The following is a 144,179-nucleotide window of genomic DNA, read 5'->3' as shown; positions in this document are numbered from 1 at the left end:
GAGTATAAAGTTTGGAGACTGCTCATAGTGCCCCCCAGTACCCTCTCCTCCTACTAGAGAGCCTCACTCCAACGTGTCCTCAGTTGAAGAGGCATGTTCTGAGGAGAGAGGTTCAGATGAGGATGTTGTCTCGCCGGAGGGTCAGTCGTCCAAACTGTCCTCCATGGAGGACAATCTAATTACGGCGGTTATTGAGACGTTGCAGGTTGAGGATCCCGCACCGTCATCTGCCAGCTCAGGTTTTTCCTTTAGAAGGTCCCGGTGCTCGCACAAGTGTTTCCCAATCCACCAGGTGTTTCCTCTCTCTCCAATGAGTGGAATTTCCCTGATAGACGTTTTATGTTGCCAAAACGCTTGAACGTCCTTTATCCTTTTCCGGAGGATTTGACTAAGAAATGGTCGGCTCCACCTGTAGTGGACCAACCAGTTTCCCGCTTGGCTAAACATACTCCCTTGCCAATGGCAGATGGGGCTTCTTTTTCTGATATCAAAGATAAGAAGCGTTTGCAAAATCTGCCTTTGAAGCAGTGGGCACAGCGCTGCAGCCGTGTTTGCCTCTACATGGGTGAGCAAGGCTATGGGGGAGTGGGCAAGTAATTTATGTCAGGGTCTCTACTCGGGAGTCCCCTCGGGGGAACTTGCAGATGTGGCCCTGCAGCTCTCGCATTCCAGTGCATATATTTGTGAAGCATCTTTGGACGCAGCCAGGTTTATGGCTCGCTCGTCAGTCCTGTTGGTGGCTATTTGCTGTACCATATGGCTCTCCTACTGGGCGGCAGATAATGCTTAAAAGTGGACCCTGATGGCCCTCCCCTTTACCGGCAGCAGACTTTTTGGTAAGCGCCTGAATGAGATAATTTTGGACGCTACAGGTGGTAAGAACACCCATTTGCCACATAACAGGGGTGGTCTAATGGGTCAAAAAAGCAGAAGCCTTTTTTTTTCCCTGCCCCTTTTGGAGTTTTTCCAGCCCCAAGAGGGCGTCCAACAAGTTGGCCACAGATCAGATGCGGAAACCTTCCTTCTAAGCCGTGCCCTTCCTGGCGTTCCTGTTAACAGGGCTCCAAGTCCTTTAATACTAAGAACTCCGCTGCATGACGGGCGGCTCCCTGCGCCCTCCGTTCGGGTGGGCAGCCGCTTCATGTGTTTCGGCATGTTTGGCTGGCTCACGTTTAAGATGCGTGGGTAAGGTCATTGCAGAGGGCTACAAGCTGGATTTCAAATCCTCCGCAGCCGCAGATTCATTTTTTTTTTCTAGCAATTCGCACGCTTCTGCAGCAAGGTGTGATTGTTCCGATTCCTGCGCAAGACCGTTTTCAGGGGTTTTACTCCAATCTTTGTGGTTCCCAAAAAAGATGGGATGGTCCGTCCAGTTCTGGACTTCAAGGCGCTCAACCGTTTCCTTCGCGTCTGCAGATTCTGGATGGAGTCACAGGGCTCCAGATGGTGACCAAAATGGTCGCCAACGCGACTTAGAATTTACAAATGGCGACAAGACTTTTTAGTCTTGCCGCCATTTGCGACTAGACCCGCCGCCACAGCTCTGCAGTTGAATACAGCGGCAGGGCACAGGAGATGATAGTTCTCTGCCCCGCCGCCGATGTTCTCAGCAGCGCAGTGGAGACCTTTTTCAGTTCAGGAGCTTATGGCTACTAGGTATTTATTTTTAGTCTGGAGCACTGAGTCACTGAGGTCAGTCATTGCGTCTATGGAACCGGGGGAGTACCTGTCCTCGATAGACATCAAGGACGGTTATCTTTACGTGCCCATATGCGTCAGTCATCAGAGGTTTCTCCGGTTTGCAGTGGGTCCATTTCACTACCAGTTCGTAGCCCTCCCGTTCAGCCTCGCCACGGCTCCGAGGGTCTTTACGAAGGTTCTTTATCTATTGATTAAAGGCTGTTTGCCGAAACGCATAATTAATATGAAATAAAGAAGACATTTAATTTCAAGCATAACAGCGGTTGCTGGGATTCTTTACCTTTACGAAGGTTCTGACTGCAGTCGTGGCCCTGCTCCATGCCAGAGGGATCGTGACGATCCCTTACTTAGACGACATCCTGGTGAAGGGTCTGTCGTTCCAGGGGACGGCGGACAGCTTGAACATTGTTTTAGACTACCTGGATCCTGAACAGGCAGAAGTCTTGTCTTTATCCATCGCAGCGGTTGACTTATCTGGGCATGATACTGGACACTTGTCATGCCAAGGTGCTCTTGCCTCTCTCCATCTTCAGATTCTCCCCTTGTTCCGGTTCCCATTCGTCGCTGCATGCGGGCTCTGGGGCACATGGTCTCTGCCTTTTGAAGCAGTTCCCTATGCTCAATTCCATACCAGAATGTTTCAGCGAGCCATTCTGCTCAGCTGGGATCACTCCCCAGCCTTCTTGCCTGGCCAATGCATCTCCTTGCCCCAGTGTGCCGGGCCCTCAGATGGTGGATGGTCTCTGATGTTGACGTCGGATTGCGCGTTCCTCCTTCTCTGTTGGAAGGTGTTAACAATTGATGCAAGCCTCAAGGGTTATGGTCACATGAGGCGCGCTCCATTCCTGTTCTGGAGTTGAGGGCGATTCGGCTCTCGGCGACATTGGGCTGACCATCTCAGAGGTTGTCCGCTGCGGTTCAGTCCTACAACTCCACGGAGGTGGCGTACATCAATCACCAAGGAGGCACCAGGAGCCCGGCAGTCATGGCGGAGACGGCGCTGATTCTCAGCTGGGTGGAGAAAAAATGTTTCGGCAGTTCACATACCCGGCGTCGACAACTGGATCACAGACTTCCTTAGCCAGGAGCGTCTCGATCCCGGCGAGTGGGCTCTTCACCTGCAGGTCTTTCAAGCCATCTGCGAGAGGTGGAGTCGGCCGGATGTGGATCGAGGACTTCGTTTTGTGGTCCAGGGACCCCACACTGGTGATGCCGTGGAGTCTGTTCACGTTTCCTTGCGTGTTCCCGCCTCTTATGTCTTCTCCAGAAGATCAGGTCCGAGGGACTGCACATCATTCTCGCGGCCAATCTGATTGGCCGCGCAGGGTGTGGCTCGTATCACTAGTCACCCTTCTTGCCGACGAATCTTGGCGTCTTTCTTCTCTGGGAGGGCCTGATGTCGCAGGGGCCGATCTTCCACCCACATTCAGGGTTGCTACATTTAACGGCATGGCTGTTGAAGCCGCCGTACTGAAAGCTCGGGGTTTGCGATGGTCCAGACTATGATTCGGGCCAGGAAGCCGTCGTCTTCCGGAATCTACCACCGGTCCTGGAAGTCCTACTTTAGTTGGTGCGAGCAGCAACAGCTGTCTCCCGTTCGTTTTTCTTTGCCTCGACTTTTTGCTTTCCTGCAGTCGGGAATGGACTTGGGGCTGGCTCTCAGCTCTGTCAAAGGGCAAGTGTCGGCTTTCTCCACTCATTTTCAGCAGAATTTAGCTTCGCTTTTGGCGGTTCAGACTTTTCTGCAGGGGGTGGAACATTCTTCCGCCCCCTTTCCGTCCTCCAGTGAATCCTTGGGATCTTAATCTAGTGCTCAACACTCTCCAAACTTCTCGGTTTGAGCATTTGCAGCAGGTGTCACTGCGCTTCCTGTCTTATAAGGTGGCTTTTTTGGTTGCAATTACTTCTATCGAGTGTCGGAACTTGCGGCTCTGTCGTGTCGGTCGCCCTTCCTTATCCTCCATCCGGATAAGGTGAGTCTTTGCCCTGTGCAGTCCTTCCTGCCGAAGGTGGTGCCGGAATTCCATCTAAATGAAGAGATTGTTCTCCCTTCATTTTGTCCGGACCCATCTCATCCTTTGGAGCAGTTGCTCCATACCCTGGATTTGGTACGAGCCGTTCGAGTCTATCTGTCTGAGACGGCATCTTTCCGGCGAACGGATTCCCTGTTCGTGATTCCAGAGTGCCCGAGACGTGTTTTGCTATTGTGGAAGCGTACTGTGTTAAGGACCGGGCCACGCCCTTCCGCCCTGCTTTGTAATGTCCCATGGTCAAAGCCTTTGTCCCCCACCCAATGAGAACAATTTTTTTGTACTTACCGTAAGATCTGTTTCTCTTCCGTTCATTGGGGGACACTGCTCCCACCTGTTATTTTGTTTAAGGGCCTTTTCGGGCCTGTGTGGTTCTGGGTTTGTACATAGTGTGTTTTTTCTTGTGTCTGGCTTCTCCTACTGCTTTTGCACTAACTGATTTAGCTTAGTCCCTTGTAGGAAGGGTATAACTGAAGGGGGGAGCTCACACCTTTGTGCTTAGTGTCCGCCTCCTAGTGGCAACAGCTATACCCCATGGTCAAGCCTGTGTCCCCCAATGAGCGGAAGAGAAACAGATTTTACGGTAAGTACAAAAATCTAGTTTTGGTTTTTATTTTAAACATACTATAATGCATTTCTAGTGAATAGATTACATTTTAGACTGATATACAGTACAGACCAAAAGTTCGGATACACCTTCTCATTCAAAGAGTTTTCTTTATTTTCATGACTATGAAAATTGTAGATTCACACTGAAGGCATCAAAACTATGAATTAACACATGTGGAATTATATATTTATCAAAAAAGTGGGAAACAACTGAAAATATGTCATATTCTAGGTTCTTCAAAGTAGCCACCTTTTGCTTTGATTACTGCTTTGCACACTCTTGGCATTCTCTTGATGAGCTTCAAGAGGTAGTCACCTGAAATGGTTTTCACTTCACAGGTGTGCCCTTTCAGGTTTAATAAGTGGGATTTCTTGCCTTATAAATGGGGTTGGGACCATCAGTTGCATTGTGGAGAAGTCAGGTGGATACACAGCTGATAGTCCTACTGAATAGATCCAAAGAAGATACAGACGGCACTCCGCTTACAGTGATGCGGTGCGCGTGTCCAGGGAAGATCCGCACATACTTGTTTAGAAAGGACCGGTCCTTTGTGTGAGTGCCAGTCCTTTCTATACAAGTCCTACTGAATAGACTGTTAGAATTTGTATTATGGCAAGAAAAAAGCAGTTAAGTAAAGAAAAACGAATGGCCATCATTACTTTAAGAAATGAAGGTCGGTCAGTCTGAAAAATTGGGAAAACTTTGAAAGTGTCCCCAAGTGCAGTCACAAAAACCATCAAGCGCTACAAAGAAACTGGCTCACATGCGGACCTCTCCAGGAAAGGAAGACCAAGAGTCACCTCTGCTGCGGAGGATAAGTTCATCCGAGTCACCAGCCTCAGAAATCGCAGGTTAACAGCAGCTCAGATTAGAGACCAGGTCAATGCCACACAGAGTTCTAGCAGCAGACACATCTCTAGAACAACTGTTAAGAGGAGACTGTGTGAATCAGGCCTTCATGGTAGAATATCTGCTAGGAAACCACTGCTAAGGACAGGCGACAAGCAGAAGAGACTTGTTTGGGCTAAAGAACACAAGGAATGGACGTTAGACCAGTGGAAATCTGTGCTTTGGTCTGATGAGTCCAAATTTGAGATCTTTGGTTCCAACCTCCGTGTCTTTGTGCGACGCAGAAAAGGTGAACGGATGGACTCTACATGCCTAGTTCCCACTGTGAAGCATGGAGGAGGAGGTGTGATGGTGTGGGGGTGCTTTGCTGGTGACACTGTTTGGGATTTATTCAAAATTGAAGGCATACTGAACCAGCATGGCTACACCATAGCATCTTGCAGCGGCATGCTATTCCATCCGGTTTGTGTTTAGTTGGACCATTTATTTTTCAACAGGCCAATGACCCCAAACACACCTCCAGGCTGTGTAAGGGCTATTTGACCATGAAGGAGAGTGATGGGGTGCTGCGCCAGATGACCTGGCCTCCACCGTCACCGGACCTGAACCCAATCGAGATGGTTTGGGGTGAGCTGGACCGCAGAGTGAAGGCAAAAGGGCCAACAAGTGCTAAGCATCTCTGGGAACTCCTTCAAGACTGTTGGAAGACCAAGAGTGTGCAAAGCAGTAATCAAAGCAAAAGTTGGCTACTTTGAAGAACCTAGAATATGACATTTTCAGTTGTTTCACACTTTTTTTGATAAGTATATAATTCAACATGTGTTAATTCATAGTTTTGATGCCTTCAGTGTGAATCTACAATTTTCATAGTCATGAAAATAAAGAAAACTTTTTGAATGAGGTGTGTCCAAACTTTTGGTCTGTACTGTAGATCAATTTTATTCAGACAATTTTATGCCTAAAGGAGCATTTACATGGCACTATTAACAAGCCGATTAATTGGCCCTTGTAGAAGTGCAACAGATCACCTCAAGAAAGAGCAAAGCATCTGGTCATTGGAGAAACTAATTTTTTTTTATACAGCACACTAAATCATTTTTGGGCAGCAGATCTTACTGTATAAACGGGGATCTGCTGCCCAGAAACAATGAATGTGTATGAAGACGGCAGTAGCAATCGCTCATCCCCATGCTGTGGAGGTGATTGCTGATGAGCAGGCAGTTATCTGAAAGGAACAGTGTTGTCCGGATAATTGCCTGCTCAGTCGGCCCACGTAAACGCTAGACACAGCTTATAAGGTTATGCACTTGTCTGGCTTCCATAGCAGGACATAGAAACGTAGAATCCATTGTTTTGATTGTGCTGATCCCAACTGCTACCGTCAGATACAAAATTGTTCCAATAGTAAACTATTGAGGGGCACATATGGGAAGGTACCTTGTACAATCTAACTGTATGTGTGTTTGTTTATTCTAGGGCATCACCATATGTAGTCTACAGTCCAGAGACATATGAGGGTCACTGGAAGCAGCTCACAGTCAGGACGAGCAGAAAAGATCATGTTATGGCCATAGTGTATTTTCATCCGCAGGTATAGAAACTTTTCTTTTTATGTGCTTTTACAGTCTATAATCATTTTTTTTTTATTTTTTTTTAGGCTAGTTGCACACCTGCGGTGTGAATTCCGGCAGGCTAATCCTTCAGAGAACAGCCTGTCAGAATTTTCCGGATACAGATGGAATGCCCGCTGGCCCCATTAAGTATAATTGGGTCCGGTGGAGATCCGGCCGCATTTTGTCAGACAATGTGGAAAATCAGCCAGACAGCCTGCTGTAATTCATATCGGAGGTGTGAAACAAGCCTTAGATGTATAACTAATGTTTTCTCCACAGAAACTGAGCAAGGAAACTCTGGCAGAGTTGAAGTCTTCTCTGGCAAATTTTTTCACAGATGGTCCAGGAAAAGATAGCGGTATCACCTCACTTTATTTTGTGGAGGAGGGTCAGAGGTGTGTTATTTTTCGTATACTCGTTGTCTAAATTTAAGGTTTCTTTGCTGTTTTAGTCTCTCAAAATGCGGCTCATTTGGTTCTCACTGTCTTCTTTGCACAAACATGAATTTTAAAGGCAGTCCGAAAGGACACAGTAAAGGTGCATTTAGATGGCCCGAGAATTGGGCAGATTATTGGGAATGACTGTTCATGCAAACTGTCGTTCCTGACAATCTGCCCATGTAAATGTGCCAGCGATCACTCGATAAATGAGCAAAACGCTCATAGTTTCTGGGTAGCAGATCGTGCTGTCTAAACAGCGATCTTCTGCCCAGAAACCATGAATCTGTATGAGAACGAGGGATCACAATAGCGATCCCTCGTCCTCATATAGAGAAGGAGATGCATGTAAATGTGAATGCTTCCTTCCCAACAATTGGCTGCAGGATCGTCCCTTCTAAATCCACCTTAAGATGCAGACATGCAGCAAAGTGTCGTAAGTAAACAGGGCGTTAAAAACTTTTAAAGATGACCTGAATCATTTTTATTAAACATCTGCAATGTTATGTTAGTCCTCCTAATACCACTAAAGACACTAAACTTAGGAATAAATGACAGAAGCAAACAAGTCGCCCTCACTGTTTGCTAGTCTGCAGCACTTTTTGCATGATCCTGATACAAACTGTCTTGTAGATTAAATGCAGAGAACAAAGGGATTAATCTGCATTAGGGTCCATTCACACGTCCGCATCTTTTCCGGAATTTTGCGGAACGGATGCAGACCCATTCATTTTCAATGGGGCCAGAATGTGCTCTGTGGATCCGCACTTTTGCATCCGTGCTTCCGTTTCCGCAAAAAACTAGAACCTGTCCTATTCTTGTCCGCAATTGCGGACAAGATTAGGCATTTTCTATTATAGTGCCGGCGATGTGCGGTCCGCAAACTGCGGAATGCACATTGCCAGTGTCCGTGTTTTGCGGATCCGTAAAACGCTTACGGATGTGTGAATGGACCCTTAATCTGGCGTGAATGGGTCTGCATTTAACCCGCAAATGCGGATCGGATATGCAACAAAAATACGTTTGTGTGCATGAGCCCTAACTCAGCTGGAACTCTTTGGCAGTATAGTAAGTTTAATCAGATTGATCTTGCCAGCAACTGACAGAGACCGTGACTGCCAGACCTTGCATTTATCGCAGGTATAGGCCAGTAGGGGAGAAATGTTAAGTTGCAGAGCTTGTGAATATGATTTAGTGATAAATAAGACTGGATATTTAAAGGAATCTACAACTTTCTACTGATGAATATGGGTAGCCCGTCATCTAGCTCTGCCAAGAGACATATATACAGATTTCTCCGGAGAAACTTGTGAATGCGTCAGTAATGGCAATGGAGTAAATTAGCGTTGAATCAAGTGATGATAAGGGTACTTTCACACTTGCGTTTTTCTTTTCCGGCATAGAGTTCCGTCACAGGGGCTCTATACCGGAAAATAACTGATCAGTTTTATCCCCATGCATTCTGAATGGAGAGTAATCCGTTCAGTTTGCATCAGGATGTCTTCAGTTCAGTCGTTTTGACTGATCGGGCAAAAGAGAAAACCGTAGCATGCTACGGTTTTATCTCCGGCGAAAAAAAACTTGCCTGAATGCCGGATCCGCCATTTTTTTCCATAGGAATGTATTAGTGCCGGATCCGGCATTCAAAATACCGGAATGCCGGATCCGTCATTCCGGTCTGCGCATGCGCAGACCTTTAAAAATGAAAAAAAAAAAAAAAAAAAAACGGATCCGTTTTGCCTGATGACACCGGAAAAACGGATCCGGTATTGCAATGCATTTTTCTGACTGATCAGGATCCTGATCAGTCAGAAAAAATGACATGCGTTTGCATACAGTTTGCCTGATCAGGCAGTCAGTTCAGGCAACGGAACTGCCTGCCGGAATCAAACAACGCAAGTGTGAAAGTACCCTAAATGAAGAATCATGTCATCTGCATATAAACCAATACATACCTAACATAGAAACATAGAATGTGTCGGCAGATAAGAACCATTTGGCCCATCTAGTCTGCCCAATATACTGAATACTATGGATAGCCCCTAGCCCCATCTTATATGAAGGATGGCCTTATGCCTATCCCATGCATGCTTAAACTCCTTTACTGTATTTGCAGCTACCACTTCTACAGGAAGGCTATTCCATGCATCCACTACTCTCTCAGTAAAGTAATACTTCCTGATATTACTTTTAAACCTTTGCCCCTCTAATTTAAAACTATGTCCTCTTGTAGCAGCTTTTCTTCTTTTAAATATTCTCTCCTCTTTTACCTTGTTGATTCCCTTTATGTATTTAAACGTTTCTATCATATCCCCTCTGTCTCGTCTTTCTTCCAAGCTATACATGTTAAGGTGCCTTTAAGCTTTCCTGGTACGTTTTATCCTGCAATCCATGTACCAGTTTAGTAGCTCTTCTCTGAACTCTCTCCAGTTGGGAGACAGTACCTCCCTGTCTCCCAGTTGAATACCTTTTATACAATTCTCTGTCTTGTATTCCAATAGCCAGTGTGTCTATGGCCAAAGAAGGGAGACAGAGGGCATCCCTGTGGTGTACCTCTATGGAGTATAAAGCTAGCTAGAGGACAATTCTCCATTAATTAGAAGTCTGCTAGTGGGGCTGAATATAACAGGGAGATACATTTCTTTTTCTAACAATCATTAAAATTGTCTTATGTTTGATCAGCGATGCATAGTCGGTCATTGAATCAGATACAGAACACATGATCGTAATCATTGTGAATAGACAGCTCTTTCAAATGAGGCAAAAAATAATAATATTCACAAGGTATATAAAATAGAAAAAAAATAAGAAAATATAAAGTTACAAAAGGGACAACCCCCCCCCCCCCCCCAAAAAAAAAAAAAATAACGGAAGTAGGTGACATAAGCATGAGTTGGATTTTACAGATGGTTAACCTTTTTGTCCTACTGATTCATACACATCTCAATATTGTAGGGATATTTTTTTCAAGAAGAACTTAAGACATACGTTCCATTTCTTAATGAACTGGGGGTATTTTATTTATGGAAGAAGCTATTAGTTTCTCTGATAAGCCGTTCTCATTAATCATACCTATGACTTCGGCGAATGGAGGGGAATTTGATTTCTTCCAGTAGCTAGCTATTTTTAATCTGGCAGCAATTATTACATGCGTAATCACCATTCTGATCTCGTATGGAAAGGAATCTAAGTCTACTGACAAAAGGGCTTGTTGTGCGGAGAGAGATATGGTAACTCCACATACCTGCATCAATAGCTAACCAAAGATCTTTAATCTTAATATTTTAAGATACCTTAATATCTTTACAATACCACCATACATGAATTATGTCTGCCTTGGGTTCAAGGCACCTCCAACATTTATTAGACTTACCAGGATATAAGTTATTTAGCCTGGACGGAGTAAGATACCATCTGTATAGAATCTTCCTTGAGTTTTCTAGATGGTTCTTACACTTAGATAAGCTGGGTACAACTGAGAAAGACGTTTGCCATTGATCTGGAGTGATAGAGCAGTTCAGGTCTTTTTCCCATTTACGACGATATGAAACTAAGGAGTCATCCATGGCTTCTAACATATAGTTATATGATGGGGGCAATGCCCTGAAATGATGAGAAGAGCTATATAGTAAATGAGAAAGTTTAGAAGAATCAGGCAGTGGAGACATTTTCTTCGATAACAGGTGTCTTGCAGGTACTAGTAAAATTTGTTATCGTGTATATCATAGTTATCTCTAAGTATACTAAAGGGTAATAAATCAGCATTTTCAAATAAGTCCCAGTTTTACGTAAAAAAATATTTTCTCATTTCCCTGGTTCTCTTCTGGCCCTTTTGTTTACCTGCAATAATAACAATCTCTGCCCCTCCCCTGCTCTGCAAAGGGAGTAGTGAATGGCTGCCCTGAGTGACATCCACAGATTACCCCCCCCCCCCACCGCTCCAGTATACAAATATAAAATGTCTTTCAATTAAAAGTGATTAAACATGCCACCTCACTCCTAATATTACCGTACACCCTAACAGTGTCTGTACAACGCAGGCGGGCCGGGCGGCCTGCGCGTCACTCACTGATTCACTCATTCATAAAGTAGGCAGCGCAGGCACGTGACATCAGGGAGTTACGCTGCTGCCCGCCCGGCCTGCCTGCATTCTACAGAAGCTGTTAGGGTGTACGGTAATATTAGGAGTGAGGGGGCATGTTTAATCACTTTTAATTGAATGAGACATTTTATATTTGTATAGTGCAGCACTGGAGCGGTGGGGGCCGGAGTACAATGACTGCACCGGCCCCCACCGCAATTGCCGACCACCAGCTCCTCCTCCCAGTCCCTCCCCGCTTGCTCATACATCGCAGCCTGCGATGGAAAAATGTCAGCATTCGCCCCATAAGACGCAGGAGCATTTTCCCCCCATTTGTTTTTTTTTTGGGGGGGGGGGGGGGGGGGGAGTGCATCTTATGGGGCGAAAAATACGGTAGATTTATTTGTTCTCTTGCTATTTCTGGAAGTGAAATCTCCTTCAAAAAGGACTTAATCGTTTCATTAGTAGGTTGGGGGAGGGGTCATCCTTTAGATTATAAAGTGTGGAATAATAGCAGGTGAAGACATTGGCTATATCTCGAGAATTTTGCTGTTTGTTGTGCTGGTTATCGTTTACAAAGTGTAGTTTCTGCTTAGCGGCTCTAGTTTTCATCTTATAATCGAGCATGGAACCTGCTTGATTCCCCTGCCAGTAGAAGCGTGTTTTCCTTTTTCTCAGATAGTGTTCATGTTTGTGCTGGTATAATTGATATAGCTCATATCTTAAATCTTGGCGTTGTTTATATGCTATGAACAAAGTTTTGAGTTTATGTGAATGTACCAGGTCTGCTATGGCTTTACTTAGTTTTTCTGTCTGGAGAAGCCTATATTTCCCTTGCGCCCATGACAGCACCCTTGAGAGACCGCCTCCATCCAGGACAGGAAACAGGAACTTTCGTGGAGAGCTCATAAGGAGGAGCATGGCCCCGAGACCACCAGTTCCTGTTTCCTGTCCTAGACAGAAGACGGTTCGTGGAGAAGAGGAGAAAGCTAGGCTGCAGGGCCCCTGAGGATTATATCAAAGTGGGGTTACCTGTTCCGGCATAAGTCTCCTCTAGGAGCCGCCGGCCGGAGTCTGGTGCCTGCTGCTGGGGTCTGGCATGTAGCGTGCGTTCCGGAAGTAGGAAGTGCCTTCTCCTACTTAGGGCCGCAGAGGGTTTTCAGCAGGACCCGACCGAGGGGTTTGGACCCACAGGCGCACGGTCAGCAGCAGCCCAGCCAGCCAGCCTTATAGGAAGCCAGATTTATTTTGGATCCGGGGAGTCGCTCTATCCCACAGCAGCATGGAGGAGAGTGCCCAACGCGCCGATCAACAGGAGGGTCATGAGAGCAGACCGGTACTCCTGGTGGGGTAAGGGGGATCATTCCCCATCACTTATTTCTTTTTAGTTAGGCTAAATCTCCTTTCCCCTCTTTTTTCCTTCTTGCATTTTAGACTATAAAAGAGGGCCCTAGAAAGGCAATTTCAAAGACCAGAGGGAAGGAGTGTGCCGTCTGTAAAAGGAAACTGGCCCCCTCTTGGTTGAAAAAACTATGTCAATGTTGCATTGAGAAACTAGTGGAGGAGGAGTCCCCATCCCTTCTGCAGAGTATTAGGGAGATGGTGAAGACAGAGGTCTCGGATTCCCTGAAAGATTTCAAGAAGAGCTTTCCCTCTGTAGCCTCAACCTCCCTTGGAACCAGATCAGGCACGGCTAATAAATCTGACTCGGATCCTTTAGAGGATAGTGATACAGGAGAAATCCTAGATAGCCCAGACTCGTCCCCGGATGATACGGAAGCTTTACTAAAAGCAGTTCGTGCGACCATGAAAGTAGACGAACCCAAAGACCCAAAATCCGTTCAGGATATCATGTTTGGTGACCTCGGGCAGAAAAAATCTAGAGTGTTTCCCGTAAACGAGAATATAAAGTTTTTAATACAGAAGGAATGGAAAAGACCCGATAAAAAAAAATTTGTCCCAAAAAATGTGAAAAGGAAGTATCCCTTTGACGAGGCAGACTCAGTAAACTGGGACAGACCTCCTAAATTGGATGCACCTGTTGCAAAAATCTCAAAAAAATCGGCCCTACCGTTTGAGGACTTGGGTTCTCTTAAAGACCCTATGGATAAGCGAGCAGAGGTTTACCTAAAAAAAAGTTTGGGAGACCTCAGCTCAAGCGTTCAAACCAAATATTGCCGCCACATCCACTACTAGGTCTCTGAAATTATGGCTAGAAGAATTAGAATCTCACATTCAGAATAAGACCCCGAGAGATCAATTGTTAGCCGTTTTTCCCACTCTACTTAAAGCAGTAGACTTTATTTCTGACGCATCGGCAGATGCTTTAAAATTAAATGCTAGGTCAGCTGCTCTTTCAAATTCAGCCAGACGAGCTATTTGGCTAAAAGGATGGTCGGGAGACACTGGATCTAAAAATAAGCTTTGCGCAATTCCTTGTCAGGGCGATTATCTTTTTGGGTCCGTCTTAGACGACCTTTTGGATAAAGCCTCGGACAATAAAAAAGGATTCCCTGTCTCCAGACCCCCGAAAAAACGTTTTTTTCGCAAAAACAAGAAGGATTTTTTTAGGGGGCAAAGGAAAGACTTCAGAGCAGACAACAAGAATAGGAAAAGCAAGGGGTTCCTCTTCAGTTCCCAATCCTCCTCAACCTCTAAACCATCACAGCAATGACTGTTTCTCTCCCGTGGGTGGCAGACTTTCTCTCTTCCTTTACGCTTGGGAAAAAATCTCCTCAAGTCCCTGGATTTTAAGCGTTATAAAGGAAGGGTTTTGTCTAGAGTTTGTCTCCCACCCACCGGACAGATTCAAAATTACGAATTTTCTAGGAAACCCGGGAAAAAATCTAGCTTTACAACAGGAGATTGCATCCCTACTTCGAAAAAATGTTCTAATTCCGGTGCCGGAGGCGGAGAAAGGCGGGGGTTTCTACTCTTCCCTTTTTCTGGTCCCCAAACCGGATGGAACATTCAGAACTATCATAAATCTAAAGGTTTTAAATCAATTCCTCTCTTACAAAAAATTCAGAATGGAGTCGATCCAATCAGTTGTAAAACATCTTTTCAGGGGCTGCTTCATGGCTACGATAGATGTAAGAGATGCGTACTATCACATCCCTATTCGGCTAGACTGTCAAAAATTCCTCAGAGTCGCTGTTTCAATAGGAGGTCACATTCAGCACCTACAATATACAGCCCTTCCCTTTGGGATTTCTCAAGCTCCCAGACTTTTCACGAAAGTCATGGCTCATATAAGGGACAGAGACATTCTAGTGATTCCTTACCTAGACGATCTCCTGGTGGTAGCGGAGTCAGAATCCCTTCTCGAAGTACACCTCAAAAAGTAGTGCAGATCCTAGAAGACCTCGGCTGGCAAATAAACGGGGGAAAATCACATCTAATACCTTCCCAAGTTTGTATCTTTCTGGGAATGATGCTGGACTCAAAGAAACTACTCTGTATTCTACCCCAAGACAAGATTCAGAGATTAATACAACAGGTTCAGTCCCTGATATCGACAAAGAACCCTACTATCAGACAAGCAATGGCGGTCTTGGGCAGAATGACTTCCACTATACCAGCGGTCAGTTGGAGCCATCTTCACTCCAGACCCCTACAGTGGCAAATTCTGAAGGAGTGGCAGGGTTCCCTCCGCCCATTAGATACACCTCTCACACTCACCCCCCAAGTGATCCAGTCCCTTCACTGGTGGCTGAATCCTGCAAACCTGTCCCAGGGGCTCCCTTGGATCCAACAAAATTGTTACCCTTACCACCGACGCAAGTCCTTCCGGTTGGGGGGCCTGTTGCCAAGGGTACTTAAGACAAGGTGTTTGGGAAAGAGAGCAGAGTCTAGACTCCCAAAACATGAGGGAACTGAGAGCGGTCTTTTTCGCCTTAAAAGAGTTTCTTCCTTTACTGCAGGGAAAATCTATAAAAGTTTTTTCGGACAACGCCACAGTTGTCTCCTATCTGAACAAACAAGGAGGAACCAGATCAAAAAATCTTATGCAGTTAACAACGGATATCTTTTCCCTTATAATTCCTTCTGTTCCGTCCCTTATGGCAGTACATCTAAAAGGTACAGAAAACAAGGTGGCAGATTTCTTAAGCAGAAATACACTAGACCAGGGGGAATGGTGTCTGAATCAAATGGTGTTCGATCAAATAATTCAACTTTGGGGTCGTCCTCATCTGGACTTATTTGCCACCAGAGAAAACAGAAAGTGTCATCTTTTCTTTTCCCTCAGCGCGAGAGATTCACCAACAGGGATAGATGCCTTCTCCCTTCACTGGCTGAACCAGCTCCTCTACGCCTTTCCTCCATTAAGACTTCTTCCAAGATTCTTACAAAAGTTGAGACAAGAAAGAACGACAGTGATCTTAATTGCTCCTTTCTGGCCCAGAAGAACCTGGTTCACCTGGTTGAGGAAGCTATCCTTGACGGACCCTTGGATTCTCCCGGAGAGGCAAGACCTTCTATCCCAAGGAACAGTCAATCATCCGAGTGTGAAGCAGTTACACCTAACAGCATGGCTCTTGAGGGGAAAATCCTAGAAAGTAGAGGACTCTCCAAGAATGTAGTTTCCACTTTGCTATCCTGCAGAAAGGATGTCACCTCCTCTTTATCTCAGAATTTGGAACACCTTCCAGAAGTTTGCAAAAGATCCGGTGAATCCTTTAAATCCCCCACCTATGTGTAAGGTTTTAGATTTTCTGCAAGCTGGACATGAAAAAAAATTTGAGGCCAAGTACTCTTAAAGTACAGGTATCCGCTTTGAGTGCATTCTTTGATTCTCCCATCGCTAGCCACCCGTGGGTCCGAAGATTCTTTAAAGCCATCAGCAGGCTTAGGCCTATATCTGGACCTTCAGTTCCCCCCTGGGACCTCAACTTGGTCCTCACTAGCCTTACAGAGCCTCCCTTTGAGCCACTTAAACAGTTACCCATAAAAATCTTGTCCTTCAAAACAGCGTTTCTTGTGGCAATTACCTCAGCAAGGAGGGTTGGTGAGATTTCGGCCTTCTCTACCTCGCCTCCTTACACTAACATCCTAGATGATGGGGTACTCATTAAACCAGACCCTTCCTTCTTACCGAAAGTGGTTTCTATGTTTCATAGAACACAGGACATTATCCTTCCTTCCCTGTGTCAAAATCCGAGAAATGAAAAAGAGGAAAAACTGCACTGTTTAGATGTAAAAAGATGCCTATCTCATTATCTAGAGGTTACTAGTCAGTGGAGGAAAACCTCAAAACTTTTCATTCAATTTAGTGGGAAAAATAAGGGTCTCCCAGCCTCTGCTAAAACCCTTTCCAGATGGATAGTGAGAGCCATTAATTTGGCCTATTCTTCAGCTGGAAAGGCTCCCCCGGGGGGGGTTTTGGTGCTCATTCCACAAGATCAGCCTCCACCACTTGGGCAGAAAGGGCCGACGCTACCTTAGAACAGATTTGTAGAGCAGCCACATGGCAGTCGCCTGGCACCTTCTTTCGTCACTACAGATTAGACCTAGGCAATAGAGAACAGCTAGCCTTCGGTAGGAAAGTCCTCCAGGCGGTAGTCCCACCCTAAGAAATAAAGGGATTTCTATTCTAGTCGTCTATCAAGGGTGCTGTCATGGGCGCAAGGGAAATTTAAGATTACACTTACCGGTAATCACTTTTCCATAAGCCCATGACAGCACCTGGGTTTATTCCCACCCTGTATAGAATTAATGCTATATATATATATATATATATATATATATATATATATATATATATATATATATATATATATATATATATATGAAAAAAATAAAAATAAAATCATATATACAAAAAAAAAAAAAGAAGAGTGTGGTTTAGGACAAGTTCTTGCGATTAACTGGTGGTCTCGGGGCCATGCTCCTCCTTATGAGCTCTCCACGAAAGTTCCTGTTTCCTGTCCTGGATGGAGGCGGTCTCTCAAGGGTGCTGTCATGGGCTTATGGAAAAGTGATTACCGGTAAGTGTAATCTTAAATTTCTTGTTATGAGCAGCTATTTTTATCAGTTGCCCCCTTTATAAATGCTTTATGCGCACAACACAAAGTGATTGTGGAGACATTTTGGATATAAAGCAAATGCTTTATATATACAAAAAATATGGATCAAAAGAAAAATTATTCAAATGATATTGATCCGCGAGGTGGACATATAGACACCTCAAGAGTTCGATCGAGAACCTAATTATTTTGTGCAATCAGTAAGAGCAGGGTACAAGCAAAAATATAAATGATTTATTATACAATAATTTAGATACGATCAATAAAAATGAGTATAAAACCCAATGATAGGAGGAAAACTGTAGTACCCAAAATCTGCCACTAGATGGTGCCAACAGGACATTTATAGCACCAAGACCAGTGTCCTCACAATCTATTATCCAACCAGCACATGAATGCAATGCAAATATTCTACTTAAAATTTATAAGATATTGCCCCAATCAATTGATTATGCACAGAATTTCAATATAGAAAATGACAGATACGAGCCCTTGTTCTGCCCAAAATGATGACCAATCTCGGATTGTATAAGTAGTATTGCAATAAAACTTATACATTATTGGCATGATATCAAACTAGGGAATATAAAGATTCCCAACAGAGAAGCTCTCTTGTTATCAATATCAGATCTTGTATTCAGTTATATGCATTTTCACTGAATGCCGCCAAGATTAATGTAGTACTAACACTATATACATCCGCAATAAGCGGGATTGGCTAAGTATCAAGCCCGATAATTTATATCGATACTACACATGACAAAAACAAACATTACCCAATGGTTAAGTGATGTACAGAGTCTCGGGGAAGTCAGCTCTCCGAATGTTCTAAAATTAGGATCTTCTCCACGGATTTCCCTTTCTTTTGTTTTTCCTCCTCCTTTACCACTCGTATGTGGTTTCTTAACCAAAAACTTATCAGATGAACACACCTTCCTAGATTGGAACTTTCCAATCCTTGTCGGATAGGCGTGTACATTGATGAGGAATGTGATGTCCTAACACTACCCAGAATGCACTTTTGCTACTGGTGTAGTGTTACCTACTCATACCTAGGTGGCACTGTTGTATAAGTCATAAGCTTAATGCCCTAAAGAGTTAACTATGCAAGTCTTCACTACACACGCCTGGCATCTGGAAGCTTAAATCAAAGCTAACGGATTAATTTTGACACTTCTTACCAATTAGGGACAGACTTCTAGATGCCATTTGAATGTTTCTCACATTGTTAAATTATGGGACCAATAATAATATGAATGAGCTTTGTTTTCTCATGGAGATATCCATGCCTCCCCTGCTACACCAACTGTTAATTGATTGTTAGTAAAATACCAGATCTTTACAGATACTCCTTAACAAAGGCCATACTTAAACTGTTTTGATCATTCTAGGAATATATGCGTTCCAAAAATATATACGATATCAGATGCATAAATGTCCTTAAAAAGACACAACAATATAACACAATTCATATGTCTTATTGATTTTGTTATACAAAACTAAGGTTGATTATAAGTGTACATGGATATTACTGACTTTCTTCTTCATTAGCAGATACCAAACTGTAGATGTAATTAGCACCAGCTGCATCCAGAGAATCCTTATCTCGGCTATAAATTTATATGTTGACAGGAAGGCCTCTTTTCAGACTGGTATATTGATGAGAAGAAACCTTTATAAATAGTGCCCTTCCCATGAACTCTCTCTATGCCATCTTTTAAAATACAGTACGGTGTATATATAATCAAATCCACTATAACTAGGATATTTAGATAAATGTTTATACACTTATGGAAAAGCACAACAATCTGCAGTGCAGTTGAAGGAAAAATATTCCTGTATTTGTTTTTTATAGTCAGGATTCGTTAATAAGTAATTATTTAATCTCCAGGGAGGATATGAATAATTCTTAGAATTTTCCGAAATTTGGCATGACACTAGTGCATGGTTATTGAGCCAATGCTGGCCTGGATTTTTTGTAATAACCATTTATCTACGATAATGAGGTCAATTCTTGAGTATGTTTTATGTGGATGGGAGTAGAATATATAATCACGCTCAGAGGCATGAAGTACTCTCCACATATCGTACAGGTCTTCTGATAGGAGAAGCTGTGATGAGTGTCTGGAATCTGGATGGGAGGATTTATCCATGATGGGTGCCGGGGGTAAATTGAAATCTCCACATATAAGCAGTGATCCTTGTTTTATGCTGGATATTTTTGATAATAAATCTTTAATGAAAGAAAGTTGTTGGCGATTAGGGGCGTAAATGGTGATTAGTGTATATATTTTATTAAGTGTTCTTGGATGGCAAGACTACTTACTGTTATCTCCCATATATATTCTTATTATAGCCAAATTTGCCACACTAACTCCTCCTACAGTTTTTACACTACATAGACGGTAATATACCGAAACGTGCGGATTGTTCCCGATTGGTGCGGATCATTCCTACTTTGTGGAACGTTTCACCGAATGGTTCACAAAATATCTGCATTATTGTGGCGAAATTGGTCCCATAGGAATGAATGGCGGAATGTTAAAAACTAGAGTGGGAGCTGACAAATCAGGACATGATTTCTAAACTGCCACCACTCATTTTCAAGCCCACCTACACAAATCTTATATCAAAACGTTCAGCTATCCCTGCTGCCACTGAAAAGGCTAAGCCATAGTCCTGATAGTTTTCACAATATGACCATTTGTTTGCAACTCACTCTGCACATTGATATTCATTGAAACTCCACTGTAGCCACCTCAAATTTGAAGAGCAATTTCTAAACTGTGACTGTGCCTTCATTTTTAGAGACATACTATGCATCAAAATGTAGGTCTGGGTCTTGTGATTCTCACAATTTTTAAAGCTCTTTGCTGTAGGATTTATAATTTTTTAAACTACAACCGTTTGAAGATGGCAACCGCCAGTGAGGTGAGCAAGTTGGAGCTGTTTGTTTTTAACCGCTCTTCTCTGCCCTTGCTGTAGAGTGAGTTCCCATAGGAACCCAGGTGTGTGAGCAGCCAGCAGAGTGACAAAAGCTAGAGTGTGAGCTGGAAAATCAGGACATGATTTCCAAACTGCCACCTCTCCCTCATTTTCAAGCCCACCTACCCAAATCGGCTGCTAATGTTTTTATAAATGTATGTTTTAATGTAACTATGAAGCACTTTGGGCAACAACATTGCAATTAAATGTGCTATATAAATAAATAAAAGTTGAAATGCATATTTCTCACTCTATCACGCTTGCCATGTGCACTTTTTAAATTTGATCAATCAATTGGTTAGTGTAATGTTTACTATCTTTACTCACTCCAAACACTACATAAAGTTACTCTGCCCAGTCCAACCTTTCCACAATTACTCAAGCCACTCCGCCCAGTTACTCCGCCCACTCCAGTTGTATACTACTGGTGGAGGCAAGAACACTTCACACAGTTTCCCCAGAAATTGTAGGTTTTCTGGTTATTAATATTACAGATGAGGATAATATATCTTCAGTCTTCATCTATTATTTCTTTAATTAGTTGAAAGGCTAAGTTGTAGGCTGGGGCGATAAAAATGTTAGTGAAGTTCCTGTGCTGCAATCTAAAAGTATCCTTTAGGTGGGTCTCTTGGGCACATGCTATATCAAATTTTAATAATTTTACTTCTTTCCAAAACATTGATCTTTTGAAAGGGCTATTAAGGCTTTTAGTATTAATACTAGAGATGGTGAATACAGTGGTAGCGTCCGAAGTACAAAAGTTGAATATACAAATGTCATTGTTAAATACGATACAATAGAAAATAAAAGGGGGATAATAAAAATAAAAAAAATAAAACAGTAAATATATTGTAAAGGTAATAACCGTTAAACCACTAACTGTAACAGATTACACTGTAATTATAACAGTGGATTAGGCAAGTTTCCGGTTCTAAGTGAACCTACTGGATCATCTATTTATCCAGTATATTACAGGGGGGAGATTAGAGAAGTTGGTCACTCCATTACTGCTCCCAGTACCTGAAATTAGAAAGGGTTAACTCACATGAACCCAGATATCAGCAGCCCGAGAAAGTCCTCATTAATTATGTCCATTCTTTAGTAAGCGTCGGCAGTCTCTTCTTTAGTGGAGAACTTGCATCTTCATCCAGAGTTACCAGCGACCATTTTTGCAGTAGCGCCATGGCTTCTCTCGGTGATGTCAAGACATGGGTTATGCCATTCTTAGAGACTATCAATTTGACTGGGTATCCCCACTTGTAGGCAATATTATTTTCCTTAAAGACTTTGGTGGCCGTGGAAAATTCCCTCCGTCTATTTAAACTGGCAGCTGATAGATTTGTAAACGCCAAGATGTTTTTGAAGCGCTCTGGGAGGTCTTGTGCTGTTGTGACGGCTCTTGTAATTTTTCTCCTTTTAAAGTGGAAGGAATTATGTCTGGCGATGACTTCTCTAGGGGCTGTATTGGGCTCACTTTTAGGCTTAGGTATGCTATGCACTCTGTCTATAAGTAGATCTCTTTGTTCTGAAGTGATGAGCGCTACAAAAGTGCCTCATGTATACATTCAAAAGAGCTTCTTATTGAAGGAGCTGTTTGCTCTTTATTGTGAAGCTGTCCTTGGCTTCTACTGGGGAATCGCAGCTTGCTGGCCTGGGAACTGTGGAGGAGTGCAGGGAGGATTCGGAGTGTGCGCCCCATCTCTCTCAGCGCTTGGGGGGGTTCTGGAGTGCTGTGTGCAGCTTATTTATGCGGTACCTGCCAGAGCTAGTGCGCTGCGTGTCCTCTTAGCTCCGCATCTGGCCATGCCCCATAACAGAGAGATCCATTGCAAGAACTTAGGGCCGAAACTGAACTTTTTTAGGCAACCAGTCAGAAAAGTCCACTCCATGGAATCAAACGCCTTGGCAATGTCTAATGATGCCAGAGCCCAGTCTGCCTCCATAGCAAAACCTATCTGAGTCACCATCTGCACCCGCCTTATATTATGCATGGTAGATTTCCCAGGCATAAAGCCAGTTTGGTCAGGGTGTATCAGGGATAAAATTACTTGATTGACTCTAGTGGCCATTATACGTGTAAGAATTTTGTATTTTATATTCAGCAATGCTGTCTGTATGACCAACAATCAAGGGGGTCTTTATCCAGTTTTAGAAAGCGAGCCAGTCTCCGGTGCTGAATAAGTGGTTAACTATACAGGAGCAAGAATGTCCATATATTAAGCATATACATCTTTGGGCAGGCCATCTGGACTCAGGGATTTCCCATTTTGTTAAGGTCTGATATAGCTTGTTTTACCTCATCTAGAGACAGTGGTACATCGAGGGCCTCTTTTTGTGCGGAGTCCAGCGTGGGAAAGGATAACTTTGAGAAATATGTAAGAATATCCGCTTCAGGCCTGTCAGTGCTAGAGTGATGTAGGTTTCCATAGAACTGTGTAAAGGTCTGTAAGATATCAGACTGAGCAGTCAAGTAAGCACATTTTTATGTTCCTATTTGTTCAATCGATGTTTCTCCCAAATATTTATAGACAAAAAAGGTGCATAGATTGTGGCAAAAGAGAGAAATTATTTTCTTAAAACTTTTAAGATCTGTTCTTACTTCTGGCCAAAATAAGGAACCATGGATGGTAAATATGATGCACTGTGAATTTCCTAAGGAGTATGGGGAAGAAAAGTGACAACTACTGTTATTTTTCTAGCTTATTCAGTTGACCTGAAAAAAGTTGAATCTGTTTATTATAAGGTTGTTTAGGGTATCGAACTTTCGATACCCAGTCGATACTTTTGTCCCGGTAATCTATACGATAACAGGATTTGCCTTTTATCGATACTAGGCTCTAGCCCAGCATTGGAGAATATGGATCGCGCTGCTCTCAGCACGGGGAGAAGGAAGCAGTCTCTCTCTCCCCCCTGTGCTGCTGCTGCCACCAATGAGAGTGCAGAGGAGTGGAGGAGGGGAGGGGCTGTGGCCACTGTGCCACCAATGATAACTAATGTTTAATACATTACAAATACAAGCGGTAGAAACGCATTGCCGGCACCCTGTCTGACAGGGTGCTGTGAGCCGTGGCAATTAACACCTCAGGTGCCGCACCTGAGAGGGTTAACTGCTGCTGATCGCAACGCCCTGTCAGAGGTCGGGTTCCGGCAATGTGTTTCTGCTGCCGGCTGTATTTGTATATTAAACGTTAATTATCATTGGTGCAGTGCGTCCCCCCCCCGTCCCGTTCCCAGTATTAAAATTATTGGTGGCGCAGTGCCAGTATTAAAATCGTTGGTGGCAGTGGCCACAGAGTCCCCTCACCTGCTCTCATTGGTGGCAGTGGCAGTTGTGATCGGAGCCCCAGCAGTGTAATCCTGGGGATCCGATCGGTTACCATGGCAGCCAGGACGCTACTGAAGCCCTGGCTGCCATGGTCAGCTCCCTGCTGCTGTGTACACAGGGCAGCAGGGGCAGTGTAAGATCCTATACACCCTAATAGAGATCTATCAGGATAAATAGGACAAGGGATTAAAAGATCCCAGGTCCTAACCCTAAGGGGGAAAATGGTTATTAAATAAACTGTAAAAAAAAGTTTAAAAAATACACCAAAATAGTATAAATCACCCCCTTTCCCAGTTTTATATATAAACAATAAATAAAGTATTACATATCGCCACGCCTGAAAAGTCCAAAATATAAAAAAATGCGGTGAACAGAAAGAAAAACTTTTTTTTTTTTTTTGGGTCACCTTGTCCCCGAATCAAAATGTTGGTATCGAAACAACTCTAGTTCATTACATCGCAGAAAATGGCTATACTTGTACACCCTGTGGATCTGCTGCTGTAGTCTTTTATTAACTACACAATTAAGGGGGTTTTTAGGTCAAATTTTCACTTTCTAAAAACATTGCCTCTGCTCAATAACCCCCTCCTCCAATGGTCTAATTGTTTTATGTATTTTTTGCAGAAAATCTCCAAACCTGGAAGATTTACCTGTTGAGCATGTGACTGGAAGCCATTACATCTATGAAGAACTGCTAGGCTTAACCTTTCGGATTTCACCCCATGCTTTCTTTCAGGTATCAAACTATTGTAAAGAGACATAAAAATCACCACACTAATCAGGACTGCAACTCATCATCAAATAAGGGCACAATCTATCAAAAGCTTACTGTTTTAGCGTGCCAAAGGACCTCTAAAAATTAAGAGCTGGATTATCATTGTTTGCAACGGGCAACTGCTTCACTTTTCCTTTGTACTTGTTTTGAAAATCTCTCATACTTAGCATGGTAATGTACATATTACTTGGAGGCCTGAAGACTCGCAAGCCCCCGACTTACATTTTGCCTATGTTTTTTTTTTTTTTTTCAAGGGGAGTCATTGTAACAAGTGGCTACATAGGTATTATGTTTCTACATGTAGCACCCTTTAAAGGGAACCGGGATTATGTGTATAGAGCTGAGGACACGGGTTGCTAAATGGCCACTAGCACATCCGCAATAGCCAGTCCCCATAGCTCTGTGTGCTTTTATTTTGTAAAAAAAAACAAAAAACAAAAAAAACGATTTGATACATATGCAAATTAACCGGAGAGGAGTCCTGTCCCTGCGATGAGTCACGTACATGACACATCTCTAATTTGCATATGTATCACATCGTTTTTTTTTAACACAATGAAAGCACACAGAGCTATGGGGACTGGGTATTGCGGATGTGCTAGCGGCCATCTAGCAACCCATGTCCTCAGCTCTATACACAAAATCCCGGTGACAGATTCTCTTGAAAGATTACTCACTGTTTCAATTTAGAAGTCACCAGTAGATCTTCTCTTCATATTAATTATATCCACAGGTTAACACACTTGCAGCAGAGGTTTTGTATTCGGCCATTGCAGACTGGGCACAGCTGGACCAGAACAGCACTGTATTGGATGTTTGCTGTGGGACAGGAACTATTGGAATCTCCTTGGCAAAGGTTAGGTAACCCCTTTTCATGTGTCCATCCTATTAGAACATATAGATATCATAAAGGAAGGTGCACCATTAGGAACATCCTTGTTAGCCAGAGCAGAGCGCCTCTAAAAGCTTTGGCCTTGCAATTACCAGCTTTGCCTGACCATAGTCCTAGTCAGCCGCAGCTCCTTTTGGTGATGACTAGGGATGAGCGAATCGACTTTGGATGAAACATCCATAGTTGATTTGCATAAAACTTTGTTCTAATACTGTACGGAGCAGGAGCTCCGTACAGTATTAGAATGTATAGGCTCCAAGTGGTACCTTGGAACCGAACCAGAGTTCGGGAAAGTTGTTTTACAGTAAAAATTTAATTTATGAAGTTATTACGCGAAGCCATAACTTTGCCTCATCGGCGCCAATACATTCTAATACTGTACGGAGTTCCTGGAGCAGTGATGTCAAGTAGACAGAATGTGACTGCTACAGCCAATCACTGTCCTTATCGGTGGACTGAAGAACAGTGATTGGCTGCAGAGGTTACTCCTGAAACCGGACAACCTCTTTATGAAGGGTTTTTATTGATGAGACAATCCTTTGCAAAAAATAAATAAAAAATTTCTTCTGATGATTGAACCAGCATCTCAAGTAGGAAAAGCTCTTGGTAATTGACCAATTATTAGCTTTTCTTTAATAAAATGAGAACGAAGTATGGTCTTGTGGATGGGAAGATATTCTGTGTTATGAGGCATGCGTGACAGATTTGTATGTTGTGATGGTGTTTTAGTGTTAAATGGCATTTATATAATTTGTTTTCCCGCTCACCTGCTAAAGACAGTGAAGAAGGTTGTGGGAATTGAACTGTGTCAGGAAGCCATTGCAGATGCCAAAGATAATGCCAAGATCAATAGTAAGTACCTTCCAAATTATTATTCACAGTTTGCTACTTTTCAGGTTTCGAAGTATATTATTACCAATTGTGGAAAACATAGTCTGTCTTGCCTCTTCTATAATTGCATATTGTTAATAATCACCCATTTTGTCCACATTATTGGGGTCATTTATCAAAGTGGTGTAAAGTAGAACTGGCTTAGTTGTCCATGGTAATCAATCAGATTCCACCTTTCATTTTTCACAGCTTCATTGGAAAATGAAAGGAGGAATCTGATTGGTTGCTATGGTCAACTAAGCCAGTTCTACTTTACACCAGTTTGATAAATGACCCCAAATATTTTTACAATTCTGTGTCACAGGTGACAATCTTCCTCTCTATCCCTGCTTTATGACCACATAGTATTCTTGTGATTTACCTCACTAGACTTGGCTGAAAACTAGTGTTGAACGAAGCAAGCTTTTGATGCTTCATCTGAAGTCGCTTTATTCAAAACTTTAGAATAATACTGGGCGGAGATTCGTCTCCCTACACTATTAGAATGTATGGGCTCCGATGAGCCGAAGTTGTTATTCACAAAGTCGCGGGTGACTTTGTTGAATAACTTTGGTAGTTGATTTTTAAAGTTGGAAAACCACTTTAAAACTTGAAATCGAACTCTGCTTCGGTTCCGACTCGTACTTTGGAACCGAAGCCGAGTTCGGTTCCAGGGTACTGCACCTAAAATTATATTTGATCTTAATCGTACATAATTTAAGCCATTTAAAGAGGGAATTTAGCTCCGTTTGAAGTGCAGTATACAGTGGGATGCGAAAGTTTGGGCAACCTTGTTAATCGTCATGATTTTCCTGTATAAATCGTTGGTTGTTACGATAAAAAATGTCTGTTAAATATATCATATAGGAGACACACACAGTGATATTTGAGAAGTGAAATGAAGTTTATTGGATTTACAGAAAGTGTGCTATAATTGTTTAAACAAAATTAGGCAGGTGCATAAATTTGGGCACCACAAAAAAGAAATGAAATCAATATTTAGTAGATCCTCCTTTTGCAGAAATTACAGCCTCTAAACGCTTCCTGTAGGTTCCAATGAGAGTCTGGATTCTGGTTGAAGGTATTTTGGACCATTCCTCTTTACAAAACATCTTTCGTTCATTCATGTTTGATGGCTTCCGAGCATGGACAGCTCTCTTTAAGTCACACCACAGATTTTCAATTATATTCAGGTCTGGGGACTGAGATGGCCATTCCAGAACGTTGTACTTGTTCCTCTGCATAAATGCCTTAGTGGATTTTGAGCAGTGTTTAGGGTCGTTGTCTTGTTGAAAGATCCAGCCCCGGTGCAGCTTCAGCTTTATCACTGATTCCTGGACATTGGTCTCCAGAATCTGCTGATACTGAGTGGAATCCATACGTCCCTCAACTTTGACAAGATTCCCAGTCCCTGCACTGGCCACACAGCCCCACAGCATGATGGAACCACCACCATATTTTACTGTAGGTAGCAGGGTTTTTTCTTGGAATGCTGTGTTCTTTTTCCTCCATGCATAACGCCCCTTGTTATGGCCAAATAACTCAATTTTAGTTTCATCAGTCCACAGCACCTTATTCCAAAATGTAGCTGGATTGTCCAAATGTGCTTTAGCCCACCTCAAGCGGCACTTTTTGTGCTGTGGGCGGAGAAAAGGCTTCCTCTGCATCACTCTCGCATACAGCATCTCCTTGTGTAAAGTGCGCCGAATGGTTGAACGATGCACAGTGACTCCATCTGCAGCAAGATGATGTTGTAGGTGCTGGTCTGTGGGTTGACTCTGACTGTTCTCACCATTCATAGCTTCTGTCTATCTGAGATTTTTCTTGGTCTGCCACTTCGAGCCTTAACTTGAACTGAGCCTGTGGTCTTCCATTTCCTCAATATGTTCCTAACTGTGGAAACAGACGGCTGAAATCTCTACAGCTTTCTGTATCCTTCCCCTAAACCATGATGGTGAACAATCTTTGTCTTCAGGTCATTTGAGAGTTGTTTTGAGACCCCCATGTTGCTACTCTTCAGAGAAAATTAAGAGGAGGGAAACTTACAATTGACCCCCTTAAATACTCTTTCTCATAATTGGATTTACCTGTGTATGTAGGTCAGGGGTCACTGAGCTTACCAAGCCAATTTGAGTTCCAATAATTAGTTCTAAAGGTTTTGGAATCAATAAAATGACAACAGTGCCCAAATTTATGCACCTGCCTAATTTTGTTTAAACAATTATAGCACACTTTCTGAAAATCCAATCAACTTCATTTCACTTCTCAAATATCACTGTGTGTCTCCTATATGATATATTTAACTGACATTTTTTATCATAACAACCAACGATTTATACAGGAAAATCATGACGATTAACAAGGCTGCCCAAACTTTTGCATCCCACTGTATTTGCCAAAGGTACATGTATTCTGTTGTTGTGATGATCGATATAGAGCTTGAACAGAAACCTAAATACAACATGCATTTTAATGCAGACCTGAACAATATTGAATTTCGATGTGGCAAAGCTGAAGATATCTTCCCTACCCTAATAAACTTTTACACTGCTCAGAATCCTGTGGCCATAGTTGACCCACCAAGGGCTGGACTTCGTAAGTACAAATTTTCAGAATCTGATCTAGTACTTTCTACCTAATTTTGTCACTAGTATTTTTACATGTCTATGGGGATCATTTATTTTCCAGAAATACGCCTATATTAGACGTATATCTGGGGCAGATTGCGGTGGAACTGTTAGTTGCGCAACAATCTGAGACTTACTTGCTCACGCCAGGTCTAACAAAGTAGGAGGGGAAGGCTGGCAGGCCCATCTCATTCATCATTTTCTACACCTGTTTTGGGCGCAAAAAAAATGGTCCTAAATGTAAGCCAGCTAGTAAGCTGGCTTACATATAGATTGGCGTTGGATGTGCCGAAGTTATGTAGAGACCATCGCCTTTTTATGACTTCAGCAGATATAGGGGTTATTAATAATTTACCCTCTATATGTATATGATAGTACAATATAGTTCCTATACTGTTTCAACAAATTTAAAACAGTAGAAAAATTCCAGCAGCAGGCTCAGGATAAAATCCAATTTCTTTCTAACCAGACAGGCAAGGTCTTCCCGTCTTCGACTGTATGTCTTAATCATGACCACATTGTGTTATCACATACTCTGGTTTAAAAATCCTCTCTTGTCATGAGGCACGGCCCCAGCCTCCAAGCTTGGAGCTGATTTATTATTCGGCACCTTATGACAAGAGGATTTTTAACCCAGAGTATGTGATAACACAATGTGGTTATGATTAAGACGTACACTCGAAGACTCGTGGACCTTGCCTGTCTGGTCAGCCTATGGATTTTATCATTAAGAAATAAAGAAATTGGATTTTATCCTGAGCCTGCTGCTGGATTTTTTATTTTATTTTTTCTACTGTTTTGATTGATTCCTGGTCAGGAAACCGTGCACAGTTTTAACAAACTTGTATTCAGCTTGAATTATAAATACAGACTTATAGGGGATGGCCCAATCGGGTAGGTGCAGGTTCTATATCCAGAACAGGCTTCCCTGACATAAACAAAAAGCAGCTGCGCATGCGTGGCCACACTCTGTTCACCGTTATGGGAGTTTTGAAAATGGCTGAGCACTGGCTTGGCTATTTCCGGCAGTGCATGGAAAGGTGGCCTTTTCAGAACTCCCATAGAGTTGAATGGAGAGCACAGCACGCATGCTCTGTGTGCTGCCCTTCACTTTGGCAGCCCCGTTCTGGAGATAGGTGTGGGTCTCGCCTCTAGGACCCGCTGCTATCTGACATTGATGGCATATCCTAGTGATATGCCATCGATGTCCCAGATTGGCCAGCCCCTTTTTAGATGTAATGTGTTACTGGGAGTGAACATTGCCTCTTCATCAGATACTGGGAGAGGGTCAACAATAATGGTCTATCCTCAATAATGGTAGATTACATCTTGCCTAATATTCATGCCATTAGGTGATGGTGTCTAAAATTAATATCCAGAAAGTTTCACAACATTTTTCTCCTCATTTTTTGGTCCCGTTGAAATTATTGTGTCCACATCTGATCTGCCAAAAATGCAGATCGGACTGTGCTCTTCCTGACACGCATTGTTCAAGGAAAGGTTGTGAATGGCTACGAGCTTCCTGAAGCTGATGGAAGGCGTATGCTTATTTTGTACTCGTTTTTGATATTTCTTTTGATTGTGCATCACAGGATTTTGTCCTCTCTGGTGTTTCCTGAGAATAGGATGGTCATTTTAACAGGATATTAATATCTTGCTACAGTTAGTAAGCCTTTCTGATGACTAGAAGCATCTAATATGTTGTAAGGAATAGAAACCTGTCACCTCTACTATGCACTGAGGACAGCATAGTGTAGTGACAGATCCATTGATTTCAGCAGTCTGTCACTTTTGAGCTAGTTTTCTGTACTGTTGTTCAGCGGAAAGAAACCTGGCATTCTTCGCCTGGAGGTGGGGGGCTAGGACAGCATGTCTCATCTCCATCACAGCGCTGCAGGGTTCAGCATATCAGTACTCTAAGGCTACGTCTACACGACGACACTTGTTGCGCGACATTTTGTTGCACTAATGTCGCGCAACAATTTTTATAATGGCAGTCTATGGTGTCGCACTGCAGCATGCAACATACTGCAACGCAACAGTCGCAGAAAATCCATTCAAGATGGATTTTTCTGCGACTGTTGCGTCGCAGTCACAGCATGTTGCAGTGCGACACCATAGACTGCCATTATAAAAATTGTTGCGCGACATTGGGGCCACAAAATGTTGCACTACAAATGTTGCAGTGTAGTTGTGCCCTATGTGTTGCGTGACAAATGTCGTCGTGTAGACCTAGCCTAAAACTACCAAATGCCATCCCAGAAGTGACAGAATGCTGAAATTAGTGAGCCTTTCACTACACTATGTTCAGTGAGGGCAGCATAGTAGGGTTGACAAGTTCCCTTTAACCACTTCAGCCCCGCTAGGTGAAACCCCCTTCATGACCAGAGCACTTTTTACACTTCGGCACTACACTACTTTCACCGTTTATCGCTCGGTCATGCAACTTACCATACAAATGAATTTTACCTCCTTTTCTTCTCACTAATAGAGCTTTCATTTGGTGGTATTTCATTGCTGCTGGCATTTTTACTTTTTTTGTTATTAATCAAAATGTAACGATTTTTTTGCAAAAAAATGACATTTTTCACTTTCAGCTGTAAAATTTTGCAAAAAAAACGACATCCATATATTAATTTTTCACCAAATTTATTGTTCTACATGTCTTTGATAAAAAAAAAATGTTTGGGCAAAAAAAAAAAATGGTTTGGGTAAAAGTTATAGCATTTACAAACTATGGTACAAAAATGTGAATTTCCGCTTTTTGAAACAGCTCTGACTTTCTGAGTCATGATTCCTGAGGTTCTACAATGCCCAAACAGTAGAAAACCCCCACAAATGACCCCATTTCGGAAAGTAGACACCCTAAGGTATTCGCTGATGGGCATAGTGAGTTCATAGAACTTTTTATTTTTTGTCACAAGTTAGCGGAAAATGATGATGATTTTATTTTTTTTATTTTTTCTTACAAAGTCTCATATTCCACTAACTTGCGACAAAAAATAAAAAATTCTAGGAACTCACCATGCCCCTCACAGAATACCTTGGGGTGTCTTCTTTCCAAAATGGGGTCACTTGTGGGGTAGTTATACTGCCCTGGCAATTTAGGGGCCCAAATGTGTGAGAAGAACTTTGCAATCAAAATGTGTAAAAAATGACCGGTGAAATCCAAAAGGTGCACTTTGGAATATGTGCCCCTTTGCCCACCTTGGCAGCAAAAAAGTGTGACACATCTGGTATCGCCGTACTCAGGAGAAGTTGGGGAATGTGTTTTGGGGTGTCATTTTACATATACCCATGCTGGGTGAGAAAAATATCTTGGTCAAATGCCAACTTTGTATAAAAAAATGGGAAAAGTTGTCATTTGCCAAGATATTTCTCTCAGATTTTGCAGGCCATTTTTTACACATTTTGATTGCAAGGTACTTCTCACACATTTGGGCCCCTAAATTGCCAGGGCAGTATAACTACGCCACAAGTGACCCCATTTTGGAAAGAAGACACCCCAAGGTATTCCGTGAGGGGCATGGCGAGTTCCTAGAATTTTTTATTTTTTGTCACAAGTTAGCAGAAAATGATGATTTTTTTTTTTTTTTCTCTTTTTTCCTTTCAAAGTCTCATATTCCACTAACTTGCGACAAAAAATAAAAAATTCTAGGAACTCGCCATGCCCCTCACGGAATACCTTGGGGTGTCTTCTTTCCAAAATGGGGTCACTTGTGGCGTAGTTATACTGCCCTGGCAATTTAGGGGCCCAAATGTGTGAGAAGTACTTTGCAATCAAAATGTGTAAAAAATGGCCTGCGAAATCCGAAAGGTGCACTTTGGAATATGTGCCCCTTTGCCCACCTTGTCTGCAAAAAAGTGTCACACATCTGGTATCGCCGTACTCAGGAGAAGTTGGGGAATGTGCTTTGGGGTGTCATTTTACATATACCCATGCTGGGTGAGAGAAATATCCTGGCAAAAGACAACTTTTCCAATTTTTTTTATACAAAGTTGGCATTTGATCAAGATGTTTCTCACCCAGCATGGGTATATGTAAAATGACACCCCAAAACACATTGCCCAACTTCTCCTGAGTACGGCGATACCAGATGTGTGACACTTTTTTGCAGCCTAGATGCGCAAAGGGGCCCAAATTCCTTTTAGGAGGGCATTTTTAGACATTTGGATCCCAGACTTCTTCTCATGCTTTAGGGCCCCTAAAAAGCCAGGGCAGTATAAATACCCCACATGTGACCCCACTTTGGAAAGAAGACACCCCAAGGTATCCAATGAGGGGCCTGGCAAGTTCATCGAAATTTTTTTTTTTTGCATAAGTTAGCGGAAATGGATTTTATTTTTTTTTCTCACAAAGTCTCACTTTCCGCTAACTTAGGACAAAAATTTAAATCTTTCATGGACTCAATATGCCCCTCAGCAAATACCTTGGGCTGTCTTCTTTCCAAAATGGGGTCAGTTGTGGGGTGTTTGTACTGCCCTGGCATTTGAGGGTCTCGGCAATCATTACATGTATGGCCAGCATTAGGAGTTTCTGCTATTCTCCTTATATTGAGCATACAGGTAATGAGATTTTTTTTTTCCGTTCAGCCTCTGGGCTGAAAGAAAAAAATGAACGGCACAGATTTCTTCATTCGCATCGATCAATGTGGATGAAAAAATCTCTGCCCAAAAAAAAAAATGGAGGGGAAAGGCGTCTGCCAGGACATAGGAGCTCCGCCCTACATCCATACCCACTTAGCTCGTATGCCCTGGCAAACCAGATTTCTCCATTCACATCAATCGATGTGGATGAATAAATCATTGCCGGGATTTTTATTATATATATATATATATATATATATATATATATATATATATATATATATATATATATATATATATATATATATATATATATATATATATATATATACACACAAAGTGTTTGCCAAAGCATAGGAACGCCGCCTCCTCCTCAGCTCGTATGCCTTGGCAAACGTATCTGTCACTGCAGAGGAGAAAATCCCGTCTTGCAGCGCTGCATACACCGACTTGCGTGTAATCTGACAGCAGCGCAATGCTTCTGTCAGAATGCACATCGGTGCACACATTGGTCCACCTGGAAGGTAAAAAAAATAAAAAACCAGGCCGAAACGCAATAATTTTATTAACTTTGCAACAGAACATATAAACTTTAACTTTTTTAACTGAACATTAACGTGTTTGCTTACTGGTGTGTTTTTTTTTTTTTTTTTTACCTTTATAGAACAAACCTCTCCTTCCCCATGGGTCAATGTGCAAAGCGCAAATCGCCCAAAGATGTGGCGAAGTGCGTTATGCACTTTGTCCCATGTGAAAGGAGACGTTTGCAGCAGCAGTGAGTGAATGGGCCCTAATAGCCCTGTGTGCCTGTCCTGGTGAGATGATCCCTATGCTAATAGTGTACCTGTGAGTGGTACTTCCGGAAACACTCTCCAAAGCATAGGGCAGGGTGGTCCGGACAGTCAGGACAGAAATAGCGGGTGTCACGCCTTATTCCACTCCTGCTACAGACACGACATCTTTTTCGGGGTGACTGTTGGGTTGAGGTACCAGGAACGACATTGGGGAAATGTCGCTCGTGTAGACGGCTAACTACACTGGTGGTTGGGGCCACGGAACCTCCTGGATACAGGAGGTTCTCGATGATCTCTTCCTGAAATTTGAGGAAGGATCCAGTTCTCCCAGCCTTACTGTAGAGAACAAAACTATTGTACAGAGCCAATTGAATTAAATATACAGACACCTTCTTATACCAGCGTCTGGTGCGTCGGGAAACTAAATACGGAGACAACATCTGGTCATTGAAGTCGACCCCTCCCATGTGGAGGTTATAGTCGTGGACTGAGAGGGGCTTTTCAATGACACGGGTTGCTCGCTCGATTTGTATTGTCGTGTCTGTGTGAATGGAGGAGAGCATGTAAACGTCACGCTTGTCTCTCCATTTCACCGCGAGCAGTTCTTCGTTACACAGTGCGGCCCTCTGCCCCCTTGCAAGACGGGTGGTAACGAGCCGTTGGGGGAAGCCCGCGCGACTAGTTCGCGCGGTACCACAGGCGCCAATCCGTTCTAGAAACAAATGCCTAAAGAGGGCCACACTTGTGTAAAAATTGTCCACATAAAGATGGTACCCCTTGCCAAATAAGGGTGACACCAAGTCCCAAACTGTCTTCCCACTGCTCCCCAGGTAGTCAGGGCAACCGACCGGCTCCAGGGTCTGATCTTTTCCCTCATAGACACAAAATTTGTGGGTATAGCCTGTGGCCCTTTCACAGAGCTTATACAATTTGACCCCATACCGGGCGCGCTTGCTTGGGATGTATTGTTTGAAGCCAAGGCGCCCGGTAAAATGTATCAGGGACTCGTCTATGCAGATGTTTTGCTCTGGGGTATAAATATCTGCAAATTTCTGGTTGAAATGGTCTATGAGGGGCCGAATTTTGTGGAGCCGGTCAAAAGCAGGGTGGCCCCTGGGACGGGAGGCGGTGTTGTCACTAAAGTGCAGGAACCGCAGGATGGCCTCAAAACGTGCCCTGGACATGGCAGCAGAGAACATGGGCATGTGATGAATCGGGTTCGTGGACCAATATGACCGCAATTCATGCTTTTTTGTCAGGCCCATGTTGAGGAGGAGGCCCAGAAAAGTTTTAAGTTCGGAAACTTGGACTGGTTTCCACCGGAAAGGCTGGGCATAAAAGCTTCCCGGGTTAGCGGTGATAAATTGTGTGGCATACCTGTTTGTTTCGGCCACAACTATGTCTAAAAGCTCCGCAGTCAAGAACAGCTCAAAAAATCCCAGGGCCGAACCGATCTGAGCCTGTCTCAACCCGAACTCCAGACTGGGCAGTGAAAGGGAAAACTACGGGTGCGGCTGAAGTTGGGGACTGCCAATCAGGGTTTGCCAGCACCTCTGGGATTCTAGGGGCTCTACGGGCACGTCTTTGCGGTGGCTGCGACGGGGTCACTACTGCACGTGCCACCGTACCAGCTTCAACTGCCCTTCTGGTGCTCGCTACTTCACCAGGTTGTATGGCAGTGCTGGTACTAGGTCCAGGGAGGGCTGGGCTGCTGGTGTATGCCTCACCACGTAATCCGACAGCACCAGCCCCACTCTGCTGCTCTTGAAGCGGATCCTGCGCAACCTGCGGTCTAGCGACACGGGGCCGGGTACGCCTGGTGGTATCAGGGACCTCAGCCTCCTCGTCCGAACTTTGGGTCAGAGAGCCACTGCTTTCTACAGGTTCGTATTCTGACCCGCTGGATTCATCAGATGAGGGTTCCCACTCCTCATCCGACTGGGTCAGAAGCCTGTAGGCCTCTTCAGAAGAATACCCCCTGTTAGACATGTGGGCAACTAAATTTAGGGGTATTCCCTGAGACTACCCAAGAAAAAAAAAAGCAAGCCTGTCTTACAAAGGGGAGGCTAGCGAAGTACCGGAGGCCGCTGCGGTTGATAAAAAATATCAAAACTGATTTTTTTTATCGCTGCAGTGCGTGTAAAGTGAATGTGCAGTGATCAAAAAAAAATTATTTTTTGTCACTGCGGTGGGGCGGGTGTGGGCGAACGCACGTGTGGGCGGCCGATCAGGCCTGATCGGGCAAACACTGCGTTTTGGGTGGAGGGCGAACTAAAGTGACACTAGTACTATTATAGATCTGACCGTGATCAGTTTTGATCACTTCCAGATACTATAAAAGTACAAATGCTGATTAGCGATACGCTAATCAGCGAATAACGGACTGCGGTGCGGTGGGCTGGGCGCTAACTGATCGCTAACTACCTAACCAAGGGACCTAAACTATCCTAAAACCTAACGGTCAATAACAGTGAAAAAAAAAAGTGACAGTTTGCACTGATCACTTTTTTCTTTTCACTTGTGATTGACAGGGGTGATCAAAGGGGTGATCAAAGGGTTAATTGGGGTTCAGGGGGGTGATCAGGGGCTAAAGTGTAGTGTTTGGTGTACTCACTGTGAAGCCTGCTCCTCTGCTGGATCCAACCGACGAAAAGAACCAGCAGAGGAGCAGGCAGCCATATATCAGATCATATTTACTAATATGATCTGATATCTGGCACTTTGATTGGCTTTTTTAAAAATCAGCAACCTGCCAGCCACGATCATTGGCTGGCAGGTTGCTGACGAAATACTGCTGTGCGAAATGCCGGCGCGAACTGCGCATGCTCGCGTCATCTCGCGTCTCGCGAGATGACGCGTATATGCGTGACTGTGCGCAGCGCTGCCACCTCCGGACCGCACATCTGCGTTAGGCGGTCCGGAGGTGGTTAAAGCAGTGCCTATGGCTCTGTATTAGTCACAGGGGCTCCTTGCTGCCTGATCATGTATGGCACTGCACAAGGCTGTAGATTAATTCAGAGATCGGCAAACCCCAAAGTAACATTTCCCAAGGAACAGCTAATTGAGATACAAGAAAAGCAAATGTTATTTAATTTTGTACAATGATGACTGTAACTCAAACTGTCAAGTAGGTGGAACCGCATTCCTTAAAATGGAAGGTGCCACGGGAAGGATTCTTCAGTCACGTGTATATATACAGTGACCAAAATCCAGGTCCCCAGATTTTGTGCACCGCAACTCAAATTGTATAGATGCAATGAAGAAAGTAATATTAAATATTCTTATTTCCAGTCTTCCATTTCTCAGAGACATCTTATCTTATTCTATATATATATATATATATATATATCACCGTTTATATCCAGCTATGTGTTTAATTATACATTTACAGATTCCAAAGTTATTATTGCAATCCGAAAAGCTGAACATGTGAAACGTCTGATCTATGTATCCTGCAATCCAAAGGCGGCATTGAACAACTTTGTAGAGTAAGTTATGCCATGGAAATAATTGTAGTTGTAGCTATACCAGTCATGAGTGGTAATGGTCCAACATGTGAAGAGAATATATTGGGGGATATTTACTAAGCTAAACACTCCATAATTCTGGTTACATTTGCACCACAACCTTGATGCCTTGTGTCACATTTATTTTGTGTTTTAGACCTTTTTTTTGTGACTCGCTAGACAGCGTGTGACACTTAGGGAAGGCTGTAGCTTAGCAGGAATGCGGCAGCATGCTTCTAAATTTTTCTGCAAAGTGGGACAAACAATAGATAATAATATTAAAGGGGTTATTCCATGACTATAGTAAAAAATGAAAATCAGACATCATATAGTACATGACAATCTCTTTCTAACAAAGCTACAACCAGCCCTGTACCTCACATGTATCTAGAGATCTCCCCATACATTCCTCTGGTAGATTTCTATCAAGCTGACAGCTCAGGGGGCGTGTCCATTCTCCTGCAGCTCAGGGGGCGTGTCCATTCTCCTGCAGCTCAGGGGGCGTGTCCATTCTCCTGCAGCTCAGGGGGCGTGTCCATGCTCTCCTTATCACAACTCAGGAAGCGGATGCTCGTTAACTATCATCTGCCGAAGGATCGGCAGGTGTTATATAGTCTTTAGTTTACCCTGTCCAAGTACTAGACAAAATTTAGTAAATCTGGCCAATTGTATCACATTTAAAAAGTATCTGTCTAGTATCAAACGCTGAACAAGTGAATGTGTATCAGTCATGATCCATTTACATTGCATAAGCCGACACACTACAGACAGTTGAAGTAACTGACTGCTGCCAGATTGCTGGTCGTCATAAATGAAATGCCTCTTCTGGCAGTCCATTTACTACTGTAGACTGAAAGCGGCCAGACCCCATTATATTTATTTATTTATTTATTTATTTTTTTAATAGCAGAACAGTTGGCCGGATCCATTAAACATTATTGAAAGGACTCCGCGTGCATTCCATTTCCGTATGTCTGCATGGCCGCGCCGCAAATAAGATAGAACATCTGTTTTGCTGACAAGCATGGGCATTGTTACAATGTATCTGCCACAAAAACAGATGCCACACGGACGTCATCCATATTTTTGGCAAAAAACAGTCGTGTGAACCCTAACTTTGTCAATGCATTGCACTATTTATGATGTTGTCAGCATTCACAGTTCTGCTGGTTGTCATTGAACTCATCAAATTTAAGACAAGTGACTAAGGCCTCATGTACTTGATAAAACTGTTAGCCCCTCCCACGGCAGCTATACCCCCTCCAGCCTGGAGAGAGAGCTTCAGTTTTTTCCAGTGTCAATAGGAAGCTCCTGAAGATTTTTTATTTATATATTTTTTCCTTTCAGGTGGGAAACAGTGGTCGCCTAGCCTCCCTGTTTTCCCGGGGGAGCACGCCAGCGTTGGTCCGCCACGCTGCCTCCTCCCCCACAAGAAGACAAGGTGGTCCAGGGCAGCCTCGCTCCCCTGCATCCCGCCAGCAGGAGGGTCACCCATCCAAGTCCCATCTTTCTCCTCGACTATCTCCGAAACCCCACCCTCCCTCCCAGGGTCAGTCTGGGGAAGGGGAGGGGAATCACTGATTTAGGCCCTGACATGAATCCCAAGCAGTCTCCCAAGATTGCGTCCTATGGTGGCCAGCAGTAATTGTCGTATGCATTGCCCCCTCCATGGGCGGTGTAATCACACTTCTTCGGAATGCGGTACTTGCCTTTAAACATTGTTCCCTGCCAAGGTGGACTAAGTACAATAACACGGTTTTCAGTGCCGGGCGTATACATGCCCCCTTCTGTAGGTGGCGGAATTGCATCTCAACTGGGTTCAGTACCTGCCGTATGCATTAGCCCCTTCCATAGGTAGTGCGATGACATTATCCCAGGTTACATTGTGTGCGGTATGCATTACCCCCCTACTTAGGTGCAATAATTGTACAGGACTCGCCATATGCACTAGTTCCCCCCCCCCCATGGGCATTTAACCCCCTTCATAGGTGGAGTATTCCCCTACCACTGGCTTAAGTACTTGCTGTATGCATTCCACCTTCCATAGGTAGAGTAATTGCAATACCATTGCATATGGTCCTAACTGTCGTGCTATCCCTTTCCAAGGGCGGAGTGTTGCATTAACCCCTTCTGCAAGTCATCCACTAGCGGGAATCACTAAACATCTTGGGATGCTGCAATTTAACTACGCCACGGCTCTAGGCTTATTTCACAAGGGGGCGTGGCAACAGTCTGTACTGGCGGGTGCCCGGTACTCTAAGTGGTATACGGGCGCCGCCAGTGGATACGGTGGCTATCCTTTCTTTTGGCGCAAGTTTTTGAACATTCTCATCCTCTCTCTCCTCAGGGGGTTGCCCAGCATCACTTGTGTCCCAGAGACCCCCCCCATCTCCATGGGCCTCAACCATTCCTGTCGGTCATGATATTGTCCGCTTCAATGCGTAGTGCGTACGCCATTGCACATATATGGTGAGTACGTTCCTTGCGAGTCGAGTGTTCGCTGACTCTGTATTCTCTACTCGCCACGCCTCCTTCTCTAGGAAAGTGCTTATGTTGGCACTCTCCACAGGTGTAGCTTTGTCGCTAATGCTAGAGTTTGTAGTCGCTGCCATGGGACAGCCCCCTCAGTTAGGGGTCCTACCCTGACCCTAGCTTTGGCAGTTGCTCCTGTTCAGCGCCCTTCCAGGTAGAGTTTTTTAAGTTAGCTCTACTTCTCTGGGGCAGTATGGTACATGGCTTCTACGGATAGTCTTAGGCCTCCCCCTCAGTTTTGCGCTGACGGGGCAAGCACTTGCTACTGTTGTGGGAGTGGTATTTGCGTTACCACTACATTCTTCAGTTCTGCACAGCTCATTAGTCAGGTGGTGGACTCTTCTAGCACTGAATTCGGTGGCCTCTGCGGGTGGCCCCCTTCTCTGCTGTGGTATGGGGCTAGCTATACAGTGTGACTCCCCTTGCCTGACTTCCTCCTCAGGCAGAGTTTTTTTTTTTGCACAGTCACTTAATCCTTGGCTACTTCTGTATAGCGCCGGTCTCAGATGGGGAATGGGCTTTAGACCTAGCCTATTCTTCTGTATTTTTCCTCCTCTGGCTCATGGTTCATAGCAACCCCGCAAGCCTTGGTAGCTCCTACGTTACTACCTTTCTCTCATCTGCATTTGCACGGGGTATTCGTTTTCTGGCACTCCGCTCCCGACTGGTGGGCTGTGGCGCCTGCCACATCCCTCCTTCTACAGGGATTCCTTCCATTGGTCCCAGGTGTGCTAACAGTATCTACACAAAAGTTTCACTCCTTTCTCTCCCGAGCAAGAGATCAGGAAGCATGTGGCGTGGATGCCCTGATATCTCCTTCACAGGAGTTCTCCCTCCTTACTTGTTTTCCCCCCTCCCCAGGGTTCTACGGAAGATCAGGATGGAGGGCATTCCGGCAATCCTAATCGCTCCGGATTGGCCCCGTCACACGTGGTACGCTGACCTTGTTTTCCTTCTAGATGTCCCTTGGTCACTGCCACTCAGAGACTACCTTCTTTCTCAGGTTCCGGTCTTACATCAGCTTTTAAGGTCTTTTCATTTAATGGCGTGGCTATTGAATCTGCCATTTTGATGCACAGAGGGTTTTCGACGGACATCATCCACACTATGATTTAGGCCAGGAAGCATGCATTGTCCAGGATCTATTATAGGACCTGAAGGTCCTTCCTGGGCTTCTGTGGAAGCCGGGACATCCTCTCACTCAGTTTTTTTTTTTTTTTCTCCTCACGGTCCTATCCTTTCTACAATCAGGGTTGGACCTTGGTTTAGCCCTTACAGGGAGTGCAGAATTATTAGGCAAATGAGTATTTTGACCACATCATCCTCTTTATGCATGTTGTCTTACTCCAAGCTGTATAGGCTCGAAAGCCTACTACCAATTAAGCATATTAGGTGATGTGCATCTCTGTAATGAGAAGGGGTGTGGTCTAATGACATCAACACCCTATATCAGGTGTGCATAATTATTAGGCAACTTCCTTTCCTTTGGCAAAATGGGTCAAAAGAAGGACTTGACAGGCTCAGAAAAGTCAAAAATAGTGAGATATCTTGCAGAGGGATGCAGCACTCTTAAAATTGCAAAGCTTCTGAAGCGTGATCATCGAACAATCAAGCGTTTCATTCAAAATAGTCAACAGGGTCGCAAGAAGCGTGTGGAAAAACCAAGGCGCAAAATAACTGCCCATGAACTGAGAAAAGTCAAGCATGCAGCTGCCAAGATGCCACTTGCCACCATTTTGGCCATATTTCAGAGCTGCAACATCACTGGAGTGCCCAAAAGCACAAGGTGTGCAATACTCAGAGACATGGCCAAGGTAAGAAAGGCTGAAAGAAGACCACCACTGAACACGACACACAAGCTGAAACGTCAAGACTGGGCCAAGAAATATCTCAAGACTGATTTTTCTAAGGTTTTATGGACTGATGAAATGAGTGAGGATGGATGGGCCCGTGGCTGGATTGGTAAAGGGCAGAGAGCTCCACTCCGACTGAGATGCCAGCAAGGTGGAGGTGGAGTACTGGTTTGGGCTGGTATCATCAAAGATGAGCTTGTGGGGCCTTTTCGGGTTGAGGATGGAGTCAAGCTCAACTCCCAGTCCTACTACCAGTTTCTGGAAGACACCTTCTTCAAGCAGTGGTACAGGAAGAAGTCTGCATCCTTCAAGAAAAACATGATTTTAATGCAGGACAATGCTCCATCACACGCGTCCAAGTACTCCACAGCGTGGCTGGCAAGAAAGGGTATAATAGAAGAAAATCTAATGACATGGCCTCCTTGTTCATCTGATCTGAACCCCATTGAGAACCTGTGGTCCATCATCAAATGTGAGATTTACAAGGAGGGAAAACAGTACACCTCTCTGAACGGTGTCTGGGAGGCTGTGGTTGCTGCTGCACGCAATGTTGATGGTGAACAGATCAAAACACTGACATAATCCATGGATGGCAGGCTTTTGAGTGTCCTTGCAAAGAAAGGTGGCTATATTGGTCACTGATTTGTTTTTGTTTTGTGTTTGAATGTCAGAAATGTATATTTGTGAATGTTGAGATGTTATATTGGTTTCACTGGTAAAAATAAATGATTGAAATGGGTATATATTTGTTTTTGTTAAGTTGCCTAATAATTATGCACAGTAATAGTCACCTGCACACACAGATATCCCCCTAAAATAGCTAAAACTAAAAACTACTTCCAAAAATATTCAGCTTTGATATTGAGTTTTTGGGGTTCATTGAGAACATGGTTGTTGTTCAATAATAAAATTAATCCTCAAAAATACAACTTGCCTAATAATTCTGCACTCCCTGTAGTTCCGTGATGGGTCAGGTGTTGGCGCTTCTATCCTAAGGGACACAGCTTTCCAGCGTCCCCTGGTGCCATGAAAACCTTCCTTCAGGGAGTGGCACATACGGTTCCTCCGTACTGTCCTCCTCTTACCACCTTGGGATCTAAATATAGTCCTCTCAGCGCTACAGACTTCTCCCTTTGAGCCCTTGCTGGAGATCTCTCGCTGACTCCTGTCCTGGAAGGTAGTTTTTTCTTGTGGCTATCACATCCATCAGACGGGTGTCCCAGGTGGGGGCGCTCTTTTGCAGAGTATAAGGCGGTTCTCCGGCCCATTCCTTCTTCTCCCGAAGGTGGTCTCTGACTTCCATATCAATGAAGAAATTGTCCTTCCTTCACTGTACCTCTACTTCCCACCCTAGGGAAGGGATTTACATCATTGGACGTTGTCAGGGCTCTGATTATTTGGCAGTCTCTAGTCCCTTGCGGCATACAGAACCCCTTTTGTCATCTGGAGGGTCCTCGCAAGGGTTTGGCGGCCTCCAAGGTGGCAATTGCATGTTGGATTCGGTTTGCTAGTGCCGAAGCATACCGTGCCCGGAACAGGGCTCCGCCCTTAGGTGTCACGGCTCACTCCACCAGCGTGCACCAGCCTCGGTCGCACAGCTGTGCAAGGCGGCTACGTGTCCTCCTTACACCTATTCACAAATTCTACCAGGTGCATACTTATGGTCTTGCAGGCGGCAGTTTCTTAGATGCCTGCAGGGACGCTTGGTTTCATGGGTCTGTGGTTTTTCCTTCCCTGTGGGCTGCGTTTGGACGTCCCACGGTTCCTGTGTCCCCTAATGAATATGGGCGAGAAAAGGAGATTTTTGTATAACTTACCAGTAAAATCTCTTTCTTGCTCTTCATTGGGGGGGACAGCACCCACCCAGTATTGTTGTTCAGCCACAGTTGCGGCAGTGTTGGTTAGAAGCTTGTTGTTGGTTCCTTGGCATTGTTGGGGTTCCAAGTTTTTTCGTTGGTTAACTTACCTCTCCTACTGCTTGTGCACAAACTGAAGCTCTCTCTCCAGGCTGGAGGGGGTATAGTTGTGTGGGAGGGGCTAATAGTTTTATCTAGTTTCAATGCCTCCTAGAGGACATAGCTATACCCACTGTTCCTGTGTCCCCCAATGAAGAGCGAGAAAGATTTTACTGGTAAGTTAGTAAAAAAAAAAATAAAATCTCCTTTTTCTAGTACTGGAGTCACATAGGCAGGTGCTCTATGCCACTGGTTCAGAAGTAGAAAAGTCGTTTTCCACAGTGTAATGCACATTCAAAATTCTAACAGCTTCAAATTGATTTCAATATAAAAACTCAAGCATGTGCAAACTTTGTACACTTTTTTTTTTTTTCAGTAGCAGATTTGAAAAATTGTTAGGCTATGTTTACACAGTTGTTTTTGTTCTGAAAAAATATTATGCAAATTTCACTTAAATTCCATGTGGTATTTCCAGTGGTTTTTGATCCTACCCACTTCCTTGGGAAGCCTTTGTGGATTCAATGCAAAATCTACACCAAGAATGAACACGTCCCTAATTCTCAGTTGTCTCCATGACCGCACACATGAGAACTACCAACGAATTAACTTTAGGGAGGGACCTAAACTGAAGGACGTGTTAATAACTCAAAATAGACCAGCAGAAGTATTGAACTTTAAGGCTACATGCACACGAACGTAGTTGGTTTCTGTGTCCGTTCAGTTTAAAAAAAAAAATAGAACATGTCCTATTCTTGTCTGTTTTGCATTGTTAGAATGGATCCGCAAACAAAAACGGATGCCATTATTGTAGCCCAATATTGCATATTCATTTATACAACCAAAGACCCACTGTTTGTGTGTTTTGACTATCCACACAGATTGGGGCAGTTTCAGGTGTGCTGTTGTGGAGACGACTGGGGGGGGGGGGTGTTATCTGTTAATATTGATTACCTATCCTGAGAAAACGCACCAAACTCACTTCTATGGGGCCAGCGTTGCGTGAAAATCGCAGAATATAGAACATGCTGCGATTTTTCATGCAATGCACAAGTGATGCGTGAAAACCAACGCTCGTGTACACTGACCCATTGAAATGAATGGGTCTGGATTTAGTGCAGACGCAATGCGTTCGCATCATGCATTGCACCCGCGCTGAATACTCGCTCGTCTGCAAGGGGCCTTAGGTTGGTAATTTAAAGAACTTCATGAAATGCAAAAGTATTGTGACCACCAGTGGCCTCACCTGGGAATAATAGCTGACCACTGGCGGTTACCACTGTATAAGTCATCTGGTGTGTATGTATATGAATACCATATATAATAATCTTCTCTACCTTTTTGTCTTTAAAGTCTGTGCCGGGCTCCTTCAAACCGTGTAAAAGGTCGTCCATTTAGACCTACCAGAGCTATGGCTGTGGACCTCTTTCCTCAAACCCCACATTGTGAACTTCTCATTCTTTTTGAAAGAGTGGAGTATACCGAGAGTGCCAGTAATTCTGCCCCAGACGTCGTCCATGAACATACAGAGGGTTGTCAGCAAGATGGCAATACAGAAAAAGAATGCCATACTAATTCACAAGCAATAAATGCCTAGATCTGCACATACTGTTGAACTACATTTTTTTAACCATTAACATTTATAGTATAGCAATAGCTTACAGGACAGACTTAATACAATCAGTACTGCAAAATGTACATTATCTTACTTGGTAAATCACTTTTTTTTAACTACATGTATTGCAGACTATACACAACAGTATCACCCATCCTAGGTGATAGCTGATGCATTGGTCCATAGTGCACACATCTGTATTCAAGGAGGTCTACCATTAAATTGTGTTATACTGGAGCTGAAAATGTAATTGTTTCTTAATATTCATGTTAGCATTGACTTCTGCTTCCTATATAGTAAGAGCTCAGATTACTTTTATATTGTTGGTTCTGTGAAATAAATATGCAAATTTTCTTTATGTCCCAAAATAAAATAAATTTCTGTTTGCATTCAAAATTGGTGCAAATGGACTTTCAGCTAAACCACTACGTTTAAAATTCCCTTCCTTCTATATCCACCCCTTCCAACTTATAACAGCATTGTATAAGCTACCAACAAATCAAATGTGTATTGGGAGCATCTGGTGACACTATTCTGGATTTGTCCCCTGACATGTAGGATTTCAGTGGTGCCATCATTTGTTCTGCTCCCACTCTCCATAGTCATAAACTTGGACTAGCCAAGCATGCATGGTTAACCCTTAGTTCAGACCTGAGCGTTTTACAGCGCGTTCCTACACGCTGTAAAACGCTCAACACTGAGAAACCAATGCTTCCCTATGGGAATGGTTCTCACCTGGGCGTTTTACAGCGCGTACGATCGCGCTGTAAAACGCCCGACGCTCAAACAAGTTCTTGAGCTTTTTTTGGGGCGTTTGTCGCGCGTTCCCAAATATCTATGTGCGGGAACGCGCGACAATGTGTGCACGCCTGTCTCTGTATGCGCGATTTGTAAACGCCCGTACAATCGCGCATACAGGGGGTTCAGACCTGAGAGCTCTGAAAGGGAAAAATCCAGTGAAGACAGAGGCTGGCCAGTTGTTTAAAGGGTATCTGTCAGCAGATTTGTATCTATGAAACTGGCTCGCCTGTTACATGTGCGCTTGGCAGCAGAAGGCATCGGTGTTGGTCCCATGTTCATATGTGCCCGTATTGCTGAGAACAAATTGTTTTAGTATATGCAGATGAGCCTCTAGGAGCAATGGGGCCATAGTCCTTAATCCTACAGGCTCTGCTCTCTCTGCAACAGCTGTGTCCACTCCACTTTAGCAGGGTCAGACGTGATGACATTTCACTGCCTGGCCCTGTCATTTTTTCAGCAATGTAGTTACATATGAACATGGGAAACAGATTCCGCTGCCAAGTGCGCATGGAACAGATCAGCCAGTTTCAGAGGTACAAATCTGCTGACAGATGTCCTTTACTGTTATAAGGGATTTATCAGACATCTTTGACCAAAGTATCTGTTGTGCCTTTACTAACAAAGCCTACTATAAGCAGCACATGCAAATTCTAGCATCTTTACCCGAATGGGTTGGCCAAAAACTAAACATTTAAATGACATGCCAATTGTTGGTTCATAAAACAGTGATTAATGTCCCATTAAATCTAGATTTTTTTTATTTATATTATGAAAAAACAAGTTGTTCACTAGAGACCTGGAATGGCAGGGGAGGATGTTTTCTTCTGCAGAAAGCTATTCTTTTTCCGCACCTCAGCCTTTTGTGTCAGAAACAATGGAGGAAAGGAAAAACTCAGGCTCACCTTTAGATTGCATTATGGAATAGAATAAAAAAGATAAGTACTGTAAGTAGATTTCTAACTGTACTACAATAAAGCAAAAAGTGAAACAATTGACTTGTAATAAACTTTATTGCTTAAAACCAAAAGACTTTAAAAACACAATACCAAGGATCAAGTGCACAAGATTTACACCAGTATTAAGAGCAGAATCCCATTTCAAACGTGTCAAGTTTAACAAATCACGTATTTGACAGTCACTCCACATAATTCATACATAACCATTGATTAGGTATAATTAGATTACAAGTTATCACTGCGCAGACAATACTTATACCAGTTAATACAGCTGGCTGGAGAAAAACCAAGCCTTTCATTTGCATTGGCCTCACTAGGTCATGGAACATAATGACCTTAATCAGGTCTACTTCGTAAACAGGTTGTCTCTTTTCATTATAGCTTAGCCTGGATATTAGGATGTGTGTGTGTATATATATATATATATATATATATATATATATACATATATACACACACACATAATATACATAAATGAAGAATTTATGTCTAAGTGGCTTCTAGTAAAGTAGCTCCTTAGATAAGGTTCCAAGCAGTTGAATAGGTTTCTGCATACAACCAGTACCAAACAGCTTGTCTGCTCTCATACCTTTTTAGGTTTGTATATTACTCTGACAGTACCCTATTCTCAAAGTATTTAACATATAACACAGGGAAAAGTCATGTTACATAGTCTGCATTATTCTCGCTTTAGACAGTCTGTCGATGAAATGGAAAAATCAATCTGTATTAATAAGAAAGAAAGTTTAATACCAAATTGTCAGGCACCAAAATAGATATCAGAATTCCAGTATAACAGAGCAAGCGATGAGCACATACAAATAAAACAATAAGTAAAAATCCTTTATGCGAGGCAAGGCTAGAAGTAGTAATGCATATGGTTTGTAAACACAATGTCAGTGAGCTGAAGGACTTTCTCTACCCATAGAGAATGGCAAAAGTGATCCTTCAAAAGCTGAACAGACTGCAGTCCAATTGCTCAATCCTTTAGTGATCTTGTCAGTCTATAAAGCGTTCCTCTGAGGTAATAAATGTACAACAGGCGTCTATATATTCCATAAAGAATGATCAGGCATTCACCATAAAAGATTATTTCTCATAAAAACTCCTGTACAATCAATTCTAAGTTGGAAGAAAATTATTAGTAGTCAACAAAACATCCATAAATGTGGACACTAAGGCCGCTTTCACACAGTCACTGTTTGGTCGGTGATTTCAATTTCATTATACTTTTTTTTTTTTTTTTTTTCTGCAGGTTCCACTTCTGGTTTTGGCTCACAATCATTGATGAGAATCAGTTACCAAACACCTGACTGTGTGATAGCGGCCTAAGGCTCGGGACCGACTTGTCTGCAATTTGTTGTCAATGTGACTATTAGATCTGTCATTTGGTTGTAGAAAGCCAAACAGCTGAAAAGTCAGCGGCATGTTGCGGCCACAAGCTACTTGCATTTTGGTCGTGTGTGACCAAAAATCCAACTGTGTTGGATTTTTTTGTGAATTTCGAATTGAGCATCCATTGTCAGTCTTGTGCAACACTGCAACCTTCATTTGCCCCAGCCCAAGGGCTCATGCACACGACAGTATGTATATTGTGGCCCGCAAAATATATGAATGACATACATGTAACATCCTTATTGTATCAGTTTTTTTTTTGTTGCAGATCCACTGTAACAATGCCTATCCTTGTCCGCAAAACAGACAAGAATAGGACATGTTCTATCTTTCTAAGTGAATGGCTCTGCATATAGGCCTAAAAAAAAAAAAAAAAGTGTGCATGAGTGTTTAGGCCTAGTTCACACAGTCAGTGTTTGTTCAGCGATTTTCATCAGTGATTGTGAGCCAAAACGAGGTACAAATCTTTCCATTATCCCTCATCTCTGTGTTGTATCCACTTCTGGTTTTGGCTCACAATCTCTGAAGAAATCACTGAACAAAACACTTAAAGTGTAACAGTTATGTTTACATTTAAAAAATACCACTGTTTTCCTTGAGTTTTTCCCCTAGTTACAGCTGTAACATTTACAATATGAGGACCTTCTCAAGATGGCTCCTCTGCCAGTTCTCTGAGGCCAAAACCGCTTTCCCTCACTTTCCATACACACTTGCTGTAGCCAGCAGCTCCCTGCCAGCCAATCAGATTGGATTACCGAGAGACACGCCTCCTCACGCTGAAGCCTAATGCAGGCATGCAGTGTGAATGACCGCCCCTCTGTCTTCTTAGCCAGAGACAGACAAGCCACAGCAACTGTCTTTTAACCCCTAAGTACCGAGCCACTTTTCACCTTAAATCCCAGGCCGATTTCTGAAAATCTGACATGTGTTAATAACTTTGGAACGCTTTTACTTATATAGGCCATTCTGAGATTGTTCTCTCGTGACACAATGTACTTCATGACAGTCATAAACTTGAGTCAATATATTTCACCTTTTTTATGAAAAAAATCCCATATTTACCAAAAATTATGAAAAATTTGCAATAAAAAAAATTCTCTGCTTTTAAAACAGAAAGTGATACCTCATAAAATATTTATTACTTAACATTCCCCATATGTCTCACTTTACGTTGGCATCATTTTGTATGTCATTTTATTTTTAGGATGTTAGAAGGCTTAGAAGCAATTTTTCACATTTTCAACAAAATTTCCAAAACCATTTTTTTGAGCACCAATACAGTTATAAAGTGATTTTGAGGGGCTTAGGTAATGGACACCACCCATATAATTACCTCATTTTAGAAACTACACCCCTTAAATTATTCAAAACTGATGTTACAAACTTTGTTAACCCTTGAGGTGTTCCACAAGAATTAAAGGAAAGGAAATATTACATTTCAAAATTGTTAATTTTTTCTTGCAACACAGCAACGGTTAACAGCAAAATAAACTGCAATAAATATTACTCAGATTCTGCAGTTTACAGAAATACCCCATATGTGGCGGTAAACTGCTCTATAGGCATGTGGCAGTGGTCAGAAGGAAAGGAGCGCCATTTGGATTTTGGAGGCAGATTTCGCCTAAAAAAAAAAGCGTTTTACGGAATTTGGAAACACTTGGCTGTAAAAATGAAAATTTTCTTATCTTCCAATAAAATGCTGCTTTAGCCCCAAATTTTTAATTTTCACAAGGTGTAACAGGAGAAAAAGCACCCCATAATTTGTTACCCATTTTCACCTGAATACAGCCATATGTGATGGTGAACTGCTGTGGGGGAACATGGCAGAACTCCAGAAGGAGCGCCATATGGGTTTTGCAGCGCAGATTTTGATGGACAGGTTTATGGGTGCCATTGGTTTTTTTTTTTTTTTTTAAGTGATTGGCTTATGTGGGGGCTCATTTTTTGCAGGATGAGGTGACTGATTGTTATCATTTAGGGGTACATAAAACTTTTTGTGAGGAAAGGTGAAAAAAAAATGGGTTTGGTATAGTTTTTTTCAGCATTCATTTGAGGGGGCATATAATGTGATGTTTATAGATCAGGTTGTTACAGACACAGCGATACCCAATCTGACTAATTTTTATTTTTGTTAAGTTTTACACAGGGAAATCATTTTTGAACAGAATAAAATCTTGTTTTTGTGTTGCCATTTTCTGAGAGCCCTATTTTTGGGGTGACTGACACTATTTTGGGGTGCATGACTTTTTGATCGCTTGCTATTACACTTTTTGTGATGTAAGGTGACAAAAAAAAATTGCTTTTTGGCACAGTTATTTTTTTATGGCATTCACCTCAGGGGTTAGGTCATGTGATATTTTTATAGAACAGGTTATTATGGACATGGCAATACCTAATATGTACAAGTTTTACACAATATTTATTTAAACAAATTATTTTTTTTTAAATCATGTTTTAGTGTCTCCATAGTCTAAAAGCTATAGTGTTTTTTTTTTTTTTTTTTTTAATTGTTTGGGCGATTGTCTTACGTAGGGGCTAATTTTTTGTGGGATGAGGTGACTGTTAGCATGGTACTATTTTGGGGGGGCATACGCCTTTTTGATTGCTTGGTGTTTCACTTTTAGTGATGTCAGGTGACAGTTTTTTTTGCAGTTTTTATTAATTTTTTTGACGGTGTTCATCTGAAGGGTTAGGTCATGTAATATTTTTATAGAGCCGGTCGCTACCCAATATGTCTACTTTTACTTTTCATTTTTTTTTTCCTATTTCTTACAATTTTTTTTTTTTTACTTTATTTTGGGAAAAGGACATTTTTATTACTTGGAACTTTTTTTTTTCCTTTTTTCCCTTTATTTTTTGTCCCACTCTGGGACAAACTTTTAGGGGTCTGATCCCCTTTACAATACTCTATTGTGATGCATTGGCTGTAAGTGTATTACACACTGTAATACACTTACAGTCTGCTTCCTGTAAGATCCAGGGGGCTGGATCTTACAGGCTGTCACAGAAGGCATCGGGCTGCCATCTCGTCCCCATCACAGCAGCGCAGGGACCTGATGGCCACCCGCACCCCACAGGATCCTGCATGTGCCACTGTCAGCGCTGACCACGGCCGTGCAAGGGCATACAGCAGGGGTCTGGCTATCAGTGACTGTCGGACCCCTGCGCTGGGATTCTACAGGTTAAGGGAGCAGTGGAAAGGGATAGAAGACATTAATGAAAGCTGTTATTATAAGGCAATTACAGATCTTTTGACAGACTAACTCAGGTATACATGCCTAGCTCTAATAAACTAGTAAATAAAAAAAATGACAGTTACACTTTAAAGGCCCCTTTCACACAAGCAGGTTTTCCATGCAGGTGCAATGCGTGACGTGAACGCATAGCACCCACACTGAATCCTGACCCATTCATTTCAATGGGTCTGTGTACATTAGCGGTTTTTTTTCACACATCAGTTCTGTGTTGCGTGAAAAATGCAGCATGTTCTATATTCTGCATTTTTCACGCAGCCCATGCCCCATAGAAGTGAATGGGACTTCAGTGAAAAACGCATTGTATCCGGATGCAATGCGTTTTTCACTGATGGTTGCTGAGATGTTTGTAAACCTTCATTTTCTTTATCACGTGTGTGAAAAACACATCAAAACGCATTGCAACCGCGCCCAAAAAAAAAAACGGAACACCTGAACGCAAATCGCATACAAAACTTACAGAACTTGCTTGCAAAATGGTGGGAGTTTCACTTAACGCATCAGGACCTAATCCGTATCGTTCGTGTGAAAGAGGCCTTAGAAGTGTAAACTAGGCCTTAGAAGCAATGTAAATCAATTAAGGGTCGGTCACAGGGCTCATGCACAATAAGAATTTTAAACTGATCAGACTTCTGTCAGTGAAAACTGACATATTGCCTTTAGTTTTGTTTCCATGTTTCCTGCCAATTTGTTAAGTGAGCAAAATAAATACGTTTTTGCTTTTTTCCCAGAGAGGTCATCAGTTTTTGATGCGTTTTTTTCACTGTGGTTCAGATTCAGAATGGACAAGTCCTATGTGAAACAATAAAACAAACAATTGTGCATGAAAAAATTATTGTGCATAAACTGATTGACTTTCAGGATATATGTGTGGACAATCCGTACTGAAATCAGTGAATGGAGAAAAAAAAAATATATATATATATATTTGACGAGCAGCTGATTTTAAAATTCGCAACTTAGGTCAAAATCCGTGCGTAATAAAAATCTGCATCGTGTGCGTGAGAATTTCAAATTCTCACAGAATACAATGTACATGAACTAAGGTGCGGATTTTATGCATGCAAATCTCCACACAATCCTGATCGTGTGCATTTAGCCTAATAGGTCGGTTTCCAGTTCAGCTGCTTGCAGTTTTAAACAGGGATTGCTTCTGTTCATGAAAATCACTCAAGTGCATGAACCCTTAGGGCACATTCAAACGGCCGTATGTTGCTTTCCGCATCTGGTCCGCAATTTTATAGATTAGATGCAGACCCACTGACTTCTATGGGGTCCTTTTCTTCCATTCCACAGCTCCGCAAAACAAACTTTTCTGTGAAAATCAGGACGTAACCCCATTGAAGTCTATTGCGTCTGCAAAAATGCGGAATGCAATCAATGCTGAACTGTCCACAAAAAAACAGATCCGCATTTTTGCTAACAACATACAGCCATCTGAATGAGCCCTTAGCGTATGGCCACGCGGTCAGGTTTCTGCGTGCAGTTTTGGAAGAAGAGAGAGGCAAATTCATATCTATCCTTTATACTTTCTCACCTTTTATGATCCACTCCTGATTTTGGCTTCCAAAACTGCCCCCAGGAAACCTGACCACGTGGTCCTACCCTTAAAGGGGTTGTCCGGGTTCAGAGCTGAACCCGGACATACCCTTATTTTCACCCCGGCAGCCCTCCTGAGCCTCGTATCGGAGCATCTCATGCTCCGATGCGCTCCAGTGCCCTGCGCTAGATCGCGCAGGGCATGGGCTCTTGTGTTTTCAATAACACACTGCCGGGCGGTAACTTCCGCCCGGCAGTGTGTTCGGTGACGTCACCGGCTCTGAGGGGCGGGCTTTAGCTCTGCCCTAGCCGTTTTACTGGCTAGGGCAGAGCCAAATCCCGCCCATCAGTGCCGGTGACGTCACCGGGCTGCCTGTCAGCCCCATAGAGAGCCCCGTACGTCACCGGAACTCAGAAAAATGCCTTTGCCCTGTGCAATTTAGCGCAGGGCAAAGGAGAGCATCGGAGCATGAACTGCTCCGATGCTCATGTCAGGGGGGCTGCCGGGGTTAAAATGGAGGGATGTCCAGGTTCAGCTCTGAACCTGGACAACCCCTTTAAGAAAGGAGGCTGGAATCACACATGCAATTTTTGCAGCATTTTTTTTTTTTCTCTTAGCCAAATTCAGCCATAGATCCAAAAAAAAAAAAAAACATATTAGGAAAGACTGGTATTGATCATCAATGTATCAAAAACTGCATGTGTGATTTCACACTACATTCTTTGAAACTTAGGGTGGGAAAACATCTGGGGAAAAAACCTTCACATAGACTTCCAAGTGCGATTAAGGCCTCTTTCACATGAGCGAGTTTTCCATCCAATCGTGCTGTTAACAGATACCATCTGGACAGAATCCTGACCAGGGTTGCATCACCAATGAGGCAGGTGAGGCGATCGCCTCAGGCAGCACCAGGTAGGGGCAAGAGGATGACAGCGGAAGGGCCATGGGCAATGTGTGCTTTCACTGTGACAAAAGGGTTAGGTTAAGAAATTGGCATGGAACGGGGTGCTGTTTCATTTTTCGACTCAGGCAGCAGAAAGGCTAGGTGCACCCATGGTTGGGCCTGTGCACATAAGTTATTAATCACTGATCATCTCTGCATTCAGGAAAAATCACAGCAAGTTCTATAATGTGCGTTTTTTCACGCAGCCTTGGCTCCATAGAAGTGAATGGGGGCTTGTGTGGAAAAATGGAAGGCATCTGGATGCAATGTGATTTTCACTGATGGTTGCTAGGAGATGTAGATTGTTATTCCTCAGTTTATCTTCCTGCACATCAAAAACTGATGGCACCCACGGAAAAATTTAAACACTGAATGTAATCGCAGACAAAACTGATTCAACTTGTGCCCAAAAACAATTTTTTTTTCCTGAACAGATTTCGTACCACTCATGTGAAATAAAATAATTTTACAAGTCAAAAAAAAATAAAATTTATAAAATCTCTGCGACTGAAAATCTGTTCCATCCATCTGAATGAAGTTTGAATTTTGGTGGGAAGCGCATGGATTTCTGCAAGCCCCATTTGAATGGAATTGATTTTCCATCGCAGACATTTTTGCAGCAAAACAAAATCTGCCGTGTGTTTAGGATCTCACTGGCAACCTTCACATGACAGTATTCTGGTTAGTACGTTACATAAGTATTTGTAAAGCAACACCAGGAATGCATTTAATAGATAGAAAAAGATGCAACGTATATGTTAAATGGATGCCTCTGACAGATGTCATATAGTGGCATCCATCACCATGGAGTTCCATTGAAAAAAAAAAAAAGTCCTTTTCCTCAAAGAAGACAGAAGAGAAGCCGGGCTGCGCGAACAAGTGGATTAAGGGGAGTTACATTATTAAAATTTTTTAACCCCTCCAGCCCTATTTTACTAAGAATTCTTTATTAAGAATGCTATTATTTTTCCTTATAACCATGTTGAAAATAAAGATTGGGTCCCCATCCAGATAGTCTCCTAGCAACCGTGCGTGAAAATCGCACTGCATCCGCACTTGCTTACGGATGCTTGCGATTTTCATGCAGTCCCATTCACTTCTATGGGGCCTGCGTTGCCTAAAAATCGCACAAAATAGAGCATGCTACGATTTACACGCAACGTACAAGTGATCAGTGAAAATCACTGCTCGTGTGCACAGCCCCATAGAAGCGAATGGGTCGGGATTCAGTACGGGTGCAATGCAGTCACCTCACGCATTGTACCCGCGCAGAAATCTCGCCCGTGTGAAAGAGGCCTTACAGTTCTAGAATAAACTGGATAACAGTGACAGCATTATGTCAGTGTTAACCAATACATTCCAGACCTCTAAGGCTAGGTCTACACGACACAATGAGCGTGCAACATTTGTCACACCAATGTCGCGCTGCAATTTTTATAATGATAGTCTATGATGTCGCAATGCGACAGTCGCTGAAAAATACATCTCAAATTGATTTTTTGCGACTGTCGCGTTGCAGTGCGACACCATAGACTATAATTATAAAAATTATCGAGCAACATTGTTGTGTGACAAATGTCGTCGCGTAGACCTAGCCTGAGGGTTACATAGCATCATAAGTCAATAGAATGCTATGACACATGCTCGTTTGAAAGGGGCCTTAAGGCTGTATTACACAGCCCTATGTGGAAGACGATTACATGCAGCGCTCTGCTCCACAGCATTGGGAGGAACGATCGCTATGCCATCACTGGTCCCCATGCTGTACAGTGGTTTGCTGGCTGCAGATCGTTATTAGACACCACAATCTGCCGCCTGCAAGCGATAATATTTTAACACGTCAAAAGATTTGCGTTTGCTTGTTCATTGGACAATCGGCGGCAGTTGCCAGGTGATTGCTAAAGAGCGTTCCATTATAGCAGTAGAACATCATAATTAAAAGAAGTGCCAAAGCCATCAAATGATGGAAACAAAATGTTGCCAAATGGACTCCATTGACTATAATGGGATCAGCTTGGATTTTACCGACCAAACAGCACAGCATGCTATATTTTGTCCTGTTTTTTAAACAAATGCCTCATTCACACATCAGTGTTTTGGCGATTTCCATTTGTTATTTTGAGCCAAAGCCAGGTGCGGCTCTAAACACAGAACAGGTCCAGATCTTTCCCTTATACCTTATGTCTGTGGCGGCTCCAATCCTGGTTTTGGCTCACAATCACTGACCAAAACCCTTATGTGTAAGTGAGACATAAATTCTACAACAGAGCCTCTGATGCAGATATGAACGAAGCTTCACTAGAAGTATTACAGACTTATATGTAAAGAACATTAAAGGGGTTCTACAGTTATTTTAATCTCATGGATAGATCATCAGCATCTGATCAGCTGTTTGAGAAGGCAGCGGCGCTGGCAGTAGCACTGCAGCCTTCTCAAACAGCTGATCGGCGGGGGTATCGGACCCCTGCCGATCAGATGCTGATGATCTATCCAGATAGATCATCGGTTTAAAATAATTGCTGAACCCCTTTAAAAATGAAATGCCAAAGCCCATTCATAGAATCCTGAACTCCCCAAAACCCCTCCTGTATAGCCACAAAAGATGGTTAAAAGAAAAAAATATATATACATGCACAGTTAATATACATTTCTATTTAGGTACCAGGTTTCTAGTTTATTATAGAAAAATAAATAAAAAATGATAGCCTGTTTTACCTGTCAATTATGGAATGGCTTGATTAGATAAGCACGCTACCTTCAGTGGCTCCAAAAGGAACCCAAACATTTTGACCCAAAAAAGTTTCCCAGCCAAATATATTTGTCATTAAATGCTCTTGGTATGAAGCAAGGTTGTATTTATAAGAACTACCATAAGTAGAATGTGCTAGAACAAAAGGTACGGATGGCCCAAATGATAAGTCCCAGAGAAATGAATGGCTAACGGACCAGTAGGCCTCCTTCACACACACCATTTTGTGACTGTTTACTTCTGGCTTGTGGGGAAAAAAAATATAAAAAAAAATGTTTACATTCCAGGCCCTTTGAAAAATACCACAAAAAAACCTGGAAAAAAACATGCAGCTATGTCTGAAACCACCCATATAATACCAAATAATCTCCAAGTAGAACTTTCTCATACTAAGGCCTCTTTCACACTACCGCTTTTTTTTTCCGTTTTGCGGTCCGTTTTTTGCGTTCCGTATACAGAACCATTCATTTCAATGGTTCCGCAAAAAAACGGAATGTGTTCCGTATGCATTCCGTTTCCGTATTTCCGTTCCGTGGAAAAGATAGAACATGTCCTATATTTGGCCGCAAATCACAGTCCGTGGCTCCATTCAAGTCAATGGGTCCGCAAAAAAAACGGAACACATACGGAAATGCATCCGTATGTCTTCCGTATCCGTTCAGTTTTTTGCGGAACCATCAATTGAAAATGTTATGCCCAGCCCAATTTTTTCTATGTAATTACTGTATATGCCATACGGAAAAACGGAACGGAACAACGGAACGGAAACTGAACCACAACGGAAGCAAAAAACGGAACAACGGATCCGTGAAAAACGGAACGCAAAACACTGAATTCAACATACTGTAGTGTGAAAGAGGCCTAAACTTGAGCTACAGCTTAGTTTGAACTACTATATAAGCCACAATAGGAAAAAACTATTCTTAATATGAAGGAATCTCCATTGGCTACTAGAAACAGATAATCATTACATTCATCCAAATCCCAACTTATGGGAAAGTGGCAGAATCTCTAAATTATGATTATAGTAAAAGGCAAACTTTAGCATTAGAAGAAAAAGATTGCCTGGTAAATGTCACCATTGTGCCATCAATACGTTATTACTCGTGATCATACAGGCGCACAGTTTAGGTAAATTACATGCTTTATTTCTTGACTGTCAGTCACCTCCACTAAATGTGAAAATGAAGAGACATGTGAGATCCCGGCCTAGTCTAGAATCTTGAAGTTAAGAGCATCACACAAAAAGAAACAGAACTTTTAATCATTTTACAAAACATGAGATTGGAGGGGGTCTGACACTCCCATCGATCAGTTGTTTCCCGGTATCTACATAGTGGATGGAAGGCTATATATGCACACTGCATATTGCAGCTCAGCTCTCATTCACTTGAATGGGAGTAGAGCTGCAGTACCCCGGCAGTCACTACACAGTGTATGGAGCCTTCTACTTTCAGCTTTATTCACTGTAGAGTTTCTGGCGGCTTCCCCAAACAGCTGGTGGGTGGGTCTGCCGGATCCCCACCGGTCTGATATTGATGACCTATCCGCCTGCATTTTAATGTGGTACATTTCATGCATCTTTCCTTTCTCTCCAATAATTTACAAATTGACAGTTGTACTAGTCAATTTACATTACATGAGTTCAAGTATTTGTTTTCCAAAACTAAAAGCCTCTACGTTGTAGGTTTAATATGAATTGTTCACATTATCCTTTGCCATGTTTTAAGGCTTACCACCTAGGGGTCTCATTACTGAAGCAGGCAGGATATAAGGTTGTCGGTACATTCAACCTGGCTTGGAGGGTTAAAAACAAACCAAACATTTCTTGTCACCAGTGCTCTAGGTCCGGGACTCAGAGCTCTGGTGTCCTTTTTATTTAACTCTTGTACCCTACTTTGCGATCTGAGCATGGGTTCCTGATGCCTCTAATAACTACAAAAACATAACTACAAGATTCCTGAATATTATCCATTAAAATGACGACAGTCAGGACACATTTCTGAGCTTCTGCAGTGCTGCTGGAATTGAAGCATAGATATACAGATGTATTTGCATTGTTTTTCTATGTACTTGAATAGCAAAACATGGCGAGATCCAATTGATCATCTGGGTCTCCACCCTGACAAATCTATCATATTCATGTATACAGAATAATGTTAATGCATAATATAAGCCTATAGCAGTGATGGCTAACCTCCAGTACTCCAGCTGTGGTGAAACTACGATTCCCAGCATGCTCCATTCATTTCTATGGAGTTCCGAGAACAGCCAAGCAAGTGTACATCTTGGGAGTCGTAGTTTTAGCACAGCTAGAGTGCCAGAGGTTAGCCATCACAGGCCTATAGGAACATTGCAGTATGTGATTGGACACTTATTTTGTGTGTACAGTCGTATAAGGCTGCAGTGAAGTAGTAAGACCAGGATTTTACTATTCATGGCCTGTCCTCAGGATAGGCCATCAATATCTGATCAGCAGGGGTCTGATACACCACATTATCTTTAGTACTGAACACCTCCGTCCACTGTATAGTAGACAGACCTGTGTAGGACCAGCGGTGACTTTCAGCGCCAATCTGAAACAATTGATCAGCGGGTGTGCAGGGTGTATCCTGAGGATAGGCAATGAATTGTAAAATCCTGCACAAGCCCTGGGTCCCCGTGCACATTAGAGTAGTATAGGCTGAAATAAAAAGTTTTGGCAAGGGTGGCCAACTATCTAATATGTATGAATGCATTATGACACCCAACAGATTAGGTCAGGGGAAGGAAGGTTCGGGCAAGTTAAATTTCAATGTCCGATCCTATTGCTCTGGCAGGAGAAAGGTGTCAGACAGTGGCCACTGAAAACACATGCTTGCTTAGCCAAACCAAGCAAGCATGTGAATGGAGAAGTTGGTAGGAATAGCTGTCAGCAGAGCGTTTGGCCAACCATTACTTAAGAGGTATGAACACTTTTGTGCATGCTGCTCTATTAATACAATCATCTGATGAAGTGGCTGCATCCATGGATATTATTCATTTGAACGCATGTACAACTGCACTGACACAAAGGCCTTATGCACACAACCGTGGATTTGCGGACAGTCCATACGTCCATTCCGCAGCCCTGCAAAAAAATGTAAATAATTCTTGTCTGTTTTGTGGTCAAGAATAGACATTTCTACAGAGGGCAGGACGTTGTGTAAGATGTGGAACGCACATGGCCGGTATCCGTGTTTTGCGGACTGCGAAAATGGCCATGTGCATGAGGCCTTACTTAGCTATGTTTACATGATGGGATAGCTATGTATTAAAGGTCATATACATTGTACAATTACTGAGCAACTAAACAATCACAGCCAAGTACTGAGAATATACAAAAGGAGTATATAAAATATAAACCTGAACTATTATGATTATCTCACCAAATCCTGACACACACAATTCTTAACGCCCCCCCCCCCCCTACATAAAACAGTAATGACAACGTGGAAAAAGTTAGACACAGAGCCCAGTTAAGTTTTATCACTATATTGCATATAAAATTGTTTTATTGCCCAACTAAACAGGCTTTAATGCAGGAGCAAACAGCGTTCAAGAAGCTGCACAAGAACAGGAAGATGACAAAAAAAAATGCAAGAGAAGATGGGTGAAGTAGACGTGAATGACAAGAAGAGCCCACGCGTTCTGGCTTTACTCACTTGGCTTTTAACGAAGTTCAAGGAAAATAAATCTGCCTATTTTATCTCAACAGCATAAGGATAAATATGTAAAGCAGCCCACGTGGTGGTAGCAGACAGATCATTGCCTTTGGTACATATAAGGCTTTACAAGACAGGCAATATTAAGGTGAAAAACCTCTACATACACAAAGCTTACCAACATTCATATTTGTAACAACGATAGGATCCTACAATTATCAACCGATCCTCAGATCTAGTTACAACATCATAGCTTAAGTATCACAGAGTAGGTAGCCTGCACTAATTCACCAAGTAACTAAGACGTAGAAAAGTTATTTAATGCAAGGACGTTTGTATTACACTTAACACTTCAGCCCTCCCTCCATGAGGGATTTCACTTGATAACAACCCTTGGATGTCCTACAGAAACGCTTTAAAGCCACCCTTTGTGTGCTTAAATATTCATTGTATTAAATCGCTTGAGCACCCGCTGTAACTTCCTGCTCATGTGACCTCTAGGATACAAGGCGAGTGTGACCACCACAGCTGGGTTCGCTGCATACAATGTGTATCACACTTACAAGTAGTATTTGCATTGCAGACAGATGCAGCTATTGAAGGGCATAGGACAACATTCATTCAGTTTGCATACAGGCTGTGCTTACAAAACATCTTTTCAGTAAACCTCTATTACACAAGAGATGAATTACAGCAGTTGATTGCTCCGAACTTGCCAGGAAACTATATGGCTGCAACACACAGTCCATCCAGGTTATGGAGGCAGAGCAACTGACATGACAGATACTCTCTACAGCGTAAGCAGCCGAGATGTGTGCAAAAAAAAAATTGTATACATCTTCTGGGTATTGTTCTGCGGGTCCTTCATACATCAATCGCAGTACCTTAAAGGGGTTGTCAGAGTTATTTTTCTGTTCTTTGTCTGTTTCTAACTAAGCAAATGAAAGGACTTTACACGGCTGCTGCTTATTGCTCTCTCCCTGGATTCTTGAGGAAAAACATTAACCCCTTCAGCTGCACAGACTCTGTAGGCAGTGAGGAGACAAATGCTGGGCACAGGTGCTGATAGAGGAGTTCTGCAGAGCATTGCACAACAGGTAGGGGGGAAGAGTCAGTGTGTATCAGCAGTGTCATTGTACAGCTGGGACTTGTAGTCCTACACATACAATATACTGCTGAGTCTCCCAGCAGGCAGACATGTCACTCAGGGAAGCACTTGTATTCACTCCCTTTGCAGAACAGGGGGAGGGGCAGAAATTGTTGTTATTGCAGGTGAACAAAGGGCCAGAAGAGAACCTGGGAAATTAGGAAATATTGATTTTTTTTTTTACCTAAAACTTACTTAGCTTAGTTATATATTGCCGCCCATCAGATTTACAGTGCTATATATTTATTTTTCATAACTTTGACAACCCCTTTAATGCTACAGTCTAGGTTATTGTGTTTTCACATGGTCTGTGCCCATAAGCCAATAACCACAATGGATCATATTGCAGTGGCTACCACAGAGTAAAGCTTTCCCACACATCTTGATTTGAAATGTTTAGACCTTATATTTTGAAGCCTGGATTATAAATCAGCATGGTAAGCTAGCCGGAGATCAGTAGGCAAAACATCACTGCAAAACACTGGGCATACCAGGTTCTGTAAGAGTCTCGTGGATTAACTATTCAGTGCATTCAATGAAATCAGTATTTTAGCTTCGCATTTCATAAACTGGAAACTATACATCGTCGTCTTTTCTACAGACAGATGGGCATGACCCTTGGAGTGAAAATGCTTGGTGTCCCAAATTTAATGTTTTCTCTGACTAACAGCAAGCTTCATACAAGGGGGTAATAGGTCTATTTATCTCCAGCTGATTGGACAATGATTGGAAAAAATGGACAATGCATAAGGAAGCAGCCCTGTTTATGAATCACCTTCTACACCAGATGAAAAGTTTGTCGAAGTAAGCTCTCATGGTTTCTTATTGCTCCCTTTGGTGCACAGATCAAACATCCACTGTACAGAGGGGCTCATTGCCAGGCTGTGCAGATTCAACAATCGTCATCTTAGGCTTTTTCCGTGTCTCTTCCTGTTAGAGGAGAGCAAAAAACATTATACTCATTATATACTAAGAACATTTTATTTGACTATAAAGGGAAACTGCACACTATTCACACCATAGTACAGTATCAGCAAAGTGAATGAGATCACAGTTTTTTTTCCTCCATGTAGAAATTGACCTGTTGTGTGGATTTTAAAATCTGCAGCATGTTAATTGTTTGTGCAACTCTATACCTTTTGTAGAGTGATTTTTTCCCCATAGACTTCAATGGGGATGTTAAAACAGCAAAATCACAATAAAAAGTGCATATTTATGTGTATTTTTTGTGTGGTTTTGGTGCAAATTTCTTGCAGATTTTCTGCACACAAATCTGCACCATGTGCAGCCACCCTACGAGACAATGTATATGAGAAACTCAGGGTTTGCACCTTCACTGGCAATCAAGTGTGACATTTGAGTCAAAACACATTACTTCTAAAAGCAGGTGATTTTAAAAACAGTGCTCATCCTAAACTAAGGCTCTGCTTATCACCATTAACATTTATTTATATTTACCTGCTATTACTTTGAGACCTTTTGAAGCAAGACTGTTTTGCCTAAGGTCGAATGCACACGGTACAAGTGTATTACTGTAGTGCAGTAACCAATGACGCCGTGCGCTCCTGCTCTCAGCAGGAATCCAGGCCGTGTTACCACGGACCGCTCACGGCCGTGTGCATTCGGCCTAACACAGCGCACACACCAATATCCTGCTAGTTGGCCTACCTAGACACCACAAGACTGTCTTTTTTGCTCAATGTGCGCTTCACCAACAGTGCTGAAGGCCTCAGTGGTCATGTTACCACATAACCACCACTAGACTTCTAGCTGACGCAAGACCTGTACAACATGATTGCAGTATGAAACCAACCATTACTGTCTGGGCATGCATACCCAACTGGAGCTAAGGGCACTGTAAACTGAACTGCTGGTGTCAGACAGCATAGCTGTATAGAGTAAAACTATGAATGGGCCACAGAGTTACATCAGTTCTGCTGATCCTCTATTCTCAAGATATCTTATGCGACATGCCATAACTTTCTGTGATGGGAAAAAAAGGAGATTTTTGTATAACTTACCAGTTAAATCTCTTTCTCGCTCTTCCTTGGGGGACACAGACCTTGGGTATAGCTCAGCTCCCTAGGAGGCGTGACACTAAGTAAAACTGTTAAGCCCCTCCTCCATCAGCTATACCCTCAGCCTGGAGATAGAGGCTACCAGTTGCGTGTCCAAGTAGTGAAAGGATAACAACCAATAACGGAAACAACCAGCCAGCAAACCAACGGGGCGCCAGACCATAACCCTGTAACCAAACACAGAAGGGTGGGTGCTGTGTCCCCCAAGGAAGAGCGAGAAAGAGATTTAACTGGTAAGTTATACAAAAATCTCCTTTTCTCGCCCATTTTCCTTGGGGGACACAGACCTTGGGACGTTCAAGAGCAGTCCAAGAAGGGAGGGACCACAAACCCAAGGCGGAACACCACCAGAGCATCAGGAAACCGCTGCCTGCAAAACCAGGCGGCCCAAAGCAGCATCCGCTGATGCATGCGTATGCACCCTATAGAACTTTGTGAAAGTGTGCAGAGAGGACCAAGTGGCTGCTTTGCACAACTGTTCAGCCGAGGCCCGATGCCTCTGCGCCCAGGAAGCTCCGACTGCTCTGGTGGAATGAGCAGTGACGCCGAAAGGCGGAGGTCTGCCCTTGGCTCGATAAGCCTCAGACACCGCCAGTTTAATGAAACGGGCAATAGCCACCTTGGAGACCGCCAACCCTTTGCGCGAACCCTCCGGAACCACAAACAGGGAGTCCGTGCGCCGAAAGGACCCGGTGACCTCCAAGTAAATCCTCAACGCCCTGACCACATCCAGACGGTGCAGTTCCCGTTCTCTGGGGTGGGAAGGAGAGGGACAGAGCGACGGAAGGACGATGTCCTCATTGATGTGAAAGGCGGAGACCACCTTTGGCAGGAAAGTCGGGACAGGCCGAAGCACAACCTTATCCTGGTGGAAGATCAGGAAAGGTTCGGAGCAGAAAGAGCCGCTAACTCCGACACCCGTCGGAGAGACGTGACGGCCACAAGAAAGATGACCTTGCAGGACAGAAGGCGAAGGGAGACCTCCCGTAAAGGCTCGAAGGGGGCTGATTGGAGCGACGAGAGCACCACATTCAGGTCCCAGGAAGGAACTGGAGGGCGGTACGGCGGAACAGAGTGAGCCACCCCTTGTAAAAAGGTCTTAATTGACCCTAGAGGGGCCAGGGGACGCTGGAGAAGAATAGACAGCGCCGAAATCTGACCCTTCAGAGAACTGAGGCACAGCCCCAGGTCCAGACCCGACTGGAGGAAGGACAGGATTGTGGGAAGAGAAAACCGGAGAGGTGGGATGCTCCGGGACTCACAGAACCCCAGATAGGACCTCCAAACCCGATAGTAGATCCTAGAGGATACGGGCTTACGAGCCCGGATCATGATGCGGACTACGTCCGCGGAGAAACCCCGTCGCGTTAAGACGGCGGTCTCAATAGCCACGCCGTCAAACGTAGCGAGCCTAAATGCTCGTGGAAGATCGGTCCCTGAGAGAGAAGGTCTTCCCTGGAGGGCAGTGGCCACGGTGCGTCTGCCAACAGCAACATTAGGTCGGCGTACCAAGACCGGCGGGGCCAATCCGGGGCGATTAGAATCGCGGGGACGCCCTCTGCCGCGATCCTCCGAAGAACCCGTGGCAGGAGGGGAAAAGGAGGAAAGACGTACAGAAGGGAGAATTCGCGCCACGGAAGGACGAGCGCGTCGGCGCCGTATGCCTTCGGGTCCCGTGCCCTGGCCAGGTATAGGGGGACCTTGTGGTTGAATTTGGAGGCCATGAGGTCCACGTCGGGGCGACCCCAGCGAAGACAAAGGGCTTCGAACACCTCTGGGTGCAGGGACCATTCTCCCGGGTCGATGGTGGACCGGCTGAGGAAATCCGCCGCCCAGTTGTCCACCCCCGGGATGTAAATCGCAGATAAGGCCGGCACGTGCGTCTCCGCCCAGAGGAGAATGAGGGTCACCTCTTGCATCGCTGCAGCGCTGCGAGTGCCTCCCTGATGGTTTATGTATGCCACAGCCGTGGCATTGTCCGATTGGATCCGAACAGGGTGGCCCCTCAGCAGATGGGTCCAGTGTCTGAGGGACAGAAGAATCGCCCTCAGTTCCAGAATATTGATTGGAAGTCTGGACTCCGATAGAGACCAAACGCCCTGGACGGACCGGGGAGGGAAAACCCCCCCCCCACCCCCGTAAGCTGGCATCTGTGGTAATCACCAGCCAGTTCAGTGGAAGGAAGGACTTCCCCCTTAGAGGGATATGCAACCACCAGCCGAGGGAAGCCCGAGCCAGGGGAGGCAGAAGAAAGGTCCTGTCCAGACTCCTCGGTGATTTGTCCCAGGCCGACAGAATTGCCCTCTGAAAGGTGCGGGATCGGAATTGTGCGAACGGCACCGCTTCGAAACAGGCAACCATCTTTCCCAACAACCGCATGCTGGATCTGAGGGAAGGGCGGTGATGACGGAGGAGACTGCGAACCGACCCGCGAAGGGCCAGACGCTTGTCCGACGGAAGGCGGACCTCCGCCAACTCTGTATCCAGGAGCATCCCCAGGAAGATCAGCCGTCTGGAGGGGGTAAGGGAAGATTTGGGGTGGTTGATAATCCAACCGAACCGCGTCAGGGTCTCCAGAGTGAGTTCCACACTGCGGGATGTCTGAGAGAAGGAGGGTGCCTTGACCAGGATGTCGTCCAAGTATGGGAGAAGAAAAACACTTCTTGAACGTAGAAGGGCCAAGACAGGGGCCAGGACCTTGGTGAACACTCGAGGAGCCGTCGCCAGACCAAAGGGAAGGGCGACGAATTGGAAGTGATCGTCCCCCACCGCGAAGCGCAGGAAGCGGTGATGACATGGAGCAACCGGAACGTGGAGGTATGCATCCTGAATGTCGATTGAGGCCATGAAATCCCCTCTTTCCAGGGAGGCCACTGCGGACCTGAGAGACTCCATCCGGAATCTCTGCAGTCGGAGAAAACGGTTCAGGCGTTTTAGGTCCAAGATCGGACGCACTGAGCCTTCCTTCTTGGGAACCACAAAGAGGTTCGAGTAGAACCCCCTGAACCTTTCCGTCGGAGGCACGGGGGCGACGACACCCTTGTCCATTAGAGAGTGAATGGCCGCGAAGAAGGCGGCCACTCGTACGGGATCTCGCGGAGGACGGGATCGGAAGAAACGGTCTGGCGGAATGGACGCAAATTTTCGATTTTGTATCCGCAAGATACAATCTCGAGCGCCCATGCGTCTGAGATGTGGGCCGGTTGCGTCCGAAAAAACGGCTTCTTGCGTCTATCCTGGGCTGGGCCAGAGGAAGAAGAACTGGCCGCGGGTCTAGACCCGGTGGGCTTGCGAAAGGACCGAAAACGGGACGAACCAGCGCGACCACGGGGGGCGCCCATTGGCCTGGACTGGGGGAGGTGAGTACTCTTCCCACCCGTGGCCTCTGATATAAGTTCGTCCAGACGGGTTCCGAACAGGCGGGAACCCGTGAATGGTAGGCCGGCCAAAGAGCGTTTGGAAGCGGCGTCCGCCGCCCAAACCTTCAGCCAGAGTTCCCTCCTGACAGAAACTGCCAGGGCAGAGGAACGGGCAATGAGGGCACCCGCATCAAGGGAGGCCTCACAGACGAATTTTCCGGCCTGAACAATTAGTTGGGCTAAGGAACGGAGGTCCTGAACAGGGACGTCCGACCCTAACTCCCGTTCCAGTTGCAAACCCCATTCAGAGACCGCTTTGCCAACCCAGGCGGAGGCAAAGACCGGTCTAAGGGCCGAACCAGAGGCAGTAAATATGGCCTTGGAGAGGGATTCCGTACGACGGTCCTCAACAGACTGGAGGGAAGATCCGTCCTGTACAGGAATAGTAGTGCTTTTGGACAGGCGAGCCACGGGAGGATCAACCTTAGGCGGGGATGTCCACGTGGTCACAGAATCCGCTGGAAAGGGATAACAAATGTCCAGCTTTTTGGGTGTTATAAAGCGGACGTTAGGCCGAGTCCAAGCCTTGGATACCACAGAAGAAAAATCAGCGTGTATGGGAAAAACCTTGGAGGCCTGTTTGGGGCGGAGAAAGGACACGCCGGCCTGTTCAGAGCTGGGGGGGTCATCGTGTAGCTGAAAGGTATCACGGATGCTAGTGACAAGATGCCCCACCGCGGACGCCAATTTGGACGGAAGCTCTGAGTCCATGTCCACGTCCGAATCCGCCAGTTCTCCCTCAGAAAGCGTATCCCTTTGAGAGGATAGACTTGACTGAGCTCGCACGCATGGCGGAGAGAGCGAAGCATCTGGAGAAGATGTGCGCTCAACCCTTGAACGTTTCTGAGTATGCCGGGCCCTGGAAGATTCGCTGGGAGGCAGGGAACCAGTGGGGGCGGCAGAAACGGTAGTCCCAGCGGGTGCGACAGGGATTGTGGCAGCCTGCGGGAGAGGCGGTCTATCCACGAGACGGCCCACTACGTGTGTAAGGCTTTCCACCGCCTGAGACAGAGACCTAGCCCAGTCAGGGGGTTCAGAGGCACCGGGGGGCGCAGCGGGAAGCGGGCCCTGCATTGGGGCCTGACATGCAAGGCAATGCGGCTCAGATTGCCCACGCGGAAAAAGTTCCTTACAGGCGGTACAGGCATGGTACCAGGGTTTGGGGGCACCTGTGGGATCTGACATGCTGAAGTGTGGTTGTACTCTAATATAGAGACCACAAAGGGTTATAGCAGCTATGACCAGGAGGGTTAGGAGAGGGTTAACTGTCCTACCAGTGCCTCAGAAGAACGTCAGGAGATGGCCCAGATCAGCAGCAGCAGAGAAGCAGTGAACAGCAGTGAGCAGCAGAGAGCGCCCACAGAAGCCGAGCGATGTACACAGGAGGTTAGAGTCCCCCACCGTGTCCCAGCTTCCTGTCAGGAGTGAGGAAGCGCGGGAAACCTCAGCAGAAAGCACGGGGAACAAGCTCCGCCCCCTCCAGCGCTTGAAATGTCTCCTGTGAAGGAGAACGTAGCTCCGCCCCCAAAATGACGCGCGCGTAAGCCCCGCCCCCTGCCGGGACCGCTAAGCCCCGCCCCCCGTTCTCGGCGGGAAGGGGGAGAGAGAGAAGAGAAAAATGGAGTCAGCCCCGAATGAGGGGGAGGGGGGGAGAAAGATAGCCGCGTGGGGGGGAACGGCGTGGGGGTGCTGAGGATGCTGCTGTGCTGCATTGTCCTGCAGATGAGCGGTCAGAATGAGCGACCACGGGTGCCCCCCTTACCCAGAGGGGTAGATGCTGCAGATAGGGACGGGGTATGGGCTGGAATAGCCATCTCACCGTCCGACGTCTTCACCCTCAGTCCTTTCCAGCAGGGTCGCCCCTTCAGCCACTGGCACCGCAGTGGCAGGAAGCTGGAAGAGGGGCTTGGCGTGCGGGCGACCCCCTAGCTGGCGGGATGTAGGGGAGCCATTGCTGCCCAGATCCTCCTATTGCTTCTGTGGGGGAGGCAGCAGTGCAGATAAGTTGGCACTGGCGCAGCTCAACCCCGGGAGAGCAGAGAGGTCTAATGCGTCTCTGGTATCCCTAGGAAAAAATAAAATAACAAAATTAGAAGAAAAAGTAAAAATAACAAGGAGAAAACAGCCCTGCAGTAGCAGGGAGTGTCTTGCCTCCTTGGACACTAAGCTAAAACTGGTAGCCTCTATCTCCAGGCTGAGGGTATAGCTGATGGAGGAGGGGCTTAACAGTTTTACTTAGTGTCACGCCTCCTAGGGAGCTGAGCTATACCCAAGGTCTGTGTCCCCCAAGGAAAATGGGCGAGAAACGCTTTTTAACAGTGTACATGATTACAACCCAAAATTTAAATTCCACTTACAGTGGTCAGTGCCCTCTTTTACTTTGATTTTACATCAAAGAACATTTTCAAAGTTTGTGACTCACTGTACTATCAATCTACCAGAAACATTCTAAATGCTTCTGAAAAAGCTTCCAAAGCTGAAGCAGATCTCAGCTCAAAAACAAACAAACATACTCCAGGTAATATAAAAAAATTATTAATTTTAAGGAAATCGTAATTCGTATCTCGGCAGAGCCAAGCAAGCAACAATCACATTAGTGTGTGAAGGAGGTAGATCAGACCACCAGTGGGAGTCATATAGCATCCCCAGTATGCTAGATGAAGCACAAGCCTGACTATAGACATTACAACAATGAATTGAAGGCTGAGCTACTGTACCGGCACATGGTCTATACGTATAAAGGAGTAATCAATAATAGAGCGGTTGTCATAACTCACCCTTTCTTGTGCCAGCTTTTGCATTTCTTCCTGCAGCTTGTTTAGAATATGAAGATTTGGCTTGTTTTTTTTGGCATACTGATGAAGTTCTATCACACTTTTATCTGAGGTTTCCTGGACAAGACAAATAAAACAGTGATCAATAAACTCACAAAAATCTTTCATTCAAACCTAGTGAAACACTTGACTGCCCTGGAAATAAGCACAGAACTGTTAACGTAAGCTGGAAGAACATTTATCAGTTCAAGAACTATGAAATAAATTAGCAGCATACTAGTTCAATTGCATTAATATAGCGCAAAGTACTGAGGTTTTAAAAAGACTCAAGATACTTAAAAAAAAAAAAAAAAAAAATTGTAAACTCCACCACACACACACACACACACACACACACACACACACACCTAGGAGAATATATGAAGACTAACCTGCTTGACCATTTTAGTACTCTCCCTTCCATACATACGTAGAAGGGAGCCCCAGTTTTTCACATGGGGATGAAGAAGCTGAAGAATTTTTTGTGATGCCAGCTGCTTTCCAACCCTTTTATTTTTACCTACAATGAAGAGAAAATGGTTTAAAGAAGGAAATGTTAAAAATCCATGAAAAAAAAAAGTACTAGCTGAGCACTGGTACAGTCATCTGTGAAGTGGATATTAAAGAGGACAGTGTCATCACAAAAAGCAATGCAATCTGAAGGCAGCATGTTATAAAGCAGGAAAATATTCAGTAAAACTTGTATTACATCTTTGCTTTTTTGCAGCCCGTTTAAAACTATCAGTACTATCAACTATCAGTGTGTGTATAAGTGTTCATACAGAGATGGCTGGTAACACCTCCCTCCTGTACCGATTGGTATTCACAGGGCCGCAAAATACAAAAGATCTGCTTAGCTGCTTCTGTCCTATAACGTGGTGTTTTCAGATTGCACTGCATTTTGTGAAGACAGGTCCCTTTTTAAAGAGGACCTTTCATGGGTCCAGACATTATAAACTAAGTATCAGGATATGTAGGGAATAGTGCAGGGATCCAACTGCACTCGCTATTTTTTCTGGGCGCCGCTCTGTTCGCCCGCTGTGGCCCCCGTTGTATTCTCCCGCCTGGTATGCCAATATTAGCATCAGGGCAATGAGGAGGAGACTGAGTCTTTCTCCATGGGAGTCTCCTTCTCCCCTGGCTGTAGCGCTGTCCAATCGCAGAGGAGAGCATCACAGCCAGGGGAGCTGTGACGCTCTCCGCTGCGATTGGACAGCGCTACAGCAAGGGAGAAGGAGACGCCCACGGAGAAAGACTCAGACAGTCTCCTCCTCATTGCTCTGATGCTAATATTAGCATACCAGGCGGGAGAATAATACGGGGGCCACAGCGGGTTAACGGAGCGGCGCCCAGAAAAAATTGTGAGTGCAGTTAGATCCCTGCACTAAACCCTACGCATCCTGATACTTTACTTAATTTATAATGTTTGGACCCATGAAAGGTCCTCTTTAAAGGTGTGTGCCATAACAACAACAACAACAGGATAGGACATAAGTGTCTCCATTCAACTCTTTGCTAGAGATAGCTGAGCGCATGTACTGAACTATCTCAGGCAGTCCTATAGAGATGAATGGAGCGGTGGATACAGATGTGTCTGCAGCTCCATTCAACCAGGGAACACAAGCCCCCAATCAAGAGATCAGCAAGGAACCCTGTTGATCAAACACATCCTAATATCTTCTCACCACATTCATTTGTAGGAAATGGAAACCAAGTATATGCATTAGGAGACAAGGCGGGGCTTAAAAATTATGGCAATTTGCCTTTACATATGCTGAATGGCTGCCATGTAATACATTTCTACAATGTATTACTCAACAGTTCATCTTTATGCCTGACTAGCTGAAGGACCCAGATTCGCTCAGGTATATTTAATCTATTTAACATGTTTGTGTGTGTCGTTAAAAGATATCAACACTATCCACTATAACAGTGACATCTACCCGCCCCCTTCAGACTCCCTGTCCTCCACCTGGCGCAGGGCCTCGACGGACACAAGGATGCCCTTTTGAATAGCTCACTCTCAGAAAGCAGCACTGTGCTGCCTGAGCTGCAGGGAGAAAGTCACCGTCCCTCCCACTCCTGCAGCTGACAGAAGTTGATTTTTAACTTCATTTTTTCAATCCCTGTCGGCTGAGGAGTGGTAGGGGCGTGGCCTAACCAGATCAGGGCGTAGCTTAGCGTGACCTAGAAGTTGATTTTTAACTTCATTTTTTCAATCCTTTTCGGCCGAGTGGGAGGGGCGTGGCCTAGCTGGATCGGGGGCATGTCCTTTTGAACAGCTCACTCTAAGACAGCAGCACTGTACTGTCTGAGTGTGAGCTGTAGGGAGAAAGTCACCGTCCCTCCCACTCCTGCAGCTGACAGAAGTTGATTTTTACCTTCATTTTTTTCAGACCTCATCGGCCGAGGAGTGGAAGGAGCGTGGCCTAACCCGATCAGGGGCTTGTCTTAGCAGGACCTGGGGGCAGGGGGTTTTAAGTTAGTCTTTTGAGGGTGGACACATTGTGGCAGGGGGGCATGTCTGGGCTCCTTCCTGCAAGAGTGACGCCCCTTCGGGCACCTTACTTGCTCATTTGCATACCAAATAAACTGGCTTTTCAGAGTATAAAAACATCTATTGCTGGAACAAAGGAACATAGAAACATAGAATGTGTCGGCAGATAAGAACCATTTGGCCCATCTAGTCTGCCCAATATACTAAATACTATGGATAGCCCCTGGCCCTATCTTATATGAAGGATGGCCTTATGCCTATCCCATGCATGCTTAAACTCCTTCACTGTATTTGCAGCTGCCACTTCTGCAGGAAGACTATTCCATGCATCCACTACTCTCAGTAAAGTAAAACTTCCTGATATTACTTTTAAACCTTTGCCCCTCTAATTTAAAACTATGTCCTCTTGTAGCAGTTTTTCTTCTTTTTCATCTTGAAATAAGATGGTACTAAGTGCTATTAGGCCATATCTTTACTTCAATAGTGATTATTCTGCTGACAGATTTCCTTTAAAGCTCATCTACAGCAGTGAAGAAAAATGGCTGTGTTGTTATGGAAACCTGGAGTAAAGCTGTGTGCATGTGGAGACTGGCCTGCAAGCTTCAATTGGCTAATTAGGGTCATGTGACCAGGCTTCTATTGGCTAATGCATTTTTGGGGAATATCTCAGGAATGGTACCTCCTAGAGAGCCGAGACCTGGTCTAAAACCGCTAGAATGCCTAATGTACCTGTGTGCCAAATTTCGCGATTGTAAATGCGACGGTGTGGATTCCTTTAGCGTACATACATACATACGCTCAGCTTTATATATTAGATTCACAATGATCCGCTGTTTATCGGCATATTCTATATACATATAAAAAAAAGTGCTGCAAGGGGGGCGTGGTTTGCCGGCCGAGAAGAATGGCTGCCTGAGCTGTGAGCTCCCGAGCCCTAGATACCGACTGCATAGCTGTAAAGAGTTGGCACCTGCTTCTTTTTGCGGGCATTATAGCAACAATCTCCTTCTCATAAAGCCCCAGGCCCAGATGGCTTATCTAACTCCTATTATAAGGTGTTCTTCAACCAACTCTCTAAATACATGCTACAATCCTTTCAGTCAGCCAGAGACACAGGTTCCTTCCCTAAAGAAATGCTTGAAGCATTGATAGTGACCATTCCCAAACCAAACAAACCAACTGATGACCCTAAAAACTTTCGCCCCATATCCCTCCTAAACACTGATATTAAAATATTTGCCAGAATCCTGTCGTCTAGATTTGCCCCTCTTATCCCTCTACTGGTCCATTCTGATCAGGTTGGATTCGTCAAAGGCCGTCAAATTCAGGAGAACTCTAGGAGAGTCCTAAACAGGATCGCTCATGTACAGAAGAAAAAGACCCCTGCTCTGTTTGTTACGCTGGACGCTGAAAAAGCGTTTGACCGCATTTGCTGGTCCTTCTCTTTTGCAGTACTGGAGAAAATGGGCATAGCTGGTCCTATACTCTCCTCGGTCCGAGCTTTGTATAATGATCCCTCAGCTAGAGTGTGGGTTAATGGGTCCCTCTCCAGTCCTTTTAATATCACCAATGGAACCAGGCAAGGGTGCCCCTTTTCCCCTCTCATGTTCATATTATCTATAGAACCCCTTGCCCAGGCCTTACGATTAGAAAAGGGAGTGTCGGGCGTCAAGATCGCTGATCGCAATCATACGTTGAGTCTTTATGCAGATGACGTGATACTCACGCTTGCCGACCCTGCCTCTTCTCTACCATCAGCCTTAGAAATGATCTCATATTTCGGTCAACTCCCCTATTATAAACTAAATACCACTAAATCCCAGGCCCTACCCCTTAACTTAGACCCCCGAACAGTGGAGTTTCTGAAAGGGAAATACGACCTGGATTGGCAACCGACCCACATACAATATTTAGGTATCCACCTCACCTCCTCAACTCAGAGCTTATATTCAGCCAACTACCCTCCCCTCTTAGCTAATCTCAAGAAAGACCTTGATCATTATGATAAATTTGAAATTTCCTGGCTAGGCAGGCTAGCTACCTTTCAAATGTTTGCTTTGCCTAAATTTCTCTATTTATTTAGAGTCCTCCCCATCAAACTTCCTTTATCCTATTTTTCTCAATGTAACAAGCTGCTTCATAAGTTCCTCTGGCATAACAGAAAACCTAGAATAGCTTCTAGAATCCTACAGTTAAGGAAACAACTAGGTGGTATTAGTCTTCCTAATATACATGACTACTACTTAGCGACACAAATTGCCCAACTGGAGAGCTGGTGGAAGTCAGATTTGTCCAAACAGTGGGTTCATATTGACTCTACGGAAGCCCCTAGAGGAGACTTAAAGGCTTTGTTGATAGCTTCTTTAAATGACTCCTTCAAAAAACCCGATCTGTCCTTTCTCGCTTCCAACGCGGTAGACAGCTGGATACGCTACCACGTCCTCTCATCCAAAGGGTCCAGTCCCGTCTCAAGCCCTTTTCCACTAGGGGTATTAGATTACCTTATCCCAGATTTAGGGGTGTGTTCCTGGAATAAATACGGCATAACTGAGACCTCGCAGTTGTTTCAGATGGTTAGACTCTCTTCTTTTGAAGGCCTTCATAGTACCTTCCAAGTTCCCAATGTGGAGTTCTATAAATTTCTCAGAATCAGACATTTTCTAGCAGATAACCCTCCTTTGTCAATGGCCAATACGCGGGTTCTGGAGTTATGGTCTCTACCTAACCCAAAACACAAAACTCTTCGCCCTTTATACTCCCAGCTTAGTGGTAAAGACACCTTTACTATGACTGCACCTCTCATTTCCTGGGAACGAGACCTGGCGACTAAGTTCACGCCTGCACAATGGCAATCTGCTTTTAAATATGTTTCTAGCAATATCACCTGTGTGACTCAATATGAGTCTTTTATAAAGACCTCCTTGAGATGGTACTTTACCCCTGAAAGGCTACATCTGATATATCCGTCTGTCTCTCCCCTGTGCTGGCGGAACTGTGGTAGTAAGGGTACGTTATATCACGTATTGTGGACCTGTCCGGTGATTCAGTCATTTTGGAAAGAGGTCTTCTCCCTAATTTCCAGCATCACTGACCCGAGGTATTCCTTGGGCCCTCCCTCCCCCTCCTTAGCACTACTATTGATTGGGATTACAGAAGTGCCCATTGCATTTAGAGGTTTGGCCTGCCATATCTTCCTCTCTGCCAAATTAGCTATCACCTCTAGATGGAAGTCTGATCTCCCTCCTAAGATAGAGGATGTAATACAAAGGGTTAACAAAACTTGCCTATTTGAGCAAATAATGGCCTCTGCAACTTTGAATAACAACTGTAACATGGTGAAATACGAGAAAACCTGGCGGGTATGGAGGACATCACCATTCATATTCCCTTCCCATCACCTCATCTGAGCACATAGCAGATCATATGTTCTGCTCCCCCCTCCCCCCCCCCCCCCCCCCCACTGGTACACCTAAGGAACTGTTACTGTTACTTTTTGTATTATTTACTGGACGGTTATTCCGTCTGTGCTGTTCATTTGTGTGGATTCCCGTGTCTGGGAGTCTTGTTGTACCCCTATGCTTATGTGTAAGCTATCTCACCTGCGTGTGAGGATCACTTATGCTTGTTCTTAAGGAAATACCTTAATAAAAACTCATTGATTACTAAAAAAAAGTGCTGCAAAATAGAAAAAGGCTTGATGCCGCTTATTAACCCTTTAAGGACCTCCACATGTACGGCGGAGGTCCGGTCGCCAAACATGGCACCCGCTTGCAAGTGCAGCAGGCGCCATAGTTGCCAGGTTTCTGCTATTTTACACAGCAGAGACCCGCGGCACATGTATGCGATCAGCCATAAGGCTGAATGCATACATTTTCCCTTTTAGATGCTGTGGTCAAATGTGACCACGGCATCTGCGCAGTCCGGAAGCGGAAGCCACGTACTTCTGCTCTGGTAAAGATCGGGGAACCTGTTACTTTGCTCTAATAGGCTGTAGCCTCAAGCAGGCTTCAGAGCCTATTAGATGACTATACCAATACAAGCCACTAGGTGGCAGCGTTGTATTGGTAGGATGGGCAAACTGTGGCTCTCCAGCTGTTGTAAAACTACAAATCCCAGTATGCCCAGTCTGCCTACAACTATCAGCCTACAGCAGGGCATGATGGGATTTGTAGTTTTGCAAAGCCGGAGAGCCGCAGTTTGCCCATCCTGGTAAGCCATCAATAAACACATTAGACAATCTAATGACTGCCAGTTATTGTTGCCCAAGGTGACAAAAAAAAAAAAAAAAAAAAAAAAAAAAAAAGTTCTAATCACCCCCCTTTCCTTAAAATACAAATATTTTAAACAATAAAAAAAAAATAACCATGGGCATCGCCGCATGTGAAAATGCCCATACTATTAAAATTTTACAATATTAATGGCATACGGCAAATGTTGTAACGGGAAAAAATAAAAACAGCCAATTTGCCATTTTTGGTCACATCAACTACCCAATAATGTTTTTATAAAAAGCGATCAAAAAGTTGCACACACTTCAAATTGGTATCACTAAAAAGAACAGATCGTCCCGCAAAAAATGAGCCCTCAAACATAACTACAAAAAAGTTATAGGGGGTCAGAATATAGTTATTAAAAAAAAATGTTATTTTTTTTTTTTCAAGTATTAAAACGCAAAAAAATGATACAAGTGTTGTATCGTTGTAACCGTACTGACCTGGAGAATGAAGATAACAGGTCAATTTTACCGCATAGTGTACAGTGTAAAAAATAAAGATTTTTGTGAACTCACCTGTAAAATCTCTTTCTCGCTTGATTCATTGGGGGGGGGGACACAGGACTGTGGGTATAGCTTACTGCTGCCACTAGGAGTCGACACTAGGCTGAAAACTGTTAGCTCCTCCTCTGTAGGCTATACCCCCTCCAGCCTGGAGAGAGCATTTCAGTTTGTGCTCCAGCAGTAGGAGAGACCAAATTAAAGTAAAAATCAACAGAAAACTGTACACTGTCATGAGACCGAACCAAACACAAGGTCCCAACAGACAAAACAGGAACCCCCACTTGCCTCACAACAATATGTGGGTGGGTGCTGTGTCCCCCAATGAATCAAGCGAGAAAGAGCTTTTACAGGAGAGTTCACAAAAATCTAATTTTCTCGCTCATATCATTGGGGGACACAGGACCGTGGGACGTCCTAAAGCAGTCCCCAGGGAGGGAAAACAAAATTCTCCCAAACAAACTCTCCATGGAAGTCACTGAACTGCAGCCTGCAGAACCCTGCGGCCGAGAGAAGCATCCGCCGAGGCCAATGAATGCACCCAGTAAAATTTTGTAAAAGGTGTGTAGAGAGGACCAAGTCGCTGCTTTACACAACTGAGACGCAGAAGCGTGGTGGAGGTGTACCCAAGAAGCCCCGACCGCTCTGGTAGAGTGAGCCATAATCCCGGGTGGAGGAACCTTGTCCCTGGAACGATAGGCCTCGGCAATGGCCAAGCGAATCCACAGAGCCTTCCTTTGAAGCCGCCAAACCTTTACAAGGGCCTTCCGAGATAACGAACAGAGCGTCAGTGCGTCTAAAGGGGGCCACCACCGACAGATAGATCTTCAAGGCCCGTACTACATCCAGATGATGGAGGGAGACCTCCCGCGGATGAGAAGGCTGAGGGCAAAACAAGGGCAAAACAATGTCCTCATTCACGTGAAAGGCAGAAACAACCTTTGGTAAAAAAGGAGGAACCACCTTATCTTGGTGAAACGCTAAAAAGGGTTCCTTGTAGGAGAGAGCTGCCAGTTCCGAAACCCGTCGAATAGAGGGGGGAACGGTGTGAGCTACTCCTTGCAAGAAAGTCTTGACCGGACTTAGGACGGCTAGAGTACGTTGGAAAAAAAATGGACAGGGCCGAGACCTGCCCTTTGAGGGAACTGAGAGCCATGCCCAAGTCCAATCCTGACTGAAGGAATGCTAGAACCGTCGGAAGGGGAAAAACGCCTGGGAGGAAGAGCTCTTTCCTCGCAGAAACGCAAGAAGGATTTCCAGGTCAGGTAGTAAATCCTAGAAGAAGAACGTTTCCTCGCCCTAATCATGGTTTGAATGACCACATCAGAAAAACCTCTGCATTTCAACAGAAAGGTTTCAACAGCCACGCCGTTAAACGTAGCGTATCTAAACTCTGATGGAAGACTGGGCCCTGGGAGAGTAGATCGGTTCTGATTGGCAGAGGCCACAGAGCATCTCCTAGCAGAAGAATGAGTTCTGAGTACCAAGCTCGTCGAGGCCAGTCTGGGTCGATCAGGATCGTCTTGATGCCTTCCTTCCCGATTCTGCGTAGGATCCGAGGTAGAAGTGGTAACTGTGGGAACACAAAGAAACGCAAAGCTGTCCCAAGGCGCCACGACAGCGTCCACGCTGTGTGAAGTTAGAGCCCTTGCGCGAGAGAGGAAGCACGGGAGCTTGTGATTAAACCTGGATGCAATTAAGTCCACTTCCGGACGTCCCCACCTGAGACAGATGGCCTCGAACACCTCCGGATGGAGGGACCACTCCCCCAGGTCCACTGTTGTGCAGCTGAGAATGACTGCCGTCCAGTTGTCCACTCCCGGGATGAAGACTGCCGAAATCATCGGAACATGGGACTCCGCCCACTGCAAAATCTTCGCAGACTCCTGCATCACCGGAAGGCTGCGGAATCCCTCCTTGGTGGTTGATGTAGGCCACAGCTGTGGGATTGTCCGACTGCACCCTGATCGGACGACCCTGCAGAAGTGGAGTCCAATGGACAAGGGAGAGATAAATGGCCCGGAGTTCCAGTATGTTGATGGGAAGTTTGGACTTCGATGGAGACCAAACACCCTGGACCGTCTGGCGAGAACTCCGCCCCAACCGCGAAGGCTGGCGTCTGTTGTAATAATCGTCCATATCACTGGAAGCAAGAATTTCCCCGCCAACAGATGCGCAGACCGAGGGCTGTACGTGTTTGAAGGGACAGCCGGATCCGGCGATCCAGAGAATCCGGGGATTTGTCCCAAGATGACAAAATGGCTAGTTGAAAACACCTAGTGTGAAATTGAGCGAAGGCCACCATCATGCCCAGCACCCGCATGCAATTGCGGAAAGACGTACTGCGGCGTTGGAGTAATATGCGTATAGATCTCTGAATGTCCACGCTCTTGTCCAATGGCAGACATACCACGGCTGCACCCGAGTCTAGTATCATGCCCAGAAACCTGATTTGTGTGGTGGGAGATGAGCAGGATTTCCGCCGACTGACTATCCACCCGAAGCGGGACAGGGTGCTCAAAGTGATCTGAAGACTCTCCTCGCATTGGGAGACCGTAGATGCTTTGATCAAGATATCGTCTAGATACGGGAGGAGAGTGATGCCCCTGGAGCGCAGGAGACCCAGGAGGGGGGCAAGCACCTTTGTGAACACTCTCGGAGCTGTCGCTAGGCCGAATGGCAGGGCGACGAACTAGTAGTGACATGAATGAATGGCAAAACGAAGAAAACGTTGATGAGCGGGTGCGATGGGAACGTGTAAGTAGGCGTCTTGGATGTCTATCGATGCCATGAGTTCCCCCTGTACCAAAGAGGCAATCACGTAGCGGAGTGACTCCATCTTGAACCGTTGAATGTGGAGGAAGCGATTCACTATCTTGAGGTCCAGCACTGGGCGAACATTGCCTTCCTTTTTGGGTACTACGAAAAAGTTTGAATAGAAACCCGTAAATCTTTCGTGTAAGGGGACCGGAATTATCATGCCCCGTATGAGAAGGGACTGGACTGCTTGGAAGAAAGCAGCCGCCCGACCTGATAGATTTGAATTCTATCTTGTATCCTGATGTCCCTACCTCTCGTGCCCAAGCGTCGGATATACGAGTTCGCCACATTTCCTGAAAAAGGAGACGACCCCCCCACCTGTAAGAGTGGGGCCGCACCTTCATGCTGAGGGCTGTTTCCCGGGAGCGGAACGAGGCTGTTGCGCTCGCGGACGCCATGCTGGCTAGGGTTTGAAGGATGGGCCTTTTTGCTGGTCCTGATTGGGTGGCCTAGGTGCAGGTGGGGCCGCCGGACGAGTGCCCGCAAACCTACGAAAGGACTGACAACGGGAAGATGTGACCCAAGGACGAAAGGAACGTTTTGCCTTGGGTTGCGGTAAATGGGTGCTTTTTCCCCCTGTTGCTTCCGAAATAATATCATCTAGCCGGGTACCAAAGAGTTGAGAGCCGGCAAAGGGAAGTCTTGAAAGAGAACATTTGGAGGACGAATCCGCCGACCAGACTTTAAGCCACAGTTCTCGGCGGATAGATACCGCGAGAGCCGAGGAACGGGCGACCATCGTCCCCGCGTCGTTTCGCAGCTGTACTTTTCTGCCTGCGAAATTTGTACCGCCAAGGACTGGAGTTCCGCCGGAGGAAGATTGGTCGCAAGGTCTTGGTTCAAACGGAGGGCCCACTCCGAAACCGCCTTGGCTACCCATGTCGATGTGAAGATCGGGCGTAAGGCTGAACCACTGGCTGCAAAGACCGACTTCGATAGCGAGTCAATGCGCCAATCTACTGGGTCCTGGAGCCATCCGCCACCGAAATAGTCGTGTTCTTTGTGAGGCGAGCGACCGGTGGGTCTACCTTCGGAGGTGAGGCCCATTTTTCCACACAATCAGTTGGAAAAGGGTAGAGCAAGTCTAACCGCTTTGGGACAATGAAGCGCAAACCTGGCTGGTCCCAAGACTTTGCGACAACAATGGAAAAGTCATCGTGTACAGGGAAGGACTTAGGGGTCTGCTTTGTACGCAAAAATGACACTCCTTGGTGGCTGGTGGAGGGGAGTTCCTTCTGAACTTGGAAAGTGTCCCGGATAGCTGAAATCAGACTATCTACCATAGATGCAATCTGGGAAGACTGCTCCAGGTCCATCTCCGTTTCTGAATCCGCAATCTCACCATCTGAGTGCGTCACCTAAAATCGAGGATGTCTGAGATCGGGAACCAGAAGGGGGAGGGGATGCAGAGGCGTCAGAAGAGGAATGACGACTTGATCTGGGACGCTTGCTAGTAAGCCTGCTCCTAGTTTGTGCGCCTTGCGAAGGTGAGGGCTGCACTGTGGGTGATCTCTCTACCAAACAACACAGTAATGAAAGGGTGAAATGGGAGACTTTGGAGAGGTCTTCTACTGCCCGGGACAGGGACCTTGCATAGTCAGGTTCTCCACAGCCAGAGGGGTTCTTGAACTCCTGTGGGTTGTGACAATATGGATGGATGGCTCTGTGGGGCCGCCTGACATGCAGAGCATAGTGAGAGTGACTGGCCACGAGGGAATTTAACAGAACATGAAGTGCAGGCATAACAAGTGGTCCTGCAGGGTGCCTGGGGAGGGGTCTTGGCTGGGTCTGACATTGTTTGGCTTCTCTATGCTGGAGGGGGTAGCGACCTCCTACCATTAGAAGTCCCAGGTCCTGTGTCCTTGTGGCAAGGGAGCGCTGGAGAGGTCTTCCGGAGTGCCGCGGCAGGAAAATAGGCCTCGTCTCCCGCGGGTGGAAAATAGGCTCCGTCCCCTGTGCGGGTCGTGTGAGGAAATAGCCGGGAAGAAGCCACGCCCCCCCGCTCGCAAGCTAGGAGCCGCCATGAGACGGGAAGGGGTTAATACAGCGCCGGACATGTTGCCTCAGGAGATGCCTGGAGACTTAAGAAGTGGAGTGGGGAGGAAGAGCGCTGAAGAGGGAGAGATCGGACTGCTCTCCTTGTAGTAGCAGAGCCGCTGCAGCCGCGATGCTGCCGACATTAACTCCCGAAGTGCCGTACCGCCGCCGCTGAGGATCTGAGGACGCAGGAGGGAGATCGCTAGCCAGCAGACAGGGGTGAGGAGCAAAGGGAGAGAGAGAGAGGAGTAATACTCACCTGTCTTCTGTGGACTTCGCCCTTAGATGTTGTCCCAGCAGGGCCACCCAACGACCGCTGGCAGAAGGCATCAGGGGTGTGGGCAGGATAGGGCTGGTGAGTAGGTGGCAGTATAGCTGGTGGGAAGCAGTGGAGAGAGGCTGCCCTGGTCCACTTGTCTTCTTGGGGGGCGCAAGGCAGTGGGACAACCGACACCAACTAGCCTCCCAGGGAGACAGAGACGCCATGCGAATCTGTGCCCCATGAACCTAATAAAATAAAAATAAAATTTCCAAAAGAGCCACCGTGCTAAGCAGGGAGGTCTGCCTCCTACGACACTAAGCTAAAAACTGAAATGCTCTCTCCAGGCTGGAGGGGGTATAGCCTGCAGGGGAGAAGCTAACAGTTTTCAGCCTAGTGTCGCCTCCTAGTGGCAGCAGCAAGCTATACCCACGGTCCTGTGTCCCCCAATGATATGAGCGAGAAATACATTTTTTAATCAGAATTGTGTTTTTTCCCCAATTCTAACCCATTTGCAATTTTTTTCTCGCTTCCTACTACATGGTATGCAACCGTAAATGGTGCCAGTAGAAAGTAAAACTTGTCCCGCCAAAAAATAAGCCCTCATAAGGCTATGTAAATGGAAAAAAAAAAAAAAAAGTTAGGACTATGGGAAGGCGGGGAGTGAAAAACGAAAACGCAAAAATGAAAAATCCCAGGGTCCTTAAGGGGTTAAAAGACAAAAAGCCAAATCCTCTACAGTGCTGCACCAGTAGATAATTGTGTCTGCCCATGCAAGGAAGAAGCTTGTAGCATGGCTTATAACCCATCTCACGCAGAAAAGCCAGAGCCGAGTCAAATGCCTACAGCCTCTGTAAAATAAGTCAGAATCTGGAACTCAAGATTCAGGCAGAAAAAAAAAATATATATATAATAATAATGATCAGAAACTCAGAATACTCACACCAGCCTCTCACAGTGTGTTTTCCACAAGTCATCACATATTCACTCTTCTGGTTCTTTCCAGGAATGACTTCAAACTTGATTGATGTGTCCCCCATTCCATGGTTTCTAAAATAACAGACAACATTAAGGCAATGTTCACATCTACGTTGGAAGCTCTGCAGATTTAGTCAAAATGCTGGCCAAAATAGCACTTCAAGCCTATAAAGGATATAATGGAAATAATGTGAATCCAGCCTTACCAGTGCATCTAACAACTTGTTGTGGTTGCCAAAAAACAATCCTAGACTATACACCCTCGCAGGAAGAGTCCGCGCCCCCTCTGTAGTTACTTTACAGTTATTTTACTTGTTTTTTTTAATATGCAAGTAAACCCTTTTCATATGTACAGCTACCTAGTGTGCATTAAAATAATAATAATGTCATAGATACTCTTTATGCTGATGTTAAATCTGCTTTACAAATACAAACCTCTTAAGGCACTCGTGAAGAATTTGATATGGTGAGAGCAGTCCAGCTTTGTTGGTGAGCTCATACACTCGGGAATCTTCAATACTGATATGGTTAAAATACTAAAACAACAAAACAGGCATCAGAATAAATATTCCAAAAACAATATTAGTTGCTTCAATATCAGTAAAACTCATACAGTGAATGTTGCTTCTCTGTAAACAAGTCTAGCATCAACTACATGGTCAATAAACACAGGAAGGTAAACAAGGTCAGAATTAGGCCTCGTTCGCATTTCCGTTTTTCACTGACGTGTGCTGTCTACATTTTCTGTGGACAGCACACGTACCCATTGATTTAAATGTGTTTGTTCACATTTCAGTATTTTTTTTTATTTACTGACCATGGATCAGAATTTATTTTTTTAAATCACGGCGAATTGCACTCTCTTTGATCTGTGATGCGGACCAATCACCCCCATTAAAGTCTATGGGTCCATGAAAATCACTGACACAAATCTGTGTTGCGTATGTTTTTCACCGACCGCTAATAGGATATTCTTTGGAAATTAATTTTCAGCTCAGCAATGTCAGTGAATTATGAATGACACATGGACCAACCACGGATCCTTCCCGGATAATACACATACGTTTTTTTCACGGTCGTGACACTAACACGGGAATGTGAACGAGGCTTTAGTTTGATCTCACCTCCAGCTCGTCGCTGTCTTTGGGCTTTTCATCGGAGGTCTGTTTTATGAAGTCCGGAATGAGGATTTCCAGTGTAGATCGGGCTAATGCAAGTCAAAAGAAGTAATTCATTTTAATGCTTACAAAATAATAAATGAAATATAAAGCTAAAAAGGCTACAAAGATATTACCAGCTTTATTTTTTGCCAGTTTTTTGCTGCTTGCAGTTCCAGTACCATAGGTCACTCCATCAATAATCACAGATGCTCCAAAAGGTTCACTTGGGTTCTCTACACAACAACAAGAAATCATCAGAACAGATATAATTGCTGACAACACTGTAAACATAAAATAAAATAAATGTTAAAAGGATTTTGTCAAAAGAATAAGATATATTGCTTAAAGTTTTTCTTTTGTAATATTTTAAATTTTCCATATTAAAAAATTATTTAGTTTTCACACATTTTATACGGGCTGAATATTGGGTACAAACGTTCATTTACCTGATCGTCACCCAGTGTAGTCATGTCACTAATCACTCAACAAACAAGCAAATGCATTAACATGTGTTCGGGCATATAGTGTTCCTGACTGATCACTGTTTCAGGCAAAACAATTCGCCCATATTAAATAAGGCTACTTTCACACTCGCATTTGGTGCTGATCCGTCATGGATCTGCACAAACGCATCCGTTCAGAACGGATACATTTGTATTATCTGTAACATAGTCAAAACGGATCTGTCTTGAACACCACTGAAAGTCAATGGGGGACGGATCAGTTTTCTATTGTGCCAGATTGTGTCAGTGAAAACGGATCCATCCCCATTGATTTACATTGTGTGTCTGGACGGATCCGTTTGGCTCAGTTTCGTCAGATGGACACCAAAACGCTGCGAGCAGCGTTTTGGTGTCCGACTCCAAAGCGGAATGGAGGCAGAACGCTGCCAAACTGACGTATTCTGAGAGGAGCCTTATCCATTCAGAATGCATTAAAGGGAAAAACTGATCCGCTTTGGACCGCTTGCGAGATCCCTGAACGGATCTCGTACACAGAAACCAAAACGCCAGTGTGAAATTAGCCTAAAACGACGTCTAATAATGGGCTGTAGATATTTTTTACACTACTTTTCAGCAGTCATCTCATTATCACAGGCAGGTTCAAAGACAGGCAACACCTCTGAATAAATACCACAGGATCCACCATTCACAACAGGTGATGTCACAACCTATTTTTTCCCCATTTCTCCACAATACCCTCTGCATAGCTCACAGAGCATGTCTAAACCTTTTACAAGGGCGATTATTAGGAGCCAGAGTTCTTAGGAATGTCCATTCCCAACAATTGCCCTGTGTAAATGTGCCTCTGATGACCCGATGAAAGCTCGTTCACAGGGTGATTGTTTCTTTTATGCACCACGTAAAATCATCTGCAGCACGTCATCCTGTATAGACAGGGTTTTGCTGCCAGCAAAACATGATTTTCTACAGTGATGAACACAGTAGTGATCTCTTTTCCCATACACCGTAGACGATTCCTGCATGTCAATGCATCTCTCCTCTCTGCTCAATGATAAGAAAATATTGAGAATAAACAGTAACTGATAATTGCCCGTGTGGCTACTGTAAAGTATATCTCTACATGCTGCTAACAGCTGCTCAGGCAAGATGGCTGCCCCTCTTTAACCCCTTAGTGACCAAGCCTGTTTGGGCTTAATGACCAAGCCAAATTTTGGAAATCTGACGTGTCATTTTAGCTTAGAATAACTTTGTAATGATTTTGCACAAAGTAATTCTGACATTGTTTTCTCGTCACATATTGTACTTTACTTAGGTAGTAAAATTCTACCGATGAAATATGCGTATCTTTATTTTTTTTTAGAGGTTAACATTTATGAAAATTTGTAAAAATTGGCACATTTTCCTATTTTCAACTGCAATATTTCACATACATACATACTATTCAATATTTTTATCAGAAATATATTTCCACATCTTTACTTTATTTTGGCTGCACTTACAAAAAATGTTAATTTTTTTTGTATTTAAATGTGGGGGGCACCCTAATAACTCTCATCTGGGGGACCCGATCGGGGCATAATTTGAACTTCTCGCTCCTCTCCTGAGGAGAGAGACCTTACTGAGAGCAGCGGAGGCCGGCTTTCAGTCTGCGCATGCGCCGGGCCACCGCCGCCATCTTTCTTGAGGGTAAGGGTAAGGATCGGGACCCAGCTTAGGGCCAGAAGCGCTGGGGGACCCGATTGCTGCACCGGAGACTTTCTCCCTCCTCTCTTAACATGAGAGGAGGGAGAAAGTTTAGTGCGGGCAGCTCCGCTGCCGATATTTTCTGTGATCGCCGTGATAAAGTGTATCACGGTGATCAGAGACCGCTTGTCACAGTCTCTGATCACTGCCCCGAGCTCTCAGCTACCTCCGGTAGCTACTGGCATGGAGCTACAGCGTTTGATTTTTATCGCTAACTTGGGCTGAAGTGCCGCCGTAAAAAGGTGGCGCTCCAGCTCAAGGCCCCTTAGTGACCGCCGTAAAAACAAGTATGGGTGGTCACTAAGGGGTTAAAAAAAAAAAATCTATGGTTTTAAGAGGAATCTGATAGCTCCAAAACACCCCCAAAACTAGCGCAAGCAGTGTATAGTGTTAGTGACACTGTGCTTCTACAAACCAGCAGTAAAATGCATTGAGGGGACTCCTCCGAGTTCTCTCCATTCTGTGCATGAGCACAGGAGCCCTTTAAATGCATTTTTGCTGCTGGTTTGTCAGAGCACAGTGTAGAAATTCATAAGTAGATTCAGCGTCACACTATACAGCACACATCTTGTTTGGGGGGGGGGGGTTCAGAACTGACAGATTGCTTTTACTTGGTGTGACATTGTCTTTAAGATGAACTTTATTTAACATAAGGGTCATTTGAAAATAAAGTAGAAACCTGATACTATATTTCTGCAAGGTCAAAAAAGGATCATCTATATAAGTGTTCCCAACCAGCAGCTCACAATTCCCTACTGTGTAGTAAACAGCTCTCTGCTAGACCCACAAATTAGCAGCAGGTCTAGCAAACAGCCCACACATTTTCCTGCAGTGCAAGACGAAGGCCATTTATATGGAGAACCCATGAAAGGCTGTAGTTATAGTGCAAATGCCTCCTCCCCCCCCCCCCCCCCCTTACTGTAGAACGTCATTCACACTGCAGCCTGTGCCATTCATCAGGCTTTCCCAGGTTCACTCAAACTCCCTGAAGCCAGTTATGTGCAAAGTAAGACCAAGATAAGGCAGGCATGGCTCCTTATCTTTCTCCCAATCCTGCCCACCTCCACAATCTCCTTCCATGAGTGTAATAGGATATGTAAAGCAGCCAACCACTTCAAGAAGGACAGAAATAGAATGTTTTTTACCCAACAGTAAAAAAAATATTTTTAATAAAAGCTGTCTAGTGCATTTCTATTCCAGGTGAAAGAGCAATTAAGCTCCAAACATGTAAAGTACATCGCTGGGGCAGATTTACTAATCCTATAGATGGTGTAAGCTTAGGCTGCATAAACCCATACCACATTTATCACAGATGCGCCAAGTTTAAGCGCAGTTTACAACAAAGTCTAGGTGCACATACATTACAAGATGTCAACCATAGCATTCGGACAAAAAGTTAAAACCCGCAACACTGACTTCCAGCACACTGTGTGCTTTATGGTCAATTCCACTTACCTGTTTATATATGAACAAAAAATAGAGATTTACAAAACATTAGAAGCTGCAAAGGAGCACGCCCTGTAAGCAGGAGGTAAGAAAACCACTTTCGATAACAGAATTGCAGAGTGCACTACCCAGATCTAACGCTCTGTTCTGCTGAAATCACCTATTCACAAGACATTCATACAGAGATGCACTGGTTCCTTACCACATTCAAAAAAGTTGTAAACAGGACGAACTTTTAGGACTCTCTGCATATATTCATGGAGGATGCAAACTTCAGACTTTCCATTTGGATTAATAACAAACTCTGTCAAATAAAAAGTGTCAAAACATAAAAAAAATTATAAATGGAATGCTCATTATGTCACATTCAGCAGAATAGCAACAATTAATGTGCTGAAAATCCAAAATAACTTACAGATAGAATTTTAAAACCCCATCTAAACATAGCAAAAATAAATCTGCATGGAAATCACAGCAAAGTTAGAGTTCAGAAAGTGTCTGAATGTTTTTTCACCATGGTTGTTCAGTTTTTTTGCATTTGCAATAAATAAAAATATTTGATTTTACATTAACTCATGGTCAGTGGAAAAACAATGGTGTTAGAATAAACATACTAAACTCAATAGATACTTGTGAATAAGCTCTTATATACAGCAACACAAAACACCTACACTTAATAAAAAATTCGGGGGGTACAGTATCTTCTTATGGAGAGCACCTAAACGCCATGAGGAGACTTATAGGCCAGGCAACTCTCCTCTGGAATTCTGTGAAGAAAGGGATGCAAATGATCTCTTAACAAGCTCTGCCTCTAATGCCACCAGATGTAAGGCAGCTATCCTATAAAAGTCAATGTTCGACCCTTCAAATAGGCCTTGAGACATGACTTGGATATATAATAAGCCAGCACCTCAGCAGACAGCTGTTTCGGGGCAATTGCTCCTTATTAGTGCAGAGCAGAGAGTATTGGCTTTACTGGGTGAGAGGCCTATGTCAGGATTTGGGGGGGGGGGGGTACTATCCTTATCGAGACAAAGTACTACTTTACATCTGGTGGCTTTAGAAGCAGAGCTTGCTAAGAAAGATCTCATTCCAAAACTCAAATATTGAAACATAAAGCAACATTTTTACAACCAAATCATGTTGAACATGTAGTATTTTTAAACTAGTCAGCCAGAAAATGTGTTCTTTATTCACACATGTCGAATTTTGACAGGTTCTGTGAGAGAACCGAGACGTTGTCAAAATTCGACATGGTGAATAAAGAACACAATTTTCTATATTTCAAGGAGTGCTGCGGACATTCTTTGTTGTCTTCCGTCCTGAATCGAGGGACCACCACGGGCACCTTACATCTGCATGTGAAGGGAGTGCTGCCAGATTTTTTTCTATGGAGATTTAATATATATTAAATCATTTCAGAACTTTTTCCACCTTTAACGTGACCTATAAACTGTACCACTCAATAGAAAAACAAACTGAAATCTTTTAGGTGGGGGGAAGAAAACAAACAAAACTAAAATAATGTGGTTGCAGAAGTGTGCACACCCTCTTATAACTGGGTATGTAGCTGTGTTCAGAATTAAGCAATCACATTCAAAATCATGTTAAATAGGAGTCAGCTTACACCTGCCATCATTTAAAGTGCCTCTGACTAACCGCAAATAAAGTTCAGCTGCTCTAGTTGGTCTTTCCTGAAATTTTCTTAGTCACATCCCACAGCAAAAGCCATGGTCCACAGAGAGCTTCCAAAGCATCAGAGGGATCTCATTGTTAAAAGGTATCAGTCAGGAGAAGGGTACAAAAGAATTTCAAAGGCATTAGATATACCATGGAACACAGTGAAGACAGTCATCATCAAGTGGAGAAAATATGGCACAACAGTGACATTACCAAGAACTGGACGTCCCTCCAAAATTGATGAAAAGATGAGAAGAAAACTGGTCTGGGAGGTTACCAAGAGGCCTACAGCAACATTAAAGGAGCTGCAGGAATATCTGGCAAGTACTGGCTGTGTGGTACATGTGACAACAATCTCCCGTATTCTTCATATGTCTGGGCTATGGGGTAGTGGCAAGACGAAAGCCTTTTCTTACGAAGACAAACATCCAAGCCAGGCTACATTTTGCAAAAATACATCTGGAGTCTCCCAAAAGGATGTGGGAAAAGGTGTTATGATCTAATGAAACCAAGGTTGAACTTTGGCCATAATTCCAAAAGATATGTTTGGCGCAAAAACAACACTGCACATCATCAAAAGAACACCATACCCACAGTGAAGCATGGTGGTGGCAGCATCATGCCAAGGGGCTGTTTTACTTCAGCTGGAACTGGGGCCTTAGTTAAGCTAGAGGGAATTATGAACAGTTCCAAATACCGGTCAATATTGGTACAAAACCTTTCGGCTTCTGCTAGAAAGCCGAACATGAAGAGGAACTTCATCTTTCAGCACAACGACCCAAAGCATACATCCAAATCAAGAAAGGAATGGCTTCACCAGAAGAAGATTCAAGTTTTGGAATTACCCAGCCAGAGCCCAGACCTGAATCCGATTGAAAATCTGTGGGGTGATCCCGAAGAGGGCTGTGCACTGCAATCTGACAGATTTGGAGTGTTTTTGCAAAAAGAGTGGGCAAATCTTGCCAAGTCAAAATGTGCCATGCTGATAGACTCATACCCAAAAAGACTGAGTGCTGTAATAAAATCAAAAGGTGCTTCAACAAAGTATTAGTTTAAGGGTGTGCACACTTATGCAACCATGTTATTTTATTTTTATATTTTTTCTTCCCTCCACCTAAAAGATTTCAGTTTGTTTTTCAATTGAGTTGTACAGTTTATAGGTCTCAAACTTAAAAGGTGCAAAAAGTTCTTAAATTATTTATCTTTGTCTCATTTTTTTATATCACAGAAACCTGACATTTTAACTGTGGTGTGTATACTATTTATATGCTCAGAAACATTATGCTAATGAAAACCACACAACATGTATATCAAGTATGATGCAGTGAAGATGTTAAAAAGAGTTTAAAGATGACTTAAAAAAATTCTAAATGCCATACAGGAGATGCCCTCTCAGATGGGTAATCACTGTGGCTGTTGAGTAGTTGCATGGTTCTCTTCTGGCATTTATTGTGTGTCAAGTCAGAATAGGACATTGGGACCAGTGAAGGCGGCTTTTTTTTTCTCTCCCTAGAAAACTCCTTCAACTATTCAACAGCACATCTGATAAAATGCAAAACAACATAATAATATATATTTGCAGAAATAAACCTTTCTTTGTTGGTGCATCCTGAACAGATAAGGTTATAAGTTTCTGATTGGCAGGTAAAATTGGTCGTTCAGATCCTGCTTGCTTGCGTTTCACTTCACGATTGAATTGTCTTCTTTCTGCCCATGTCCTGAACTTTTTGACTGTAACCTGCTCAAAATCAAATCTTTTTTCCAAATAGCTGCGGAAATCTTCCAGGTCTATAAAATAAATTACAAGCAGGACATATTTTGTTGAGTATGACACCCTTTTTTGTTCTCCGTATACCGCATATATCATCAGTAGTGTTGAGCGAAGCTAGTTTCGGATGCTTCATCCGAAAGACGCTTCATTCAAAACTTTGGAATAATACTGGGCGGAGATTAGTCTCCGTACAGTATTAAAATGTATGGGCTCCGATGAGCGAAATTAAGTTATTCACAAAGTTGCGTGCGACTTTGTTGAATAACTTCAATAGTTTAAAACTTGAACCCAAACTCTGCTTTGGTTCAGACTAGTAATTCGGAACCAAAGCAGAGTTCGATTTCAAGTTTTAAAGAGGCTTTCCGCTTTAAAAATCAACTACCGAAGTTATTCAACAAAGTCACACGCGACTTTGTGAATAACTACGGCTCATCGGAGCCCATACATTCTAATACTGTACGGAGACAGATCTCCGTACAGTATTATTCCGAAGTTTAGAAGCTGTGTTAATATCGATTACGATCTTTGCGCATTAAAATGAGCGTGTGTGGTTTCATAAAGAACTTTTTCTTTTATACTGCAAACATCCACTGGCAGCGCTTGTGATCAGAGACATCAATGTCCTTGTCTGTTGCAAGAGGTCACTTAGAGGAAGGGTGCTCCCTCCAATAACTGATCACTCCCTACCCCACAATGAGATCATGAGAACCATTTTGTTAATACTGCATCCGAAGATAAAAAGGTTCCCAGGCTCGCCATTGTAAAATTCCTATTAACTACCTAAGTTACATTAAAATTGGAAAAACCCTCTCTAAAATGTCACTTATAGTAGATTTTGAATTTATGCCTCAAATAAATATAGTTAAGTGCATTTTAACCCCTTAGGAAGAAAACTAGTTTTAGCTGTAAGCAAGGACTTGGCATTGAATTTTACAGGATGAGTTGTAGTTTAGATAGAAATCATTTTTTAGTATATATAAACTTATCAGGGAGGTATTTTTTTTCTTTCCATAACAAGAAGTCTCAAAGTCTAAACTCACACAGGGATTGGAGGAAGGTCTGTGAGCCGCCTCTTCTCCCTCCATGCTGCCTGCTCACCCCCCCCCCCCCCCCTTCTCCTCCACATGCAAATGCAGCCCTCACTTCAACCTGCTCTATTCAAGCTACACCATGCTTAGCTCTATGATGCTGTTCTTGTTTTAAAGCAAAGATTCTCAAGATGCCCTAGCTGCAATCCAACCTGAAAAGGAGCTAGCAGAAGCGGACCTCTATTGCAGCCACACATCCAGCAGGGCTTGCGTAAAACAGTACTGTCCTCTTTCTGCTTGTACAGACAGAGTTCAGGATAATTAGTCAGGTTAAATGGTCAGTTTAAGCCCTTCCTCAGGTAGGGCTTAATATGAACATAGCATTATTGTCAGACTGCAATACAATTTGATTGATTGGTATAAGCAATCTAATTACCTCAAGCAAAAAAGTTAGTTTTTTTTTTAAAAACAAAAAAGTGAATTTCAGAATATGGCAAAGTTTTATATAATTTTAGAAATATTAAATTATAACAAACAGTAAAAATTTGGTAGAGCTTTAAACATAAAACCCACAGAATAAAAGGCTAAGTGTCATTTTTACAGCCCAGTGAAAACAGTGTAACCCAAACCTGTAAAACTATACAGCAATAGTTTTTTTCACAGCCCCCTCACCTACAAGTGACAGCTATAGTATCCAACCAGGACACCATTACAGCCGCCACTCAAACCAGAGGAAAGGGGCTGTAAAGCAGCTCAATGCAGAGAGCATTTCAGTGAAGCACTGCCTCCTGGGCTAGTGATGGCTAACCTTCTGGCACTCCAGCTGTGGTGAAAATATGACTCCCAACAAGCTCCATTCATTTCTATGGAGTTCTGAGAACAGCCAAGCAAGGGGGCATCTTGGGAGTCGTAGTTTTACCACAGCTGGAGCGCCGAAGGTTAGCCATCACAGATCTAGTAGAACATTAGTTCATATTCACACTACTACTAATCATAAAAGGTCTATAAAAAAGTATGTTTGTACTGCTCTCCCCAGACTCCCTTTAACCACTTCACATCCAGGCCATTTGCCCCCTTCCTGACCAGGCCTAATTTTGCAAATCTGACATATATCACTTTATGTGGTAATAACTTTGGAACGCTTTTACTTATTAAAGCCATTCAGAGATTGTTTTCTCGTGACACATTGTACTTCATGATAGTCATAAGTTTTTGTCAATATATTTCACCTTTATTTATGAAGTTTTGAAAAATTCGCAATTTTCTAAATTTCTATTTCTCTGCTTTTAAAACAAAGTGATAGCTCATAAAATATTTATTACTTAACATTCCCCATATGTCTACTTTATGTTGGCATCATTTTGGAAATGTAATTTTTTTTTTTAGGACGTTAGAAGGCTTAGAATTTTAGAAGTAATTCTTAAAAAATTTAAGAAAATTGCCAAAACCCACTTTTTAAGGACCAGTTCAGGTCTGAAGTCACTTTGTGGGGTTTACATAATGGATACCCCCATAAATGACCCAAATGTAGAAACTACACCCCTCAAGTTACTTAAAACTGATTTTACAAACTTTGGTAACCCTTTAGGCGTTCCACAAGAATTAAAGGAAAATGGAGATCAAATTTTAAAATTTAATTTTTTGGGCAGATTTTCCATCAAGGGTTAACAGCCAAACAAAACTCAATATTTATTACCCCGATTCTGCGGTTTACAGAAACACCCCACATGTGGTCTAAACTGATGTAAGGGAGCAGAAGAAAAGGAGCGCCGCATGGTTTTTGGAAGGCAGATTTTGCTGAACTGGTTTTTAGATGCCATGTCCCATTTGAAGCCACCCTGACGCACCCTTACAGTAGAAACTTTCAAAAAGTGACCCCATTTTGGAAACTAGGGGATAAGGTGCCAGTTTTATTGGTACATATGATTTTTTTGATCATTCATTATAAACACTTTATGGGGCAAGGTGACCAAAAAAAATTTGTTGTTTTAGCACAGCTTTTATTTATTTTTACAGCGTTCACCAGGGGTTAGGTCACGTGATATTTTTATAGAGCAGATCGTTACGGACGTGGCAATACCTAATATGCATACTTTTTCTTATTTATTTAAGTTTTACACAATAATAGCATTTTTGAAACAAAAAAATTCTGTTTTAATTGCGTCCATGTTCTGAGAGCTATAGGTTTTTTTTATTTTTTTGGACTGGGTGGATCATGTGATATATTTATAGAGCCGACCGTCACAGACGCGGCAATACCAAATATGTATATTTTATTTTTTCTATTTTAAACATTTTTTTATTCCTTACTTGGGGAATTTTTATTAATTATTTTTACACGTGAAAACCTTTTTTTATTTTAACACTATATTTGACACTTTTTGTCCCCCATAAAAAGGTCATACAAGACCTCTGGGGGACATTTAACTTCACTTTTTTTTTTCACTATTGATTTGAGTGCAGAGCTGATCGAGGTCTGTGAAAGACCCGATCACCTCCTGCACTTTCTGGCCCCAGCGGTCACATGACCACCGGGCCAGAACAGGAAGCGCATAGCGCTTACTGCACTGTATACACAGAACTTGGTGAGCGCTGTTTATACAGCGATCTAGAAGGCAGGGACACCTGTGAACTGTCCCTGCCTTCTCTAAGGGTTGCCCTGCTGTCACTGACAGCGGGCAACCCGATCTGCAGCTGCACGATTAGCGTGCAGCTGCAATCTCTTAATGGACGTTCCAGAATGTCCATTCAGAGATTAACCGACCGCCCAAGAACGTTTATAGTCAATAGGCAGTCGGGAAATGGTTAAAGTGTAACTGCCATTTCACTACCAAAAATTAAAATCCTAACATATGTGATGCTGAAGGGAAGATATTCATGGAGCTTTATTTTACCTTTCTGGTGTCTGTATTCAGCGCTTAGCAACCATATTTCTCTACGCCTCTATTTCAGCATCTTAAAATGCTAATCATAAAATGGCCTCTGCAGGATTTCCTGTGATGATGTTTGCCATGCTCTTGAGGCCATCCTGTATTCCCCCAACTTCCCAATACCCCTTGCTCTCCCCACATCAACTAGCAGGACCAATCAGAAAGCAGATAACTTCCCCCACTACCCCAGAGCAGTGTGTATCCTCTCACATACAGCTAACCAGAGAAAAGCCCTGCAATTACATGAAATCACTAAGCATTTGTTTTAGCCTCTTAATAATCACCTTAAAAAGGTTTTTAAAGGAACCATTTTGGGGTATATATAGTGTACTAAATAACATTTTATTTTTAGGGGGAAAGATTAAAAAAAAAAAATGCAATTTTTTTATGGCGTTCACTGTGTGGTAAAAGTAACGTACTTTTATTATTATGTGGGTCACTACATTGATGATTATGTCACATTTCTATATATTTTTCTCTGCAGCTGCTCCCTCATTCTCCTACACACTGACAGGGAAGGGGGCTGCTTTAGCTGCTAATATCTCATTTGGTACCAGCTAGAGATATGTGCCTTGTATTGTTTGAAAGCTGACATTCCAACAAGCAATATCAGAATTACAGCAATATGGTTCAGTACAGGGCAAGATATCACTGCAGCTGAAAGTGAAAGTAAAAAAAACTAGATTTTTGTACTTACTGTCAAATCTGTTTCTCATCCGCTCATTGAGGGACACAGGCTTGACAATGCGGTATAGCTGTTGCCAATAGGAGGCAGACACTAAGCACAAAGGTGTGAGCTCCGACCTTCAGCTATGCCCCTCCTACAGGGACTAAGCTAAATCAGTTAGTGCAAAAGCAGAAGAAGAAAGACAAAAACAGGAAAATCAAACTATGTACAAACCCAGAACCACACAGGCCAGAACAGGCGAGAGCCGTGTCCTCCAATGAACGGAAGAGAAACTGATTTTACGTTAAGTACAAAAATCGGAATTAGACTTACCGGTAATTCGGTTTCCATGAAATCACTATGACGGCCACAAGGAGATTGACCCTTGACCTCTGTTGGGGCAGGAACAGATAAAGCTTAAAACGCCCCCACCTCCACCATACACCAGTGCTTTCCAAAATTATCAGAGTCAAGGTGGAGACAACTATAGAAACGTATTATACAAATAGAAGGTATTGCTTCATATCCCCACAAAACATAAATTAGGGAGGGAATAATGGGCCATCATGGTGATTTCATGGAAACCGAATTACAGGCAAGTCTAATTCCAATTTTCCATATTACCATGACGGCCACAAGGAGATATCAAAATTATAATATCAAGGGGGAGGGCTACTGCCTGAAGGACCCTACGTCCAAAGGACAGATCAGCAGTATTCGAAAAATCTAAGCGGTAATGCTTTATAAAAAGGTATGTCCACTGGACCAGGTTGCCACCCTACAAATATCTTCCAAGAAGGCATCTGCTCTTTCAGCCTGTGAAGAGGACATAGCTCTGGTTAAATGTGGTTGAATGTGCTTTTATGTTAGTTGGACAAGAAAATTCCTGAGTGGTATAACAATGGGAAATTGTGCACTTAATCCATCTAGCGATGGAGGATCTAGACAACCTCTTCCCTTTGTTCTTCCCTGAGAAATGAACAAGACGACTAATCGGACTTCCTAAAGTTTTTTGCGACCTCCAAGTATTTTAGAACCGCTCGTCTAACATCTAGGGTGTGAAAGAAACTCTCCCTGCTATTTTTTTTTATTTTTATTATTATTACAAAAAGATGGGAGAATGATCTCTGTGGAAGTCGGATACTACCTTGGGAAGGAACCCCGGATCTAGTCTAAGTATTATCCTATCTTCCAGGATTCTGAGGTAGGGTTCCCTAATTGAAATTGCATGCATCCTCACCGAGCCTCCTTGCAGACATGATGATTGCAATCAGAAATGCGGTTTTAAAATTATAGAAATTTGAGCGGACAGTCTTCGAGAGGTTCAAATGGACTCATGGTTAGGCCTTTAAAACAGTATTAAGGCTCCAGGAAGGAACTCAAGATTTTAGTGTGGGCCTCAGTCTTGCTTCAGCTCTCATGAATCTTCTGATCCACCCGAGACTTGCCAAGTCCGCATCAAAGAAGCAGCTGACACTTGTGTTTTTAGAGTAGATTGCCTAAGACCTAACTCTAGGCCCTGTTGGAGGAAATCTAAGATTTGTTGAATCTTTGGAATAACCAAGTTAAGAGAATATTCCCCTGACCAAGAACAGAACCTCTTCCAGATTCGGCCAAGTATATGGCCGAAGTCACCTTCTTCCTACTGGCCCCAAGTGTAACCATGTCCTTACCTGAAAGTCCTTGACGTCTCAGTATTTCGGCCTCAGGATACAGGCTGTTAGCCTTAAAAATTCTGGATGAGGATGTAGTATCGGCCCTTGATGTAGAAGGTCTTTCCTGAGTGGGAGAGACCATGGATGGGGGGGGGGGGGGGGGTGTCGAGAGGCCAATTGGAGGAAATGCATAACATAGGTTGCCCCTTGGATCCAGGGAACAGAATCTGTTCACTTTTCTGTTGTCTTTTGACATAAGTCTATGTCTGGTGACCCCCATTTGTCTACTATCATACTGAAGACTTCTGGATTTAGGGACCATTCTGTTTGGTCCAATGTTTGATGCTGAGGAAGCCCGCCTTCCTGATTGAGGGCCCCTTTGAGGCAAGTCACCGATATAGACCTCACGTTCCTTTTCGCCTAGTGAAATATCTTGTTTGAAAGGTCTATGAGCTTCTTTGATTTTGTGCCTCTATGATGCGATAGGTAGGCCACAGTCGTCGTATTGTTCGACAATATCCTCAGGTGGCGATTCTGGAGGGTTTCTTCTGCCACCTTTAAGGTTTCACACACTGCACTCAGCGCCCTTAAGTTTGAGGATTGGCTGCTTACCGAAAGGGCCCAGGAACCTTGGTAACAGGAGTCCCCAATTTTTGCACCCCAGCCCGACTAGCTGGCATTGGTCTTGATCTGGACAAACGGAGACTTCCTCCAGGTCACTCCCTGTGAGAGATTCCTGCTCACCTTCCACCAGTTTAAGGAGGTCTTTACGTAGCCTGGAATGTGAACCTTGTGGTCTAGCGGCCTTTGTTGTTTGTCCCAGATGTCCAGAATCCAGGACTGCATGGGACAGGAATGCAGCTGGCTCCACATTACTGATGGGATACAGGCTGTCAATGTTACCAGCAAGCTCATAGCCTCTCTCACCAGATTCTCTTCCTCTGGAAGGACCTGATTTTTTCCCCCCAAAGCCTGAACCTTGCCTGAGGGCAGGAAGGTAGTCTGTGACTGCGAGTCCAGGATGACTCCTGGGAACCGTACTCTGGTTGATGGATGTAGACAGGATTTCTGAGGATTGACGATCCAACCGAGCTCCTTTAGAGTAGATAAAAAGATGTCTAGATCTGTTAGTATCTACTGTATCTCCTACTAGTAAGAAATAGTCTAGATAGGGGATCAGATTCAGTTCCTTCTGTCTCAAGAATGCGACCATCTCTATTACCAATTTGGTGAATATTCTGGGAGCAGAGGAAATTCCAAATGGAAGAGCCGTAAATTGAAAATGGCAAGTGTTGCCCCGTTGGTTTTTTATGCCAAATCTTATAAATTGAGAGTTGTGGTGGATCGGGATGTGATGGTAAGCGTTTTTTTAAGTCCACAGTACACATCCATGCATTCTTTTTTTATTAGGGAAATTAGAGAACCCAGCGATTCCATCCTGAATTAACTGTAAGTAATGTACTTGAGGAATCTCAAGTTTATAAATCATACGGAATGATCCGTCCTTTTTTACCAGAAAGAGACTGGAGTAAAATCCCTGACCCTGTTCTGAGACTGGGACCTGAATTACAACACCTATCCCTATGAGGTCTTTGATGCTCTGCCAAATGCCGCTCCGAGCTTTCCTTGACCCCAGATTCGATATATAAAATCTCTTTGGGGGTGCTGAAGAAAATTCTATCTTGTAGCCTGCTCTGACTACCTCCTGGACCCAGGGATTTGAGGTTATATTTTCTCAGGCAGATAGAAAATGTTTCAGTCTTCCCTCCACTCTGGCGTCATTGTTTATCTCTGGGTTTACTCTGTGGGTTAAGGAGAAACCCTCTCCCTTTACCTCCTTTGGGGTAAACTCCAGCGGCCTGACTTCCCTTTTCCACTGTAGGATCTCTCTTGTCCCTGAAAGGAACGAAAGGGCACTTTCCTCCTATAAGTTCTATCCTCAGGAAATCCCTTTCTTTTTATCAAAAGCCTTTTCAAGTACCTTGTCTAAGACTGGCCCGAAGACGTATTCACCTGATAGAACATAATTTCATTTTTTGAAGTTTTGCCCCCGGACTAGGATTTCATCCAAAGGGCACAACGTGCTGCATTAGAAAGACCTGCATCCTTGGCTGAAAATCGAATAGACTCCGCTGAAGCATCCGCCAAAAAGGCCATTGCAGATTTAAGTAGGGAAATAGAATTTATTATCTCCTCCCTGGGTGTCTTATTCCGCAAATGGGATTCTAGTTTGTTCAGCCAAAGGCACATAGACCTTGCTACTAAGGTTGCAGCGATGTTAGATTTGAAATTAAACATAGAGGCTTCCCAAGATTTCCGTAATAAGCTATCTGCTTTCCTCTCAATGGGGTCTCTCAATTGCAATGGGTCCTCAAAGGGCAATGAGGTTTTCTTACTGACCTTGGCCACTTGTACATCTATCTTAGGGATCTCGTCAAATAGTTTAGACTCCGTCAGATGAAACAATTGACGGTTCTTATATTCTCTGGATACCCCTAGTCTCTTCTCATGGTCTGACCATTACTCTAATATCATATCCCTAATGTTTTCATTAATTGGGAACACTCTGGCTCTTTTGGTCCTTAGACCCCCAAACATCTCCTCCTGAATAGAGTGAGGTTTTTGAACGTCCTCCACCCCCATGGTGGATCTTTCAGCTTTTAGGAGATCTGACATCTCCTCAGAGGCAAAATAGAATATTTACTCCCCTCGGGAACTCTCCTTCCGAAAAAGGATCTTCCTCCTCCCAATGCCTGGAAGAGGAAGCGCAATCACCCATGCACTCAGAATCAGAAGAGAAGGGTGGAATTATTTTTTGCCTCTTTGGAGGTAAGGGTCCCTGGTCAGATTCCGACATCTGGGATAATGAAGCAGCCTTGACCTCCTTCTGGATCATGGAGCGAACTTTGTCCCTTAGAGACACACGTTCCTCCACTATATTAGAAATGCGTTCTTTGCAGATCTTTTTGGGGTATCCGTCTGGTAACCTTTTAAAACATGAAATGCATTTTGACTTTTTTGTTTTGTTTCTTCTGAGCCTCCTTAGATACCTATGAGGCGAGAACAGACCAAAAAATTTAGATGGATGGACATACGTATTGCAAAATAGGTGCACAACCGTTGTGCACAATAATCAGAGGAGACCCTGAATATTATGAAGGGTGAACCCCAACCCCAAATGAGTGCTATAGAAAATTAACAATCCCCACAGGGAACTTACAGGAGTAGGAGCATCAAGCTCTCTGGGCGATTGTGGTTCCGGGCCTGACATCTCTGAACACCAGACCTCAGATCAGTCACACGCAGCTCCTCATTTTGCTGCCCAGCATTTGAACACTGCGAGTCGCCCGCCTCCTACGTCACTTCCTGGACGCACCAGAAGTGACGTCATCCAATACGCTAATGCACCGGGCGCTCTCTCCAGCTTAAGCCACCAGGGCCAGGAGGAGGACGCTACCCCGGGAACAGGCTCCGGATAAACCAGAGCGAGCCCTCCCATCTCTCCCCTGCCCAGCATTGGCACTAGACCGAAGGAAGCACCACGTGTCCTGCGGTTCAAGATAAGTGCCACAGCACCCTTGTTCTCACCAGGAGATCCACATTTATAAAGGCCAACTTCTTTTCTCATCCCCCTGACCCACAAGGAGACCTTTCTCTGCCCTGGCCTCTGTAGGGACACAAAACACTGGTGTACGGTGGAGGTGGAGGTGGAGGGGGGGGGGGGACATTTTAACCTCTGTTCCTGCCCCTACAGAGGTCAAGGCTCAATCTCCATGTTGATGATATGGAAAATCTAGTTCTCATCCGCATCATTGGGGGACACAGGTTTGACCATCGGATATTACAGAGCAGTCCCCAAGGGTGGGCATAACAAGAAACCCTCCTGCCAATCAGAGAACCGTTGTCTGCAAAACGCTACACCCAGAGAAGTCAGAACACGCAAAGGTGTGCACTGGAAAAAGTGTGCAAAGACGACCAGGTAGCTGCCTGGCATACCTGAAGGTACAAAGCCCCGTGATGCACTGCCCAAGCTATAGACACTAAGCTAAAACTGAAGATATTGGGTTAAATGGATCCCGCGCTGTGAGAGAAGACACTTCCCTGTGACACTATAATAGATTCATCAAAATGCAACAACTTTGTTTAGTGTGATTTGTATATGCAGAGTTCTCACCTGTGATTGTATGCTGCCAATTGCCTCAATATTCCCGGTGTTTCCTTGTTGTTGCATTTGATAAATTATAGTGTCACAGGGAAGTGTCTTCTCTCACAGCGCAGGATCCATTTAATCCAATATCTTCTGTAAGACTGTTTGTGTTGAGTCCAGGCAGGGCTCTCAACTGGATACCCAGCCACGGCACCCAGGATTGTTTCCAGGGTAGTATCAGACACATAGCTTACCTATAGTAGCGGAAGCGCAGGGGTACCTTCTCTACTAAGCTAAAACTGATTTAGCTTAGTCCTTTGTAGGAAGGGTATAGCTGAAGGAGAAGAGCTCACACCTTTATGCTTAGTGTCCGCCTCCTAGTGGCAACAGCTATACCCCATGGTCAAGCCTGTGTCCCCCAATGATACGGATGAGAAAGCAGGTTTTACCCGCGATTAATCCCGACTCGATTTCTAACAGTGATATCTCCTCTGTCATTCTGGTCCTATATGAAAGCCGGGAATGTCAGCTTTCAAAGAAGACCAGTTGCAAGTTTGTAGCTGCTACCATTCAGGAGAAAGCAGTATCTAAAGCAGCCCCCCCCTCCCCCCTCCACTTTCTTCCGGAGCCCAGGCACTCAGGGCTGTCCTCCTCCTCCCAATGCTCTCCCCCCCTCATGTTTATATCCGATAGGAGACGGCCTGCACATGACAACGCTTTGAGAAGAGGCCTGCTCAATGAGAAAGTGACACGCATTTCTCGGTGTTACTATGAGATGAAACTAAAAAAAGATTAAATTATAAAGCACAAACGCATTTATACAGCAGAGTGTACTATACCATTAGGGTATAAAACCATGAAACGGTAGTTACACTTTAAAGTTTTTTGTAGCTAGTAGACAATTTGATACTAGAAATATGTTTATTGGTGTAACTAACGAGCTCTACTTACCAATGGATTCATCTTTACAAACTTCTACTTTAGCTTTAACTTGGCCCAGCACCCCCTGAGCGACTTCCACTGTTGTCTCTTTATCATCAGGAGTCAAATTAACATCAACAGTGGAATCTGCCTCAACAGAATGGTGCTCCAAGTTTTTTTCACACGGAGCCTCTGACGGAAGACTAGCTGGAGAAGTCTCACTATTCTTTTCCTTCTCTTCATTATCCTTCATTTTCTTGTAGTGTAAGCAAGGAATACTACTGACGGGAGGATCATGTTTCTGTAATATCAAATAAATAAAAAAAATCTGATTGTTTAAACACTATACAGTAAAATATACAATTGATTTTATATAGGCTTTCTATCCTACCTAACCTCACACCTCCTATCATTATGCTGATAACCAGTTGTGGAACAGTAGGATAAAAGATAGGCAGCCATTGATGTATAAATAGTGGGCTATATAAAGTGAACTAGATGAAGTCATGGTAACAGCGAAGTACATGAGATCTCACACCCATATGGATCAATATGAACATTATGTATTGGTATATCTTTATAGTTCTCATATTACCGGAGTTTTGACCCTCCTCTTACCAGACCAGTTTTTCAGCTTTAGCAAACTGCAAATCATTTATGAGGCAACCTACAAGTATTTGATTTTTCACGGGACACATTAGACCTTCTTTTTTCCAATTTTATGGCAGATATAATATTTGTCAAAAAATTTTAAGATTATAAAAAAAAAAAAAAAAAAAAAAAAAAAAAAAAAGTGCATTCCAAGGGTACTTTCACATTAGCAGCAGGCTGTTACGGGGGAAGGGGGGGGTGAACAGCCTGTCGGATCCGTCCTGCCGCTAGTTCACGTGTGCCCCTGGACTGCTGCTCCGTCCCCATTGACTATAATTGGGGTGGGGGCGGAGTTCCGGCGGCGGCACGGCGAGAGGCAGCTGGACTAAAAATACTGCATGTCGTAGTATATATAGTCAATGGGGATGGAGCGGCAGTCCAGGGGAAAACACATGAACTAGAGGCAGGACGGATCCGACAGGCTGTTCATCACCACCACCCATGAGGCTGATCGCATACATTTTACCCTTCAGATGCCGTGGTCAAATGTGACCACAGCATCTGATCAGCCCGGAAGCGGAAGTCACAGCGGTAACAGCGTTCCCTGGCTGAGATCGGGGAACCTGTTACAATTGCTGAAATATACACCGAAGCCAGCTTGAGGCTTTGGTCTATTTCAGGAATATACCAATACATGCCACTAGGTGGCAGCATTGTATTGTTATATTCCAAATTAAGTGTTCAATGATGGCTATATAGCCATCAATGAACACAATGGGCATTCTAATGATTGCCAGTTATTGTCACCAAAGGAGACTTAAAAAAAAAAAAGAAAAAAAAAAGGCCAATTTGCCATTTTTTGTCACTTCAACTACCCAATATATTTTTTTTTATTAAAACTGATCAAAAAGTTGCGCACACACTTCAAATTGGTTTCACTGAAAAGAACAGATCGTCCCGCAAAAAATTTGCTCTCACACAGCCCTGTACATATAACTACAAAAAAAGTTATAGGTGTCAGCATTTGGTTATAAAACAAAAAAGGTTTTCTTCCTCAAAGGTTTTAATATTTTTTTTTTCAGTATTAAAAAGCAAGAAGAATTGTACAAGTGTGGTATCGTTGTAACCGTACTGACCTGGACAAAGAAGATAACAGGTCCATTTTACCACAGTCTAGAGTGCAAAATAAAATCCTTTATCAGAATTGTGTTTTTTCCCAATTCTATTCCATTTGGATTTTTTTTTCCCCCCCAATTCTTACTACATGGCATGCAACTGCAAATGGTGCTATTAGAAAGCACAACTTCTGCAAAAAAATAAACCCTCATAAGGCTATGTGAATGGAAAAATAAAAAAGTTAGGACTATGGGAAGGCGGGGAGTGAAAAACGAAAACGCAAAAACTCAGGGCCCTGAAGTGGTTAAAGGACATAAAAAAAGAGACTTTTTTTATGCTGTCCCCCTAAGGTATTCATCTTGGGGAAATTTTACTATTGCTAAAAAATATTAACTGTAGCTATAACTATTTTCTTTATTTACTTGTGACAGGATCCCATTAAAGGCATACCTACGCTTTCAGGTGACTTTTCAGAATATGGCTACTTTCACACTTGCGGCAGAGTGATCCGGCAAGCAGTTGCGTCGCTGGAACTGCCTGCCGGATCAGGCAATCTGCATGCAAACGAACAGCATTTGCAGACGGATCCGGATGCGGATCTGTCTCACATAGGGCAGCAACGGTTTATCGTCTAGCGATAATATTCGATAACGGGATTTGTTGCCATGCGGGCGGTTTACTTTAAATCAGCGCATCTTTATTTTACCTTACAATGAAGCTCTAGTAACAGGCAAAGCGGGTGGCGGCGTAACGTCACTTACTCACGTAACGCACCTGCTCCGCCTGCGTCATTCATAAAGTGGGCGTAGCAGGTGCGTCACGTGAGTGAGTGACATTACGCCGCTACCCGCTCTGCCCGTTACCGGAGCTTCATTTGATTTTGTAAGGTATTAAAGATCAATTCATAGCACTGATTTAAAGTTTAAGTAAAAGTTATTGCAGGGTAACTGTTAAGGAATACTCTTTAGATATTGCTGTGAGCGGCATGGCCGGTGTATTGGGACAGATCTGTGGATGACACATATAGCATAAGATGCTATATAGTGTCATCCACAGATCCCCCATAACAGTGCGTCATCCACAGATCCCCCATAAAAGTTAAACTTGCAAGATCATACTTGTCTATCCCAAGTACAGCCACACCATCTTCTCTGCTACAGGCAACATAGCGTGTAAGAGAGCCCTAACCATGTGGACATGTTGTCTTTTTTATATTGTAATTCAATATTTTTATAATTATGTAACTCCTAAATTTGTTTTTAAATGGCCTTTGAACATAATTTTTCAAGTAAAATCATATAAACCCTTTTTTTTGTCATTTTGGTGTTTTTCCCCCAATTAAATCGAGGAAATTATCGACAAATAATCGTTAGCTGCAGCCCTAGTCTCACAAATTCATTGCAAGAACGGATCTGTCTCTCATACTTCATACAGACAAACGGATCAGTTTCTATATATTTTTTTTCACATTTTGACGGATCCGACATTGCAGTATTTTTAATACAATACATTTCAATGTAAATTAATGTCGGATACAGCATTCCAGCTGATCCGGAATTTTGTATGGAGATAATATCGCAGCATGCTGCAGCATTTCCTCCATCCAAAACGCAGTTCAGTGACTGAACTGACGACATCCTGAACGGATTTCTCTCCATTCAGAATGCATGGGGATAAAACTGATCAGTTCTTTTCCGGTATTTAGCCCCTAGGACGGAACTCCGTGCCGGAGAAGAAAACTGCTAGTGTGAAAGTACCCTAAGCTGTTGTGTGTACAAGAGGAGAAGCATTATATGTGCTCATTATTATAATTGTATTCTGCATTTTTTTTTTTTTACCAGTTTACCCTTCGGCAAACTCCATCTCAGACTGTTGTCTCTTTAGTGGATGGATATTAGCACTTGAAGTCTCTCTTTCAAAGCACATAGAAAAAGAACGAGATTCTGTTTGCCTTACTCACTCAGAAAAGGGGCCTAATAAGTAAAAAGAGGAATTTTATCTAATAAGATATATTACACATTTTCTTATATTCACCTGTACTATTGATTTATGGAAATCTGTTCAAGCCCTATAGCTTGGCAGCAAAAGGAAAAAGGCTGAATAAACAAATCCCAACAATACTAAGGGGTAAAAAAAATGTAAAAAAATGGGAGGATGACATAAAGAAAGTGGAAATCTATCATACAGCATTGGAAAAAAATAAATCAACCAAATTATGCCATCTAAACCAAGAAATGTAGATAAGCACCTATCTTTTTGTATACCTACCCTTATGCTTCCGGTTCCCAAAAAGTAAGGTCTGGACCATGTGACTACTCTTGTTTCTCTATGTAAATAGACAGGAATGCCAGAGTTATGGAATGTCATGATCCATCCATCGGGTAAGGGCTCAGTAGGAGGACGGCCACGACCTTTATATTGGAAATGAAAACAAAACACAATTTTTACTGTTTCTACACAACACATAATTACATCATCTTAAAAGGTGTTGGGGTTTCAAGAACGTTGAGTAAGAGCAGGAAACGGTATAAAATAAAGAAAATAATTACTTACCTGTTGACTCCCTTGCTGCTCTAGTGGATCCCACCAATCCTGCAGCAATGACGTCATGTACATCATTCAACTGACCACTGCAGCCGGTGATGCTTGCATGTACGGTACAGGAGTACTGGGTCTAATGATTCGCTGCAGTGATCACTAGAGTGATGTATGTGAAATCATCACTACAGAACTGTGGGGACAAATGAAGTTGTGGGGGATTTAACTGTTGAATAACTCTTATTTTATTCCATCTCCTGTGCTTTCTTAAAATCCCAGACAACCCATTTAAAGTTAAATCAAATCACCTACCGGTACCTTGATTCTCCTCTTAAAAGTCTACCATTAATAAACTGGTGCTACAGAGGCAGGGACTGGGATCAAGTAAAATTTTGTAACATACACACATCCTCATTCTGCCTCTCCACACCAACTGTGAGGCCTGGAAAGGAAATGGTGTAGCTAAAGAAGTTAACCTCTTGATATCTAATAGAGGAAGTGCTTTAAGTGCTAGTATCATAAAATAATCTTTGGGCTTGTTCCACTCACGTATAATACCGGCAGATTTTTGAGCAGTGGAAGAGGTGTGGCATTGCGGATTTGAAATCCAGAGCATTTCAATTTATATAACGGATTTCACCCATGGCAATGGAGAAGGTAAAATATGCTGGCTATCCCATGGCAAAAAAACGCATGCAATACACACAGTTTTGTTGAGGGTTTTTTGGTACGAAGATGCAGCAAGATCCTCAGCGGATTTTTTTTCAGCCACTTGTGAACCCAGCCTTAGGGTAGGTTCACATCGCTGTTGAATATGCTCTTATTCTGCTCCATCAGAGGAACATAAAAATAGGGAAAAAAAAGCTATTAGCCATTTTAACCTTGATTTGTTTAAATAGGAGATCTGAGCATCAGTTATGTTCAGTGTTTTCGCAACGTGTTATTTCTGCTATTTTTGGATTATTATATTTTTTTATGGGGGGGGGGGGGGATTCAAGGGATGATAGACATGGAAGATGTTGCATTCAATCTGGAAAACTAAGAGCAGAAACTAACTAGCCATAACTGATGCTCAAAACCACCAAATGGGGATTAAACAGACACTATTTTCTGTTCTTCAGACATAACAGAAAAAGTCAAAGCAGATGTGAACAAGCCCTTAATATGCACAAAGGAGCACTTACGGAATAATATGCCCAGGGCGTGCTCTTATACAATTCCTGGGTCACTCCTTTTAAGAACCATTGCAGTGTTGAAAGAGTAGAACCTCTATAAGTACACATAAAATGTCCTATCATGTCTCCAGCACTGGTGCACAATACATGAGCAACAAGCTTTCCTTACTTTTCAAAACAGTTTTAATTTTGGTTATCATTGGTTGAACACTGGTCTCGCCATCTGAATGGTGGTCACTTTCTTCATCAAACTTTTCTTCCAGTCTCCTCTTCTTTGGAGTATGTAGGCCCTCCTCCAGAAGTGCATCCACATCGTTATCAAAATCATCCTGCAAAACAAACTATCAGGTACGTCCCATCTTCCAAAAAGGTGGGAGAGGCAAAAATCCCCTTTACACTGAGCACAGACATGTACCTCCAATCTGCAGCTAGAGAGGATGGCAAGGAATGTCTACAAAACACTGTGACAACACAACACCCATATGCAGTCAGCAATACACAGTAAACATATCCCACCAAGGCATGGTTAGAAAGCATGTGACAAAGCAGCGTTCATTAGAAAGACAAATTAAAAATGAAATGTTGGCCATTAGTAGGTTATGGGTGTAGCGTTAGCACTTGCAAACTTACCTCATAGTTGTAGATCAGGGATTCATCAATCTTATCACTCTGAAGAATGGATTCCGTAATAAACTCTGCAAACTCAGCTCCGTCCTCATCTACATCCATCACGTTCTCAGTGAAATCCTCCAAATCATCGAGAACAGCGTATTCCACTTTCTTTTCCTGATCAGCTTCCGCCTCCTCATTTCTTATATTTGCAATTTCATGATTATTGACAATTTTATCATTGCTACTACCAGCAAAAGGACAAACATGCAACTCTCCATTGACAGTGTTATTGCTATCTATGGCTGCCTCACCGTCTGCCTCTGCTCCAGTGTACAGAACCTTTCTATCTTTGCTCCTACAACTCTCTGTAAAACTTACACTGATTTTAACATCTTTAAGCAATTTAAGATCAGGAGTAAACTTCTTAACTGCTGGTGCGTGGCGAGCTGTTCTGGGGCTTTGGTCACTCTGTATTTGCTCTACCACTGTCGGATGACTCTTGTAAGAAGACGACCCTTTTGTGAGTAGCTGTGCTCCGTAGTTTAGCTGCTGGTCCCCAGCTGGGGTTTGTGACTGTCCATCACCACCAGAGCCAACGTCCATTACCTCTGCGTCACTGGACGTTTGCAGGGGAGGTGGTGGAGGCTCTTCATTTGGCGGCAGTGGTGGGGGACAAGCAGGTGTGAACTCCATTTCTTTGCTTCCAGGTTCATCAGGGAGAGGGGCTACATACTCACACGGCTCCATATTCAATACTAAATCAGTACAACTAAAAAAAGTACACAAAATAGTAAAATTTCTATTCTTAGCCCTTATTGGAGAATGTCCCATACAGTGGATAGAGCATATCGCAGCCTCACAGAAGATTCAGTTAAGCTGACTACATTGTTCTTTTCATTAATGTAGACAGCCTTCAGAAATACTGTCTCTATTACTGGAAATCACAATGTATTCAGCTTAAGAAGCGTTATCACTGAGCAGACATTGTTGGCCTTGAAGCTTTGTTTTACCTGGAAGACAGAAAGAAAGGGGAAAAACACAACATCAGAAAAGTCAAACAAACAAAAAGTCAAAATATTACAATAACAAGAATCAAAAAGGGTAAATCCAACACATATTTAACCCCTTAAGGACACGGCCATATTTCACCTTAAGGACCAGGCCATTTTTGGCAAATCCGACCAGTGTCACTTTAAGTGCTGATGACTAAAACGCTTTGACTTATCCAGGCCATTCTGAGACAGTTTTTTTATCACATACTGTACTTCATGACACTGGTAAAATGGATTCAAAAAAAATCATTTTTATTTATAAAAAAAATAAAATACCAAAAAGTTTCAATTTCTCTACTTCTATAATAAAATATTAATACCTACAAAAATAGTTATTACTTTACATTTCCCATATGTCTTCTTCATGTTAGGATAATTTTGGGAATGACATTTTATTTTTGGGGGACGTTACAAGGCTTAGAAGTAAATCTTGAAATTTCTCTGAAATTTTCAAAAACCAACTTTTTAAAGGACCAGTTCAGGTCTGAAGTCACTTTGTCAAGCTTACATAATAGAAACCACCCAAAAACGACCCCATTCTAGAAACTACACCCCTCAAGGTATTGTAAACTAATTTTACAAACGTTAAACCCTTTAGGTGTTCCACAAGAATTAATGGAAAATAGAGATACAATTTCAAAATTTTACTTTTTTGGCAGATTTTCCATTTTAATATTTTTTTTCCCAGTTACAAAGCAAGGGGAAAACAGCCAAACAAAACTCAATATTTATGGCCCTGTTTCTGTAGTTTACAGAAACACCCCATATGTGGTCGTAAACTGCAGTAGGGGCACACGGCAGGGCACAGAAGGAAAGGAGTGCCATACGGTTTTTGGAAGGCAGATTTTGCTAGACTTTATTTTGGACACCATGTCCCATTTGAAGCCCCCCTGATGCACCCCTAGAGTAGAAACTCCAAAAAAGTGACCCCATTTTAGAAACTACGGGATAGGTTGGAAGTTTTGTTGGTACTAGTTTAGGTTACATATGATTTTTGGTTGCTCTATATTAACTTTTTGTGAGGCACGGTAACAAGAAATAGCCGTTTTCGCACTTTTTTGTTGTTGCTATTTACAACATTCATCTGACAGGTTAGATCATGTGGTATTTTTATAGAGCAGGTTGTCACGGACGCGGCGATACCTAATATGTATCCAATTGTTATTTATGTAAGTTTTACACAATGATTTCATTTTAAAAAAATAAAATAAAATAAAAAATCATGTTTTAGTGTCTCCATAGTCTGAGAGCCATAGTTGTTTCAGTTTTTGGGCGATTATCTTAGGTAGGGTCTCATTTTTTTGTGGAATGAGATGACTGTTTGATTGGCACTATTTTGGGGGTGCATAAGACTTTTTGATCGCTTGCCATTACACTTTTTGTGATGCAAGATGACAAAAAAAGGCTTTTTTTTATGTTTTTATTTTTTTACTGTGTTTATCTGAGGGGTTAGGTCTAGAGCCGGTCGATACGGACGCGGCGATATCTAATATGTATACTTTTTATTTTATTTATGTAAGTTTTACACAATAACAGCTTTAATAAAACAAAAATAAATAAATTATGTTTTAGTGTCTCCATATTCTGAGCCATAGTTTTTTTTTTGGGCGATTGCCTCAGGTAGGGTCTAATTTTTGGCGGGATGAGTACTATTGGTACTATTTTGGTGGGCGTACGCCTTTTTGATCGCTTGCTGTTGTACTTTTTGTGATGCAAGGTGACAAAAAAAATTGTTTATTTAGCAGTTTTTATTTTTTACGGTGCTCATCTGAGGGGTTAGGTCATGTAATGTGTTTATAGAGCTGGTCGATACGAACGCGACGATACCCAATATGTCTTTTACCTATTTTATTTTTTAAAAATGTTTTACTTTATTTTTGGAAAAGGAAGCTTTTTTATTTTTATTTTTTCACTTTATTTTTTGTCCCACTATGGGACAGGGTCTGATCCTTGTTTAAATACAGCACAAAACATCTGTATTGTGTTGTATTGAACTGTTAGTGTCTTACACTGTAAGACGCTAACAGTTGCCTAGGAGACCCAGCCTGGGGGCTGGGCCTCTTAGGCTTCCGTACATGACAGGCCCCAAGCTTTGGAATGGCTTGGGGCTGCCATGGCAACCATCGCCACAGCAGTGCGGGGACCCGAAGTATGAGGTAAGGGAGTGCAAACCTCCCATATGCCGCGGTCAGCGCAGACCGCAGCATATGAGGGGTTAATCCACCGGCATTATCGCCGATGCTGGTGGATGCAGCAGGGATCCGGTTGTCAGTAACCGCCAAATCTCTGCTGCTGATCGGGGGGACCGCACGCAGGGTGAGGAGCGACTGCAGGATGAGAACGCTCGTCCTCGAGTGCTAAGTGCCGGCGATTGAGGACGAGCATTCTCGTCCTGGGTCGTTAAGGGGTTAATACGATCTGATGTCAATGTGATATAGTAAGTACAACACATGTCTGCTGCAGCCAGTCACTGGCCTCTTCGGTACACCACTAAGGTTAGTGAATGGCTGCAGTGGTTAAGTCACATCACTTGCTGCTGGAAGAACCAGAGCGGGATCTGTCAGGTAAGGAATGATTCGTTCTGATTGGCAGGAGGATCCCATGTGTGGTCCTGTTTATTCCAGATCACCCCTTTAACCACTTAAGGACCACAGGTTTATACCCCCCTAGTGACCAGGCCCTTTTTTTACAAATCGGCACTTCACAACTTTAGCGGTTTATTGCTCGGTCATGCAACTTACCACCCAAATGAATTTTACCTCCTTTTCTTCTCACTAATAGAGCTTTCATTTGGTGGTATTTCATTGCTGCTGACATTTTAACTTTTTTTGTTATTAATCGAAATTTAACGATTTTTGTGCAAAAAATGACATTTTTCACTTTCAGTTGTAAAATTTTGCAAAAAAAACGACATCCATATATATCCAAGGTATTCAATGAGGGGCATGGCGAGTTCATAGAAAAAAAAATTTTGGGCATAAGTTAGCGGAAATTGATATTTTTTTTTTGTTTTTTCTCACAAAGTCTCAATTTCCGCAAACTTGGGTCAAAAATTCCAATCTTTCATGGACTCAATATGCCCCTCAGCGAATACCTTGGGGTGTCTTCTTTCCAAAATGGGGTCATTTGTGGGGCGTTTGTACTGCCCTGGCATTTCAGGGTCTCCGCAATCATTACATGTATGGCCAGCATTAGGAGTTTCTGCTATTCTCCTTATATTGAGCATACAGGTAATGAGATTTTTTTTTTCCGTTCAGCCTCTGGGCTGAAATAAAAAATATGAACGGCACAGATTTCTTCATTCGCATCGATCAATGTGGATGAAAAAAATCTCTGCCCAAAAAAAATAAGGAGGAGAAAGGCGTCTGCCAGGACATAGGAGCTCCGCCCTACATCCATACCCACTTAGCTCGTATGCCCTGGCAAACCCGATTTCTCCATTCACATCAATCGATGTGGATGAATAAATCATTGCCGGGATTTTTTATATATACAAAGTGTTTGCCAAAGCATAGGAACGCCGCCTCCTCCTCAGCTCGTATGCCTTGGCAAACGTATCTTTTACTTCAGAGGAGAAATCTCGTCTTGCAGCGCCGCATACACTGACTTTTGTGTAATCTGACAGCAGCGCAATGGTTCTGTCAGAATGCACATCAGTGCTGCAGCTGCTTGATCGCTTGGTCCACCTAGAAGGTTATAAAAATAAAAAATAAAATAAAACAGGCCGCAACGCAATAAATTTATTAACATTAACTTTTATAAACTTTTGAAACAGAACAATAACTTTTTTGCTTACCGGTGATTTTTTTTTACCTTTATTGGACAAACCTCTCCTTCCCCATGGGACAATGTGCAAAGCGCAAATCGCCCAGAGATGTGGCGAAGTACATTTTGCACTTTGTCCCAGGTGAAAGGAGAGGTTTGTGGCAGCTCTGTGTGAAAGGGCCCTAAGACCCCTGTGTGCCTGTCCTGTGAACGCAATCCCTATGCTAATAGTGTACCTGAGTGTGGAACTTGCGGAAACACTCCCCTATGCATAGAGCAGGCTGGTCAGGACAGTCAGGACAAAAAAAGGTGGTGTCACGCCTTATTCCACCCCTGCTACAGACACGACATCTTTTTCTTGGGGAACGTTGAGTTGGGGTACCAGGATAGAAAAGACGGGAAGTGTCTGCCATGTAGCCGGCTCACTACATCAGGGCCTTGGGGCACGGACCCTCCTTACTGTAGAGAACAAAACTATTGTACATCACCAATTGGATCAAATAAACAGACACCTTCTTATACCAGCGTCTGGTTCTGCGGGAAACTAAATGGGGAGCCAACATCTGGTCATTGAAGTCCACCCCTCCCATGTGAAGGTTATAGTCGTGGACAGAGAGGGGTTTCACAATGACTCCAGTTGCCCTTTCAATTTGTACAGTCGTGTCTGCGTGAATGGTGGACAGAAGGTAAACGTCCCTCTTGTCCCTCCACTTCACCGCGAGCAGTTCTTGGTCACACAAGGCAGCCCTCTCCCCCCGTGCAAGTCGGGTACTAACGAGCCGTTGGGGGGGAAGCCCCGGCGACTAGGTCGCGCGGTGCCACAGCATTGAATTCCGACTATATGTAAGTGCCGAAAGAGGGCCACGCTTGAGTAAAAATTGTCCACGTATAAGTGGTACCCCTTGTGGAATAAGGGTGACACCAAGTCCCAGACAATCTTGCCACTGCTCCCCAGGTAGTGAGGACATCCGACCGGCTCCAGTTTTGAGTCTTTTCCCTCATAGACCCTAAAACGATATGTATAGCCTGTGGCCCTTTCACAGAGCTTATACAGTTTGACCCCATACCGGGCACGCTTGCTGGGGATGTACTGTTTTATGCCAAGGCGCCCGGTAAAATGTACTAGGGACTCGTCTATGCAGATGTTTTGATTAGGGGTATACGCATCTGCAAATCTGGATGACAAATGGTCTATGAGGGGCCAAATTTTGTGGAGCCGGTCATAAGCAGGGTGGCCTCTTGGATGACAGGTGCTATTGTCAACGAAATGCATAAAGCACATGATGACCTCAAAACGTGCCCTGGACATTGCAGCAGAGAACATGGGCATGTAATGTATTGGGTCTTTAGACCAATATGACCGCAATACATTTTTTTTAGTTAGACCCATGCTGAGGATAAGGCCCAAAAAAAATTTAAACTCGGAAACGGTGACTGGTTTCCACCAGAAAGGCTGGGCATAGTAGCTTTCCGGATTGGCGGTAATAAACTGTGTGGCGTAGCGGTTGGTTTCAGCCACAACTAGGTCATAGAGATCCGCGGTGAAGAACAGCTCAAAAAACTGAAGGGCCGATCCTAAATGAGCCGTCTCCACGCAAACTCCAGACTGGGCGGTGAAAGGGGGCAATACGGGTGCGGCGGAATCAGGGGATTGCCAATTAGGATTTGCCAGCACCTCTGGGAGACTAAGGGTTCTACGGGCCTGTGAACGCGGTGGCTGCGTGGGGGAGTTATTGCACGTGCCACCGTACCAGCTGGAACTGCCCTTCTGGTGCTCGCCACTTCACCAGGGAATACGGCAGTGCTGGTAGAAGGTCCAGGGTGTGCTGCGCTGCTGGTGTATGCCGCACCATAAGCAAGATCAGCGCTAGCACCACTCTGCTGCAAATGAGGCTCATCATGCGGGGTATGCATTACACTGACATGGGATCGGGTACGCCTGACCGTAGCAGGGATCTCTACCTCGTCATCTTCGCTAGCGGTTAGAGTGCCACTGCTGTCTACAGGTTCATATTCTGAACCACTGGATTCAGCGGATGAGGCGTCCCCATCGCTTTCATCCATCACGGCCAGAATCCTGTAGGCCTCTTCAGCGAAATACCCCTTGTTTGACATTTTGGGTTCACTAAATTTAGGGGCTATTCCTCTGAGACTACCCGGGAAAAAGAGCAAACCTACCTAGTAAAAAGGAGTGCTTGCGAAGTAAAGCTGCGATCGCTAATAAAGATCCAAAAAGCTCAAAAGTGATCTTTTATAGAGGCGCAGCGATTTTACGGTGTTTTTGCAGTGATCAGAAAAAAATAAATTCTGTCACTGCGGTGGGGCGGACTGAACGCAAGTGTGCGCACAAGATCAGGCCTGATCGGGCGACCACTGCGTTTTTTGTAGAACCTAAGGTGACCCTAATGTACTGATATAGATCAGATTGCGATCAGTATTGATCACTTACAGATACTATATAGTACTAGTGCTGATTAGCAACATCGATGACGCTGATCAGCGACAAATCAGTGACTGTGGTGCGGTGGGCTGGGCGCTAAACTACCTAACAAGTAGCTAACTACCTGGCAGGGATGAGGGACCCTTACGGGGGGGGTGATCAATGACAGGGGGGGTGGATAAGGGGGTGATCAGGGAGTCTAATATGGGTGATCAGGTGCTAAATAAGGGGTTAAATAAATGACAGGGTAATATCTAATGTGTAGTGTGGTGATTTGGTGCTACTTACAGAGCTGCCTGTGTCCTCTGGTGGTCGATCCAAGCAAAAGGGACCACCAGAGGACCAGGCAGCAGTTATATCAGACGCTATTTTCAAAATAGCGTCTGACATAACCATTTCATTGGTCGATTCAAAAATCCACAGCCTGCCAGCCAATGATCGCGGCCGGCAGGCTGCAGATGAACTTGTGAACTGCGCGATCCTGTGAGCGCGCGTTCACAGGAAATCTCGGCTCACGCGAGATGACGCCAATCGGCGTTAGTGTGACCTGGGAGCGCCGCAGCACTGACGCCTTTTGGCGTTAGTGTGACGGGAGAAGGTTAAACGAAGTGAGAATGTCTTTTCAACCCATCTTCTTACTGACTTTAGTTCAAAGGCTGAAAGCTACCTCTGTATGTGTACAAGTTTGCTGATCCCTAGCCATTAGGCCTCTTATACACGAACGATACGGATTGGCTCTGGACAGGTTCAGTGAAACTCGCACCATTTCACAAGCAAACAAGTCAGTTTTGTCTGCAATAGCGTTCAGTGTTCCAGCTTTTTCCGCACAGGTGCAATCAGTTTTGGTGCATTTTTCAGGCACTTGAAAGAGAAAGAAAAAAAAAAAAAAAAACCTGCAGGTTTACAAACAACATCTCCTAGTAAGGCCTCATGCACACGACAGTTTTTTTTCACGGCCTGCAAAAACGGGGTCCGTGGGTCGTGACCGTTTTTCCGTCCGTGGGTCTTCCTTGATTTTTGGAGGATCCACGGACATGAAAAAAAAGTCATTTTGGTGTCCGCCTGGCCGTGCGGAGCCAAACGGATCCGTCCTGAATTACAATGCAAGTCAATGGGGACGGATCCGTTTGATGTTGACACAATATGGTGCCATTTCAAACGGATCCGTCCCCATTGACTTTCAATGTAAAGTCTGGAGTTCTGTTATACCATCGGATTGGAGTTTTCTCCAATCCGATGGTATATTTTAACTTGTAGCGTCCCCATCACCATGGGAACGCCTCTATGTTAGAATATACTGTCGGATATGAGCTACATCGTGAAACTCATTTCCGACAGTATATTCTAACACAGAGGCGTTCCCATGGTGATGGAGATGCTTCAGGTTAGAATATACAAAAAAACTGTGTACATGACTGTCCCCTGCTGCCTGGCAGGTGCTGCCAGGCAGCAGGGGGCAGACCCCCCCCCCTTTTTTTAACTCATTGGTGGCCAGTGGGCCCCCCCTCCCCTGTTGTTAACTCGTTGGTGGCCAGTGTGCGCACCCCCCCTCCCTCCCTCCCTCCCTCCCTCTATTGTAATAATAGCATTGGGGCCAGTGTGCGCCCCAATGTATTAAAACAATAGAGGGAGGGAGGGGGGTGCGCACACTGGCCACCAACGAGTTAACAACAGGGGAGGGGGGGGCCGCACAATGATATTCAAACTGGGGAGGGGGGGGTCTGCCCCCTGCTGCCTGGCAGCCCTGATCTCTTACAGGGGGATATGATAGTACAATTAACCCCTTCAGGTGCCGCACCTGATGGGGTTAATTGTACTATCATATCCCCCTGTAAGAGATCGGGTGCTGCCAGGCAGCAGGGGGCAGTCTTGTACACAGTTTGTAGTGTATTCTAACTAGAAGCGTCCCATCACCATGGGAACGCCTCTGTGTTAGAATATACTGTCGGATCTGAGTTTTCACGAAGTGAAAACTCAGCTCTGAAAAAGCTTTTATGCAGACGGATCTTCGGATCCGTCTGTATGAAACTAAAACCTACGGCCACGGATCACGGACACGGATGCCAATCTTGTGTGCATCCGTGTTCTTTCACGGACCCATTGACTTGAATGGGCCCGTGAACCGTTGGCCGTGAAAAAAATAGGACAGGTCATATTTTTTTCACGGCCAGGAAACACGGCTCACGGATGCGGCTGCCAAACGGTGCATTTTCCGATTTTTCCACGGACCCATTGAAAGTCAATGGGTCCGTGAAAAAAAACGGCACAACGGCCACGGATGCACACAACGGTCGTGTGCATGAGGCCTAACCTTCAGTGAAAAAAGTATTGCGCCCAGATTACATCCGGATACAATGCGTTTTTCACTGAAGCCCCATTCACTTCTATGGAGACAGGGCTGCGTGACAAAACGCAGAATAAAGAACATGCTGCTATTCTCACACAACACACAAGTGATGTGTGAAAAACATGTACACAGACCCATTGAAATAAAGGGTCAGCATTCAGTGCGGGTGCAATGTGTTCACTTTATGCATCGCACCCACATGGAAAACTTGCTCATATAAAAGGGGCCTTAAAGGGGCAGTCATTAGATCACCTGACTATGCGGAAATCAGAGTGGTCAGCTGACTCTGATCTATTATGCATGGCCATTAGTCAGGAGTAAATCCTAAGTAGTTAAATCAACACAGCAAAGTAGCATTTTTATTCCTCAAATGATCAAGATGGATTCTAGACCCTGTTCTACCAATAGCTGAATAATACCGTTTCTTTTTCTCACCCAAATTCACTTCTGGCTGCCCCTGGTACAGACTCATTTGTGTATATCTATCTCTCTCTCTCAATCTATCTAGATCAGGGATGCCCAAACCTGCGGCCCTCAAGCTGTTGCAAAACTACAACGCCCAGCATGCCTGGACAGCCTACAGCAGGGCATGGTGGGAGTTGCAGTTTTACAATAGCTGGAGGACAGCAGGTTTGGCCATCCCTGATCTAGATAGACAGACATGTTTCTGTCTGGAAAATACAGCGTAGGCTCTGTACTATTCATTCTTCTCCTGACACCACAATGGATCCCACTGATCTCAATGCCATGTGACCCATCACCCGCTGTAACAATGGGCAGAAAATAAGCAGCCAGTAAGGGGTGAATGAGAAGGGCGACAGATAACGTCAGCTTACCTTAGGCAATGTTCCCATTAACGCTTTTTATTTCCACTGTTCTGCCTCATTATAGAAGATCCACAAAACCGACGGAGCCGCCATTTCTGTCATTTTACAGGAACAAACAGAAACGAATAGACCCCAATAACTATAATGGGGGTCTCTTGGGTTTCCATCAAAAAGCAGAGCATTTTCCAGGACTGAATAGCACAGAAGCCGCACTACTGCACTATTCTGATTGGTACGTTTAACGGAATCTGCAACATAGGCCCCTATCAAATCTTAAACACATATGTGAACACAACCTTACAGGTTTTAACTTAGCCTACTTTCACACTCGTGTTATGGCTTTCCGTTTGTGAGATCCGTTCAGGGCTCTCACAAGCGCTCCAAAACGGATCAGTTTTGCCCTAATGCATTCTGAATGGAAAAGGATCCGCTCAGAATGCATCAACTTGCCTCCGTTCCACCTCCATTCCGTTTTGGAGGCAGACACCAAAACACTGCTTGAGGAGGAGGATGAAACTGAGCAAACCGGATCCGTCCTGACACAGAATGTAAGTCAGTTGGGACGGATCTGTTTTCTCTGACACAATAGAAAACAGATCCGTCCCCCATTGACTTTCAATGGTGTTCTAGGCAGATCCGTCTTGGCTATGTTAAAGATAATACAACCGGATCCGTTATGAACGGATGCAGACGGTTGTACTTTCTGAACGGATCCGTCCATGACGGATCCGCATAAAATGCGAGTGTAAAAGTAGCCTTAACTGTAATTCTAAGTGGAAAAAAAACCTGATACCATCAATGTGCAATATAATCAATCTACAAAAACTGAAGCAAAAATCGTCATTTCCATTAGTCTTGATTTTTGGGGGAAGAAAACCCCCTGAAGCAGGTGCTGTGCGGGCCCTGTACATGGTGACACCTCAGAGCTCATACAGAAGCTAGTAATCAGAGGCAGCAGGGACAGAACATAGGAGTAATGGAGTCCCGTGTGCCCCGGTGTGACAGGGGCTCGGCCTCAGCCCCCCAGCAGGCACTACCACTCAATAGGGCAGAGATAGTAGTCACCAGCACCACAACTACACACAGGAGGTTCCCTCAATAGAACAGGTGAAGGGGGGGCCGTCAGCGCTGCGGAACCTCAGCCTCCTGCACTAAAACCCTACCCAGTTCTTCAGCCAGCTGCTACACCCGCTAACACCCTCCTCCGGCCACACTACTTACCTCACGAACGAGGCATTCGGTTCTCTATCACCATCCCTGAAAGAAACACGTCGCCATCTTGCATAGACCAGCCGGCTCCAGACAACCGCATCGATTCGTTCTCCAATCAGGCAGCCGGAATGGCGGCAGGCGCTGCCCAGCAGCCAATAGCGTCCGGAAACGTCATTTGTGTCTAGGAGGTCTCAACCAATCATGTGGCGTCTAAGGCTGGACGTCTGGATGCTGACAGCCAATCGGAGAGCAGACAAGGGAGAGCTAGTGATGCGAGCAGGGCAGTGGGATGCGCGGCTCACCTCTGCCACTAGCCATGGGACGACATGAGGAATGGCCTTAGCCTTAGCACCCTTTCTCAAGTGTATTTTTTCTGTGGCGTTTTATTGTTATGTGATTTTAATTTATTTTTTAACTCCTTAAGGACACGGCCGTATTTTAATGCCCAGGCCATTTTTTGCAAATCTGACCAGTGTCACTTTAAGTGGTGATAACTTTAAAAAGCTTTGACTTATCCAGGCCATTCTGAGATATTTTTTTTCGTCACATATTGTACTTCATGACACTGGTAAAATGGAGTAAAAAAATTATTTTTTTATTTATAAAAAAATATCAAATTTATTAAAAATGAGGATAAATTAGCAAATTTTTAAGTTTTTATTTCTCTACTTCTATAATACATAGTAATACCTCCAAAAATAGTTATTACTTTACATTTACCATATGTCTACTTCATGTTTGGATTATTTTGGGAATTATATTTTATTTTTTGGGGACATTACAAGACTTAGAAGTTTAGAAGCAAATCTTGAAATTTTTCAGAAAATTTCCCAAAACTTTTTAAGGACCATTTCACGTCTGAAGTTACTTTGCGAGGCTTACATAATAGAAACAACCCAAAATGACCCCATTTTAGAAACTTAACCCCTCAAGGTATTCAAAACTGATTTTACTAACTTTGTTAACCCTTTAGGTGTTCCACAAGAATTAAAGGAAAATGGAGATGAAATTTCAGAATTTCACTTTTTTGGCAGATTTTCCATTTTAATCCATTTTCTCCAGTAACAAAGCAAAGGTTAACAGCCAAACAAAACTATATATTTATTGCCCTGATTCTGTAGTTTACAGAAACACAACATATATGTAGCCGTAAACTGCTGTACGGGCACACGGCATTGCGCAGAAGGAAAGGAACGCCATATGGTTTTCGGAAAGCATATTTCACTGGGATAATTTTAAGCTGCCATGTCACAATTGAAGACCCCCTGATGCACCCCTATAGTAGAAACTCAAAAAGAATGACCCAATTTTAGAAACTACACCCCTTAAGGTATCCAAAACTGATTTTACAAATGTTGTTAACCCTTTAGGTGTTCTACAAGAATTAATGGAAAATGGAGATGAAATTTCAGAATTTCACTTTTTTGGCTGATTTTCCATTCTAATCCATTTTTTCCAGTTACAAAGCAAGGGTTAACAATCAAACAAAACTCAATATTTATGGCCCTGATTCTGTAGTTTACAGAAACACCCCATACAGGGAGTGCAGAATTATTAGGCAAGTTGTATTTTTGAGGATTAATTTTATTATTGAACAACAACCATGTTCTCAATGAACCCAAAAAAACTCATTAATATCAAAGCTGAATATTTTTGGAAGTAGTTTTTAGTTTGTTTTTAGTTTTAGCTATTTTAGGGGGATATCTGTGTGTGCAGGTGACTATTGCTGTGCATAATTATTAGGCAACTTAACAAAAACCAAATATATACCCATTTCAATTATTTATTTTTACCAGTGAAACCAATATAACATCTCAACATTAACAAACATACATTTCTGACATCCAAAAACAAAACAAAAACAAATCGGTGACCAATATAGCCACCTTTCTTTGCAAGGACACTCAAAAGCCTGCCATCCATGGATTCTGTCAGTGTTTTGATCTGTTCACCATCAACATTGCGTGCAGCAGCAACCACAGCCTCCCAGACACTGTTCAGAGAGGTGTACTGTTTTCCCTCCTTGTAAATCTCACATTTGATGATGGACCACAGGTTCTCAATGGGGTTCAGATCAGATGAACAAGGAGGCCATGTCATTAGATTTTCTTCTTTTATACCCTTTCTTGCCAGCCACGCTGTGGAGTACTTGGACGCGTGTGATGGAGCATTGTCCTGCATGAAAATCATGTTTTTCTTGAAGGATGCAGACTTCTTCCTGTACCACTGCTTGAAGAAGGTGTCTTCCAGAAACTGGCAGTAGGACTGGGAGTTGAGCTTGACTCCATCCTCAACCCGAAAAGGCCCCACAAGCTCATCTTTGATGATACCAGCCCAAACCAGTACTCCACCTCCACCTTGCTGGCGTCTGAGTCGGACTAGAGCTCTCTGCCCTTTACCAATCCAGCCACGGGCCCATCAAGACTCACTCTCATTTCATCAGTCCATAAAACCTTAGAAAAATCAGTCTTGAGATATTTCTTGGCCCAGTCTTGACGTTTCAGCTTATGTGTCTTGTTCAGTGGTGGTCGTCTTTCAGCCTTTCTTACCTTGGCCATGTCTCTGAGTATTGCACACCTTGTGCTTTTGGGCACTCCAGTGATGTTGCAGCTCTGAAATATGGCCAAACTGGTGGCAAGTGGCATCTTGGCAGGTGCACGCTTGACTTTTCTCAGTTCATGGGCAGTTATTTTGCGCCTTGGTTTTTCCACACGCTTCTTGCGACCCTGTTGACTATTTTGAATGAAATAGATTGATTGTTCGATGATCACGCTTCAGAAGCTTTGCAATTTTAAGAGTGCTGCATCCCTCTGCAAGAAATCTCACAATTTTTGACTTTTCTGAGCCTGTCAAGTCCTTCTTTTGACCCATTTTGCCAAAGGAAAGGAAGTTGCCAAATAATTATGCACACCTGACATAGGGTGTTGATGTCATTAGACCACACCCCTTCTCATTACAGAGATGCACATCAGCTAATATGCTTAATTGGTAGTAGGCTTTCGGGCCTATACAGCTTGGAGTAAGACAACATGCATAAAGAGGATGATGTGGTCAAAATACTCATTTGCCTAATAATTCTGCACTCCCTGTATGTGGTCGTAAACTGCTGTATGGGCACATGGCATTGTGCAGAAGGAAAGGAATGCCATATGGTTTTTGGAAGGCAGATTTTGCTGGACTGATTTTTTGACACCATGTCCCATTTTAAGCCCCCCTGATGCACCCCTAGAGTAGAAACTCCAAAAAAGTGACCCCATTTTGGAAACTACGGGATAAGGTGGCAGTTTTGTTGGTACTACTTTAGGGTACATATGATTTTAGGTTGCTCTATATTACACTTTTTGTGAGCCAAGGTAACAATAAATATCTGTTTAGGCGCCGTTTCAATTTTTTGCTATTTACAACGTTCATCTGACAGGTTAGATCATGTGGTATTTTTATAGAGAAGGTTGTTACGGACGCGACAATACCAAATATGACTACTTTTTTGGTTGTTTTTTCAGTTTTACATAATAAAGCATTTTTGGGGAAAAAAATAATTTATAGTATCTCCACATTCTGAAAGCCATAGTTTTTTATTTTATTTTTTGGGCGACTCTCTTGTGTAGTGGCTAATTTTTTTTAGGGATGAGATGACAGTTTGATTGGTACTATTTTAGGATGTATATGACTTTTTGATCGTTTGCTATTACACTTTTTGTGATGTAAGGTGACAAAAAATGGCTTTTTTTACACTTTTTATTTTTATTTTTTTACGGTGTTCACATGAGAAGTTAGGTCATGTGGTATTTTTATAGAGCAGGTTCTTACGGACGTGGCAATACCTTATATGTCTACTTTTTTTTATTTATGTAAGTTTTACACAATTATATTTTTGAAACAAAAAAAAGAATTATGTTTTAGTGTCTCCATAGTCTGAGAGACATATTTTTTTTCAATTTTCGGGCGATTGTCTTAGGTAGAGTATCGTTTTTGCGGTATGAGATGACGGTTTGATTGGCACTTTTTTGGGGTGCATATGACTTTTTGATTGCTTGCTATTACACTTTTTGTGATGTAAGGTGACAAAAAATTGCTTTTTTGACACTGTTTTTATTTTTTTACTGTGTTCACCTGAGGGGTTAGGTCATGTGATATTTTTATAGAGCCGATCGTTACAGATGTAGCAATACCTAATATGTCTACTTTTTTTATTTATTTAAGTTTTCCACAATAATATCATTTTTGAAACACAAATAAAATCACGTTTTAGTATCTCTATATTCTGAAAGCCATAATTTTTTTATGTTTTGGGCAATTGTCTTAAGTAGGCTATCATCTTTTGCGGGATGAGGTAATGGTTAGATTGACGCTATTTTGGGTGCATTTGACTTTTTGATCGCTTGCTATTACACTTTTTGTGATGTAAGTTGACAGTAAATGGCTTTTTTTTGTGGTGTGCATCTGAGAGGTTAGGTCATGTATTATTTTTATAGAGCAGGTTGTTATGGACGTGGCGATACCTAATATGTATACTTTTTTAAAGGGTTTCTGTCATGAGAAAGTATGTTATGTAGCTGACTGACATTAGTGATGTACTAATGTCAGCAGTACATAACAGTATGCTTTATAACTCCCTGCCTGCCACCGCTCTTAAAATAAAGACTTTTAAAATATGCTAATGAGCCTCTAGGATTTGGGCCGGATAAAATGCGGGTGTGTTGTGGGAAAATGCGCGATTTTCCACGTGAGTGCAAAAACATTTTAATGCGTTTTGCACGTGTGTGAGAAAAATTGCCATGTTTGGTACCCAAACCCGAACCCGGACTTCTTCACAGAAGTTCGGGTTTGAGTTAGATGTTGTGCAGATTTTATTGATTTCCCTTATAACATGGTTATAAGGGAAAATAATAGCATTCTTAATTCAGAATGCTTATTAAAATAAGGCTGAAGGGGCTAAAAAAAAACATTTTTTTACTCACCTTAATCCACTCACCGTATGCTATCCGGAAAAAATGCGGATCCGTTTTTTTGCGGATTAGATGCTGACCCGTTCACTTCTATGGGGCCCTTTTCTATTCCACGGTTCCGCAAAACAAATGAAACATGTCCTATACTTGTCCGTGAAAATCAGGACATGGCCCCATTGAAGTCTATGGGTCCGCAAAAATACTGAATGCTATCCGTTTTTCTGCGGATCCGTTTTTTTGTGGATCCGCAAAGAAACTGATAGCATTCAGTACTTTTTCGGACAGCATATGGCCGTCTGAATGAGCCCTAAGGAAAAGGACCTGTGGTGATGCCACTGCGCTCACCACATGGTCTGTCACATGATCCATCACCATGAGCCGTACAGCGTGGGACACAGGCCGGAAGAGGCCTGCATCGCATCGCTGACATGGAGGTAAGTATAAGTGTTTTTTTTTTTTTAAATCTGTATTACAATACTTTTAGTAAAAGTCTTTTACAGGCACATGATGGGGCATGGGGGGCCTCTTGTTACTGGCACATAATTGGGGGGGCTCTTGTTACTGGCACATGATGGGGCATGGGGGGGCCTCTTGTTACTGGAATATGATGGAGGAGGCCCTCTTGTTACTGGCATATAATGGGGGGGCTCCTGTTACTGGCACATGATGGGGCATGGGGGGGCTCTTGTTACTGGCACATGATGGGGGGCCCTCTTGTTACTGGCACATGATGAGGCATAGGGGGGCGCTTGTTACTGGCACATGATGGGGAGGCCCTCTTGTTACTGGCACATGATGGGGAGGCCCTCTTGTTACTGGCACATGATGGGGGGCCCTCCTGTTACTGGCACATGATAGGGCATGGGGGGCTCTTGTTACTGGCACATGATGGGGGGGTCCTCTTGTTACTGGCACATGATGAGGGGCCCTCTTGTCACTGGCACATGATGGGGCACGGGGGGGGGCTCTTGTTACTGGCACATGATGGGGGGGCCCTCTTGTTACTGGCACATGATGGGGGGCCCTCATGTTACTGGCACATGATAGGGCATAGGGGGGGCTCTTGTTACTGGGACATGATGGGGGGCCCCTCTTACTGGCTCATGATGGGGGGGCCCTCCTGTTACTGGCACATGATGGAGGGGCGGGTCATCTTGTTACTGGCACATGATTGGGGGGGTGCTCTTATTCCTGGCACATGATTGGGGTGGTCTCTTGTTACTGGCACATGATTGGGGGTGCTCTTGTTACTGGCACGTGATTGGGGGCTGCTCTTGTTATTGGCACATGATTGGGGGGGCTCTTGTTACTGGCACTATATAGGGGTATTTTATACTGGCACATTATGAGTGCACTATGGGGACATTAGCTCAACTGGGGGAATTACAAGGGGGTATTTTTTGCACTGTCACATTATAAGGAGAATTATTTCTATTGGGGGGGGGGTATTATGGTGGGCTTTATTACTCCCCCATGGTGTGAGCCCCCTAGTAGCAGCACCAGCCTCTCCCTGCTCTGCGACCCCACTGCCCCTTCTCCAAATCCTTATTATGAAATCTTTCTCATTAGGATAAAACACAACATCAGCTCCACCGAGCCCCGCGGCCAAAGTGTTGAAGTGGCAACCCCTAGCTATAAGCACCTGGCCATTGAAGTGCAAGGAGACTGGCACTCTGAGTCTCTGACCACCCTCCCTGCAACAGGGTCAGCACCCTGATGCAGCTACAAGCCGAGGTTTCTCAGAATGGCTCCTGCTGACTGAGGGAAGAGCGAGCATCGGACGTCACTGGGCTCGGCGCATGCCCAGTGACGAGGATGAAGCTCCTGCCCTCAGTCTCCTGCTGATCGCACAGGCGCAGCCCTCAGTGGGTACTGCGCCTGTGCGAGAGTTCGTTCGGCGTGAGGGAGAGGGAGGAGAGGCTGTGGCAGGCTGGGGGCGGTTAGTGCAAGGAAGGCGGGCTGGGCACTGTAAGAGGGGCGGTACTGGGCTCTCTAAGAGGAACAAAACGCCCCTCTGGGCACATTCAGGACTCATTTGCATATCCATACAAGTCGTTTTTTGCAGAAACTACTGGACGGATTAGAAGATAAAAGAGCACAGCCTAATCAAGGTAAGCTGTGCTGCATGGCTGCTTTAAAATCTGATTTTGGGTTAGGGGAGGTGACAGAATCCCTTTAAAGCGCTCTACTCCTGGCTTCAACCCCTATGCATCCGGGAGTATTGTAGTGCTCTGTTCATAGAAAAAAAGGTGGGTCTTTTGTCCGGCATAAGTCTAGATGAACTTTTAGACCGCTTCTCTATGCGGTCCACTAAAAAGGTGAGGCCCGAGTGGGGGATGGTGGCAGTGAAGTGTAGTGTGTGCCTTATGCCGAGAATAAAATTACTGACCGCTGTAGCTTGTCAGGTCCGTGGTATCTGTGGGACTCTGGATCGTCTCTTGCCGACGTTTCCTGCTTCTGGTGCGGTTGGCGCGGCTAAAGTGATCGCGGAGGGCCGCCGCGCATCAAGTGTAGGCCCGGGCGGGTCGGTGAACGGCATGCACTGGATCTCGATGGGACAAGGAGAGGTCTTTGCCCTGCTGCAGGGTTCAGGTATGTGGGCGAGGATCTGATTACCCCTATGGCGGGGTGGGGTACCTCTCTGGTTGGAAAGATGGAGCGGAGCTCGCTGAGCCCTTGTCTTGCTCACATGCTGTGTCCCCGTACCAGTCCAATTTCGCCGGGCCGAGCTGACCGATGGCCTCCTCATACAGGGCTCGTGATCTTAGGGGAGAGCTTGGTTGTGAAGGTAGGTTACCCACCTCCGGCGCAACACGTGTCCCGCTACTTTAGGCCAGGGATTTAAGCCTCCAGCTAGGCCGCAGTGATAAGTCTGGATCCCCTGGGTCCAGAGACCTCCAACACAATCCGGAACTGAAGCAGGTGATATCCGACGCTGGATTAGGATGAGATGAGGGCTTTTTATTCAGCTGGAACCAGCAGATGGAGGTGGATATTTATTCTCTGGACAGGAGCTGCAGAGATGGCCGTTTGCTCCGCTTAGTGGCAAGCCACGCCCCTCATGAGCAGACAATATTTTAATAATATATTTGAATCTATCCGTACAGTGGGCCCTAGGCACCCCAGTCCGGTACTGCTCTTGGGACTGTTCATGGTGTATGGACCTTTTAAATGATCCTGGAGTAAAGTGAAGTTTTAATCTGGTGCTGGTACTCAAGTTGCTTGTGGATGATAAGCAGTGCATTGTTCCCTCAGGCTTCAGCCATGTCTTCTCTCCCTCTCTGATGCTAGTGAGCCAGGAAGTTTAGGGAGGGGTTTGGTTTAGTTTGGATAAATTTTGTCTACACAGTGAGCCTAGCTATTTTGTTTGAAGGAATTTCCTAGTTATTACTAATACAAAATAGATTTGGTGACAGCACCACACATAGTACATACAGCTGAAGAGCTAATCTGCATAGTCCTCCGTTCACTTCATAATTTTGCAGATTTGCTTTACAGCAGCTTTGAAAAGCTGGGTAGCATGTGATGATATGCTGGAGATCAAACTACATATATAGTGTATACTCACGGTTGATATTTAGGATCTATGTAGTGATAAATCCCTTCATATAACTAGATCAACTTGCAGTTCAGGGTCCTGGAAAAGATGGGTCCTGGCACCATATGATGGATTTACATAATGTATTAGGTCAGTATTGTGCACATTTTATTTAACCAATATGCCCTCATCACCCCTCCACAGAGTTTATTTTCCTGCTTTGGCTTATTTCACATATCCGATAAACAGATCCGGCAGGCTGTTCTGGCAGGCAACAGCCTGTCCGATCCTTCCCTGCCAGAATTCCATCCGGCCCCATTCACTATAATGGGGCCAGTGGAGATCTGGCCATAACCTGGCAAATATATCGGGGAGTGGCCAGATCTCCACCGGACCTCATTATAGTGAATGGTGCCACATGGAATTTTGGCAGCCCATGGTTGCACCTGGCAGGGACGGATCCGACAAGCTGTTCTCGGACGGAACAGCCTGCCGGATCTGTTTCACTCATATATGAAACAAGCCTTTTCCTGACTGCAGAATGGCAGATCAGCCTGTTTATGAACTGGTAAATCCCCATTGTAGAATACATAGCTAGATTTGCTAACCAGGAGCGTGGAAAAGCTAACCGAGAATCCCAGTGACAAATCCTCCATACTGTAGCTTAGTTAGACAGATCTGTCCTGGCGGGTCCCATTGGCTAACAAATTAATGATGGCAATGCCTGTAACGCGCTGCAGAATATGTTGGCGCTATATCAGTGAGTAAAATAAATTATATGAACCTGTAATAGGGACTGCTAAATAATAGGTCTACCTAAATAAATCATTCTCCTTACTCCCAAATAGTGCCATAGCCAAGCAGGTTTGCCTTAGAGGGTCCTGGGAAAACTAGGTTAAAACCATGTGACACTGTAATGCTTTATTCACACAATTACAAAAAACAAAATGGCTGCACACCATTATATATATACAAACATTAGAGCTAGGAAATGGGGGTCATTCTAGATAAAAGTGGTACAATACCGACTACAAATGAGTATACATGAATAATGGAAGCTCTTAGTGCACATGCTTGTCGGGCCCATCTACCAGGCGTCAAGGTGGCTTCTGCAGATGGGTCCCTATAACTAAAGAAACTGCCTCACTTTGGACTTACTTAAGCCTACAATATTCAGGGCAGTGTAGGAACCAGCTACAAACATACTCTGCTCAGAAGTCCCAGGTAGATGGGCATCTCCAGTCTAAAAGGGGTGCCACCCCCAATATATTAATGTATACTCATTTATAGTCGGTATTGTACCACTTTTATCTAGAATAACCCCCATTTCCTAGCTCTAATGTTTGTATATATAATGGTGGGCAGCCATTTTTTTTTTTTTGTAATTATGTTTGCCTCATGGATATGCACATGTGATCCTGAAGGTTTTAGTCTAAATTTTTTGGCAATATGTTGGGAGTGGCACCCCTTTTAGACTGGAGACGCCCATCTACCTGGGACTTTTGAGCAGAATATGTTTGTAGCTGGTTCCTACACTGCCCTGAATATTGTAGGCTTAGGTAGGTCCAAAGTGAGGCAGTTTCTTTAGTGTTAGGGACCCATCTGCGAAAGCCACCTTGACGCCTGGTAGATGGGCCCGACACATATGTGCGCTAAGAGCTTCCATTATTCATGTATGCTCATTTATAGTCGGTATTGTACCACTTTTATCTAGAATGACCCCCATTTCCTAGCTCTAATGTTTGCATATATAATGGTGTGCAGCCATTTTGTTTTTTTGTAATTATGTTTGCCTCATGGATATGCACCTGTGATTCTGAAGGTTTTAGTCTAAATTTTCTCGCTTTATTCCCACAGTCAGTGTTCAGTCAGTATTTTTGTGTAAGCTCCACTCCTGATTTTGACTCACAATCACTGATGGAAATCACTCACCAACACACTGACATGTGAATAAAGCTTAATAGGCTGCAGAATACTAAGGCCAGGTTCTCATCTGCTTTGTGAACTCCGACACTGTAATCTGGTCACTGTATCTGGTGTGCATGCTGGCTTCCAGCCAGACAAAAAAATTCTACTTGCAACATATTTTGTCCGGCTGAAAGTTTGCATATATGTCGGAAAGCAGCCCGATTACTGCCAGATCCCATTGCAGTGAATGGGAATCCGGCAGTGCATGGTGATATCTGGCTATGCCGGATACGGTGAACTCTGGCAGTCTGTTCCTCCGCCGGAACAGACTGCCGGAGTTCACAACGCAGATGTGAACCCAGCCTAAATCTATCAAAATAAATCCCCCTCCTATCTCATAAATGGTGCCATAGCTAGGTCTTGGGAAACCTGGTTACTTGCACTATGGAAGAATGATATATATGGAGAGCATGTAGCGCTCGACAAGGTTTGTAATCCAGGTCACCAATAATGATGAATGTCGTATTTGCCAACACAGACAGTGAGAATTTCCTCCTGGCTATATAGACAAACTTGACATTAAAGCACCAGAGAAAGATGGGCAGCACTTTCTGTAGTGTCAGTGGCCTGGTACTGTTTAGTATTGCTGCACACATACAGGGAAGGTTTTGTAAGACGCTGATACAGTTTTGCCGTTTCCATCTTTTTCACATTGCTCTGAATGTCTGTTGAAGTGTAATGACCGGCAACACGCACAGGGAGGAAAACAGGGAAAGCCCTGCCCAAGGGAGAGGGAAAGGTGGTGACCCCTAACTCACCTTGCAGCTGGCACCTGCCTGCCCTGACGTCCCTAGACGGGTTCCTCACCCGTGCGGCGATCACGTGCCTAAACCCTGGCTTTCCCTGAAATGAGCCCTAGATAATGAACGGGCCGGTGGGATCGCTAGTCCTCACCACTGCACTAAGAGGGAAACACCAGGGAGAGGACAGACAAACACAGACAAACACAAACACCCAGGTGGACGGCAACAATTGTCCACAAAGGTCCAACAGGGATCCGGAGCGTAGCGTTCTAAGGCAACACTCAGAGAACGCAGCAACACAGCTCCAGTGGGTCAGAATAGATGTCCAGGCAGGAAGCTCTATATCTGGCAACCAGAGAAGTGTGAGAGGGGAATATAAGGAGGTTTGGGAGTGCTGGACAAGGAACAGCTGAGAGAAGGAGCTACGGATCCCTGAGTGAGCCAAAAGGGTTTGTAAAGCAAACCCAGAAAGCTACAATAAGGAAACTTCCCTATCTGACATAGAGCATGCAGCCAACCGCTGCGACCTCCTGACCCCGGGTACAACGGAGTCAGGCGTGGCTCTTGACACCCTCGTGACATGAAGTGAATGCAATGTTAAAGAGGACCTTTCATGGGATTATGGGTTACAAACTGGTACACTTACCAGATAGGATGGCCCCTACAGATTCCAACACTTTCTGGCGCTGTTTCCATTCTGGCGCTGTTTCCCCTACTGTTTTTAGAGCCTCATATGTTAATTTAGAGTATCGGTACAGGGAGGAGAAAAGAAGGCCGGGTTTCTCAATGGGTGTCCCCTTCTTCCTGGCTGTAGCGTTGTACAATCACAGCTGAGAGCGTCACAGCCAGGGAGAAGAAACAGCTCACCTTCTCCTTGGCTGTGACGCTCTCCACTGCTAGTACACAGAGCCTGAAGAAGACAATACACTTCACTGACTGCAGGATATCTGTTTAAGGGCTTATGCACATGACCATTGGCTGTTATGCAGTCTGCAAATTGCGGATCTGCAGATACGGATACCAGCCAGGTGCGTTCCATATTTTGCATAAAAGAAACGTCCGGCCCCTAATAGAACAGTCCTATCCTTGTCCATAATGCGGACAAGAACAGAACGTGTTCTATAATTTTGCAGACAGCATGTAATGGACACAGTGTGCTTTCCGCATCTTTTGCAGCCCAGTTGAAGTGAATGGGTCTGCATCCAACCCATACAAAATGCGGACCGGATGCCGACCCCAAAAAATTTCTTGTGCATGAGCCCTAACTGCTTTCTGCATAGGAAAGCACTACAGAAAAACTTTCCTGAGCAGGTTATGCTTAATTTTTTTTTTTTTTTTTTTTGTACCTTTAAGAACTAATATGCATGAGGATTATAAAGCATTTTCTCCCAAATGTGGCAATGGATTGGGAGAGAGGTAGGTATGTTAGCAGAGGCAGCCCTACCAATCATTGTGCTTGGTTTGATAATTTCCCTGGTGCAGCAACCATGGATGAGACGTCAGCCAAGGGGTCCCTTTAAGATGTTATGAGCGAGTTTTTGTCGTGACGCCAGTTGCATTTCAGCAACGAGGGGCTAAGTCCCCCTAAGTAGATGGTAGTTGTAGAACCCCAGTGTAGGAATGCTAGAGTGGTGTAAGGGTGGCTTATAGTGTCCCTTTAGGTGTTACTGTGCACGTGTCACAATGCTCCTACCTGGATATCCTAGAACCTCAGGCATAGTTGTCCGCGGTAGTGCAAATAAAGGGTGCATAGTTGAGGGATTGGTAGAATAAATAGAATCCAGACGTTTATTGAAGTTGAACCAGCTTTACGTGAATAAACTTTCATCAGGGAACACTCTTCCAACTTTATCTTGGTTATCAGGAGGTTTTGGCATATATTCTTGCAGGCAAACACATTCGGCTCTGCTACATCTGAAACTCTTTCAGCTCTGATTAAATAGAAGCTTTTCCTTTACTACTTTTTGTAGTCTGACTATGTGTCTTGGTATCTTTAGCTTTATCTGGTAAACCAGGCACCTTACACTTTAACATAACGTTTACATAGACTTGAAATACACATTGTGCAGGATCTGGAATAAATTCACACAATGACATTACATCAACCATAGAAGATAGTAGAGAGGTGTAAAAGGTGGTAATGCCACTCTGGGGCATTACATTGGTGACAGACGCACTTTACATACACTGCTAAAAGCCAGGACAAAGCACCCGTACAAGAGAAAAGGGGAGGTTATGACAGGTTGCTTAGCTCCAAGCGCTGGAACTATTACCAAAACCTGGCAAACACCCATGAAATCCAGAACCGTATCGACCCATTGCTTTAATAAAGGTAGACACAAAATACTCATTAAAATATTGCCACAATGTCTGGGGTATATAGGTACAGGTAGGGTGTGATTTGAGCTGAACTTGGACATACCTCCATTTTCACCCCTACAGCCCCCCTGACAACAGCATCGGAGCAGTTCATGCTCCGATGCTCTCCTTTGCCCTGTGCTAAATCGCGCAGGGCAAAGGCATTTTTTTGAGATCCGGTGACGTACCGGGGCTCTCCATGGGGCTGCCAGGAAACCCGGTGACGTCACCGGCACTGATGGGCGGGATTAAGCTCTGCCCTAGCCAGTAAAACGGCTAGGGCAGCGCTAAAGCCCGCCGATCAGAGCCAGTGACGTCATCGAATACACTGCCGGACGGAAGTTTCCGCCCGGCAGTATGTTATTGAAAACAAAAGAACCCTTGCCCTGCGCAATTTAGTGCAGGTCAAGGGAGCGCATCGGAGCATGAGATGCTCCGATGCTAGCCTCAGGAGGGCTGCCGGGGTGAAAATAAGGGTATATCCGAGTTCAGCTCTGAACCCGGACAACCCCTTTAATAGGAATTTTGCTCTGGCACACCTAGTAGCCTTCACTAACGGGGGCAGCGTGCCTGAACCCTCAGCTGCTGTGGTTGCAGTTGACCATTCTGAGGGGTTAAATGTTCATGATCAGCTATTTTAAAAAGGAAACCATGGTGCTACGTTGGATCAGTCACACGGCAAATCCAAACATTTACCAACAGGCTCCATTTTGGAGTTATTAGGTTTCTGTTATCTTAATGGCAAGAATATCGCCGCATGCTGCCCTATTCTTGCCATCAAATATGATAGATCCTTCCCACCCCCACCCCCTTCCCCTGGGCTAATAATGGCAGCTTGAATAAAGCCTTACTTAGCAGATATGCAGTATGTTTGATTGAATCTATGCCTGTACTGCAAAGGAGTATAAAGCCAACCCATAAACAGTTAAATATATGAAAAGCATTTAAATAATTAATGTAAGCAATAGAATTAAAAGCATGCATTGAATAATATATAGACAGGCACTGATAGCTCCCTGCTGATTTACCCAACATTTATATGTGCTGAGAGTGTGGTTCTGTAATGATGTTACTGAGGAGTAAGTACGTACATGGGACTCTTTTTACAGAAGCCAATAGACTGTGCACGTTATTTGGAAGCTAGTGTCCAAAGCCTTTAAAGGGACTCTGTCACCTTATGCTAATAAGGTGAATTGAGCCCAAGGGACTGTACTTCTCCATGCTGGAGCCCAGCCGCTCCCATTAAAAGTGAGCACCAATCCTCCTCTTCTTCTCTCCACCTCTTAGCTGTGGCGACGTCATTGTGCTGCCGCTTCAGATCTCACAGAGGTGCACGCGTCCTTCCTGTGTGCCCAGGGGCGTAGCTATAGGGGGTGCAGAGGTAGCCCAGGAGCGGTCGCTACCGGACCCAGGAGCCTGAGGGGCCCAAAGACCCTTGTGCCACATAAGAAGACACTGGTATTATAGAAAGTGTATGTAGGTTACACCTCTGGCTGGACAGAAGTGGTTAGGTTAAGAATTTGGTATGGAGGAGGGGGGGTGCAGTTTCAATTTTTGCCTCATGCAGCACGAAGGTTTGAGGGAAGGGGGGCCCAAGCTAAACTCTTGCACCATAAGCCTTTAGCTACGCCCCTGTGTGTGCCTAAGTGTGGTCTGTTAACTGATCTGTGCATGTGTCAGCAGTATGTGCAGTTCAGTTGTCCTGGAAGCTGCCAGCAGAAGAAAACAGACCGCGTGGGCGCACACAGAAAGGAAACGTGTGCCTGTGCAGCGGCAGCACAATGACGTCGCCAGAGCTAGGAGGTGACGAGAAGAAGAGGAGGGGAGGATTGGGGCTCACTTCTGATGGGCGCGGCTGTGCTCCAGCATGGATAAGAACAGCCCCTTGAGCTCTTTTCATCTATTTAGCATAATTATAAAAAAATCTTTTTGGGGGGAGGGATAGTGAAGAATGATTTGGACATACAAGTATATTTCCAAATGACAAATTCCCTTTAAAGAACTATGGGGGCATTCAACAAGATTGGTGTTCCCATACACCAGTCTTGATCTCACTGTGCTGGAGTAAGATGCATCTAAGTCTAAGCCAATTAGGGGCTCGTGTAGACTTGAGCTATAACCTACACCAGTTATAGTAAATCTGGCGGGGGCGGGAAGCACCTCCCCTCTGTCTAAGGTCCACCTTTTTCTCGCCAGTACAGAAAAGTGGCGAAAACCTGAATACGTTGCAAATTATGATGCAAATATGGCTTGTACCATAAGTACTGGCTTTTTCACCCCACAATAGTTACGTAAAAGCTTTAATAAATAGTAAATTTTTTCAGGAATTCAATTAATCTAATACAGCTACTCTGTGTATATTCAGCTTGCATTGTTCAGGATACTAAGGTCATGTGAGCTTGGCAGAGACACATCGCCACCAATAACTGCGGTATAGGCTCCATTTGAGGCTATGTAGAATGTCAGAACAAAAATTTCCAAATTAGTGAAATAAAGAATGAAGATGGAGATTTAACAAACTGGTGTAAAGTAAAACTGGCTTAGTTACCCACAGCAACCAATCAGATTCCACCTTTCATTTTTCACAGCTTCTTTGCAATGTGAAAGATGGAATCTGATTGGTTGCGATGGACAACTAAGTCAGTTCTACTTTACACCAGTTTGATATATCTCCCCCGAAATGTTTCTGTTATCAATTGTGACCTAACATATATGGGCAACTGCACAGAGGGCTTATAGTCAAGGGGGCTCACTGTCTATTTAAGGCTGCATTCAGACAGGCAATGTAAATCGTCCATGTTCTGGCAGCAAAAAGTCATAGAATTTTTTTCCAAACAGATCGCACATAGATGGCTTCTACTGTATGTGTGGTCCATGTTTCTCGTTGACATATTCATTTGAGTGGGTGAGTCCTGGGCAAAAATCAAACCAAAGTAGAGTATTCTTTTATTTCCTCTGTACAGACTGATGATCCTTGTGGAAAATCGAAAATAGTATTGGCCTATTGACTAGAATGCTCAGTGTTCAGTCCATGTGCTGCCCCTCCTACACTCAGACAACACATTAACATCACTAGTCTGAACGGGCTCTTAAATAAAAATAATAACACCTCCTACTGTCTATTAGGTCAGGGTTTCACTACGTTTAAAGGTGTATTCTGGTTGTGACAAGTTAACCCCTAACCACCGCAGCGTGGAGCAGCAGTGCACATGCCCAACCTTCTGCACCATTCATTCGGGAGCTGTTAAATTTTTTGTTTTCTTTATTAAAAAGAAAGAGTCCTAGGTGCTTAATTAAAATAGAAGTCATTCTCTCCTCACCAATCCAGCACCACTCCTATTCCAAAACTTTCTGGAACTACTGGTCCCCACTTCCTGGTTCCTCTGGACACAGCAAATTTGCCCACTTAGCCAGCCACTGGCCACAGAGGTTACCTACCTCAACCACTGACTGGCTGAGCGGTTACATTTTCTTTACAAGAGGGACCAGTAAGTAGAGAATGTCATGGGACCTTTTCTCCTTCCTGACATTCTCCATACATGTATGGCGAATGTCAGGTCTGCAACCCCTTCGCTACCAGCGCGAAGTACAAACATAGCGCCCACTTGCGCATGCAGCGGGCGTCATGGCTGGCAGGTCTCCGCAGTTTCAAACAGCTGAGACCCGCGGCTAATGACCCTGACCGGCAATAATGCCAATCGTGGTCATTAAAGCCTTTAGATGCAGTGATCAAGTGAGATCACAGCATCTAACTGGGCTTCTTACCCAGGCCCGTCGCTAACAGACAGGCAAAACAAGCAATTGCTTGGGGCCCCGAGCTGGCCCGGGGCCCCAAGCAGAGCCGGTGCTTGTTTTGCTTCCTTTAAGGCTGCAGCCGCCTGAGCGCTCTATAGAGAGCCTCAGGCGGCTGCAGCACTCCTGGTTACCTCCCGAGCTGTGTTCGCTCTATGCTGTTGTTAATGTAGCGTGGCCGAGCTCTGTTCGGTCCGCGGTACAGGAGCTTTTGTTTCCTGTACCCGGCCGGACTGACAGGAAGTGCTCACTTAGTGTGCACTTCCTGTCAGTCCGGCCGGGTACAGGAAACAAATGCTCCTGTACCGCGGACCGAACAGAGCTCGGCCACGCTACACTAGAGGTGGGGGTAGAATGAGAGTGACGGGGGGGGGGGGTGGAATAATGAGAGTGACAAAGGGGGGGTGGAATAATGAGAGTGACAAGGGAAGGGGGGGATAATGAGAGTGACAAGGGAGGGGGGGTGATAATGAGAGTGACAAGGGAGGGGGGTGGAATAATGAGAGTGACAAGGGAGGGGGATAATGATGTAGTGTCCCACTAGGTAGGGGTGGGCACTACAGAAGGGTCAATTGGTGTGCGCGTTACTCCTACTCACAAGGAACAGAAATGTCATATTTAATTGTGCATTTAATGTATGTTTTAATGTGTTGTTATAGGCAATGTACCCCTGTATGATGCAATAGCAGGCCTAGTTGGGTGTAGTTAGACATCCCAGACACTAGAGGGAGATAGGGAGCCCCTAGTATAAATGTCCAGGCCCAGACAGGGAGAATTAGTGCAGAGTCAGGAGTCTGAGAAGACCTGCTCCTGACATGCAGCTGGATAGCCCTGGCTGCTAGTGATGTCCAGGAAGCTAGTGAGAAGCTCCAGCCTGCCTGAGAACAAGAGAGCCTTAGTTAGCTCTGAAGACACCCCAGTCGCAGGATCCAACCTCCTGGGAGAAACCCACAGTTATCCACTTTACAAGAGAGGGCGATCCAGGGTAAGCTAAGTAACCCTGATGGGCAGATGAAACTAGAAAGTGCAGCAAGAATCTAATACCTGAGGAAGATAGTAACCAAGGATTTAAGCCACCCTTTAGGCATCCGGGCCTTGGGAGATAAAGCCAGAGCAGGAGTTCTAGAAAGGACAGTGTACATTGATTCTGAGAAAAGGTACAACCTGCTGCTGAGTGCTTGTGAATTTACCCTCTGCGTATCTTGCATAAATATTGCCTGCCATTTTGTGAATAAGCCTCCTTGTGGAACTGTGTTTGAAAGGCTGTACTCCTACCTGCTGTACAAAGTTGGATTGTTCAGTAAAGTTACGTTTGGTTCACTATATACTTGTGTACCTCCATCATTCCAACCACCAACCGGCGTGCCACCGTCCAAAGGCACTGGCGTCACGAATCCAACAGGGACCTTGCCCCAGGCACTCAAAATACCCGTAACATCCAGGGCACCTCATCCACCATCAGGCCTGGTCCCTATATACAGAGTGTGCCCCAGAGGAACCGTGTCTGCCTCTCCTTCACTGCCACGCGCCTGCCCAGGGTTCTCCAATACAGTGAGTACCTTCGATTGCCCATAACCGTGACCTCACTTCGTCTATACCCTGCAGGTCTGGTGTGTTGCATAAATTGGCGTCACGAACAGGATATGAACATTCCTGCGCCATTGCGGATATAAAAACTGTGTGCTGAAAATTGTCTTAAAGTGACATGCCCCAATTGTTTTATTGAAAATTGCTGGGCCAAAGTGAACTGTAATAATTGCGGTGTGAAGATTGTGCTATATGGACTGTTTTCTGCTTATTTAAGCCACCGCTTGCTGTCAGTGAATAGACAGCTATTTTGCTCAAAGATGGCCGCTTAGCTTGATTGAAATTGTTTGCTGCGTCATCTTCATCCTGAATTGGCGGTAAAAATTGGCGCCTTCTGCTAAAAGTGCGGGAAGGCTGTATGCTGGCGCCACCTCCCTGTCTGGACATTTGCATGTCTGCTGTAATGGACTCCGCCTCCCCCATACTGGAGTACCTGGGGGGCGGCCTCCCAGTGCAATGGGAGGATCTGTCTGAACTTGTTGGCGCCACCCTGTCGCTCTCCAGAGAAGGATCGAGCATGTTGAGGAGTGAGGACTTTCCTGCTGAGATGTCCACGCCTGATTTACTAATGATGAATGTTACTGGTGTAGAGCAAGAGGACGCTCCACCGGCCTACTCTCCGGGACCGGAGAGACCCGCCTGCCCGCCACCGAGGACGCAACCGGAGACCTACTATGGCTCCTGGAGAGACTTCTTCCAGCCCTCGTTCAAGTGGTCAGCTCTAATGGCAGAGATCCGGGAGGCTGCCATAAAGAAGACAACTAAAACCAAGATATACTATGAAGAACTGGCAAAGACCGTTCACGAGTGCCACACCGACACACAACCCCGCCTGGAAAGGAGAATGGGGTTGGTTGTGGCCTTTGACAAGGACCGAGGCTTCGGTTTCATAAAAGACTACCTGACTTGAAGAGACTTATATGTCAATCGGAGGTCCGTCAAGCGGAGCTACCTCCCAGAACGTTTACATAACCTCCGCGAGGGAGAGGAGGTTGAATTCACCCCTGCTGAGGGCCTGCGAGGCCCCTACGCCACTGCCGTGTCCCGTCCGAAAAAGAAATCGGAGGACTGGGACCTTGATGAGGACTACTCTGGCTGCGAGCGCAAACCTGTGTGCTCTCCGGAGGACAACCCTGGCTGCGAGCGCGAACCTGTGTGCTCTCCAGGACCGGCCCATCATGCCTTTCAGGAACGGGGCTCTTTCATTGGCCCAAATGTATTCTGGCAACCAACAGTGGTGGAGAAGAGGGTTAGCCCATGGCCCTCACCTGAGTTGCCTCGCAGGGAGAAAACTGTCCGTGAGCTTCAGGATGCCGAGAGATTCCGAGGTACCCTGGAAAATATCCGCAGAGGGAGGAAAGCGGACGCCTCACCTGAGCCTGCAGCGGCTGCGCAGGACGAACCACCCACCTTCCAAGTGCCGGCCGCGACAGCGGAGACCAGCGATCCCGGCTCTGAAAGCCTGGACGACCAGATCGTGCGGCTGGAGATGAAACTGCGGGAGCTACGCCAGATTGCCTCCGCCAGGATCCGGACTCCACCTGACCTACAAGAAAGAGGACGCAAGGACTCGGACGTCTCCGGGTCTAAGGTGAGAGTACCTGTCCCTGCCAGTCGTCCCTCCTTAGTACTGGCACCTGTGGTGGGATCCTCTTACGCTGTGCACTGGCACACAGAGACAGTTGTTCCAGAACCCACCGGACCGCTTGCAGCAGCGGTACCCAGGCCAGTGCAGCAGCCCACGATTGTTATGCCTGCTCCGATGCGGTCAGCGACTTTGATTACCCCTAGGCCTATGGGGCCTATACCTATTAGGGGTCCGTTTATGTTGCAGTTGCCCCCCAATACTGTGTTGTGGGCACATCCGTCTATTGAACCTCAGTACAGGCCCAATATACAAATGGAGCCAGGGAGCACCACTGAAATGCAAAGTGAATATGACATGCCCCTGTGAATTGGCCTGCTAGGCCCTTGATGGTTGTTTTGTTTTACCAAGGGATCCTAAAGAAGACTTAACCCTTTCAGGACAGGAGTCCTTCGTTGTTTTGGCCCTCTGTTGCTGCTGCCAGTTACCCACGGCTCAGTGGAGGCGGCAAGCCACTGAAATACCACGTGCAGCAAGGCCATCTTGTTTACAGGACCTCCTGCCTGCTTTCTCAGAGTGAAAACCCAGTTGTGCCTGTTTTCATAAGTTGCACTTTTAACCCTTTAACCCCCTTTTCAGGTTGATTAAGGGTATTACAGCACTTGTTTTATATATGCCATTTGAATAATGTGGACTATTTTATGTGCTGCTATTTTATTATGCAACTTGAATTTCAAGAATTGGGCCCAGGGATAGACTCAAATGCACATGAGCCTCTGAGATTTTGCTACTATTTTAAAGAAATGTGCCCAGAGATGGACTCCACCTCGTGCGAGCCTCTGTGATTCTATCTTCCTCTCTATTTGCATCTGCGATATCCTTATTTGGCTGTGGATTGAACAAAAAAGAAGAACCTGGGTACGGACTCATTTTATATGCTTTGAGCCTCCAAGAATTGTTATTTAATGTTTTACATTTTCCATGGACTACAACTGTTCTATCATGGACAATTTGCACTTATGGACTATCCTGGTATTTATTGTTACGCTGTGCCAGGTCAGCGCCCCTGTTCCCATTGTGTTATCCTGAGAGAAGAGAACGACGCCCCTTTTCACCATTACTTGCTCCTAATCCAGTGGAACTGCCTGATGTATACATATAGTGTATTCTTGCAAATGTAGATGTGTTTTCCTGCTTTGCTTTATCTTCCCTATTACAGGTGCAGTATCCAGCTGTGCAGGGACCCTCCATGTTGCGCCGAGGACGGGCAACGTTATAGCGTGGGGGTATGTAGTGTCCCACTAGGTAGGGGTGGGCACTACACAAGGGTCAATTGGTGTGCGCGTTACTCCTACTCACAAGGAACAGAAATGTCATATTTAATTGTGCATTTAATGTATGTTTTAATGTGTTGTTATATGCAATGTACCCCTGTATGATGCAATAATAGGCCTAGTTGGGTGTAGTTAGACATCCCAGACACTAGAGGGAGATAGGGAGCCCCTAGTATAAATGTCCAGTCTGAGAAGACAGAGGTTAAGAAGCCTGCTCCTGACATGCAGCTGGATAGCCCTGGCTGCTAGTGATGTCCAGGAGGCTAGTGAGAAGCTCCAGCCTGCCTGAGAACAAGAGAGCCTTAGTTAGCTCTGAAGACACCCCAGTCGCAGGATCCAACCTCCTGGGAGAAACCCACAGTTATCCACTTTACAAGAGAGGGCGATCCAGGGTAAGCTAAGTAACCCTGATGGGCAGATGAAACTAGAAAGTGCAGCAAGAATCTAATACCTGAGGAAGATAGTAACCAAGGATTTAAGCCACCCTTTAGGCATCCGGGCCTTGGGAGATAAAGCCAGAGCAGGAGTTCTAGAAAGGACAGTGTACATTGATTCTGAGGAAAGGTACAATCTGCTGCTGAGTGCTTGTGAATTTACCCTCTGCGTATCTTGCATAAATATTGCCTGCCATTTTGTGAATAAGCCTCCTTGTGGAACTGTGTTTGAAAGGCTGTACTCCTACCTGCTGTACAAAGTTGGATTGTTCAGTAAAGTTACGTTTGGTTCACTATATACTTGTGTACCTCCATCATTCCAACCACCAACCGGCGTGCCACCGTCCAAAGGCACTGGCGTCACGAATCCAACAGGGACCTTGCCCCAGGCACTCAAAATACCCGTAACATCCAGGGCACCTCATCCACCATCAGGCCTGGTCCCTATATACAGAGTGTGCCCCAGAGGAACCGTGTCTGCCTCTCCTTCACTGCCACGCGCCTGCCCAGGGTTCTCCAATACAGTGAGTACCCTCGATTGCCCATAACCGTGACCTCACTTCGTCTATACCCTGCAGGTCTGGCGTGTTGCAATGAGAGTGACAAGGGAGGGGGGAATAATGAGAGTGACAAGGGAGGGGGGGGGGAATAATGAGAGTGACAAGGGAGGGGGGAATAATGAGAGTGACAAGGGAGGGGGGGGATAATGAGAGTGACAAGGGAGGGGGGGGATAATGAGAGTGACAAGGGAGGGGGGATAATGAGAGTGACAAGGGAGGGGTGGGAATAATGAGATTGACA

General features: G+C 44.3%; 2 protein-coding genes across 2 annotated transcripts in view; one reads left to right on the top strand and one right to left on the bottom strand.

Annotated features, from left to right (window-relative positions):
• The window catches only part of TRMT2A (tRNA methyltransferase 2 homolog A), a 54,961-nt gene extending 8,581 nt beyond the window's left edge, over positions 1–46,380 (top strand). Inside the window, exons 5-12 of the mRNA XM_044275588.1 lie at positions 6,667–6,781; positions 7,083–7,198; positions 24,282–24,393; positions 25,166–25,288; positions 26,101–26,176; positions 28,673–28,789; positions 37,594–37,690; positions 45,399–46,380. Coding sequence (XP_044131523.1) covers positions 6,667–6,781; positions 7,083–7,198; positions 24,282–24,393; positions 25,166–25,288; positions 26,101–26,176; positions 28,673–28,789; positions 37,594–37,690; positions 45,399–45,642 — 1,000 coding nt within the window. The 3' untranslated portion in view covers positions 45,643–46,380. The remainder of the gene's footprint in view (positions 1–6,666; positions 6,782–7,082; positions 7,199–24,281; positions 24,394–25,165; positions 25,289–26,100; positions 26,177–28,672; positions 28,790–37,593; positions 37,691–45,398) is intronic.
• Positions 46,381–62,283: 15,903 nt separating this feature from the next.
• DGCR8 (DGCR8 microprocessor complex subunit) lies at positions 62,284–121,192 on the bottom strand. Its single transcript, XM_044290016.1, has 14 exons — positions 121,100–121,192; positions 109,466–110,457; positions 109,005–109,164; positions 107,391–107,533; positions 103,446–103,716; positions 91,887–92,084; positions 88,819–88,920; positions 85,098–85,196; positions 84,928–85,010; positions 84,239–84,339; positions 83,769–83,875; positions 70,831–70,958; positions 70,403–70,516; positions 62,284–63,058 (listed from the first exon to the last, which is right to left on the bottom strand). Exons 2-14 carry the CDS (start codon positions 110,276–110,278, stop codon positions 62,975–62,977), a joined length of 2,403 nt encoding a protein of 800 aa, XP_044145951.1. The 5' UTR covers positions 110,279–110,457; positions 121,100–121,192; the 3' UTR covers positions 62,284–62,974.
• Between the last annotated feature and the right edge of the window lie 22,987 nt (positions 121,193–144,179).

This window comes from Bufo gargarizans, chromosome 1 (assembly GCF_014858855.1).
Source record: "Bufo gargarizans isolate SCDJY-AF-19 chromosome 1, ASM1485885v1, whole genome shotgun sequence".
NCBI classification, from domain to species: Eukaryota; Metazoa; Chordata; class Amphibia; order Anura; family Bufonidae; genus Bufo; species Bufo gargarizans.
This window is presented reverse-complemented; position numbering and strand designations above follow the sequence as displayed.

Excerpts from the sequence above, each read along its gene's own strand:
- DGCR8 (XM_044290016.1), bottom strand. The coding sequence starts at position 110,278 with ATGGGACATTCTCCAATAAGGGCTAAGAATAGAAATTTTACTATTTTG. Across the intron at positions 103,717-107,390 it reads TGGGAACCGGAAGCATAAGG|AAACATGATCCTCCCGTCAG; the intron begins GTAGGTATACAA and ends TTGATATTACAG. Across the intron at positions 88,921-91,886 it reads GGATGCACCAACAAAGAAAG|AGTTTGTTATTAATCCAAAT; the intron begins GTTTATTTCTGC and ends TTTATTTGACAG.